At 46.5% G+C, this 110,684-nt stretch overlaps 1 protein-coding gene across 1 annotated transcript; it reads right to left on the bottom strand.

Annotated features, from left to right (window-relative positions):
- Positions 1 to 223: 223 nt before the first annotated feature.
- On the bottom strand, positions 224 to 96,316 carry LOC119654147 (sodium channel protein Nach-like). Its single transcript, XM_038059310.1, has 9 exons — positions 95,967 to 96,316; positions 43,036 to 43,233; positions 42,658 to 42,942; positions 26,113 to 26,349; positions 25,741 to 25,895; positions 25,283 to 25,348; positions 1,377 to 1,468; positions 944 to 1,049; positions 224 to 514 (listed from the first exon to the last, which is right to left on the bottom strand). Exons 1-9 carry the CDS (start codon positions 96,314 to 96,316, stop codon positions 405 to 407), a joined length of 1,599 nt encoding a protein of 532 aa, XP_037915238.1. The 3' UTR covers positions 224 to 404.
- Between the last annotated feature and the right edge of the window lie 14,368 nt (positions 96,317 to 110,684).

The following is a 110,684-nucleotide window of genomic DNA, read 5'->3' as shown; positions in this document are numbered from 1 at the left end:
TTTATTGCCAAAGCTGCTTGAATGATTCAGAATTTATTATCTCATCACTTACAAACGAGCATTTTCATTGGTTTGGTGCGCACTCTTCAAAATGGCTGGGAACAGGGAGCCCGGGTGCAAAAAGTGAATGTGAACAAACTGAGCTGGTACAATTCCAAACAGATCTCGTATTTTATGCAAATTAGTCAAATCAGGCGTTGGGCACAAAGTTGCAGGACTGCCTGACAGACGCTAGCTAAAAATTTGAATATTTCTGGATAGAATTAAAGTTGCCTTAACAGCTCCAAAGTGATTTGACGTGAACACGACCTGAATAAATATAAACTTCCCCACAGCCGGCTTCACTAGATGAATGCAAGCTTAAAGGATATTTTCGTCCCGAATGGGCAGATTCTTCGCTGATATTATTTCGCCATCAGGCGCTTGATGAACCGCACCGTCAGATAGTAGATCAATTCGGTGATACTCAGCAGACTGCAACCTAAGAAGAATCCTGCCAGTCCTCCAATGTACACTGGAAACATGCAAATAAATAAAAGTTAGCAATAACAATCCCGAAAAATTACTAAGGACTCCCTTGCGACTCGGAACCACAGTGACGCTTCCCTTCGCGATGAATCCAACCGATTGGACACTTTTGAATCACTTTCAGAACTGGCTTTTTCGGAGTCCTGAGTCCGTTTGCAATGCATTTGCATTTAAATTGAAATAGAGGAAAAAATCAGATCCTATTCAACATAAAAAGGATTTCATCCTCCACGGATTGGAAATTGTTGGGTGGATTTATAATATGCAAAAATTCACTTCTCGGTGTTGTCGAAAAACAAATAAAATGAAACTTGGCAAACAGGACACGTTCGCTGCGGTTCGTTGCGAAGGTGAGCAAATTCGAAATTATCAAAATTAAAATAGGAAAATTAAACTAAATTCGAATCGAAACTACCTAGCACGTCGGCAAACGAAAAAAGGACATCACGTCTCAATTGCATTTTCGGATAATCGTTTATGCCCCATTGTAGATTCGCTCCCAGGAACCAGACACGAGATCTCTGCAAATAAAAGCCAAAACTCATGAGAACTAGTCTAAGGCAAAAAGTCCCCACCAACTGGTGCAAGGACATCATCCATATGTATATGTGGACGGATTTGTCCAAAAAGCTCAGAACGTGTGCAATATAAGAAACGAGAAGATTTCATTTCATCTTTGCTTCATGTTAGGTATCTGGAGTGGCTCTCCTGACGCTATCTTGGTCGCTGCAGTCCTCCGTTACGTTACATATCCTGATGTCGGAGCCAATTCCAGAATGCGGCAATGTGCTTTATCGCACATCCTCTGAACTTTTCACTGTTCTTACGAATTTTATGAAAACACTTACCAGAGACTGAACAAAAAAGTTGGAGTCATCACAGTTCGCCAAGCAATTGCAATCGATTTTCCGCGTGTCAGACTTGAGAGAGATAATTTCATCTAACGATATCAGCAGCACAAGTGGTAGCAGCAGCAACGCATCCAACAGGATCCATCCACACCCGAAAGTGGCCGCCATGTGCCAAAGGATCAATGGTGACGATAAGAATACATGGAAAGGAGATAAAGGAATTTTTCCAATGCAATGAATGCGAAATTCAATGTACTGGCAGCAGGCTGGCAGCAGGTGCACAAGGTGAAAATATTGCTAAGGACTTAAAAATGTCTTCCGAGATAGAGTGCACAATTATAGAGAGCAAACATGGAAGCAATGGAATACTGAACATTGGTGTTAACAAAACAATTTTCCACGGATGAATGGTGATGATTCGTAAGGATGTTGTGTTTGCCGGAAGAGAGTCCTGCATTAGAGGTGAGTTGATTTTAAGGAAATCTTGGGTTGGTGCGATATGATCTTAGCTAGTGCATGGTAAAGGGCAGAATAGATGGTGACCTAAATAATGTGCAAATATGTAGGCATATATCTACGTTTATAAGGAGATTTTTCAGTAAGTAATTTCGGTAACCTGTCTATGTCAATACTTGGGGTCAAGCAGTGCACTGCAGGATAGACTGATGCGGAACATAGCTCCCTGAGGCCAACCTATCTCTCTCTAAGGATGAGCTGTCTCTCCTCTGGGACGGTGTGTGCATTTTCAGGGGTCAAGCCTCTCGTCTACCAAGACCGTTAGTGAGTGGTGATAGCCACACCCTGTACTAGGTGACCCTACTATTAACAAAACGCTACGGATCTAGACTGGGGAGTCGAAAAACACCTCCCCCAATCCAGGGTGTCATGCGAACCGCGCCCATTGAATAGTTTACAGTCGGGGGTAACTGACTGTATTCGAACGGAGCCTCACTGATACCTGGTCGCCTCAGTGAGTAAGTTAGACCTTACCGTGCTACGGGGGGCTATGGCACGGCGGACCTCTTTACCCCCATACTCGTGGGAATCAAATGAGTACAAAACAAGAAAAGAAAACGAAAACCAAACAAGCGGGGCCCCGTGCCGCACCAAAACTGGTTAATCAGGCGGAGGCACGTCTCCGAATTACTGAGAGCCAGGCGACTACACCCAAGAAGGGAGAAGTTGGGACGTCAAGCAGTAGATCCAAGGTTAACATTGGTATACTGCGTGGACAACAGCCAACGAACACCACTGCTCAAAGAGCAGGTACCAGCAAAAGCACGTCTGAGATAAATACAACAAACGTCAGGAAGTAGACAGGTCTCAGTGGCGCCGGTGTTAAATGGTACCTGCGCTATCTACAGGAAGGCCTGAAGCCAGAAGAGGCCCTTAAGAAGGCTCAGGACAGACCTAAGCCATCTATACCGGAGCTGAGAAAGCGGGGAGCAGCAGAGATCAGCCTGCATAAAGGGAATGCTCCCAAAAAATCCAAACATCAACCCAAGGGAGGAGAAAACCCTGGCAGGTCAGGAGTAAAGGCAGGACCCAGGAAGCCCGCCATTAGCTATGCTAGTGCGGTCAAGGGCATTCGACTGGCCATACTGCCAAAAAGGTTTCCCGAGCAAATACTCACTCGGGAGGAACAGGAAATCATTGAAGACCTTGTCGTCAAGCAGATGATCAAGGGTTGGACGTCGAAACTGGTGTTCACCGGGATACGCTTTCAACCAGGCCTTATACTGGTGGACTGCGCGACGGAAGGTACCGCAGAATGGGTTAGAACCATAATTCTTAGATTGCCAGGCTGGGAAGGGGTGAAACTGTCAACATGTGCTGGGGATGATATACCAGGAGCCCACATGGTGACAGTTTTTTTGCCAAAGGCCGCGGCAATAAAAACGGAAGACCTTATGAGACTCCTAATTGCTCAGAATGAAGATCTCCATACTCGACTATGGAGAGTCTTCAGAAGCAAGGTGGAGGGCAAGGGCAAACTTCTCACGATCGGGGTAGATGACCGATCCCTGGAGGCAATTAAACGTCGGAGTTGTCATATCAACTACCGATTCGGCAACATGTGCACATGTGCACAAGGCCTCGGAGGAGGCATCGGGTGAAAAACTTACCGAGGTCCCTGAAGAAGTCGCGAAAGCCATAAAGGCGGAAAGAACTGGATCAACCAGGGAAATAGACCTGCTGCCCAGTGAAGAGCAGAAGCTGGACGACCTAGACCTAGGACTCCTAGCGCTCAGAGTGGACAACGACGCGCAGGAAAGCGCCATGTCGGAGGAGGAGGGTGACACTCCGACAGTGGAGAAGAGCTCCAAATAATAACGGAGCCAATGGCCAGCACTAAGATAGCCCAGGTAAACCTCCACCATGCGAGAGCTGCATCTGCAGTGATTGCAAGGGCAAATTCCAAGGAGAACATTGGAATAGTGCTGGCTCAGGAGCCCTGGGTGTACCGGGGGCAGATTCGTGGTCTACAAGGAGGAGGCATGCAGGTAATTTGGGACTCCTCTTGTGAAAAACCAAGAGCTTGAAACATTGAGGGTAACTCCAAAATAAAAAGATTAATAAGGAATCCCAAGAGAACGGATTGGGAATCCTACACAACGCACTTGAGCAACAACATTGCCCACCTTCAAGGGGGCGATGACATCAGGAGCGAACTGGAATTAGAAACGGTGGTGGAAAACCTCAAAACAATCTTCATTGACGCATATGGCGCCAGCTGTCCGGCCAAGACAGTCAAGTCATCAAGGGATGTACCATGGTGGAACAAGAACCTAGCCAGGATCAGAACAGAGGTACGAAAACTCTTGAACCGGGCAAAACACACCAGGAACTGGCGGAGGTATAAAAATGCACTGACTGCGTATAGCGACGCGCTCAGGGAAGCGAAACGGAATAGCTTTACGGAATTCTGTGAAGGGATTGAACAGATCACAGAAGCAACCAGGCTGTACAAGCCTGTAGCCAAAGACGGGTGAATATCCTCTATCTGCTTGAAGAAGGAAGATGGGACATTCACCGAGAATGAGGAGGACAGGGTACACCTGCTTCTCAGAACTCATTTCCCGAGGTCCCACCCCTCGGTGACAGACGACAACAATCTGCCTAATACCCCAACAACGAATAAAAGGAGAAGGAAAGAGAGCTGGAAACTAGCAAAAGAGGTATGCTCAGAAGCTAGGCTAAGATGGGCAGTGGGAACTTTTAAACCATTGAAATCTCCCGGAGTAGATGGCATTTTCCCAGCACTTATCCAGAGAGGCCTAGGAATTATCTTAGAGTCTCTTTTGAGGGTGGTAAGGGGGAGCATAGCACTGGGTTACATACCAAGGGCATGGAGACGGGCAAAAGTGGTCTTTATTCCGAAAGCGGGTAAAAAGGATCCTTTTCACCCTAAATCTTTCAGACCAATCTGCCTAACATGGTTCGTACTCAAAACAGTGGAAAAGGTCATAGACAACTATATTAGAACTAACGTTCTAAAGCGTCATCCCCTACATCAGTGTCAACACGCTTACCGGGTAGGACGGTCAATTGAAACTGATCTGTATCAGCTGACTGAGGTACTACGGGATGCCATAGAAACAAAAGAAATTGCACTGTGAGCGTTTTTGGATATCGAAGGAGCATTTGACAACACATCGCACACAGAGATACAGGATGCCCTGAGCCGCAAAGGAGTGGGAAACACCCTGACACTCTGGATGGGCCAAATGCTAGAAAGCAGACAAATATAGGTACAAACAGGTACAAATTCTATTATCATGAACACCACTCAAGGCTGTCCACAGGGTGGAGTACTATCGCCGCTGTTGTGGAGTACGGTAGTGGATGAACTCCTGGACGTGTTAACAAATACAGGAATACAAGTCCAGGGTTACGCGGACGACATTGTTTTAATCTGTAGGGGTAAATATGAAGATACCCTATGTGATAGAATCCAAACTGGATTATGGGTTACTAGTGCCTGGTGCAGGAAGGTGGGACTACGGATCAACCCAACCAAAACCACCATAGTACCATTCACTAGGAGGCGTAAGCTGGATCACCTGAAAGCCATAACATTACATGATATGGAGGTGCAACGAGAAGCAGAGGTCAAATATTTGGGAATTACGCTAGACCAAAAATTACTCTGGAAGACACATGTCGGAAACACTTGTCGAAAAGCCACGAGGGCTCTGATGACTTGTAGATCCATAGCGGGAAAAAATGGGGTTGCAGTCCGAAGATACTACTTTGGATATATACTGCAATAGTAAGGCCAATGATTACCTATGGAGCGGTAATCTGGGCAGAAAGAACCCAACTCAGCACACAAGCCAGAGAATTACATAAGCTCCAAAGGCTGGCTTGCGTGTGTATCAGTGAGGCAATGAGGACATGCCCAACGGCATCCCTGGAGGTCCTTCTGGGATTAACCCCTCTCCATCTGCACATACTAATGCAGGCAAGGAGATCAATATTCAGGATGGCCGGTAGTATGAGTGAGGCGGGGAGCTGCCTAAATCGAAGGAAGATTGATATCCTTTCTAGACGGTATCCGGAATTACTGATACCGAGGGACAACATGACAACGAGCTTTCACTTCGATAAGAAGTTTGAAACACGTTGGAGTAACAAGGCAAACTGGGAAAGCGTGGCTGCGACATACGGCTTAAACCAACAACTTATTACTTGGTACACTGACGGATCCCTCACAGCAGAGGGAGCGGGTGCCGGTGTCATCGGTCCAAGGAAAATGTACTTTGAGCCAATGGGTAGGTACACTAGCATATTCCAGGCGGAAATTTACGCCATCGACAAATGTGCCTCCTTTAATCTGCAAAGGAACTACAGGGGGCAGAATATAGCTATTCGCACCGATAGCCAAGCAGCGATCAAGGCACTTAGGTCCAACCAGGTGAACTCTAAACTGGTATGGGAATGCCTTGACACTCGACTCGTCCAACAAGGTCTGGATACTTTGGGTTCCAGGCCATGCTGGGTTGGAAGGCAACGAGGCAGCGGATGAACTAACCAAGAAGGGAGCAGGGATGCCTTTACACGGGCCAGAACCCTTCTGTGGAATCGGAAACGGTTTCATGGCTATGAATCTAAGAAACGAAGAGAAACGGTTGAGGGAATTATATTGGGCGGGCCTACCAGTGATGGAGCAGTCCAGGGTGCTTATTGGGGGATACGAACCCATGCGTACAAAGGATTGCTTAAACCTCACCAAAAAGAATCTCCGAATCATAGTGGGAATTCTCACTGGTCATTGTCGGCTCAACTATCACTTAGGGAAGCTAGGGATATCTATGGACACTGCCTGCAGGTTTTGTGAGGAGGAGGACGAAACCTCTATACACGTCCTGGGACAGTGGCCGGCACTTGTGCAAAGTAGGTCGAGACATCTGGGAGAACACTTAATACCAGATGCAAAGCTGAAACATCTGGAAGTGGGGAACATACTAAAGTTCCTAACGGTTACAGGCCTGCTTGAGATACTATGATCAATAGGTACACTATAACCAGTAAAAGGGGCACAATAGTTCTTCAAGGACGCGGTGCGACTTTCCCTTAACAGAATAATAATAATGTCAATACTTTATTAAGAGACTTGCCGGGAACCTACTTTAAGTGAAGAAATTCAAGCAAAGCCCAAAACGGACAGATTAGAATTTCTTCAGATAGTTTGCCCTTTTCAAACAGTCGCACTCCTCCGTTTTGGAACCAATGTCAAAACTAATACCTACTTCGAAAATTACAAACCGAGACCTTTCATTTGGTACTCCACATGACTATATACCCCTCTTTTTCATATATAGGGCGGAGGGGGGGGGGGTTCCCCTTGAACTCAACGTAGAGCAATGTTTCTCACTCACCGCAGGCAAAGGGATTCACAGTTCCCGCTTTTCCACCAAATTTCAAATCAGTAAGAGTAATCGTTTCTGAAGAAATGAGTTTGGCAGACAGACAGGCGGAAACGCAGTCAACGCAGGTGACACTCAACCATATATTCGGTATACTCGTGGATAGGCAGAGAAAAAAGAAGGCTCAGGAAAAGAAAGTCGAACATCCAGGAAATCAGACAGTTCTCAAAAAAATAAAGAGGCGTATTGCCCACTTTAAGAAAGGGGCTTAAAACCTCGCCAGCCGGAAAAATTGTGCCTAAGGCACTAACGCCACGATGTTCGATCAAGGGGTACGCATCAATTGGACTAAAGTTGGGCCAAAAAAGCCTAAAAACAAGTCGGGAAACCGGAAGCTGGGCGCTTCAGGTATGAAAGGTTTTGTTTGCTTCTTCTGTATGTATATTTGAGTGTAGAACTATCCCATTTGTACGTAGCCCGTTAGGTATATGTATTTAGCATGTCAGAATTAGTACTTCGGGTTGTAAATTTATACGGTAAAGACAACTTTGTTACTAATAGTATGATTTTTATCAAACTTGGGGATAATATGCTTCATATTATGTTTTATGCCACTACTATAACTCTGGGATAAACTTAAGGGGGTTTTACTCAATTTTCCCAAAAATATTGTAATATACTATTATTAACTTAATTTGAACAGATATCGATATGGAGAGTATTTTGAGGCCTGGGCACCGTATAGAGGCAGCTTCATGATTTTTTTCAGATTTTTCGGTTGGTAGTTTCTGGGAACGGGTTCGTTAAAGAAATCATCATTTTCCACCCCTCCCACTCCCCGCTTTTCTAACAAATCTCAAAACTATGAGCGGCTTCGAAAAGTACTAATCGAGACCTTTCATTTGATACCTCACATGACTACATTCGGTGAAAAAAATGTTTACACCCCCCTTTTACATGTATGGGAAGCCCCCCCCCCCTCCCCCTAAATTCAACCTTGAAAGATAGCACTTACTGCATGTCTGGGGGTCCACAGTTCCCACCTTCTCACCAAATTTCGTGTCAATCGGTATAGCAGTTTTTGAGAAAAGTGCTTGTGACAGACAGACAAACAGACAGCGCTCAGCTCAGGGCCCTAGAGTGGGGTAGTAGGGAATCAAATGCTAGGGGGCGCAGTTTATTAGAAGCTTTCGCGCAGATGGACATAGTTTTGGCTAACGAAGGTGCTGTAAACACCTTCCAGAAAGGGGGGTCAGGCTCAGTTGTAGACCTGACCTTTGTCAGCCCTTCGCTGGCGCGTGGTATGTCCTGGTGCGTCAGTGAACGCTACACCCACAGCGATCACCAGGCAATCTTCTTTGAGACATGTGTCGAGCCACTGGCCAAAGAGCTATCATGCCGGAAACCGAAAAAGATTTCAGGCTGGTCTGCAAAATCTTTGGATGAGGAGACCTTCATAGAGGTGTGGTTAGATCAGCCTGATAAAGCAGGCACCTCTACGGAAAGAGCCGTCCATCTGGCTCAATGCATTGCCAAAGCGTGTGACGCGTCCATGCCTAGAAGGTGTTCATTACCCAGTAGAAGACCAAACTACTGGTGGAATGATGAACTGACCGGCCTTCGATCAGCCTGCCACCGAGCCAGAAGAGTGGCTCAGAGGGCGGTAGGTAGAGTCGAACAGGGACAAAAAGAGCGCGCCTATAAGGCAGCCCGCAAAAACCTCAAGCTCGCCATCCAGCGAAGCAAGAGGGATTGCTTTTAGGAGCTCTGCTCAGAAGCGAACATAAACCCGTGGGGGAATGCCTACAGAATCGTGATGGGACGATTCAGAGGCCGTTCATCTCCGCAGATCACGTGCCCCACCCTCTTGCTAAAAATCATCCAGGGGTTATTCCCCCAGCAAAAGGAGAGCACCGACACATTCCAACCACCTCTGAATGTGGCAGCAATTCCGCCAGTCACCAGAGACGAGCTGTTGGATATCTGTGGTAGAATAGGAGATTATAAAGCGCCGGGCCTGGACGGAGTACCGAATAAGGCCCTTAAGCTTGCCGTGAAATCCAGACCGGACATGTTCGCTGACTTGTTCGAAGCGTGCATGTCCGAGGGGATATTTCCAGTGGCATGGAAGCGGTAGAAGTTGGTACTTCTGCCTAAACCAGGTAAACCTCCAGGTGAACCATCCTCATAACGGCCCATATGTCTCCTGGACACGGTGGGGAAAATGCTAGAGCGGGTAATCTATAATAGATTACTTCCGGTTGTTGAGAGTCAAGGCGGCCTTTCAGATAAGCAGTATGGATTCCGTAAAGCCAGATCAACCATTGATGCCATCAAATTGGTTACTGGCTTGGCCGAAGATGCAATTCACGGAAAGGGTAGTACCAGCAAATATTGCGTGGTGGTAACCCTGGAAGTGAAAAATGCATTCAATTCGGCCAATTGGAATTTAATACGGAAATCTTTAGCGAAGGTTGGTATTCCCGCCTATCTCGCTGCTATCGTCGATAGCTATTTAACTGAAAGGAGGCTCTGGTATGACACCGATGACGGACCCCAGGAGCACGTTGTTTCCGCGGGTGTCCCGCAGGGCTCCGTATTGGACCCACTACTGTGGAACATCATATACAACGATGTATTTAATCTTCCCCTTCCGGGGGAAGCCACAGTGGTGGGTTACGATGACGACATAGCACTGGTTGTTGTCGCAAAGCATCTTGAAGATGCTGAGTTATACTCAAGTGAGGCAATCAGTGCTATTAAAAGTTGGTTAAAGAGCTCTGGTCTGACACTTGCGGAGGAAAAAATGGAAGCGGTCCTCATCACTAAGCGCCGGAAGAGAAATTACGCCTGTATTAGAATCGGGAATCATATTATCACTTCCAAGCCGACCATCAAATACTTGGGAGTGGTGATAGACAGGAAGCTTAGCTATAAGCAACATGTGCGGTATGTTTGCGACAAATCATCCACTGCAAGTATGGCCCTGGCGAGGATGATGCCGAACATTGGCGGGCCACGGCATACCTCTAGGTTGCTTATAGCCAGGGTGGTGACCTCGATCATGCTTTATGCAACCCCAGTTTGGAGGGAGGCGTTGTGGATGTCAGTTAACACTAGCAAACTGAATGCAGCCCTGAGGGTATGCTCTGCCTTCAGGACTGTCTCAGATGATGCAGCATTCGTCATCCCTGGAATGATGCCGATTGACATCTTGGCAGATGAGATGGCGAACATATACAATGCAAAGCCAACCTCTTCCTCATCGCGGACGAAGAAGGCTGAAAGGGAGATATCCATAAATAGATGGCAAGAGCGGTGGGAACGCTCGGGAAAGAGCCGGTGGACGCACAGGCTCATTCCTGCCATCAAGGAGTGGTTGGAGAGACGACATGGTGAGATTAATTATAATCTCACCCAGTTTCTCACGGGGCACGGAGGATATCTCCAATACCTTCACAGGTTTAAATTGGAGACCTCACCCGATTGTCCAAATTGCAATGGAGTCCCAGAGGACCCAGAGCATGTATTCTTCCACTGTCCGAGATTTGTGGAAGAGAGGAGGAATCTAGAGGAGACTCTAGGAGAGGTGCTGGTACCAGAAAATCTGATGCCGAAAATGCTAGCACATCTAGAGAATTGGGATGCGGTAAACTCCATGATCGCATCTATCCAAAATAAACTGCGAAAAGCAGAGGAAAGGAGAAAAACGCGGTCACGTGCGCCGCGTATAGAAGAAAGGTGACAAAGCTAGAGTGAGCTGACTCCGCCCCGTGATGTAATACCTTATGGTGGTTCCGCGGGGCAGGGAGGGAGTCGGGGGTGGTTTTAGTGGGTAAAAATCCCACACGCTGGTGTGTCCAGACCAGTGTCTTTTGAAGATTTCCACCTCCTCAAAAAAAAAAAAAAAAAGACAGACAGACAGCCGGCGACTTCAACGCATGGGTAGAAGAATGGGGTAGCAGAGAAACCAACGGAAGAGGACGAATGTTGCTGGAGACATTCTCGCGCTTGAACGTGGTACTTGCCAACTCTGGGGAAGCCAACACATTCCGGAGGGGAGAATTGCAATCGGTGGTAGACCTCACCTTCGTCAGTGATACTCTAATCAGAGACTTGGAGTAGCGTGTCAGCGAGGAGTACACACATAGCGATCATCAGGCTATCATCTTTCAAACTTCGCAAAGGAATAATTTGAAGCCATTAAAATGAATAACGATGAGCTGGGTAACGAAGAAATTCGAAGCAGAAATATTCAAGAAGGTACTTCTGAAAGATACATTGCTATCGGGAAGCGCACAAAACAAAGTTTCACAGGTCGTGGAAAAATTGCAGCGGGCATGCGATGCCGCTATGCCTCGACGTAGCACTTTCCGAAGACGAAATCCTAATTTTTCGTGGAATTCCGAAATTGAGGAATGCCGGAAAAGTGCCTCAAAGCTAGGAGACACTCCCAACGCAGAAGAAACCGACCTGAGTTCGAGGAGCTACACGTGCAATATAAAAATGCGAGGAAAAAATTGCAAGAGCAAATCCGAACATTTCAAGCGGATGTGTATTGAAGCTGACTCTGACCCATGGGGTGACGCATATAGGTCGGTGATGTCATCACTAAAAGGCGAGCTTTCCCCACCGATTACTTGCCCAGAGTTGTTGCAGAATATTGTGAACACTCTATTCCCAGTGGATGTGAATGGTACAAGTCTGCCTGCAGTACATTTAAATCCCGACGAAGTTCCGATAGTGGTAAATGAGGAGGTTCTAGACGCAGCAAAAAGATTGACTGAAAAAAAGACTCCAGGACCGAATGGAACCCCTAACATTGCCCTAAAAGAAGCCGCCAGGACAGCGCCAGGTATGTTTGCTCAAGTTTTCACGGCATACCTTAGGGAAGGAGAATTCCCAGAGCAATGGAAGGTACAAAAGCTAATACTCATTCCGAAGGCAGGTAAACCATTGGGTGACCCCTCCTCATATAGGCCGATATGTCTGGTCAATACCATTGGCAAACTATTTGAATGAGTAATATATAACAGACTGCTCGCTGTTGCGGAAAAGGAAGGAGGCCTTTCCGACAAACAATTCGGATTTCGTAAGGCAAAATCAACTGTCGACGCAATCAGCATGCTGACTGGCTTGGCTCAGACTGCAATAGAAGAAGGAAAATGCTGTGCAGTAATAACCCTCGACGTAAAAAAAATGCGTTTAATAGTCCAAAATGGACAAAAATTATCGAGGCACTCGACAAGATACAGGCCCCGAAGTACATTGTACGCATTGTGGTCGAGCTTCTCTTTGGGAGAAGACTTTATTGCGACTCGGACGATGGGCTAAAAATATTCTCAACAACTTGTGGAGTGCCACAGGGTTCTGTCCTGGGTCCCTTGCTGTGGTTAGTTATGTACGATGGAGTGTTGACGCTACGCCTACCGGACAACGTGACAACTATTGGCTTCGCCGATAATATCGGAAGAACAGTGATTACAAAGCACCAAGACGAGATCGAGATCTATGCAAATGAAGCGATATGGGAGATCAATTCCTGGTTGAGAAATTCTGGCCTTTCCTTTTCCTCAAATACTTGGGAGTAATTATTGACAGAAGACGCAACTTCAAAAGACACATTGAGTACGGCGCAACTAAAGAGTCTTCCATCGCTACAACGATCTCGAGGATACTGTCATTGGTGGGCTCAGACAAAGTCGACGTCTTCTGCTCTCCACGGTAGTCAGCTCCGTGGTACGCTACGCAGCTCCAGTTTAGGCAACTGCTCTGAATAACAAAGCGAACTGCCGAAAATTGGGAATGGCGTATCGGCTAAGTGCCCTCCGGGTATGCAGTGCAGATCGGACAACATCAGGAGAAGCAGCATATGTACTAGCAGGGATGCTCCCCATAGACATCTTGGCGAAGGAAAGTCGGCGACTCTACGACAAAACGTATGCAGCTGGAGAGTCTAGCTCATTTTGACGGCAGCTGGCACGGTGGGAATTTATCGAACGGTGGCAACAGCGATGGGACGAGCCCCAAACTGGTCGTTGGACATACCGCATCATTCCGGATATTCTTAAGTGGACATGGAGGCTATCGTGCTTATTTACATCGACTTGGTCACGACGAATCACCATGCTGCCCAAGATGTGGTAACGGGGCTGAGAATGCGGAGCATGTCATATTTGATTACCCCAGGTTCACCGCACACCGAACAAGAATGAAAGCGGTCGCAGACAGGCGTTTAACACCCGTAAACATTGTGGAGTTTATGCTGAAGTCAACGGATGCCTGGAACCAGGTTGTAAGGGAACGGCACACTGTTCACCAACAGCTTAGGCAGGAAGAACTACGACGAAAACAAGGAAGGGACAGAACCATGATGAACCGCAGTTAAAAGCTGATCCAGCCCCGCAATACTTGATAGGAGTTCCATGGAGAGAGTGGAATGAGAAGAAGATGGTTTTAGTGAGTAGAAGTCTCACATAACTGCGTGGCAGGAGCCAGCAGTAGGTTTTGAACCTTTCCACCTTCCAACGCCGAAAAAAAAGACAGACAGACGTTGAACCGATTTTAATAAGGTTTTGTTTCGCAAGCAAAACCTTAAAAAGGAAAGTCCCGAGGTGAGCATCATCTCAAGCACGGGTATTATGTCACAAAGAAGAGTGAAAACTGACTGTGATCTCGAAGACTTAGGGGAATCTGATGTGGGAGCTGAAAAGTTCCGACGAAGGCAAAGGCGGAGGTTTCCGTAGGCAAGAAATAAATTTACTTGGGGAAAGTGCTACCGTTATAAAGTGCTAGGATTTAGATGAGGTACCTTTTAAGGCAAAAATCTGCACTGTCCAGGAGGCATCCATTGTAAGCTTCAGAAAGGCGTGTGAGAGCACGTAAACGGCGACCATTCGGCTACCAGCAAAAGCAGCACGTAAACCACTAGATGTCGGGAAGGTCCGCATTGAGTGGGTACTTGGTCGCCTTAGAAATCCAATCACTACCCAAGAGATGTTTCAAGTGTCTCTTATAGGGACATCTGGTTAGAGCATGCAAAAGTGCGGTTGATTGGTCTGACCGATGCAGACGTTTTGGAGAAACGGTTCACATTACCGGGGAATGTAACAACAAATGCAGGTTGTCCGATGAAGAAAAAGGGCCTAGACAGGCGACATATTGGCGGAAGCGGAAATTGCCGGAATTCAAAACGGAGTTAAGTGAGGTTGATTCAAGTCAATCACGTAGGGTCGCTCAAGACCTGCTCTGCCACCCACGAATCAGGGATCCAATTGGCTATAATAAGCGAACTCTATAGAAACCCTAATAATAATGTATGAGTAGCTGGTGCTGTAGGTGAGGCGGCTTTGTGGGCATGCGGGGACCAAGCCATACAAGAATCTATATGGCAGCCCACAGGTGGGTGCGTATGGGCGAAAATAAACAGCATATACGTCTATAGCTGCTATGCTCCTCTAAGCCTGACGTTTGCTCAATTCCGAAAACATCGCAAAAGAATGGAGACCAAAAGTCAACGCTGGTGACTTCAAAACATGGGTCACAGAATAGGGAAGTTCATTGACGAATGCAAGAGGGCACTGGAAAGAGGGGTCCGGTTCGGTTGTAGATCTGACTTTTGTTAGTCCTTCACTAGCTCACCATATCTCCTGGAATGTCAGTGAAGACAACACCTACAGTGATCACCAGGCATTCGTCTTTGATCTAAAAAGGAAGCCAAGCGGGTTGAGACCTGTTCGTCCAAGAATGTAGAGAAAGTCATGTTGGACAGCGAAAGCAATTAACGAGCAAATATTCATAGGTGTATGGTTGGACCAGGATGCACCACCATGCACACCTCCGGGGAGATCCCTCCATATCACAGAGTGTATCGCATCAATGCCAAGACGTTTTGCTTTCCCCAGCAGAAGGTCCAACTGCTGATGCAAAAGCGAATTGTCTGATCTTTGGTTGGTGTGTCATCGCACTAGACGAGCGGCCCAACCGCAATTTGTAGAACTGAACAGGAAGTGAAGCAGCGTGTTTACAATCAAGCTGGAAGAAACCTGAATCTGGCGATACAGCGATCAAAGAGGGCCTACTTCAAGCAACTCTGCGCTGAGGCGGATATAGACCCCCTGCCCCTACAGGGTTGTGATGAGGAGGTTCGAACGTTAGGCACCTCTACAAATTTCATGTCTCGATCTCCTACTGAAAATTATTCAGTGTTTGTTTCCCTAGGACAGCACAAGCGGTTACAGTCTGCAGACATCTTTAGATATGGCTGCAATATCCCCAGTTACGACAAAAGTAGTACTAGAGATTAGCAGTAGGCTGGGAGGCAACAGATCGTTGGCCCTCGCCGGTTTACCAAATAAAGCCCTTAAGTTGGATGTTAAGTCGAAACCAGACATATTTGTAGAGTTATTTGAAGCATGCTTGGTATAAGGGATATTTCCCGAGACATGGAAAAGATAAAAGTTGGTGTTGTTGCCTGAACCTGGTAAGCCTCCTTGTGAACCATCTTCCTACATGCCTATATGTATATTGAACACTATGGGGAAAATGTTCAAGCGAATAATATACAAGAGATTGCTCCCGGCTGTAGAGAGTCCAGGAGGCTTATCAGACCGACAATTTCCGTATGGCCAGATCAACGGTCGACTCCATCAAACTGGTCACTGGTTTAGCTGAAGAAGTAACCGACTGAACTAGAAACTTACGTCGCCAATCGAGTGGCGAAGATTCAGGACATAAGCAAAAGGACCTGGATTTGAGGACACGTGAAATCCAAACAGAACCTCGCTGATTGTGCTTCAAGAGACATCAGTCCGGGGGGTTACGAAGACACAATTTGTGGTGGAAAGCGCCGCAATGACTGTCTGATCAAAATTATCAAATCGAAGTTGCTTGATTCTCAGGTATGTCTAATCGTTTCGGCTTGCTAACCCGGTATTCCAGTTTTTCACTCGATTTTCATCAAAATTGAAAGGTCCGATCACCGTCGTCGAATATGAACAAAGTCGGCGAAGAGTACTACGACTTATCCAAGCATCAGCATTCGCAGAATATATCAAGGCAGTGGAGAAGAATGGACCGCTGAGGAAGAAACTGCCACTAAGGGTCGAGGGCAGACTTCGGCATGCAGATGTCATTGAAGATCATAAACATCTGACGCTGCTGCCTTGAGATCACTACGTTAGACAGCTAATCATTCGTGAAGCACACATGGACATGCTTCATGGAAGCGTTACATCAGTCTTTTTCTTTTGACAGTCCGGATCACGCCAAGTCCGCCATTTTTGCAGTGTGGCGTAGACTATGCTGGCCCATTCAAGACACGGATGTCAAAGGGTCGTTCAACAGCAACTCTGAAAGGGTATGTCTGCATTTTCATATACAGCGATCACGGCACAAATTTAATTGGGGTCAACAACCAGATGGATAAGAAAGTACAACAGGCTATAATATACGCACCGCTATGATATCATCGAAGGACGGTGTTACATGGCGTTTTATCCCAGTCGCTATGCCGCATTTTGTCAGATTGTGGGAGGCAACTATGAAGTCAGCCAAACAACAATTTAAGTGAGTTTTCGATAAAGCCCGATTGGTACCAACATTCGAGGAGTTTACTACAGTATTATGCACCTGGCAAACATGCTTAAATTCGAGGTCCCCGGTTCCCCTCTCCAACAACCCCAACAATTTGGAGGCCTTGACAGCAGGTCATTTTTTGGTTCACAGTTCGTTAAAACCTCTACCGGAAGTGGACAACAGTCAGCGTGACCTGTATGAACGATGGCAGCAGATAAAAGCCTTGCATTTGGTATTCTGGAAGAGGTGGACTCAGGAATACCTGCACCACTTACAAACCCGGACCAGATGGGATAAGGAGACTCCTAACATGAAGCGCGGACGACTAGTTATTATTAAGGAGAGAGAAACACCGCCAGCGAAATGACCATTGGCTCATATTAGCGCCGTTCATCCTGGGTGCGATGGGAAAATACGAGCAGTTACCGTCCGTTACCATGGCTCACTAGAGAAGCAAGTTGGCTTCGTGAATCTATGCCCACTGACACTGGAATTACCAGAGGAGCCACTACCAAAGCAGACCGCGTAGCGAAATCCAGCTGAGGAAACCGAAAAGACTTTAATTAGAGAGCCAATATCAGTGAAAAAGAAGTATCCAGAAATGCCGCCGGCTCAAACCCTAGTAGGCCAAAGCATACCACTAAACTTGAAATCACGGTCTTGAATAAACCTCCTAAAAACGACGAGTGGCAGCATGTATTTGGGCACGTTTATTGCTAAATATCGCTATCCTATTTCATTCATCATTTGGCACACCTTTTGCATAAAACATTTTGGCAGACGAATACGAAATTTGGAAGCCTGAAGTTAGGTACCACGTTGAGAAATTAGGACGGGCCCGACTCGTTCGAGAAGAGTTACGGATCGAGGTGTATTTCCCGGTTCACAATGTGATCAAGGATCGCCGAAATATGAATGATGTCCTAAGTCAGTCACAGGCGACGTGCAGACAAGCTGCGAGAGTAGAAACAACTAAAACATCTAGATTTCAAATACAGGGATGCCACCTGCAAGATCGATGAGCTGCTCGACCTTCCGGCGGTGAAAAGGAAAACAAGAGGTCTATTAAGAAAGGTGTTGACAGCTGTATTTGGTGTTAGCGAAGAGGTCTATAACGACATTGAGGATCTTCGGCAAATGCAACTCACCACGTTGCAATCAATGACCCAGCAAAACGTTGTAATCAACGCACGACTAGAAGCTTATAACTCCGCAGTTCCGACAGTTATAGAATCTGTAAACAGGATGACTGGCTAGTTTATCAGGATGGACCCAGGCGGCTTAAATGGGAGGATATTGTCTACTTACTTGACATCAGTGGACTACTTCGACGAGTTGGATACATATATAGCCGAATCGTGTCCGCATTGTACGGCCATGGGCTCGTAGCCAAGGAAACCCTGATAAACGCGATCACCAATCTCCTGGCTAAGATAGGCCCGCTATATATGAGGTCTAGAAAGTTCCACTAGAACGGCGGGTATCGCAAAAAGAAGCAGAATGAATCCATATGTTTGGATATTTCTGCATAATCGGTAGGCACGAATACGATCTATTACACGTGACAGCCATTCATCGAGCTTCAGGAGGTGGCCGGTATCAGATCCCTCAAATCGACGTCAGCATTCTCGCAGTTGACTTCAATCAGGAAAACTACTTCGAACTTAACTAGGCCTCGCGAACATCATGTTGCAACCAGACAAATCCTTCCTATGTGCACCCAAGGTTTCTAAAAATATGAACGACGTACCCAGCTTTGTGCTTGATGCGATCTACGAACGGCCGAACAAACCGAAATGTTATGTGCAAGAGGTCCTATACCACGCTACGATCTGGAAAGAAGTGATAGGAAGAGCCAGCTGGCTGTATGTCACTAGTGCTTCCACCATATGTTCAGAACCTGTAACGGAGAGAGGCACGAGGTGGCTCTGGAGGATGCGGGAATAGTACATACCAGCGACGGCTGCACTATTCAAGTAAATGGTATGTTCCTCCGCTCAACGATGTCAGAGACGAGAAGAGTTGTGGAAGACAAAATAATCGAGTCTGGCAACTGGACGATGGGCCAGAAGAATGTTTTCCGCCTACGTCCAGCTCCAACACCGAAGATGGACAGCCTGATATTCGATCAACCTCCCCTCGATTTCAGATCAACAATACCCCCAGTTGAGCATCACCATCATCATTACCATACTGATCATCAAGTACAACCGTAAGTTTCTCATTCAGTGCAGCATTGATCATCCTGGGCCTCCTGGAAGTGCGTTACCGACAGCGTATCCTCGTCTGGTAGAGGGGCAGTTCGAGTCAGTCACCAATGTCAACATCTGATAATGCGAACCAAGCGGACGAAGAGGTACCCTTGTATGATCAGTTGCGGAACTTGACCAGCATTCCGGGCGATTGTAGACTTGTAGCAAATCTACAGACAGTGATCGCAACTCTTATTCCGACTCTCCAAACTTTCATCGACTCAAATTTGCGTCGTGACCCACTATCCCCTGATGGGGATAGGTAGCTCAGGGCAATAATTGAAGAGTGCGAGCTTCTCGAAAAATCGTGATCGAGATAGCTAGGGCATATTCCCAGACAGTGATGGCGCATAGGTGTGATAGACGTACTTTTCCCCATATAGAGCTTTATGACAACGATAGACATATATGAATGTATGTAAAGCTAAGCTCAGCGTAGAACAATTATGAATTTCATTTTTTTAATTTATTTGAGGATTGAGGGAGTCCTACGTCCGCATTCAGCAGATGTCGGACTGGACCAATTGGGAAGAAATTCTTTTCCACATTTGTGGAGGGCAGAGGCGGAGGAAAAGGTGCATTGACATCTGCGCTCTGCAAGAAACCCGATGGTCTGGTGCCAAAAGCTGCGACATTGAACGCGAACGCGGTAAAAATGGCTACAAACTTCTCTATTTTGGTAACCCACACACTCAATATGGTGTTGACTTTGCCATCTCAGAAGGTTTCCGTGATGCCATTAAAGAAGTCGAACGATTTGATGATCGGCTGATGAAGCTTACCATTATATCAGCTGATCGCACTATTCACTTCTTCACCGCGTATGCACCACAGACAAGTCGACCTGATACCGAGAAAGATGCCTTCTGGCAACTTCTCGATGAAAAGACTTGTCACGTGCCTGCTGACGATTATATAATCATTGCCGGCGACCTTAATGGTCGTGTGGGTGAAAAGGCAGACGATAACACGTGCCATGGGGGAAAGAGGTTCGGAGCGCGCTATAAGGGTGGCGAGCGTATAATCGATTTTGCGGACACCCATGACCTTGTACTTATGAATACATGGTTCATCAAACGATTGTCTCATCTTCCCACATTTTATAGTGGGAACAGTAAAACGCAAATTGACTATGTTCTCATAAGACGCCAACATTTTACCACTGTCACTGATTGCAAAGTCGTTCACTATGAGACCATCGCACCTCAACAACGGCCGTTGATTGCCATCCTGCGAATTAAGCCACCGATAAAACAGCGTGAGGAACGCACTGGCCCGCCGCGCATCAAATAGTGGCGATTTGGTGAGAAGAAAGAAGAAACGGTCTCACTCATACGATTGCCAACCATTACGAATGTGGAAGAATCATGGAACCAAATAAAAGACACGATCCACAAAGCGGTCACTGTCACCCGAGCGAACCATTTCAAAAATCTTTACGATAAACTGGACACTCGGGATGGCGAGAGAGATCTGTATCGACTTGCTAAAAGCCGTGATGAACGCACACAGGATATCGAACACTTCTGCTGTGTTAATGACAAGAACGGTACTTTGCTTACCAACCGTCGAGCCGCAACGGATAGATGGCGAGAATACTTCGAGCAGATTTCAACTGAAGAATTTGCTCATCCTCCGCTTCCACAATCTTTGCCGACATTTGGAGCAATTCCACCAGTCAGCGCAACTGAAGTCGAGGAGGCAATAAAACAAATGAAATCGGGGAAAGCAACAGGACCTGACGACATCGCATCTGAGCTCTGGAAAGCGAAGAGCTGGGACCCAACACTGTGGCTCAGTGAATTCTTTAACCGGCTTATTCAGGAAGGAAGAACACCATCTGACTGGCAAGAAAGTACCACTGTTCCAATATGGAAAAAGAAAGGTAGCCCAGCAGAATGTTCAAATTACCGTCCGATCCGGTTACTTTCCCATACCATGAAGATTTTTGAACGCATTCTTGACAACCGTATTCGCAAAATCGTTGAAATAACCGTGAATCAAGCCGGATTTGTCAAGAACCGCGGAGCTACTGACGCAATACACGGTGCGCGGTTACTCATGGAGAAACACCGTAAGAAGCATCGCCCTCTTTACATTGCCTTTCTGGATCTAGAGAAAGCGTTTAACCGTGTACCACACGAACTCATCTGGTATGCTCTACGACAACACTTAGTGCCAGAAGAACTCGTGGGCTGGGTTCAATTGCTCTACCACGATCCGAAAAGTAAAGTTCGAAGTATGGCGGGTGTATCAAAACCGCTTCGTGTCTCTGTTGGTGTTCATCAAGGAAGTGCCCTCTCACCACTCCTCTTTGTCCTTGTTATGGACACCGTCACACGGGATATCCAACGTCCAGCGCCCTACACACTGCTTTATGCAGATGATGTTTTCCTAGCATCTGATAGCAAAAATGATTTCGGGCAACTTGTCCAAAAATGGAATGATCGCCTCATGCAACACGGTCTCAGATTGAATTTAAACAAAACTGAATTTTTGACGACCGATCCTCATGAAACAGGCACAATCACTGTCAGCGGCAGTGATCTGCCCAGAACTGAGCGATTTAAATAGCTCGGGTCAACGCTATCAACCAATGGAGAACTGCGTTATGAAATTGCTTCACGCAATAACGCAACCTGGATGAAGTGGCACAACTGGTGTCCTTTGTGATCGACGTATCAACGAACGTCTCAAATCTAAAATTTACCGCAATGTCGCTCGTCCAGTCGCTCTCTATGGTTCTGAGTGTTGGCCGACCATAAAAGACAATGAACGGCGTCTTGCGGTAATCGAGACGAAGATGCTACGTTGGACTAGTGGCGTCACACGTTTAGATCACATCCGAAATGAGGATATCCGCGATCGTTATCGGGTTGCACCGATCGTGGAAAAGTTGCGAGAGAGGCGTCTTCGATGGTATGGTCACGCAATTCGTGCAAACAAGAATTCACTTGCCAAGATTGGTCTGAACATCGAAGTCGATGGTAAACGACCAAAAGGCAGACCTAAGCAACTGTGGCTTGATACGCTGGATGGGGATTTGAAAGCCTCGAGATTGCACCCAGATCAGGCATTCGATAGAGCCAAATGGCGAAGCCGATCACGACGAGCCGACCCCGCTTGTGAACGGGACAAAGGCTGAAGAAAAAGAAGAAGAAGGAACTCTCCAAGGTGATACGTGTTCATCCTGTAATGAGGAAGCGAAATCCACGGTACATTTTCTATGTGAGTGCCCCGCCTATGGACGCGTTAGACAACAGATTTTTGGTGCTGATGTGCTACAACTGCAACTGGTAGCATTATATCTATTAACGGAAATTCTGTGATACATAAACGAATCCGGGATATTTCGTTAGACGAGAAAGACAATCACACACACACCAGTTCATCTGTAAAAATTTCCTCATAGCCGGCCTAAAAACCGGATCCACTAGGCTCTGGATTTTGAAGAAGCAACATCAGGTTGAGGCTGTTCCACGTCAAGATCCTCTTTATTCTCTTAAATTAGAGTAGCATATGGACAGTGTTCGCAACTCTTACTAGGATGGTCCCAGCTTTCATCGACTTAAATATGCATCGTGACCCACTATCCACGTATCAAACCCACTATCCCATGAAAGGGGCGTGTGGGTTTCAACAGAGTAGCGTAGATCAGGGCAATGGTTGAAGGGTGCGAACTTGTGGAGAGAGTTGGGGTATATTACCAGAAACGGGCAGTGATGGCGCATAGGTGTGATAGACGTGCTGTTCCCCACACAGGGCTTTATGGCAACGATATACATACATATCCCTCACCACGAAAATAGGGGAAGGCAAATTTTTGTCCAGCTAAATGACGGCATAATACCGCCTGTAATTGTGGAGGAGCTGCGGGAAATATGTGGTAGGTTCGGTGACAACAAGGCCCCAGGTTTGGATGGCATCCCCAAACGAGCTTTGAAACTGGCAGTGAAGACTAGGCCCGACCTTTTCGCCAACACCTTCGAGGCGTGCCTGAAAGAAGGAATATTCCCTGCCCAGTGGAAAAAGCAAAAGTTGGTGTTGCTTACGAAGCCTGGTAAGCCACCTGGAAACCCAGCGTCGTATCGTCCTATCTGCCTGTTGGATACAATGGGGAAGATGGTGGAAAGAGTCATCTACAACAGACTCCTGCCCATCGTCGAAGCCAACAATGGTTTGTCGGAACGCCAGTTTGGTTTCCGACGCGCCCACTCTACGGTGGACGCAATTGGCATGGTGGTAAACCTGGCAAAAGGTGCACTGATTTCTGGCGGCTGCTGTGCCGTGGTGGCGTTGGATGTCAAAAACGCATTCAACTCGGCCAACTGGAATAGAATTAAACGGGCGTTGGCTGACATAGGTGTCCCCGGATACTTAGCGAATTTGGTGGAAAACTACCTCTCAGAGAGGACTCTCTGGTACGGGACGGATGAGGGTCTCAAAGAGTACATTGTCACAGCCGGGGTACCACAGGGATCGGTACTTGGTCCCCTGTTGTGGAATATCATGTATAATAGGGTGCTTGCTCTTCCCGTCCCAGAGGGGACTACGATTGTCGGCTTTGCTGATGACCTAGCTGTGGTTGTTGCAGCAAAACACCCAGAAGATGTCGAGGTTTACACAACCGAAACAGTGAGAGCGGTAAAGTCCTGGCTAGAAAAGCCGGGCTGACCTTGGCGGACGCGAAAACGGAAGCGGTCTTAATAACGAACCGCAGGAAAAATAATACTCTAAAAGTGGAGGTCGGTGGACATACGGTTGTATCAAAGCCGACTATCAAATACCTGGGGGTAATAATTGATACCAAATTGAGTTTTAGGGAACACCTAGAGTATGCATGCCAAAAGGCAGCCAGTGCCACCACGGCGCTTGCAAAAATGTTGCCAAATATTGGTGGACCGAAACACTGCCGGAGGTTGGTGCTAGCCGGAGTGGTGCGCTCCATCCTGCTCTACTCGTCGCCTGTGTGGGCAGAGGCAGTTGCAAACTCTCAGAGACGGAAGCAACTGAACTCGGTTTACCGGCGGATGGCTTTGAGGGTTTGCAGTACTTTTAGAACCACATCAGATGAGGCAGTATTGGTGGTGGCAGGCATGATCCCGGTTGACATTCTGGCCAAAGAAATGAGTGTCCTGTACAATGCAAGACATATGGAGGGGCATGCACAGCGTAGAAATGCGGCAAGGTCAGAATCGCTTGATCTCTGGCAACGCAGATGGGACGAGTCTACGAAAGGTCGGTGGACGCACAGGCTCATTCCCAACATTAGGGTGTGGCTTGAGCGAAAACATGGGGAGACCAATGGTGGTCCCGCGGGGCTGGGGCTGAAGAGATCGGGGATGGTTTTTAGTGGGTGTGAATCCCACACGCGCCAGCTGTAGTTCGGGAGCTGTGGCGGACGTGCCTTTCTAAGATTTTCCACCTCCGTGTACGCACAAAAAAATATATAAATGTGTGTAAGGTTAAGCTCAGCGTAGAATAATTATGAATTTCATTTTTTTTTTATTTTATTTGAGAATTGAGGGAGTCTTAAGTCCGTCTCGGATCGGACCAATTGGGAAGAAACCCTCTTCCACATTTGTGGAGGATCGATTACCACCTGCAGCCACTTTCGGCCAGGCTGCTCCAAGGGCAGAGGCAGCGTCTGATGAGGTGCATCTACTGGGGAGAATCTTTTGTCATTTGAGTTTTCATCATGTCGTCTCATTACCTTTAAGGCTCTAGGTTTGATCCGTCTAGTTAGTGGAATAAATTGTCGCTTTGATGAGTTGTTCCCCTGTTATTTATACGCCAAACCCCTGTAACACATCACGGAGTAGGTTCAAGGAAGTCCTTGTTGGACGTCTGAATGAAACAAATGCAAATGAAGTATTGAAAATCGCTCGTTGTTTCTTTGTTAATTCTACAAAGTCATCCTTTTGTTTCTCGAAAACAACAAAATGTTCGAATACAGACATGAAGCTAACGTCACCATGCGCCAATGAACAATGTAACGATCCTTGGTACAAGCAAACAAAGTCTACAATTACAATGAACACTTCTCAAGGGAAATCAACTAAAAAGCTAACTTGCACCATTTTCAGCTGATCAAGTGCTACCAGCAAACATCGAATGGCAAGCCAAGTAATGTTGTATGCAAATTAAACACGCTCATAATAATAATAATTCTGTAACAAGTATGTAAAGCACAATGCGTACTTACTTTTAATAACCGCCAAGCACTTGAGTCCTTCGAAGTCACAAACTGGCAGTACTTTCCCGCTTTTCACTGTGGCAAGTGCATTGGAAAATAGTAACGAGGTTAGTGGAAATTCGAATTTTCTGTGGAGCTAGAATATCCTTAAGGGAACATTTCGAATCGAGCTCATTATCGGCATTATTCCCGGATGCCTTGAACAGTATCTAAAGTAAATAAATGTTAGTCAGATACATCGGCAGTTGACAAGTACTCCCGCATTTCAATTCAACACTTCTCCTACTACGGGAGAAGGTCTGGAGCCTGCAATGTTGGCTTTTATTAGCCTAGCAATTGCCTGCCAGGTCTCAAAATAACTTTCAAATTAATTTTGCCAAGCGATAAGCCTTAAGCCACTAAACTCCCGCTGAATAAATGCAATGAACTCTCTCCGAGCACGTACCCTGTCTAATAGCGAAACTTACGTCGATTCCTATAAAAATGCGGAACACATTTGCATGTCTTCAGGGCAAGCTTCATCCGACATTCCTGATGGCATAACCCGCGGCTGTAGATGGGGCTAGATATCATATCGTCTGCTTCATGGGGGAAGCGGCATCCTCGCTGGGTAATGGTGAACCTACAAAGTCGTGGAAATGTACAATGCAAAAAATTCATAATGCACTTTCAAGTCCTCTCGTCTCTGTTATCCGGTCCAGGCTCAATATATCAGCATCGTGTTAAAATATTAAGCGCCAGGACGAAGGATCGAGGAAGTGGAGTAACGTAGAGCACTCGAGGCTGATTAACCTAGAACTCCAAACGACATGCAACCTAATACACAAAATTAAGCTTACTCTCTGGCAGCTTCCGATGCAGAAATTTCCAAGGCCACTATCTCCACCGTGCTGTAATCGGACTCGGGGAATGTATATCTTTGTTTCGCGATATCCGGCACCTCCATGGCTCCGTGGAAGTACACGTCGTAGGACGTCGATAAATTAATTATCTGTGCATAAATTTCCCCATCCAACGGGTGAACAGTCACTTTCTCCCGGTGTTTAATTAAATTCCACTGGTTGTTCCTCCAATATCTAGTTGTTAATTAAATTTTATTAATTAAATGTTTACTTAATGTATAAATGCTGGGCGCTATTAACCGATAATAATGGAAATATTCTCCGGATACATTTGAATTTCAATGATGCCGAGCAATACCAACATGGCATTCCTATTTATGGGAAATTAAGCGGTTGTTTCAGGTTGGGATTCATTAAATCCTGGCGGTGTTTATAGAAGGGAGATACTGATGGAGCACTCCTGAGTGGAACTACTGAGTAAATACGAGATACAGCGGGAGGCAACAGAAACAATTGGCTGCAATCCTTACCCTGCCCAAATTGTCTGTTTGATATTGTTCTCAACCCCTAGACTCATTGGATGATTTTTCCTCTAAAATATTTTTGTTTGGACCGCAATTTATGCAAATTTTTATTTGATTTTGAATATTGCGCTTCAAGTGAGGCGTCTGCCCAGTAAATATCCGATTGAGTCGAAACAACAAAAGAATAGCACACATTTACGTATCTACAGGGTGCGGCAGCATAACTTCCTTTTTTAAAATGCGCGCCACTCAGTTAGTTGATGTCATAGCGGAGCGCTAGTGGTCTCGTTCAAGAGGGGATACTGTAAAGTTTTGTCCCGACACGGTTCAGTCGCCATCATGCGTTGGAATAGTGAGGAGCGTGCCTTTGCCGTTGAGGTTTACTTTTCAAGCGGATGTTCGGTTATTGCAACACAGCGTGCATTTCGGAATCGCTTTAATTTAGCCCCGTTGGCTCCCGTCCCAGACCGCAAATCAATTGTTACATGGGTCACTACATTCAGACAACTGCAAGTGCGACAAAAGGAAGAACTGAAGTTCCTTGGCCCGTTAGATCACCTGAGAACATTGAAGCAGTGAGAGCGTCAATGTTGCGATCGCCACGGCGTTCTGCGCGCAAACACGCATCTGCCCTTGGATTATCCGATCGTTCTGTGAGAAGAATTCTTCGTGATGATCTTCATTTTCATCCCTATAAGATGGCGATAGTGCAGGAACTTTCAAAACGTGACTTCAATTCTCGGATGAATGCGTGTGAGCTTCTTCTTGATGTAGTTCCCGAGGGTGCTATTGTTTTTTTAGCGATGAAGCCCATTTCCATTTGTGTGGGTCGGTTAACAAACAAAACATGCGCTACTGGGCTGACACCAACCCTTGAGAATTGCATCAAAAGCCTTTGCATTCACCCGAAGTCACAGTGTGGTGTGCAATTTCCTCAGCTGGAATTATTGGTCCCTGGTTTTTTGAGGAAAATGAGGTTACAGTGATAGTGAATTCGGACCGGTATGTAAACATGCTACAGAATTTTTTTTCCCACGGCTAGAAAATTTGGATTTGGGGGACACTTTGTGCCAACAAGACGGTGCAACAGCACACACTTCAAGAGCATTGATGGCTGTTTTGAGGGAACACTTCCAGAGCGCCTTATCTCAATTAGAGGCGATTTGGAATGACCGGCACGCTCTCCCGATCTGTCCCCTTGTGATTTTTTCCTATGGGGTTTTTTGAAATCTCGTGTTTATGTGAACCATCCAAGAACCCTACAAGATTTGACGACCAACATCGAAGAAGAAATTGCCAACATAACACCTGCTATGCTAACAAGAGTCATGACAAACGCCAGAAATCGGTTTACGCAATCTATGGAGAATGGGGGACGTCACCTAACAGATTTGATCTTCAAAACAATGTAAATAAAAACTTTAGACATGTACCTACATTATAAAAAATAAATAAACATTTTCCGATGCATACAATAGTTTTTATTGAGTTTTGAAAAAAGGAAGTTATGCTGCCGCACCCTGTACATATGGCCAAAAGTTGCAAAATAATCACTGAATTTGTACGTTTCTTGCAACCAAGGGAGCATTTAAGTACCTTAAATTCCTTTACTGAAAATGTTACCTAACACATGAAGCAGGGCCATAGTCAATAGGGACTCACATTATTATCGGGAAGCGCATAAGAAAAAGCTTTACAGGTCGCGGAAAAATTGCAGCTGGCATGCGATGCCTCTATGCCACGGCGTAGCGCTTTCCGAAAACGAAATCCCAATTTCTGGTGGAATTCAGAAATTGAGGAATGTCGGAAAAACTGCCTCAGAGCTAGGAGATGCTCCCAGCGCAGGAGAAATCAACCTGAATTCGTTGAGCTACACATGGAATACAAGAACGCGAGGAAAAAATTGCAAGTAGCTATCACGAAGCGCAAATCCGAACATTTCAAGCGGATGTATACCGAAGCTGATTCTGATCCATGGGGTGGCGCCTACAGGTCTGTAATGCCATCACTGAAAGGCAAGCGCTCCCCACCGATTACCTGTCCAAAATTACTACAAAACATAGTGGACACTCTCTTCCCAGAGGATGTGAACTACACAAATCTGCCTAAAGTTCATGTAAACCCCGGCGAAATTCCTGAAGTGGTAGAAGAGGAAATTTTTGATGAAGCAAGGAAGTTCGCTGAAAATAAGACCCCAGGGCCAGATGGAATCCCGAATATCGCCCTGAAAGTGGCAGCCAGGTCAGCACCAGGTATGTTTGCCAAAGTTTTTACGGCATGCCTTAGAGAAGGAGAATTCCCCGAGAAATGGAAGCTGCAAAAGTTGATACTTATTCCGAAGCCAGGTAAACCATTGGGAGACCCCTCCTCATATCGGCCGATGTGTTTGGTCAATACCATTGGTAAACTATTTGAACGAGTATTATACAACAGGCTGCTCGCTATCCGATAAGCAATTCGGGTTTCGTAAGGGGAGATCAACCATCGATGCAATCAACATGGTGACTGGCCTGGCACGCGCTGCAATACAAGATGACAAATGCTGCGCAGTGGTGACACTCGATGTAAAAACTGCATTCAACACTGCAAAGTGGACGAAAATCGTAGAGGCTCTAACCAAACTACAGGCTTCAAAGTACATTGTACGCATCGTTGTTGCATTTCTTCTTGGAAGAAGATTATATTGCGACTCGGACGATGGAGAGAAATTATTCCCAATGACGTGCGGCGTACCACAGGGGTCTGCCTTAGGTCCCTTACTGTGGTTAATTATGTACAATGGAGTGCTGACGCTACGCCTTCCTAACGGCGTGACAACAAAAAAACGCTTAGACGAGATCGAAATCTATGCAAATGAAGCGATATGGGAGATCAATTCCTGGTTAAAAAAGTCCGGTCTATCACTTGCTGAACACAAAACGGAACTAGTGCTAATCAGCAAAAGAAGGAAAGACACGACCGTGAAAATTAAAGTTGGTGAAAAAACAATTTACTCCAAAGAGTCGCTTAAATATTTGGGAGTAATGATTGACAAAAGACACAACTTTAAAACAACACATTGAGTGCGCTGCAACTAAAGCATCTTCCATCGCTGTAACAATCTACCGAGGATACTACCGAACATTGGTGGACCAAGACAAAGTCGACGTCGTCTTATTTCAAGGGTAGTTAGTTCCGTGCTACTCTACGCAGCTTCAGTTTGGGCAACCGTTCTGGAAAACAAATCAAACTGCGGAAAACTAGGAATGGCGTATCGACTAAGTGCACTCCGGGTATGTAGTGCTTATCGAACGACATCAGGAGAAGCAGCATATGTACTGGCAGGGACAATCCCCATAGACATCTTGGCGGATCAAGGTCGGCGTCTCTACGACAAAATGTAGAGGAGAAGGTCTAAATTTGGCCCCTGCTGGTATTTTGGCCCCCTACGATTCTACGCGACACAAAACAGCCACAGATAAAAACGCCACTGTGCAACAACCACAATCTTAACAGCTGTTTTTTCATGTATCCATATGTCATTTAAATGACAAATGGTAGAGACAAATTCTAGTTTCTGTTCTTTGTGTTCTTCTAACTTTCTTCCAAGAAGATATTTGTTGTCGGTATTCCTGTAAATGTGGCATGTTTAAATGGTGTTTTGTGCTAAAAAGTTTTTACAGGTTCAGCAGTATTACATATCAAGGTAATGCTGAAGCACGGCTTACTTTTCGTTTTATTTTTTGCTTTTTTTTCTGTGATTGCATAAGTCTAATATGGCCCCCCGTTCGGTTTCGATTATGGCCTCCGGGGGCCATAATCGATGTTTGAAACACAAAAGTATTAAAGATTGCTGTATTGTTTCCTATAGATGCCCCGGAACAGCATTATGTTAACCGTAGCCAAAAAGAGGAAAACATGGGACCCGGAACAAATGAAAAAAGCTATAGATGCAGTCAGGAGTAAGACGATGGGTTACAAAAAAGCCGTAAAAATGTTTGGCGTACCGAGGACTACATTAAGAAGGTTGGTGCACGATCTAGGAGAGTCTGAAAAAATTGTTGAAAAACCGCTAGGCAGGAAAACAGTACTTCCACTTAATATAGAAAAGAAACTCGTGGAGTATATTCTTCTAATGGAAGCGAAATACTATGGTCTAACACGAATAGATGCTCGGCGAATGGCCTATCAGTTAGCTTTGAAAAATAACATACCCAACAATTTTACAAAGGAAATAGCAGGGCGTTCGTGGTTAGACCTTTTTCTACGAAGACACAAACACGAACTTTCTTTAAGGAAACCATTAGGAACATCTTTTGCCCGTGTTCAAGGCTTTAACCGTTCAATCTAAAGTTTCTCAAATAATTGGGAAGAAAGGCAAAAAACAAATAGGTGCTTTAACTGCTGCGGAACGAGGATCATTGATGACCGTGGTTTGCTGTATGAATGTTTCCGGGTTTTTTATACCACCCATGATGATTTTCCCCAGAAAAAATTATTCCGATATACTTATGAAAGGAGCTCCGCATGGTGCTATCGGCAAAGTCCACCCATCCGGCTGGATTCAAACGAATTTATTCACCGATTGGTTTCGTCATTTTCTTTCTAAAACAAATCCAACTAAGGAGTCGCCTGTACTGTTAATACTCGACGGGCATTACAGCCACACTCGTAACATTGAACTTCAGGAGTTAGCTCATGAGAACTATGTAACAATAGTTACTCTTCCACCTCACACCACGCATAAATTGCAGCCCCTGGATAAAACCTTTATGGGGGCACTAAAAACCTATTATAGTGAAGAAATCCGAAATTTCTTGTTGCATTCCGATCGGTTGCTTAAACCCTACGATATCGCCGAATTGTTTGGTCGAGCCTATCTACGAAGCTCAACAGGAGAAATCGCTGCAAATGGATTTCGCGTCACCGGAATCTACCCCTTTAATCCGCAGATTTTTTCTGACGGAGATTTTTTAGCAGAAGCTCAAGTTTATAACGATGAAAACACTTCCGAAAACCGCCCAGGGAGCAACACACAGGAAAATTTGACTGCATCGCAAAGAGATGAGTTGTTGCATCATCAGTTAAACATTATAGTTTCACCAGAAATTATTCAACCAATACCAAAACCTAAAAATAAAACTTCGAATCGAGGGCGAAAACGTACCACACCAAAAGTACTCACTTCTTCTGCATATAGAACACACCTGGCAGGTACATCAAGTGCTTCAGATGGAAATCAGAATCCTGACAATATCCAAAGTCGTAGCCGTGGAGGGAAAACCACTGTCTCAGATGAAAATCATTTAGACACACAATCCGACAGCTTCGACGAAGGACCTTCAAATGATAAAATACCAACGAGCTTAGATGCAGAATGCTTATTTTGTGATGCAAGGTATTCAAATGACCAACAAGGGGAGGAGTGGATTTAATGCCAGGGATGCAATTTATGGGCTCATTGCGTTTGTGCGGGAAACGAAGGAGATTATTATATTTGCGAGTTTTGCCGATAACTTTATTTTATATGTATTTTATCTTGATTTCGTTTTTATTATGTTCATTATTATTTTTTTATTAATGGATTTACTTAATTTTAAGAAAAGAAGGTAATTTATTGTTTATTTTTTACTTAATTGTTAAGTTTTGGAGAATATTTTTGAAAGAATTTTTCATACTTCCAATATGGCCCCCTGGGTGCCATATTACCCACACTTTACATCAAAACCCAAATTTTGGATACGTCAAAATATACGATTTTGTTAAAAATATATGGAATTTTATCATGTTTTTTCCTTACGAATCAATGACCAGGAGAATATTGAAATGCATAGCACATGAAACTTGACATGCCGATCTTCATTTTTCTTTTCATGCTCGAAAAACAAAAGGGGGGGCCACATTTAGACCTTCTCCTCTATTGTTCTCAACCCCTAGACTCATGGGATGATTTTTCCTCTAAAATATTTTTGTTTGGACCGCAATTTATGCAAATTTTTATTTGATTTTGAATATTGTCCTTCAACTGAGGCTGTCGGCCCAGTAAATATAATATAGGCCTTCATTCGCGGATCCGATTGAGTCAAAACAACCAAATACCAGCACACATGTACGTATTTATATTAGGTTGGGGAAAAAGTAATGTCGTATTATGTCAACAGATGGCAACACTTAAACATATCTTGTGTCGTACTTATCGCATCGGGTCATACTATACGGCGATTTGAAGATGACAATCTGGGCCACAGGTGTCTCTTTGACAGTTTTATGATCGTAGGTTTCAGTCTCAAGTTATAGCGCGTCAAAGATGGAGTCCACCAACCAAGAAATTCGTCATATTTTACATTTTTACTACCTGAGAGGTAAAAATGCAATGAAGGCGGCCCAACAAATTTGTGAAGTTTATGGGTCCGATACCGTAACGATTCGCACAGCACAGCGTTGGTTCAATCGATTTCATTCTGGTGTAGTGGGTGTCCAAGATACACCCCGTACTGGTAGGTCAATCGTCGTAGAAACCAATAAAATCGCCGAATTAATCCAAGTAGACCGGCATGTGAGCATTCGCTTGATTGGCCAGGAACTGGGCAAGGACCATAAAACCATTTGGAACCATTTGCAGAAGATTGGATTCCAATAAAAAGCTGGATGTTTGGGTGCCACACAAGTTGACGCAAAAAAAACTCTTGGACCGAATCAACGCCTGCGATGCGGATGGTGACTGGTGATGAAAAGTGGATCACGTACGAAAATCTCAAGCGAAAAAGATCGTGGTCGAAGCTCGGCGAGCCGGCCCAAACCATCGCCAAGCTCGGATTGACTGCCAGGAAGGTTTTGCTATGTGTGCTATGTGCCCTCAATTCGGTCCTCTACTGTAAGCAACTCGACTGTTTGAAGCAGGCGATTGACCAAAAGCGGCCAGAATTGGTCAATAAGAATGGTGTTGTGTTCCACCAGGACAACGCTTGGCCTCACACATCTTTGATGACCCGCCAGAAGCTACGGGAGCTCAGATGGGATGTCCTATCGGACCTGGCACCAAGTGATTACCATCTCTTCCGGTCCATGCAAAACGCTCTTGGTGCTACTAAGTTCGCCTCAAAAGAGGCTTGCGAAAACTGGCTGTCTGAGTTTTTTACAAATAAAGAGGAGGGGGGGATGGGGGGGGATGGTTTATAAGAGGGAGATAATGGAGTTGCCTTCTAAATGGCAACAAGTTTGCGAACAAACGACGCATATTTGACTTAAATCGGATAATTCTAAGTATGTTAAATAAAGCGTTAAAATTCGATCACAAATACGACATTAGTTTTTCTCCAACCCAATATATCCAGTAATGAACCCCGTGAATATTTGGTGCAGTGTTACATATACATATAGCCAAAAGTTGCAAAATAATCACTGAATTTTTACGTTTCTTCCAACCAAGGGAGCATTTAAAAAGTATCTTAAATTCCTTTACTGAAAATGAGACCTGACACATGAAACATGGCCATTGTCAATACAGACTGTTTCTGAGCTGATCTGTCTGTGTCTGAAACACAATCAAGGAAGGGTGCGGTCAACCAACTGAGATAGAAGCTCAAGATTCAGAGATAACCACATAATACAAGGATCTAGATAAGACCAACTCGCGGAAAACCATCTTCGGAACAAAACGCCAAAGTGCAATAGATACTGAAGTTGAAAAAGGCCAAAAGTGGCTTGCCAGGGTAAACATGGTTAACCACCAAGTAAGAGCTTCCCCAATAACCGAAAAAATGTCAAAAATTGACCTAAGTGGAGCTCCACCGTAACCCAGGCACCATAATTAACAAGGGAGATCCATCTTCTTTTTTTTCAGCCTTTGTCCCGTTCACAAGCGGGGTCGGTGATCGGCTTCGCCTTTTGGCTCTATCGAATGCCTGATCTGGGTGCAATTTCGAGGCTTTTAAATCCCCATCCAGCGTATCAAGCCACCGTTGTTTCGGTCTGACTTTTCATCGTTTACAATCGACTACGATGTTCACACCAATCTTGGTAAGTGAATTCTCCTTTCCATGAATTGCGTGACCATACCATCGAAGACGCCTCTCTCGCAACTTTTCCACGATCGGTGCAACCCCACAACGATCGCGGATATCCTCATTTCGGATGTGATCTAAACGTGTGCCGCCACTAGTCCAACATAGCATCTTCGTCCCCATTACCGCAAGGCGCCGTTGATTGTCTTTTATAGTCGGCCAACACTCAGAACCATAGAGGGCGACAGGACGGACGAAATTGCGGTAAATTTTAAATTTGAGATGTTCGTTGATACGTCGATCACAAAGAACACAATTGTGGAAGGTCACTTCATCCAGGTTGCGCTAATGCGTGAACCAATTTCATAACGCAGTTCTTCATTGGCTGATAGCGTTCTGTTCTGTTCTGGGCAGATCGCTGCCGCTGACAATGATTGCGCCTGTTTCATGGGGATCGGTCGTCAAAAATTCAGTTTTCTTTAAATTCAATCTGAGACCGTGTTGCATGAGGCGATCATTCCATTTTTGGGCAAGTCGCTCGAGATCATTTTCGCTATTATCTGCATAAAGCAGTGCACAGGACGTTGGACGTTGGATGTCCCGTGTGACAGTGTCCATAACAAGAACAAAGAGGTGTGATGGAAGCACGCTCCCTTGATGAACACAAGCAGAGACATGAAGCGGTTTTGATACACCCGCCATACTTCGAACTTTACTTTTCGGATCGTGGTAGAGCAATTGAACCCAGCGCACGAGTTCTTTTGGCACGAAGTGTTCGCGTAAAGCATACCAGATGAGTTCGTGCGGCATACAGTCAAACGCTTTCTCCAGATCTAGAAATGCAATGTAATGAATCTGCTGGGCTACCTTTCTTTTTCCATATTGGAACAGTGGTACTTTCTTGCCAGTCAGATCCTGTTCGTCCTTCCTGAATAACCCGATTAAAGAATTCACTGAGCCACACTGTTGGGTCCCAGCTCTTCACTTTCCAGAGCTCAGATGCGATGTCGTCAGGTCCTGTGCCTTTTCCCGATTCCATTCGGTTTATTGCCTCCTCCAGGTGGAACTGGTCCAAATGTCGGCAATGATTGTGGCAGTAGAGGATGACCAAATTCTTCAGTTGAAATCTGCCCGAAGTATTCTCGCCATCTATTCGTTGCGGCTCGATAGTTGGTAAAGTATCGTTCTTGTCATTAACGCAACAGAAGTGTTCGATATCCTGTGTGCGTTCGTCACGGCTTTTAGCAAGTCGATACAATTTTGCAGACACGTATTTGTTTTGTTCGGACTAACTAGCTTACGTCCTGACGCCGTTCATGTGTCAAGAACCCTTGCCCATTTCTCGGCAGGACCGGGGCCCGTCCTGTTGCGTCGACTGAGGTGGACAACCTAGCATTTGTTCAAGGCTTGTGACCCAATCCGATCTACTTGTTTCTAACGAATGCATCTACTACCTCAGATGTCAAGGAGGCGCTGCCATTGAAATCCGCTCCCTACCTTGATATCTTCCAGTGCCCCTAAATGGAAGAGGCCCTTTTAAAATGAAGTAAGATAAATATACTTTTCTAGATTTTCCCTAAAAACTCTTAAAGGCAAGCTCCTACCAAAAAAAGAAAATCTTCTTCAACAGATACGACTTTTGCCCTTCTTTCTTTCTTACATGATTAATTAGAGTTACTCGTTTAAGTTATTTAGGTAAACCCGGCGTCGGATAGATATAAATCGGAAAATCGGAAAAACGATCTGCACTCTGCTGGTTAATCTGGCTTTGCAAGCTTAGATTTCGTTAGTTTCTGACAAATATTTTCCCGTTAATTATCTTGATCCTGAAATACTTCGCCGTAGTCAGGATGTTCAGTTACAGTTTTTTCGTATCGTATCCGTATAGAATCCTTGCACAGAAGCAATGATTTTATAACCATTTTCGTTGCTGAATTTTTATATGCATTTGCCCATCCTCAAAAGGATCATCAGAACCTTTAATTGTATCACCGAAGAAGTCAAGAGTAATCATCTGATTCTGAAAGACAGCAAGAAGTTGTGGTGACACCCGTCCCACAGTGAGCGCATCAAATGTGCGAACCGCACATTGGACGCACCAATCGGCACTAAACCGAAACCAGCCGTCACGAATCTCCGTGGTCACAGTCCCCGCCGCGGTCGATTATCTGGCAATCGCCGAGGCGCAGAAAGAGAACGCAGAGTTTCCGAGCCTGAGAACAAATTTCAAATACAAGTTCAAGGAGTTTCCTATCTTCGGCGCAAGGTATCGAGTGGGTATCCGTGGCAGCTCCCAGGAGCCCAATTAGCGCTATGGTGCGCCGTTTTAATGCCACAAACTCCTAAGACCGTGACTGCTGGTATGAGAGCAGGGAGGCAGAGTCCAGTCGGCTCAAGTTTTCAGAACCAACTCATAGCATTCACGAGTAAAAACAGCTTTCCCAGACTACAGCTAAAAATCTCCCCAAAGAACGGTTTCCTCAGTGTCTGTAGCCTGACTCTAACTACAGCTGGGCAATCGCAGAGGAATTGCCCAAGGGTTCCCCTCCCCCTTCTTCGCAGCTTCGATAATTCGAATTGTAGGGTATGCGGAGCCTGCGAGATGGTCCCCTATAGGCCAGTGCCCCGTGGGAACCGCCGTAATCTTGTATGTATTTGCATGCCTCTGACACAGGAGCTCTCGTGATCGGGCTATATTGTTGACTTGACAGATGGTAAGCCTTCGCCATATAAGACCCGCGGCTATTAAGTAGTGCGAATAGATTACGCCCTTCACAGCCACCAGCAAGACACCAACTGTACACGCCGAAGGGCTACCAAGAGCAGAGCCCCGCCTGTCTAATCCGTAAGCCCGCTCATTCCCCTCTATGTTCCTATGCCCGGGAGCCGGGAGGAGGGTGACCTTGAGCGTACCGCCCAGACTGTTCAGTATCTTTCTGCACTGGCCCACCAGCCTGGAGGATGTGACGCTGACGACTCAGATGCTCTGTCTGTTCGAGAAGCCCCCCGCACTGATTCCGCAGACCATCTTTGATCTATCATTGAAGGATACAATGTCATAACCTTGCAACATGCTGCCGGTCTTCCACTCTGCCCTGGTTGGAAAGTCTCCAAAAATTTCTCGTGAAGTTCAGCTTGCATGTGGCATAGTCTGAGGGAAATAAACAGATATCCCGAGGAACTTCGTCTAGAATGTTACTGTGGCCGTAGGGTTTCGCTGTCCAGCATCCGGGCTCACGTAATCTAACGATACAACATATTTAATGTGGAGATCTAAGGGGAGGAGGTGCGGGAGTATATTGAGAGCATCCGCCGGGCAAGGCTGCAGAGCACCAGTAGCAACTGCACACGCGGTTCTTTGAATCCTATTAACCTTCGATCTATTGTACTTTCGGTCAAAGCCTGCCATCATACAATAGAGCCGTCCGTTAGGTTTCGACGCACCACAGCGGTACATATTCAGAGAACCATCCTCGGTCGGTGACCCCATTTCTTCGCAAATAATGTCACTCGTAATGGACGAAACATCCCTGACACTAATATTACCAAGTCGTCAGTATACGCCACCACCTTCACTCCGCTGCTGTTCAATATTCGTAAAATTTCATCCATCACTATTAACCGCAGCACCAGGGAGATGCGCCACATTTGGGCGTGCCTCTCTTCACAGCTCTCTAGTCAAGTTGTTGCTTCCCAGATCCGACTGGATTATCATGGTACTAAGCATGAATATAATCCAATGCGCAAGATACTCCTTCAATCCAATAGTGGTCAAGGCTTCCATGATGCCGTTGATACTAACTTGGTTGAATGCTCCCTCTATATCTAAGAAGACAACCAAGGTATTCTACTTGTACTGCAATGACCGCCCAACCGTTCCAATTATTTCGTGGAGAGCCATTTCTGTGAATGTTCCTTTGAGGTAGGCATGCAGGGACTTAGAGAAAGGCGCTCTCTGCATAATCGCCCTTAAATAGATGTCCAAGACGCGCTCTAGGGTCTTCAACACGAAAGCAGTGAGACTAAGTCCTTCGCGTCTTTATGACCGCGCCTGCCCGCTTTCGGTATGAAAGCCACTCGTGCGCATCTCCAGGACTCTGGTGCGTATCCTAAAAAGATACAGCTCCGATAAATCTCAACAAACCACAGCCCTTCCTGCTGCTTCTGTAGCATGACGGGCATTATGCCATCTGGGCCCGGAGCTGTTTAAAGTCCAGTGACTCTTATCCTCAGTAATTGCCGTTTGATAGTCTTGCACGGTTGGGGTGGTAGCAAATCCTCCAAGCAAGGCTGTGACTCACAATCCTCCTGGCCGGCGGGAAGTGCGTCTGAACCAGCAGCTCCAAAGTTTCATGAGAAAATTCCGTCCAGGAGCCTTCCGACTTTTTAAAAAAGGATGGGCTCTTATTTTCCTTGGACAGAATCTTACTGAGCCTAGCAAATTTGCTGGTGCTTTCGGTGTTCTGACAATAGGATTGGATAACCAAGACCGCTTTTTGACGGTCCTTGTATGGCTTCCAATACCTATAGCAAATGTTGAAGATTTTCCTGGTCAGCTTTCTGAGGCTGGAGATATCTTCATTCCACCACGGTAGCAGTGCCTTCTTGCTGTATTTAGCAAGGCACGAGACTTTAAAGGAGATATTGAATGCCTTTCCCAGACCCCCGACCTTTGATTCCAGTTCATCTGTAGTGGCAATCTTACCAATTTGCGTTCAAGAAAGTTTGTTCTTAATTACTTGACCAAACATTCTTCAGTCGATCCTCCTGGGGTATGTGAAAAGTTTGGACACTTCTGCGGCGAGATCTAGACTCAATCGGATCCATGATGATTTGAGAAGAATCTCTGGTCAAACGCTCTTCAGTTCTCCACCCTAAGATTCCCATTGTTGATTAATAAGGTGATATGAAGGACCTCCTTTCAACCGTCATAGTTCTCCGAGCTGGGGAAACGAAAGGTTGGTGCACTGCCCTTGTTACACGTCGTAGTAAAAATAAAATCAGAGAATGACTCACTTCTCTCGCCCCAAAGCGTATGCCTTGCGTTGACGACAGCCTATCAACAGGTTGGTTTTTTTTGTTGCTATTGTGCCCGTCAAATGTTGTAGTTCTTCTGACGGAGGTGGTTGATCGTGAGCAATGTAAACCATGTAAGCCGAGGAAATATTTACTTTCTCTAGGTTGACCACGACTAGGTCGCTGGAACTCAGGTGCGGACACAGAAGAGCGTGCAGACTCTTCTTCGCGAGGATTCATACTACAGGTCTGCCCTGATCAGCATCCCCTGTGCTGCCAAATAAATTAAAATATTTGCTATGGAGCCTTTCGATGATTCAGTCGCCTCCGATCCAAGACTCCTGTAAGAGTTCGATGTCTTCCTCTTGGAGGAAGGCAAGCAGATTAGCCTAGGAGCACTTTGAATGCTGCAGATATATTTCCGTTACCCTTAGCATGGTTTGCTTACGTGGAGGGTTCGTCAGTCCCTGTCGGTCCGTCGATTCTCATCTTCTCCAATAGCTAGTTGGCAGCGCCGATTGGATCCAGGTCGTCGTCCGGTTTTGCAGGACGGAACACTTTCACCTTTGCGTTCCTGACTTCGAACAGAAATTTATAGTCGACTTTTTCCAGTGCCTCCAGGCACTCCCCGTTTATACGGAGCAGAAAAGGTTGGCTGCTTGTCTGCGGTTCCTCCTCCTTGATAGCAACCCAGTTGTCTATGGGAATCCTGGGGTTTTGAAGGCGCAGGGATTGGACGAGTTTGTGCTTATCCATGCAGATCTTTGGTAACCAGATGGGATCGACCGGTCTAATGGGAATCTCGTCGTAAGGGAAGACTGTTACCTTTACGCCCTCCCAGGCGTCGATGATCTTAGCGGCGCATAAATCGAGAAAGTCTCTGGAGAGTAGATCTGTGCAAGCTTTAAAGGGGAACCCACGAACCACCTGAAAGAATCAAAGCAGGAGATGGATCCTGAGTGTTTGACTTTAGCGTCCACCTAGTTTACCATCTGCCAGCACCACACATGAGTGGCTCTTGATTACGTCGCTGAAGGGATTCGCAGTTCATGACTCGTTGGCTGGCTAATGCTGCGTACTTTTCTACAGATTTTGCTTAGTGTCCGAGCGCTTGCCTACCTTGTTCCGCTTGTGATCTTGTTCTGGCTCGTCTTGAGATTGATTGCCTTTGAGGACAGTGGGCTTCGCCTTCTGCTCGTTTGCCAGATGTTGTTTTACTCAACAATCGGCTGGTATTTAGCGAGGTCCTTCCTCCTGCTTACTTTGCGAGACCTCAGAGAAGGGATCTAGGCCATTTATTCTGGGCGATTTCACGCAGTACACGATCTTGCACATCCAGGCATCAGGATGATGAACTAGTTAGTCACTGGAAAATAATTCTGGCCTTCTATGAGAAGGATGTAAACTCTTGGGCCAGATAGTTCAACGTATGCCAAAAGTGTAAGATCAACAAGCACTTAAAATAGGAATTAGGCGTATTCCCTCGACCGACCAAAGTCTTGCACACCATCCACCTCGACATCATTGGCCCTTTGCGAAATTTGCATGGATACAAGGATTGCCTCACTATCATCGACAGGTTTACGAGGTAACCTGAAGCAATACCTCTGACTGATATTATGACATAATCATGTGCCGAGGACCTCTGTCGAGAATGAATCACTCGCTTTGGTGTACCAGCCGTAATCATCACGGACCAGGGAGTGCAGTTGGAGTCTAGTCTTTTCTTGCAGTTAGATAAACTTCTAGGTTTCAAACGCCATAGGACCACTGCATACCATCCGCAGTCCAATGGATTGGTGGAACATTGGCACCTGACACTAATGGCCGTCGTGGTCGCAGTCCTTGCCTTTCGTTCTCCTCGACTTCCGCACAGCTCATCTAGAGGAGTTCAAGGCCATTCCCGCGGAAATGATGACTCCGCGCCGATCCTGTGCTGGATTGTGACTCCAACATTCTACCTTTTCTCAGGGACGCGATTCGAAACTCCGCCCAACTCCTCCTTCCCGACATATGACCCCCGATGTCGACACCCCAGGGACCTCGAGACATGCTAGCATGTCCTCATTAGGATAGATGCCCCTCGGGGGCCGCTGCAACCACCATACCAGCGTCTCTTTAAAGTCTTGAAGCGACGGGAGCACTAGACGTTCGGGTCCATTAGGCCATTAGGTCACCTGGACGCATTGAACTGCCACGAAGCGCGCGTTTTCTCCTTCTTCTTTTCCTGACCTCCGGAGCGTACGGGCAACGTCCACTTTTGAGAAAACACTGAAAAAAAAATATACTTAAAAAATGTGCCAGTGAAATAAATAACTCCTAAAATGGACTAGGCCAGGGGTGTCGAATTGGTAAACGTCGAAGCAAAATGGGGATGTGTGGAGTTGGTTGTGAAGACCGACTAGACCAGGCACCGGTGCTTGCGCTGTTTATGATGATGATGAGAAAAATTCGGGTTCGGGGGGATCCCTGTTTCCTACCCTTCTCGATATACTTGTTCAGAGGATTATGTCTATGACCAATTTTATGTACTGACATTCAGCTGTCATTTTATATCAGAATAAGAGCAAAAGAGGCCAAGTTGCAAGGAGCTAAGAGGAAAACAGACAAACATGCATTTGGTCAGCAAAGCCCCTGAAGTTGGTCTGATTATTCTACTACATAAAGCCAACATCCAATTTGATTTTGATATCCTTGCAACATATATTGCTCTTACAAACGCTGTCCAATAATCCACTACAAAAGTGGAAACAGCAAGTGAAATGCAAGTTGTTAAGATTCTGAGAAAATTCCCCCAAATTAATTAACTGCAAGAACCGTCTGACCGTCTAAGAGAGCTGCAATCCCTCCAACAGTAGTGAGTCCTCGCCCTTCCTACAATACCAAACCAAATAAATGATATCTTAACTCAACTGCATATTTTCCTTCCGCTGTATTCCGAAGGATATTGCTCATGTGCTTATTGCCCAGCAAGGGATGTTTCCACTGCAAATTAATGGAATCAATCTCAACATACTTACGGGTAAGAACTATACTTGGCAATCATCGAGTTCACGGAGTAGCAAATTCCCAGTTCGGTAATTGTTTCGTCTAAATACATCCTGGTTAGGGTCCCGCTGCTCATCTCAGGCTCGAAGTTCCACTTCAAATCGAACAACAGCTCCAAGTAGCTGCTGCTGGGAATCCCGAAAGTCTTGTTCATCGGCAACTCGTGGAAACTATCGAATGAGGAATTAGCCAATTTCAGGATGAAATTCCGAAAATCACTCTTGTCGGCCTCGTCCTGGAAAAGAGCGGGATTCTCCCTGGAAAAAAAGCAGAATTTATGTGTGTTTCCTCTTAAAATCGCATATTTTATGGCCTGAGCGCAACACCAGACCATTCCGACAATTCCTTACTCTATATACGCCTGGACTTTGAGATCATCAATTCGCTTATGAGGACAAACTGTTAAGCTGGGAAAGCTCGTATTCCAGACAAACTTATTGCGATCCATGGAGATTACCATCGGCGATGTTTGGTAGCGCTCCCATGTCCTTTGGCTCAGAGATACGATTCCGTAGAACGCAATGCAGATACACGCCAACCACAGTGCACTTTTTGTGTGTGCGTCCCAAAAGTATAAAAGAAAAGTTGGCAAAGAGGTTACAGGACAGAAATAGAAATATTGTAATTGTCCTTCGTCTCTAAGTTATGCAGAGCGTCCAGTGTCCTTTTGCAACGTTTAACGAGTCAATTCATATATGTTCATAGACCTTTGTTCAGGCGCAGGGATTACAATGACCTAAATATTTGCGAGCCGTAAACGTGCAGGCTGGGAACAGGAGCAGAGGAGTCAGGCAGGGAACAGGACCTGAGGAGTCAGGCAGAAGTGCGAGATAACAAATGTGTATTTACAAATTGCAGAATTGTACGTGACAAGAGAATACGAGTCAAAAGTGTAAAATATTTTGCTGGCAGGCTCCCTTTTTAAAATGGAAGGATGGAACTAAAAATATTTATCACATCCGAATTTTTTCCAGGCAATGTTTGTCCGGAGTGGGGGGGGGGGGGGGGGGGAACGTGTGTGGGAAAAATGATGTTTAGTGAAAAATCGAATGGGATAACGGAGAAAGAACTCCTTTTCGAGGATTCGATAGTGTGGTGTATTTTAATGGTATATCCTTGGTATAGTACGGTGTGTGTGTGTGTGTGTGTTTGAGGTGGGGGGAGGCAAAGCCTCTGAGCACTCAGACCTTAGTGGTCCATTGTACTCGATTCCCCCGTCTAAAGGAATATCCCGGATTCATTTATGTATCGCAGGATTTCCGTTAGTAGATGTGATGCTATCCGCTGTAGTTGGAGCACACCAGCACCAAAAATCTGATGCCTGATGCGTCTGTAAGCGGGGCACTCACATAGAAAATGTTCCGTAGATTCCGCTTCCTCATTACAGGATGGACACGTATCATCTTGGATAATTCCTATTCTGAACATATGCCCAGCTAGTGAATTATGGCCAGTCAGAATGCCCACAATACTTCTGCAAGACTTCCTGCTTTTCGACAGGATAAAGTTTGCAGCATATTTGTTTGGTTCTGACAGGAAGAGTTTGGTCTATCTAGCAGCATTAAGGCTTCGCCACCTGTCATTCTCCTTTTTCTTCAGCCTTTGTCCCGTTCACAAGCGGGGTCGGCTCGTCGTGATCGGCTTCGCTATTTGGCTCTATCGAATGCCTGATCTGGGTGCAATCTCGAGGCTTTCAAATCCCCATCCAGCGTATCAAGCCACCGTTGCTTAGGTCTGCCTTTTGGTCGTTTACCATCGACTTCGATGTTCAGACCAATCTTGGCAAGTGAATTCTCGTTTGCACGAACTGCGTGACCATACCATCGAAGACGCCTCTCTCGCAACTTTTCCACGATCGGTGCAACCCCATAACGATCGCGGATATCCTCATTTCGGATGTGATCTAAACGTGTGACGCCACTAGTCCAACGTAGCATCTTCGTCTCCATTACCGCAAGACGCCGTTCATTGTCTTTTATGGTCGGCCAACACTCAGAACCATAGAGAGCGACTGGACGGACGACATTGTGGTAAATTTTAGATTTGAGACGTTCGTTGATACGTCGATCACAAAGGACACCAGTTGTGGAACGCCACTTCATCCAGGTTGCGTTAATGCGTGAAGCAATTTCATAACGCAGTTCTCCATTGGCTGATAGCGTTGACCCGAGGTATTTAAATCACTCAGTTCTGGGCAGATCACTGCCGCTGACAGTGATTGTGCCTGTTTCATGGGGATCGGTCGTCAAAAATTCAGTTTTGTTTAAATTCAATCTGAGACCGTGTGCATGAGGCGATCATTCCATTTTTGAACAAGTTGCTCGAGATCATTTTTGCTATCAGATGCTAGGAAAACATCATCTGCATAAAGCAGTGTGTACGGTGTCCATAACAAGGACCAAGAGGAGTGGTGAGAGGGCACTTCATTGATGAACTCCAACAGAGACACGAAGCGGTTTTGATACACCCGCCATACTTCGAACTTTACTTTTCGGATCGTGGTAGAGCAATTGAACCCAGCGCACGAGTTCTTCTGGCACGAAGTGTTGTCGTAAAGCATACCAGATAAGTTCGTGTGGTACACGGTCAAACGCTTTTTCTAGATCCAGAAAGGCAATGTAAAGAGGACGATGCTTCTCACGGTGTTTCTCCATGAGTAACCGCGCAGCGTGTATTGCATCAGTAGTTCCGCAGTTCTTGACAAATCCGGCTTGATTCACGGTTATTTCAACGATTTCGCGAATACGGTTGTCAAGAATGCGTTCAAAAATCTTCATGGTATGGGAAAGTAACCGGATCGGACGGTAATTTGAACATTCTGCTGGGCTACCTTTCTTTTTCCATATTGGAACAGTGGTACTTTCTTGCCAGTCAGATGGTGTTCTTCCTTCCTGAATAACCCGGTTAAAGAATTCACTGAGCCACAGTGTTGGGTCCCAGCTCTTCGCTTTTCAGAGCTCAGATGCGATGTCGTCAGGTCCTGTTGCTTTCCCCGATTTCATTTGTTTTATTGCTTCCTCGACTTCAGTTGCGATGACTGGTGGAACTGCTCCAAATGTCGGCAATGATTGTGGAAGTGTTCGCCACCTGTCATTATGGGAAGCTTGTTCCCAGTTTTTGATAGCAGCATGAGCCAATGCTACCGACATCCCAATTGCTGGTTCCGGTCCGGGCATGGGGAAAGTTGAAGCCTCTTTTGCTAACGCATCCGAAATTTCATTTCCTTCTACTCCACAATGACCAGGTGCCCAGAGCAAATCCACCATATTGAATCTGGAAACAGAATTCAATCGGTTTCTACATTCCTGAACGATTTTTGAAGTGATCAAAGTACTACTCAACGCCCAGCGATGCGTCTGCCCTTCAACCGCTCGTCAATCATCTAGGCTGCAGCCTTTAGGATCGCATACACTTCAGCCTGAAAGAGCGTTGTGTATTGTCCCAAAGGAAAAGCCCACTTCTCGTTTTTATTCCAGAGGTAGACTTCGGCTCCAGAACCATTTTCTGTCTTTGAGCCATCGGTGTAGAAGACGTCAGTATATCCTGACACGCATTCTTCTGATTCGTCCCAGTTTTCTCTCCGTTTCAGGATAACATCATATCTTCTACCAAAGAGATGTAAAGGGATTTGAGAATCGGAAGGCATCGCGAAAACTAGATTCAGTTCTCCCAATGACTCTTCCAATGCTTTGTGCCCCCCATGTCCATTGTTTTCCCATAGATCTAATCGAATTAGTCTATGAGCCGCTCACAGCAGTGCTCTGAATAAACAAATCTAAGGGATGTGGTGCTCATGGAACCGGTAATACCCAGACACACAGTTCTTTGCAGTGTGGCTAGTTTACAGAGAAAACTCTTCTGCTTCACCTTAACCCACCACACTACGAATGCATATACGAACATCGGCCTAATGATAGCAACATATATCCACATTACTACCTGAGGCCTAAGTCCCCATGTCGAGGCAAAGGTCCGCCTACACAGCCCATAAGCTGTGACAGCTCTTTACCTCTACATGTTTGTTCCAAAGAAGCTTCTTATCTAGAATAACTCCCAAATATTTCACTTATTCGGAGAGTTGAAGGGTTGTACCCCTCATCTCTGAAAGGCAAAGCCCATTCAGTTTCCTCCTTTTTGCAAATAATACCATTGTGGTTTTATTTGGATTTACTGAAAGTCGATGCCTGAGATACCAACTGTCAATCAAATCAACGGCGCGTTGTGTATTTCTACACACCATTCCGAGATCTCGACCAACAGCCAGTACAGCCACGTCATCCGCATAAGCTTGAACGTGTATTGGCAGATTTTGCAGTTCGCATAGTAGTGAGTTGATCAGCATACTCCACAGAAGTGGATATAGTGCGAAGTCTATCTCTCCTTCATCGCAGACGAAGAACGCCGAAAGGGAGAGATCTCTAAATAGATGGCAAGAGCGTTGGGAACGCTCGGGAAAGGGTCGGTGGACACACAGGCTCATCCCTGCGATCAAGGAGTGGTTGGAGAGACGGCACGGTGAGATTAACTATAACCTTACTCAGTTTCTCACGGGGCATGGAGGATGTCGTCAGTACCTGTTCAGGTTTAAACTAGATACCTCACCCGATTGTCCAAACTGCGATGGAGTCCCAGAGGACCCAGAGTATGTATTCTTCCACTGCCCAAGGTTTGTGGAGGAAAGGAAGAACCTAGAGGAGACTCTAGGAGAGGTGCTGGTACCAGTGAATCTGGTTCAAAGAATGCTAGCATGTCAGGAAGACTGGGATGCGATCAACTCCATGGTCGTATCTATCCATAGCAAACTGCGAAAGGCAGAGGAGAGCAGAAAAGCGCGGTTACGTACGCCGCGTAGAGACGAAAGGGGACCAAGCTAAAAAGAGCTGACTCCGCCCCATGATGTAATACCGTACGGTGGTTTCACGGGGTTTGGGGGAAGTCGGGGGTGGTTTTAGTGGGTAAGAATCCCAAACGCTGGCATGTCCAGGCCAGTGTCTTTTGAAGATTTACACCTCCTCAAAAAAAAAAGGAATTGGCGATAGCACACCTCCTTGAGGGCAACATTTCGTCGTTTGAGTTGTTAGATAGCGATCAACACCCAATTCAGCACGCAACAATCTCTGCATTAGCATAGCGTAGATCCACTTTATTAGAGTTTCGTCAACACCATGCTCTCTGGCGGCATCACAAAGCTTTTAGAAAGGGGCACAGTCAAAAGCCCCTTCAATGTCCACGAACACTCCCATCGTGTACTCACCCTTCAGAGTTGCATCCTCTATCTTTGAAATCAAAGAATGAAGAGCAGACTCACAGGACTTTCCACGCTGGTAAGTATGTTGGTTTTCATTTAAGGAGTGCGACTTTAGCGCCTTCCCGCGAATGTGACGCTCAACCAGTCTCTCCAGACATTTCAGCGAAAATGATGTTAGGCTGATTTGTCTAAAGTTCTTTGGATTAGAATAGTCATCTTTCCCAGGCTTTGGTATGAAGACTACCTTGAACTTCTACCAAGAGGAAGGCACGTAGCCCAGAGCAAGACATCCTCGAAAAATATTTCTTAGAAGTTTCTCTAAATGCTCTATACCCTCCTTTAGCATCCCTGGGTAGAAGCCATCCACACCAGGTGCTTTGAAGTGTTCAAATGATAGTATAGCAGCTCTCGCTTTTTCATTGGTAACAACCGCTCTCGCAGTGTCCCAATTCCCCTTGCAACACCTTCGTGCTGAAGGGTTTGCAGAAACCGCCAATTCTCTTCTTCCCACTTCTGGGACCTGTTCTCCCGGATGATATACTTCCAAGAGAGTCTGTATAGACTCAACTCTGGAGTTCGTGAAAGTACCATCCGGTTTTCTAAGAGAGTTCAACTTGGCCGACTCATCCTTATTAAGGACTCTGCACAACCTAGAAGTCTCCCTTTCACCTTCCAGTTCCTCACAGTACGTTCTAAAAGAGTCTCGTTTCGAACGTTTTACGAGCCTCTTATATTCACGCTGTGGGTCCGAAAATTTAGCCAGTCTTCATCTTTATTGCTTTTGCAAGCCCAATTTAGAAGTCGTCTGGTTGATTTCCTGATTCCCTGCAGTTCTCCATGGAACCGTTTTACCACTTTGGCCTCGGGAAATAGGACAAGCCTCTTCAAAGCACTCTAAAAGCGTGTTATTCAGAGTTTTCAATTGATCTTCTATCGCCAAAGGAGTCCTTAGTCGCCTAGGGAGCTCAACTTTGTCGCCAAGAAGTTCATTGAACTTTGTCCAATCCGTTTTCCTAGGATTTCGTCTTTGCATTCTAGGCTGTTCGTCAATAATAGTTAGACTAAATTCTAAGTAACGGTGATCTGAGAGTGAAACTTCATCTAGTACTCGCCAGTTTCTAATCAACTCTAACAACTTTGAAGTGCAGATTGTTAGGTCAATTACTTCACTTCTTCTTAGCCCCACGAACGTAGGGGCGCACCCTACGTTCGCGATCACCAGACCAGCTGAAGTGATAAAATCAAACAGCTTCTCACCTCTAGGATTGCATTTACTACTGCCCCAACAAATATGCTGAGCGTTCGCATCACATCCTATTAAAATTTCAAGGCCACTTGATTCTGCATACACTACCCGGAGGGCACAGAGAATCATAGGGTAAGTAGGCAGAGGCAACCGTTAACCTGGTATTGTAAGTTAATCGCAACAAGGTCCTGTGAACAGAATTGTCTCTGCATGGTTGCCTCTAACAATTTTGACATCAGAACGCAGGCCCTCGGTCTCGAGGATCTTTTATCGAAGAAGATCCTGGTCCCCTTGACTGATTCAATGCCACAGATTCTGTTCAAATGAACCCATGGCTCTTGGACCAGAAATATATAAGGACAGTCCTGCAACTTTGCCAGCTTTGCCGCCAGTAGATAGGAAGAAGCTTTGACATGCTGCAGGTTGATTTGACTAACTCTTATGTTTGTAGCCATAAGTGCAGTCTAATACGAAAACCGCCTCTAACTGAAAAGTCTGCAGCGTTCGGTGTGGATCTCATCGGGACTACCAGCTTGTCCTCACCTTCCACCGAAAGTTTCGCTTTCTTGCGTCCGATTTCTCTGGATATCGCCGGACTTAGTGGTATAGCAACGTCCATGTCCTTATTTGCATGAAACTTCGCTTTCTTTCGCAGTGCCTTCCGTTGTCGTCGGCTAGAAGCCCTCCCAGATTCACGGAGTCCAGGCTGCATGGATCTATTTTCACATACCGGCGTTAGACCAGTTGCGTTCACATTACCAGCTTCCCTTTCTTCCGTTTTTCCGGGTACAGGCGGAGGAGAATGTTCTGACAAGCAAGCCTGTAGTCCCTTCTCCTTTGCGGCTGAAGTTTCCTTCTGCCGAGCCTTCCTCCCCCGTATTTTGGAATGGAAGAGTTAGGTAACAGTGTCACCGACCGACTGGCCGTAGTCAGATTTCCAGTTGCTCTCATTAGAGGAGATGCTGTACTATCCTTTTCGGCTGACCGCGTCGTAGACACCACCGGGTGTAGGTTTTCCACTGAAGTGGAGAGCCTGTTTTCCACAGATTTCTCCGTGGGGGAACAAGAATTAGGTGAGGCCTCCAAAATCCATGCCTCGACCACGACCTGATTTCTCTGAGTCGTGGGTGGATTCCAAATCTGTGACTGTTTTTGGACACTCTTAGTAGTAAACTACCACAAGCTCCCCCATCACGACAAGGTGGTGTCCGAGGGTGTAGTATGTGTGGAGCTCAAGCGGGTGAACCATGGAGGGACCTAATAGATTCGGGCCGAATTCTAGAGTATAAAATTAACGCATTCGAGCCAAGTCCATTTCAACTCAATATTAAACCCACAAAACTTCATAACGCAAGGAACTAAATGCTTTAAAGTCGAGCAACAATATTAATTTGAAAAAGTTGAAAAGCCTCAAAAACTACGCATTTATCTCTCCGGCAAATGGTCCAGATCCCATCCCCAACCGCACTCTTTCAACTCTTCGCTTTTCATTGTAACTTTTGACTACTATGCAACCTGCTTCATTAAACCACTGCCACCTATATCCACACCCTCCCGACGGTCTTCATCACTCATAAGCTTTGTGCAGCTGCCGGATAGTGGTAACCCAGATTTTCCGTCCTTTTTCGATCCGTTTCATTTCATTTCCCTACAATTCATTTAAAATTCATATCCAGTAGACATTGGAGTTGGGCAAAAGTTTAAACTTATGCCATTTCACCATTTCAGGATCTCATCTCGCCATCCGGATCCGCGTCGTTCACCAGCTGCGAGCCGAGTTGCACTTTGTCTAATTAAAAGCGCAGTTTCCCAGAAGCACAGAAAAAAAAACCCCGACTATCTGTTTGTGTGTTTTTCTGCCTTTTTATGTAATATACTGATTTAAATTTTAATATTATCCGGAAAAATTAGTTCCATTAACGAGGATGCTTTCAGTGGGAGATAATTAAAACTTGCAGCTTTAATTGCTCCAGTACAAGTGAAAAGTGCTGAGTGCAAGTTCACGTGAAAGAGCCTTTTTCATCGGCAATTTTATGGAAAATACATGCACAGATGGACAGGAAAAAAGGCACTTCAGATGTTACATTGTTGCTCAAGATTAAACTAAATATTCAAAACGACTGCTCTTTATCAAAATCTAAATATGAACCCCCAAAAGATTTACAGGTCGAATATGCAGCACTAGACCAATTTGTGAGAGAGTTCCACTTGCTAACACAGTACACATTACCGATTTCATTCAGGCGAATCAGCGTTCTCTTCACCAGCCCCAACCCGCAAAAAAAAATAAATACGATTAAATCACGTCAATAAACCGAAAAACCAGAAGGCACCCAACTAAGATCTAACCGTTCCCTAGAACGCTTAACCTAGGTGCCTAATCATGGAGCTCAGCTACTCAAAGTTTCGGGGTTCGGGGTTCAATTGTTAAAATGACGTTTCTAGTTAGAGCTTCTTTAATGAGTATTAATGCCTTCAGTATGCATTACGCTGTGCAATGCTCTGAAGACCTGCGCGCCCGGGTCTTACTGCATTGTGACTGCGAGATTCCACTCCAGATTAAGAAGCACTACCATCTCTGCGAATTCCATGACGGAATACAGAATTGAAGAGACAATTCGCATTCAAATATGCGCTCCCAGATGTTCAGACTAGAGGAAATGTGGCGTTGTTTATGAAAGAAGTATTATCTATACTTCGCCACCACCAACATATCAATTTTAGTGTTGCTCAGCATAAGAAACTTTTGCCCATCTTCCAAGACACCAATCAAGATTCTATCAGTCGAAAACCTAGCAGAGTTCAATTGTGGAACTGACAGGCATTTACAATGACACAGTGTTACAATTGTTGAAAAAAGCATCCCTCCCTTTCCCAGAGCAACCTCTTCTAAGAGCAATCAAGAGCGCTTACTGTCATTTATCACTACTGAAGACAACCAAATCTTAGGAAATCAACGAAATATCGACCGAGCATCCAGTAACAATGACACGCAAGAAGCCATTTTTCTCCTCCTCCTTTTTGAGTGTAGGGTAAGTGAATGCGTTTACGCACAGAGTGTTGGACTCCCGCAACTGTGCACCGTCGGACTACCAACTGAACACCTCCCTGTCATCAGTGAATTAACCTGAAACCGTTTGCTTGCTTCGGGCTAGACCTCCCGCTTTCCCGACTTTGGGACCCTCCAAATCAAGGAATTCCTTTCTCCAACGGATGGGAGGAAGGAAGTTGTTAGCTCAGTGAACCCCTTGCCATTCGGTCCCCCTGCCGGTCGAGCTCAATCTTCTTCGTAATAAGAAGAGCATGAGCGTAATGCGCAACCCAACTCCATCTGTCAGCGCTGTTGAGTGTTGTCTAGAGAGATCTCTCCTGTGTCTGCATAAAGCGGCTGACGAAGGCCGTGCCACCATTCGCAAGAGGAACGGATGCACCCTCTCGGACGCTGCTTCTACCCCAGTTCCCTGAGGCCTAACTTACGCGTAGCTGATCCTGGAACTCACGGACGGCGCCGCGAATTCCCAGTGTGTCCCGACGTGTACCGGTCATTCGCGGTTCACTCTTGACCGAGAGGCTTTCTCAAGGCTACCACCTAGGGTGCAGGTATATTACCAGCTAGGGGGTCAGAACTATCTCGGGGACTCTCCCCGTATCGTAAGTGACTCGTTAAATTCACTGACCAGTTATGAAGAGAAGACGAAGAAGCTATGGATTGGTGTCAACAAACCACAAGCCGAAACAAATGGAATACATTGTTCGAATAACGCGAGAAAATTTGTGCAACTCCCAGAAAGACGCTTATATTTGATTAGCGTAATTGATAGATCGTCGGTCGCCTAGACCGTGTTTCCCCATCATGTGCCCGAGTAAGGTATCGTCAGAGCGCACGTTGGCATTCAGACCATCCATAATGATCACAATCTTACCTTTAGGGAGCCTCTCCTGAACTGCGTGTAATTCCTCATAGAAAGTATCCTTCTCCAATATATCGGAAGTCTCCGTTGGTGCATAGCATTGTACGATTATGATGCTTCTTAACCTAGATCGAAATCTTGCAGTTACAAGCCTGTCAGAAACCGGCTCCCTGCTGAAAACAAGCACCCTTCCGGTAGCCGTTAGTAATAGCTCGACATTGATTTTGCTACGGCTTTCCAGAGTACAACAACAAGTATGGCATGAGGAGGACAAAGCGAGCATTTTAAGGACCCTCACTACCGCTGCCGCACATTCCGAAAATCAATGATAGTCCGTTTTCGATAGCCCTGGAGGAAGCGATTCCCGATGCAGATGTAAATGAGAGAGGCGCCATCCTCTTCAAGTCCACCCGACTACTGGCCTACGCTCACGCTATTGGCATCATGGGAAGAACAACCCGAGATATACAGTCTACCTTCATCCAGATCGAGTAGGTGGCGCGAGATCTTGGACTGCACATTAATGAAGACAAGACGAAGCACCAAAAACCAAAGAACGAACAGCATCGAATCGCACTGGTCAAATTAAAACAATAAAGACTGAAGACTACAACTTTGAGACTTTTGAAAATTTCTCCTATCTATGGCCGAAAATCACAACCGATACCAGATATGACGATGAAATCCACACACGGTTATTGGCTACCAACGGAGCCTATTTTAGCTTACAAAAACAGTTTCGCTTGAAACGTCTCACTAGAGGGTCAAAGGTCTTACTGTACAAGACTATGATCTTGCCAGTCCTCATGTATTCCTCGCAAACCTGGATTCATAACAAAAAAACTACGAACTCTTGGCCGCATTCGAGAGAAGCATCCTCTGATGAATTTTTGACCTCTTACATGAGGATGGACGAATTCATAGCCTACATAACGACATGAGGATAAAATCCGGCTCAATAAGTTACGGTGGGCGGGTCACTTAATCCGTATGGATGAGGATGATCCCACCCGAAAAGTCTATGGTAGAAAAAGAAGACAAGACAGACCGTGCCTGAGATGGAACAATCGCGTTGGCCAGAACTACAGGCAGCTTTTAGGGATATCAAATTGGTGGACCTCGGCGTAAACCGGGATGTCTGGAGTTCGTTATTAAGGCAGACCTGGACCGGAAACCGGTTGCTGCGCCGTTGATGATGATGATGAATGTCCCTTTGCCAACCCCAAACCAATTAGTTCTGGCGCATATGAATGAAAGAATCATGATTCAATCAGGTCAGTAAACCGAAGGCTAAAAGTCCCCCAACTAAGGACTAACCGCTCCCTAGGACGCTTAACCTCGATCTTCACTGATCGAGCTCAGCTAATCAAAGTTTCGCGCCTGTTGTTAATATGTTGTGACTAATTGGACCATATTTAATGGTTAGTTCCATATAGTAGCGTTTACGGCCCATCGAACGAATGTACGACCACTTTTTGGACTAGGCTCCCCGATTGGAAACCCAGAAAGTAGAGTTCTAGTCAGAGGAGACTTTAACGCCACAGCTCGCAAGTGGGGCATGCCCCAACAAGATTTCCGAGGCACACAGATTTTGGAAAAGGCCGCTAGGGCAGGATTTATTATCCTAAAAATCCGTAGCAACCCGACCATTCTGCTTGCCAGCATCCATTATTTTTGCTACGGAGTCCTTAGTGTCAGGAGTCCAACGATGGAAGGTACTGGAAGATTTCTCGGCCGGTGATCATCAGTACAGTTCCTTCCCTACAAACGCCTCCTCTCAATGCCCTAATGACCGGCAAACACCTGCCGGAGGGAACATTGGAAAATCGACGTACGTAAATTTACCGAAGCTGTCTCAAGATAGGAAAATAAGCGTCATGACCCAGGCGCGGACAGAATAACTACGACTGAATCGCTAATATGTTCAACTCAACACAAAATTTGGTGTCGATCGGTCATACCGTGATGATGCTGTCAATAAAAGAGCAAATTCTGAGGAATGCCCACGCTTCCCTCTAAAGAAACTAACGAAAGCGGTCTTGACCATGAAGGGCAAAAAAGCACCAGGACCGGATGGTACCTCCAGTGAAGTCCTGAAACTTGTATATAAATATAAGTCGAACTTACTGCACAGCACATCTAACGCCTATGTTTAACCGTTCTCACAGCATGCTGCCGGACACTACTCACCAACAAAATATGATTTTAGAGCGAGACGATGAGAGGCAATGATGCCATTGAGGAGGTGGTCTAAGCGGTAAAACAGGCTCAACCACACAGTCGCCACTGTCAGCAAGTGGTGCGCCTGGTGACTATAGACGTAATGGGCGCTTGAGGCACTGGAAAATTGTTTGAACACGCTAGGCTACCCATTACAGGTATTGAAAGACTATTGAAAGGACCATGGCCTACTCTACGTGATCCGGGGAGCACAGCGCAAAAGTAAAATTGCATTAGGGGCAGTTTAGGAAACTATCCCTGGTCCGAACTTTTGGTAGGATACGTGGATGATGTTACGGCACTGGTTACCACACGTACGGTTGAGCAATGGCTGAACATGCATTTTTCCTAACCCTGGAGAAAACTATACTCGTTGTTGATAGACCAGTAGCTGAGGTTGACTATTGTCTAACCCAGCTACTCAGCGGAGACGGGTATTTTCAGTCTTATCTACACGCAATCGGCAAATCACGATCGGTTTTTGTTCTCTAGAAAGTGAGAGCGCTTTCGCTATAATCTTTCGATGGAAGGAAGTCAAGTGTCTTCGGATGCCATAATTGAAGTCACGCTGCAGAGCGAGGACACATGGAGTCGAGTTGCACGTGACGTTAATTCTTAAAATGCAAAAGAGTGAGATGAATTAAAGAGATGCCAGGGTTGTTGACTTTCCCTGAACCATGGCATTTTGCTCCTACCCTAAATAGGCCTGGCCTGAGGTAATGTATCAAACGACCCCCAATTAGAGTCCTAATCGTACCAGCGGGGCGTTTTAGCTGAAAATCTGTCTGAAACAGACAGATCAACCTCAGCACAATCAAGACGGCTTCCTGTCATAGATCACTCTCCTCAAAGTTCATCAGCGATTCTTAACGGGTCGCTTACGATGCGGGGATTGGCATTCCCGAAGTTCTCGGGCAAGTAACGTTGACCTCCTAGCTGACATTATACTTGCATCCTAGGGAGTAGCCTCCAGAAAGTTTCTCAGTGATGAACAAACTGCTAATGACCGATACACGTTGGAACACCCTTTCATTCCCTGGAGCATCCCCGGGTGTCTCAGCTCCACGACACCTGGAACTGAGACGGTAACCTCAGTACCATTGCTACCGCTCTAGTTAGAGGTGCAAAGCAAACCGCAGAGATTGGGCAGATAGCTTCGAATATTGTCCTAGTTGGGGTCGCAGTTGGCTGTCCTCGCGAAAGCCGAAGAAGAAAGTTGGTTCGCTTAAGGCCGATATAGAGCCTACTGTATGGACAATATTCCCTGCATATCCTGTACTAGTTGCTGACAACAGCACGGAAGGCACCGAGGATTGGCTACTTTTCTCCCTAAAAGAGTTCAAAGAGGTAGTTCCCAATGAAAAACAAAATGGTACCAGGATCCAGTAGTGTCCCCGCACAGGTATACAAACTAGTGTTCCAACATCGGCAGCACCTACTGCCGCTGAAACACTTACCTGAAAGAGGGCATTTTTCCTTCCAGGTGGCAGGCTTAATCATCAAATCATCACCCTCGCAATTCATTCTTAAGAACAGATGAAAACACTGCCATATGGATAATCCAGCAGTAAACGTTTGCAAATGAAATTAATTAGGTCAGAATCAACGAACCCGTAGCCATATTAAGTTCATTGAGGAGACTAACAGTTTTTTTAATATGGATTAGGTTTTGAGGGAAGAAGAGAGAATACAGCGAAGCGCTATATGTTTCGACACGAAATACCCAAACTACCACATTGTAGACCATGGTTGATCTCGTTAAAAAACAATACTAGCACCTGATGTCCTTCCCAACTATTATAGTACATTTGCCAGTTCGCATAATGAGTAGAAAAGTTTGGGAGGAAATGTTTCTACTTGTAGAGACTAATGGAATGGGGGATGACCAAATGACCACCCGGGTTAACCATAGTCATCCACAAGCGCCAAAACTTGAGTGTGCTGTCTACACCTGTTTGAAAAACTCTGCGGCAGCAAGGTTAGGGAATCTGGAGAGACGGGGTCCTTCTAATACTTCATTCCCTCTCATGTTATTAATAAAATTTCGCGGGTCCTTGATCTTGGGTAATTAATCCGAAGCGTTGGTGCCACCAACGCCTGAAATATTGAACGGGGAATATATGTAAAACCTGAGGCTGGGGAAATATCGTTGATTTTCCCTCTCAACCGCCACATTCGGGTCATGAGTTGCTAGGCTCCATGTGCGCTGTCGAGTTGATATTTTTTTCTTCCAAACTTAGCTTTAGGTACGACATCTTCTGTATTCTATTTCTCCTTTTGGTGCACACAATAGACTGCAAGATAACCTTGTTGTCAACCTATCTCCATCTGGGGCTGATATATGACTCTCCAGGAACCAATCGTCTCGCCTGCCAAGACCGCTGGGCGTTAACCAAACGCAATGGATGTAAACGGAGGAATCGGAAAACACCTACCCAATCAAGGGGGTTATACCAATCTTGCCCATCGCATAGTTACTGTGGGAAGTAATTGGTTGTGTTTGAACGAAATCTCACTGATATCTGGTCGCCTCAGTGAGTAAGCTTGACCATACTATATAAACAAGCGGGTACTACCTTGATGGTTGACCTTGGTTAGCTCCGTTGATCATTTGAGCACTTCGCAATTCTACAGGTCATTACACATTGTTTCAAAATGAAAAATCAGGGTAAAAAATCAGGGAACTCCAATTACCAAATCCTCCCTGAAAACAAAGTGGACTGGTCCAGAACCAGGAATCTTTGCCAGAAGAACGAGACTAAGTTTTCCACTTATACGCTCCGATGGGAGCGTAAATAACCTAATAATTCGCTAATAATTCGTAGCCTTGACCACACTTACTCTGCACAGGAGATTACTGAGAGACTCAATTCACATTCGTCAGAACAAGCAACGCACCAGAGCCGTAAAATGATCTATGGGCTTATCACATTTGACGTCTCGTGCGAAATCGACATTCTCGTCGCTATAAAAGCGATAAGGAAAAATCATGAATAAACAAATTCTACAGTTCAAAAACTGCCAGAGGGTCAGTCATGTGCTACGAACTGCCACCTCGGGTATCGCTGCGTCAAATGTAACACATACATGGTCCTGGCTCAAAGGCGTTGGACAAAAGCTCTAAGTGCCTGAAATGCGGGACAAGCGACCACCATGCCAACTACCACAAATATCCTAACTTTGCCCACGTTATGGTGTGGAGGACCGCCCCGCCATCCCGAACCGACCCTTTCCAACCCAATCAACCATGCGTGATTTCAACACCCACCTTCACTCAGTCATCCGTATCTTTTTCCGATTCACTTCATAACGGCAACCTAACCACACTAGCTCCTCTAACATTATTCAACCAAAACATCCCAGATCTCGTCAATTCGCGTTCCTTCCTCCAACCTTTTCATTTCGATAGGTTGGCATTAAGCCGTGTAACTATTGCCTTAAGGTCACTTCAGCTTATCATCCGTTTCAACAAGCACAACCCGTAAAAGCTGAAAACTTTCTGCTAGAAGCAGTTAATTAAACCTTTAGTCGTCTTCTGGTCTGATGTCTCTCCCCGATAGGCAGTGAAATTCCTAGAAAGGGTCTGTCACACCCGCACCTGTTAGTCACCGATTGTATAAGGATTGACATTACCAAGGAAAACTGGCTTCGGAAAAACCAATCCCATCAACTCCTCCTCCCTTACAACAATGATAACCATCTGTTTCGCAGGGAAAGTAAACAGGTCGCCACTCCCATACAAACTATGTCCCTCCACCCAAACAAAACGATTCACAGTATGTCTAATCGACTTCCCTTCCCATCCTAAAGTTTGTCACTTCGCTGTCCCTCCACTTCCCCTCCCTTCCGTTAAATTACTAAGACCACGGGGCCAGGTTTTTCAATGTAAATCTCTGCACTAGCAAGTTGTCTCCTTGATCTGTCACGAGCTCTCCGGTGTGGAGTGATACCGATCTTATTTCATCCCAGGCTGAAGCTCAAATCCGGAAGGTTCTAAAGCCTGAACTTTCAATCCGGTGAGTCCTTTATTTACTGGGAACATATGAAGATTCCCTGGTGAATATATAAAAACAAATTGTCATTGCATCGTACACGCTGATACATTAGAGCCTGTATTGAATGAATAGGAACACTACATCCTATCTGATATTCCTCCTGGCAGGTCAACTATTCCCAATGAGAAGCTTCTCAATTAAGCGCAATTGTTAATCCTTTCGCAAAATTGAAAGGATCAATTGAATGTCAGAACATATAGGGGGACCAATATAAACTCGGATCACTATCTCGTTGGCATGGTGCTCCGAGCTCGAATAACAATACTACCTAGAATCCCCTCTGACAATCAGGTGAGAGTGAACACTGAAGCCATCCACAACACAACCCTCCGCGACACCTATAAGAGGGAAATGGATGTCGCAATAACCGCAGTCAACAGAGGACCTGGAGATGAAGCATCAACAAATGATCTTCACAATCACCTGAAGAACGTTATCATGGATACGGCCACAAGCATACTTGGCCCAGCCGCAAAACGAATCGGAACGGCTGGTTTGACAATGAATGTAAGCTAGCAACGGAACGGAAGAATGCCGCATACCGAGTAATGTTGCATTCTCAAAGAACGCGGGCATGCGCAGAGACTTATCACGAACTCCGTCGAGCGGAGAACTGACTTCACAGACGGAAAAAGGAAGCCTGGGAGAACCAACAAGTCTGTGAACTAGAGAAGTACAGGGAGCAACCGCACCAGGCGCGGAAGTTTTACCAACAAGTCAGCAGGATGAAGCCTTACACACCTCGATGCTCATCCTGTCGAGACAAAGAGGGAAATCTGATTTTCAACAGAATGGGCATATTGGAGCGATGGGTTGAGTACTTTGATGAACTACTGAACAACCTGAACATCGGCGAGTTGGAGGTCCTGCCAACTGAAGACGACGGACAAATACCGCCACCACCAAGTTTCGCAGAAACAGTCCATGCAATTCATCGGCTAAAAAATCATAAGTCGCCAGGAGCCGATGGAATTACAGCCGAATTGGTTAAATATGGAGGCGACCAGTAACACCAAGTGGTTCATCAACTTGTGCCCAAGGTATGGGACAGCGAATCAATGCCTGACGATTGGCAACGAAGCATTATCTGTCTCATACATAAAAAGGGAGATATCACACAGTGCAGCAATTATAGAGGTATCACGTTGCTGAGTACCATCTATAAGATATTCTCCACTATCTTGCTAGGCCGGATAGCCCCATACGCCCAGAACATCATTGGCCCATACCAAAGAGGCTTCACTCCAGGCAAATCAGCAACAGATCAGATTTTCTCCCTGCGGCAAGCGATGGAAAAACTGTTGGAATATGGACAACAGTTGCACCATCTGTTTATCGACTTTAAAGCCGCCTATGGTAGCATAGCCAGGGTAAAACTGTACACGGCCATGAGAGAATTCGGTATCCCGACGAAATTAATAAGACTGACTAGGCTGACCCTGACCAATGTGCGAGGCCAGATAAAAGCAGCAGGATCACTCTCAAGACCATTCGACATCAATAACGGTCTACGACAAGAGGATGCCCTATCATGCGTCCTCTTTAACCTGGCCCTCGAGAAAGTGATCCGTGATGCTGAGGTAAATGCAAGAGGTACGATCCTCTTCAAGTCCACCCAACTACTGGCCTATGCTGACGATATCGACATCATGGGAAGAACCACCCGAAATGTACAAACTGCCTTCATCCAGATCGAGCAGACAGCAATCAGGGCGAGTTCTTGGGCTGCACATCAATGAAGGCAAGACAAAATATATGGTGGCAACGTCAGCACCAAAGACGAATCAACCAACAACATCAAACCGCACTGGTCAAATACGAAGAAGAATAAGGATAGGAGAATACAACTTTGAGACCGTTGACAATTTCTCCTATCTAGAGTCGAAAATCACAACCGATAACAGCTACGATGATGAAATCCGCGCACGGTTATTGTCAGCCAACAAAGCCTATTTCAGCTTACAAAAACTGTTCCGCTCGAAACGTCTCACCATAGGGTCAAAGCTCTTACTGTACAAGACTATGATCTTGCCAGTCCTCATTTATTCCTCGGAAACTTGGGTTCTTAGCAAGAAAAATTGCGAACTCTTGGCCGCGTTCGAGAGAAGAATCCTCCGAAGAATATTTGGCCCCCTACATGAGGATGGACGATTCCGTAGCCTACACAATGACGAAATCTATGAGCGATAACATGACCGTCCGGTTGTGGATAAAATCCGGCTCAATAGGTTACGGTGGGCGGGTCACTTAATCCGTATGGATGAGGATGATTCCACCCGGAAAGTCTGTAAGGGCAATATCCATGGTAGAAAAAGAAGACGAGGAAGACCCTGCCTAAGATGGAACGATGGCGTGGGTCAGGACGCCAGACAGCTTTTAGGGATATCGAATTGGTGGACCTCGGCGCAAAACCGGGATGTCTGGAGTTCCTTATTAAGGCAGGCCTAGACCGGATACCGGTTGTTGCGCCGTTGATGATGATGATGATGAGTCCTTGATTCAGCAGTCCAACGAGACACTAGAAAATTTCTTGGCCTGTGATCATCAGTACCTTTCCCTCGGCTCCTCCCAATGTCCTAACGACCGGCAAATACCTGCCGGAGGGAACATCGGAAAATCGACGTAGGAAAATTTACCAAAGCTCTCTCAAGAGGGAAAAATAAGCGACATGATCCAGACGCGGACAAAAGATTTACGGCTGAATCGCTAATACATTAAACTCAACAAAAACTTAACAGAAAACTTAATGTCGGTCGATCACACCTTTCCATAAAAACAGTGAAGAAATCATGCAGTCTGTCCACCACATCCAAGCTAACGCTGTCAATAAGAAGGTAAGTAGTAAGGAATGCTCACTCTTCATTCTAAAGGAACTGGAGTAGGCGATCTTAATTATGAAGGGCAAAAAAGCTCCAGGATCAGTATAGTCCTAAAACTTCTATGTAAATACAAACCGAACTTGCTACTCAGCACATTCAACGCATGTTTGACCATCCTCACATCGGGGAAACGTGGATGATACTATGGCACTGGTTTGAACAACAAGGATGGTGGTGGACGAATTAACGGATAGATGGCTGAACATGCATTTTTCCTAACTCTGGAGAAACAAGAAGTCGTTGTCCTAACCAAGGAGAGGGTTCCCACAGTCCTCGCTTTTCAGGTTGGTGAAACCATGGTCTTGTCAAAGCTCATCGACGGCTACCTCAATATCATGAGCCCAGAGATGAGTTTCTTCCAGCAGATTTGCAACACCGTAGACAAGGCTGCGGTTAGAATGTCTGCCTTTTGCCGGCTGACGTCCTAATGTCGGAGGTCTCTTATCCAGTAGGCATCGCTTGCCAGTGAGTGCGGTGGAATCCGTACGTGTTTATGGTTCCCAAGTATGGGCTGACTCTCTCAGTAAGAAGATGTACCGCAATCGTCTAGCTCAATTACAACTGGAGAGTTGTGTCCGTCGGAGTCAACAGTACTAGTGATAGCAGAAGTTATTTCAGAAGACCCGAAAAATCGAGGGAAATAAGGAAGCCGTTGTTTATGAAGAGAGAGCCCGCACTCTTTGTGAATGGCAGCAATTTTAGGAAAGAGAATCGAAAGATAGATGGGCTTTGCATCCCAACAAAGACATGCTGCCGTGGCGCAATCGAAGACACAAACTATTACCTAACTCAGCTGTTCAATGGACTCTGGTATATTCAGTCTTACTTAAACACAATCGGGAAATCACGGTCGCCCAACTACACACCTCCCCCCCCCCCCCCCCTTTCTTCTACATAAAGTTCTATATAAGTTCCCACATTTTATAGTGGGAACAATAAAACGCAAATCGACTAAATTCTCATAAGACGCCAACATTTTACCACTGTCACTGATTGCAAAGTCGTTCCCTATGAGACCATCGCACCTCAGCATCGGCCGTTGATTGCTGTCCTGCGAATTAAGCCACCGATAAAACAGCGTGAGGAATGCACTGGCCCACCACGCATTAAATGGTGGCGATTTGGTGAGAACAAAGAAGAACGGTCTCACTCATACGATTGCCAACCATTACGAATGTGGAAGAATCATGGAACCAAATGAAAGACACGATCCACAAAGCGGCCTCTGCAACCCTCGGGGTCACCAAGCTGGGTAAGCGGTACATCAACCGAGATACTTGGCTTTGGAATGATGATGTTGACATGAAGGTCCGTGAAAAGAGAACCAACAAATGCCTGGAAGAGAGGGCTCTAGTTTCTAACCTAGAACTCACATGCTCTCTGGAAATCTGAGATCTTGATTGCCTCACAGAAAAGCCTGAAGTAGAAGAGACCATCAAGCAAATATCTGGAGGTAAGCAATGCCCTATTAGTATAGCCTTTGCGAATTTACAAGGCTAAAAAGTCGCCGTGGTTTCCGAACAATATGCAAGAAAACTGTCGCAAATTCAGTTATAAACCTATTAACGACAGCCCGCGAGATGTCCATGCCTAGGAGACATATACGGCAGCTATTTATGTATGCCTTTCGAGTCCAAAGTTGCGTCATTGAGGGCGATATCGCATCTTCAGTTAAGACTATCCAGAACTACGCTTTTGGCTTACCTAATGCCAAATACATTAAAAACCTACGACTGGAAAGCCCCTACTGTGGTACAGCTTCAAAGCTAAACAGCAAGTGAAGGTCGGATGAGTGACAGCAAGCTTAAAACACTAACATTTGGATAATTTAGCAGGAGGCGTTAGCAAATTGGTCATATTCCTGGTAAGACCATTATCATCCCTCAATAGTGACCAGAATTTGCGGGAAGGAAGGAGAATACATCGGGATACTTTATAATTCGGAAGAATTTGGGAAGGTGGGATTCACCTGATACTTCATATCATCTAGACCGGGCAGTCAAAAAACACTTCCCCAATCCAGGGATTATATGAGACGGTGCCCATTCGATAGTTTACAGTCGGAAGTAACTGACTGTATTGAAATTGAGTAATTTTGACCATTAAACCATAAACAAACGTGACACCATACCGCACAAAAACTAAACCATCAGGCGAAAGCACATATTCTCAATGTTGATAACCAGGTGTCCACACCCAAGAAGGCAGAAGTTGGGAAGTCAAGCAGTGAAACTAAGCTCAATATTGGCCACAACTAACTAAGCTCCTTGATCCGAAGAAAAGGGCCAGCAAAAGTACGAGCGAAATAAATCGGATCTCACATCGACATCTGGAAGGAGACAGTCCTCAGCGACACAGGCGCTAAGTGGTATCTGCGTTATATGAATGAAGTTCTGGAACCGAAAGAGACCCTTAAGGAGGCGTATGATAGACCTAGTTAAAGTACGGAAGGTCGCGGTTCAAATCTCACTGCAGGCAGAGGGGTTTGTATCATCATTGGACCTCGGATACCAGTCGACTCAGCGAGCGCAATGCTGACCAGATTGCCTCCTATAGGGTACTGTAATCCTATAGTGTACCGTTACGGTATTGATTCATCATCATCATCAACGGCGCAACAACCGATATCCGGTCTAGGCTAGGAACTCCAGATATCCCGGTTTTGCGCCGAGGTCCACCAATTCGATATCCCTAAAAGCTGTCTGGCGTCCTGACCTACGCCATCGCTCCATCTTAGGCAGGGTCTGCCTCGTCTTCTTTTTCTACCATAGATATTGCCCTTATAGACTTTCCGGGTGGGATCATCCTCATCCATACGGATTAAGTGACCCGCCCACCGTAACCTATTGAGCCGGATTTTGTCCACAACCGGACGGTCATGGCATCGTTCATAGATTTCGTCATTGTGTAGGCTAAGGAATCATCCATCCTCATGTAGATGGTGGAAAATTCTTCAGAGGATTTTTCTCTCGAACGCGGCCAAGAGTTCCCATTTTTCCTTGCTAAGAACTCAGGTCTCCATAGAATACAGGAGGCTGGTAAGATCATTGTCTTGTACAATAAGAGCTTTGACCCTATGCCATCTATGTCAACATGCTTACCGGGCAACAGTGGTCAAATATTTGGGAATGACACTAGACTAAAAACCACTCTGGAAATCTCATGTCGGAAAGCTACAAAGGCTTCGATAACAGGAAATATTATAAATGGGGTTGGATGTACGTTACGTTGGATGTACACTGCAAAAGTAACGCCAATGAGTAACTATCAGACAGTAATCTGGGGAGACAGAACCTTCAAAGACCCTGAGGCAATGAGGACGTGCATCCATAAAAGTCTTTCTGGGATTGATACAGGCAAAGGGGGTAGTTTTTAGACTGACTAGGGGAGTCAGTAAGAACAGGCAGAGAGCTGCCTAAATCGAAGGAAGATTGGCATTGTTTCTAGGGGGTATCCCGAATATTGATACCAAAGAATAAAATGAAAATGAGGTTTTATTTCGACATGAAATTTGAAACCCAATGGAGCAACAGGCTAAACTAGAAGAGCGTGCTAGTGACCTACGGCACCACCAACGGATTGCCTGGCACATTGACGGGCCCCGTAAAGTAGATGGCGAATTTGTAAGGGTCATTGGCCTAATGAAAACTTATTCCACTCTGAGCTAACACGTAAGCACGCTAATATGTTTGAGGCGCTTAATTCAACCTCAAAAGGACAGAACATTATGACTCTAACCGACAGTCAGGTGACTATAAAGCCCCATAGGTCCAAACAGGTGAACTCTAAACTGGTAAGGGAATGCCTTAATAGACTGAATATGCTCTGCTCAGACAATAAGCTCTTTGGGTTCCAGACCATATTGGATCAGAAGACAATGAGATAGCGGATGAGCTGAACAGTAAAAGAACAGGAAGGCCGCTACAGGGACCAAACTCCTTTTATCGAATTGGAAGGGGTTCATTGCAATAAAACTAAGAAATGAAGAGAAACGGTTGAGGAAATTATATTGCGCGAATTTACCAGGAATGGGACCGTCAAAGATACTCATGGGGAGATACGAGCACGAACAGCTCTTAGAATTTTTTAACTCCCACCAGGAAGAGCTTGAGCAGCGCCCTGTGTGTTAGGACTTAGCAATGCACTCAAAGCCTGTCCCTCCTTGTCGCAAGAGGCAACTAAAAGGAATTAAAATTTGGGGGCTGGCAACCAGCAAATTTTGAAACTTTATTGCTACCGAAAAGTTAGCAATGCCTCATATAGGGACTGACTTCAAGGCAACAACCCATACCTATCCAAAGTGAACTATAATTGATTTCTGAAACGTGAGCACGCTCCTCGACAACGATAGCACAGATCCTCAGAATGCTCCTTTTTCCCAACTAGAGCGGGAATACCAACAATATAATCTGGACATTCTGAGCCTGAGCGAAATAAGATGGTGGACTCTGGAGAGTGCTTCTCTCCCTCTTTTTGTACTCTGGAAAGCCAAGTGGTTGCAGGCGAAGATCCGGTGTCGTGAGAATTTACTGTTGCGCTGTTCAAGGAGGAGGAAGATACCGCAGAACGGAATGATTTCTGTAATGTATACCGCATCACGAAAGAGCAGGCTTGTGGTTGCAAAGGGACGTTAATGGTCGACGTCTCATTCATGATGACGAACAGCTGAGGAGATGGAAAGAATCATCAAAGTATCACACCCGGTGAAGTTACTCCTCTAATGACTGCGGATGTTCCTCCAAGTAGAAGACAAACCACTTCGGCCAGCAGAGAAATAATTTTGGCCGGAGGACATGAAAAAGGTAATCCTCCCTCAGACACCCCGACTACCCTGACGACATCTGTTTGCTCTCCAATCGAGTTATAGACCTTGGCCAAATGGCTCTAGATTTGGAAAAAGAGGCAAGTAGAGTTGTACTGAAGATAAGCATCAATAAAACCAAGGTTGTAGGTCTAACCGGTCATCGTACTACCCCTATCTGTACTAATGGGCAGAGCATCGAAAGCGTCGATCAATACGTATATCTAAGAAACGTGGTTTCAGCCGACGCATTAACAACGCAAGATCCATTTTCGTTGGCCTATCTAAAGTTTGGGAATGCATTTATCTCAATAGCAGGATCAAATTAAGACTATTCTGTGCTAGTATTCTTTCTGGGTTGCTATATGGGTGTAGCATATATAAAGTGAACCCCACTGTTGCTCGAAAGCTCCAAATTCATCAACACCAGTTTGCGTCGTACCAAAGGCGTACGCTAGCCTAATACTAACGAAAAATCGCTGCACAGGCCTGTCAGCCGTATGTGTTGTGATGGGAAGACGGAAGTGGCAGTAGATAGGTCACATATTTCAATTGCTGGCTACGTTATGCAGTACAATCCAACAAGAACGTAGGTTACCGGAAACCGACTAAGAAGGCTTATTCTCAACAAGATTACTAAGAATAAAGAGGCCGGTACCGTCAACGAGCAGGATGAAAAAACCTCGCTAAATATCAGGCGCATATTGATGAATACCACAGCAAACGCCTAGCAGACGAGCAGAAGGCGAAACCCACCGCTCTCAAACGCAATCGATCTCAAGACGAGGTCGAAAAAGATAACAAGCGGAGCAGAATGGGCAAGATTTCGGATACTAAGCAACATCTAGAGAAAAGCAAGCAGCAACCACCAGCCGACGAGTCACGAACTACGAATCCCTTCAGTGACGTGGCCAGAAACCACTTACTTGCGGCGCTGCTAGTGACAAACTGGGGTCGTAGGTGTGGAGCAGTATTGAGGCGAGGCAGTCGGAGATGGTCATTGAGCATCTCCTGGACGGAAAAGGCAAACACAAGGGATCCATCCCCCGTTTCGATTCCTGTCAGGTGGCCCATGGGTTCCACGTTATAGTTTGCAAGGACCAATCCTCCACGGAATTTCTCGATTCGTGTGTCGCTAAGATCAACGACGCCTGGGAGGGCGTAAAGCTCAAAGTCATCTCCTACGACCAGATTCCCGGGAGACCGGTCGCTCGCATCTAGTCGCCGAAGATCCGCATGAATAAGGACAACCTCATCCAATCCCTCCGCCTCCAAAACTTCAGGATTCCCATAGACGACTGGGTTGTTATCAAGGAGGAGGAACCCCAGGCAAACAGCCAACCCCATAAGAACCCATCCTTTCTTAAAAAGTCGGATGGCTCCTGGACGGAATCTTCTGGTGACACTTTGGAGCTGCTGGTTCAGATGCACTTTCCCGGCAACGAGGGGGACTGTAAGTCAGAGTCTTGATTGGAGGATTTGCGACCACCCAGCCGTGCGAGACTGTCAAATCGGTAGTTGCCAACGATAAGATACAAACAGCTTCTACGGTTATAAATCCCTGGGCCCAGATGGCATAATACCAGTGATGCTACAGAAGCAGCAGGAAAGGGTTTTGCCGTGGCTTGTTGAGATTTACCAGGGCTTTTAGGATACGTACCAGAGTGCTGGAAACGCGCACGAGTGGGGTTCATACCGATAGCGGGCAGGCGTGGCCATGAGTTCGCGAATGACTCTCGACCTCTCGACCAATAAGCCTCATCTCTTTCGTGTTGAAGACCCTAGAGCGAGATCTGGACATCCACTTAAGGACGATTATGGAGAAAAGGGCCTTTCTTTCTTTCCCAGCATGCCTACTTCAAAGGAAAATCCACAGAAACTGCTCTCCACGTGATAATTGCACGGTTGAGCGGTCACTGCAGTACAAGCACTATACCCTAGCTGCCTTCTTGGATATAGAAGGAGCTTTCAACAACGTTAGTACCCCGCCCTTGACCAGCATTAGGTTGGAGGGGTATCTTACGCATTAGATTATATCCATGCTAGGTACCAGGATCTTGGAGGCAACCACTTGACCAAAGCTGTGAACAGAAGCATGTTCCAGAGTCGCCCATTTCTCTGGTGCTCTGGTTAATAGTGATGGACGAATATTGGACAAGAGTGGGGTGAAAGTAGTCGCGTATGCCAACGACTTGGTAATATTAGCGTCAGGGATGTTTTCGCCCATTATGGACGACATCATGGAAGGAGCGTTGCAAAAGGTGTGTCTGTGGGCCGCAAGATGCGGACTCGGCATAAATCTAACCAAAATGAAACTGATGCTATTTACCACCAAGGCAAGGGTACCTGAATTCCACCTACCACGGCTGAATGAACTAATGTTGGTTCTTTCCTCCAATGTAAAGTATTTGGGTGTAATCCTGGATCCAAAACTAAATTAGAGATTGAACATAGAACTAAGGGTTAAGAAGGCCTATATAGCCTTCTATGCCTGGAAGAAAACTTTTGCAAAAAAGTGGGGTCTCCGGCCGCGAATGGTTCTCTGGTGCTCGCTGCGGTGAGTCCAATCCTGACGTACGGCTCTATTGTCTTAAGGTCACCCATAGAGAGAATGAGCGGACTGACGGATTGGCCAGGCTCTGCTCTGCTCTTGCAGCCCTTGGGTAGGTACAGTCAGAGTCTACTCGCATTACTTAGCAGCCGCGGGCTTTAAATGGCGAAGGCTTACCACCTGTGGCAGGATTTGGTACGCTTATAACATAGCCCGATTGGGAGAACTTCTGTGCCAGACGTGTACAAATGCACGGGGCACTGGCCCATAGGGGACCATTCCGCCAGGCTCGGTATACCCTACAATTCGCATTGCCAAAGCTGCGGAAAAAGAGGGGAAATCCTCAGGCACTTGCTCTGCAATTGCCCAGATAGAGAGGCTATGGACACTGGGTAAACCATTGTTTGGGGACCTCAGAGAGATTTTTAGCTACAGAGTGGAAGAGCTACTTTTCTTCGTGAATACTACCGGCTAACCCTGATGATCTGAGCCGGCTGGATTCTGCCTTCCTGCCCTCATATCAGCAGTCACTGTCTTAGAAGTTTGCGGCATCAAAACGGCGCACCACAGCGCTAATTGAGCATCTCGGAGCGGTCACGGATGCCTACCCTACCCTACAATCTACTCTTTCAAAATCAAGACGAGTGGATCGCCCGAAAGGCACTTGGCGCAGAATAACAGAGAATAGTGCGGGTATTTCAGCCAATAATGGGGGAAACTAAAGGGCATTTCGGTTAACCGGGAACGATGGCGAGTAGGTGTGGTGGATGCGTTATAACCCACCAAGAAAAAAAATGGCAACCAAATATAAAAGCCAATTCCCTTATTATTATTATTCTGTTAAGGGAAAGTCGCACCGCGTCCTTGAAGAACTATTGTGCCCCTTTTACTGGTTATAGTGTACCTGTTGATCATAGTATCTCAAGCAGGCCTGTAACCGTTAGGAACTTTAGTATGTTCCCCACTTCCAGAAGCTGAAACAGCTTTGCATCTGGTATTAAGTGTTCTCCCAGATGTATCGATCTACTTTGCACAAGTGCCGGACACTGTCCCAGGACGTGTATAGAGGCTTCGTCCTCCTCCTCACAGAACCTGCAGGCAGTGTCCGTAGATATCCCTAGCTTCCCTAGGTGATGGTTTAGCCGACAATGACCAGTGAGAATTCCCACTATGATTCGGAGGTTCTTTTTGGTGAGGTTTAAGCAATCCTTTGTACGCATGGGTTCGTATCCCCCAATAAGCACCCTGGACTGCTCCATCCCTGGCAGGCCCACCCAATATAGTTCCCTCAACCGTTTCTCTTCGTTTCTTAGATTCATAGCCATGAAACCGTTTCCGATTCCACAGAAGGGTTCTGGCCCGTGTAAAGGCATCCCTTCTTTCTTCTTCTTCTTCAGCTTCTTCTTCAGACCTTGTTGGACGAGCCGAGTGTATTCGGTCTCTCAAGGCATTCCAATACTAGTTTAAAGTTCACCTGGTTGGACTTGAGTGCCTTGATCGCTGCTTGGCTTTCGGTGAGAATAGCTATTTTCTGCCCCCTGTAGTTCCTTTGCAGATTAAAGGAGGCACATTTGTCTATGGCGTAAATTTCCGCCTGGAATATACGAGTGTACCTGCCCATTGGCTCAAAGTACATTTTCCTTGGACCAATGACACCGGCACCCGCTCCCTCTGCTGTGAGGGATCCGTCAGTGTACCAAGTAATCAATTGCTGGTTTAAGCCGTATGTCGCAGCCACGCTCTCCCAGTTTGCCTTGTTACTCCAACGTGTTTCAAACTTCTTATCGAAGTGAAACCTCGTTGTCATGTTGTCCCTCGGTATCAGTAATTCGGGATACCGCCTAGAAAGGATATCAATCTTCCTTCGATTTAGGCAGCTCCCCGCCTCACTCATACTACCGGCCATCCTGAATATTGATCTCCTTGCCTGCATCTGTATGTGCAGATGGAGAGGGGTTAATCCCAGAAGGACCTCCAGGGATGCCGTTGGGCATGTCCTCATTGCCCCACTGATACACACGCAAGCCAGCCTTTGGAGCTTATGTAATTCCCTGGCTGGTGTGCTGAGTTGGGTTCTTTCTGCCCAGATTACCGCTCCATAGGTAATCATTGGTCTTACTATTGCAGTATATATCCAAAGTAGTATCTTCGGGCTGCATCCCCATTTTTTTCCTGCTATGGATTTGCAAGTCATCAGAGCCCTCGTGGCTTTTCGACAAGTATTTCCGACATGTGTCTTCCAGAGTAATTTTTGGTCTAGCGTGATTCCCAAATATTTGACCTCTGTTTCTCCTTTCACCTCCATACCATGGAATGTTATGGCTTTCAGGTGATCCAGCTTATGCCTCCTAGTGAATGGTACTATGGTGGTTTTGGTTGGGTTGATCCGCAGTCCCACCTTCCTGCACCAGGCACTTGTAACCCTTAATCCAGTTTGGATTCTATCACATAGGGTATCTTCATATTTGCCCCTAGCCTCCGTGTAGCCCTGGGCTTGTATTCCAGTATTAGCTAACACGTCCAGGAGTTCATCCACTACCATACTCCACATCAGCGGCGATAGTACCCCACCCTGTGGACAACCTTGAGTGGTGAATTTGTACCTGTTTGTACCTCCTTTCCCACTCCTTTGCGGCTCAGGGCATCCTGTATCTCTGTGTGCGATGTGTTGTCGAATGTTCCTTCGATATCCAAAAACGCGCACAGTGCAATTTCTTTTGTTTCTATGGCGTCCCGTAGTACCTCTGTCAGCTGATACAGAGCAGTTTCAGTTGACCCCCTGCCCCTGCCCTGTAAGTGTGTTGACAGTGATGTAGGGGATTACGCTTTAGAACGTTAGTTCTAATATAGTTGTCTATGACCTTCTCCACCGTTTTGAGTACGAATGATGTTAGGCAGATTGGTCTGAAAGATTTAGGGTGAAAAGGATCCTTTTTACCCGCCTTCGGAATAAAGACCACTTTTGCCCGTCTCCATGCCCTTGGTATGTAACCCAGTGCTATGCTCCCCCTTACCACCCTCAGAAGAGACTCTAAGATAATTCCTAGGCCTCTCTGGATAAGTGCTGGGAAAATGCCATCTACTCCGGGAGATTTCATTGGTTTGAAAGTTCCCACTACCCATCTTAGTCTAGCTTCTGAGCATACCTCTTTTGCTAGTTTCCAGCTCTCTTTCCTTCCCCTTTTATTCGTTGTTGGGGTGTCAGGCAGTTTGTTGTCGCCTGCCGCCGAGGGGTAGGACCCCGGGAAATGAGTTCTGAGAAGCAGGTGTACCCTGTCCTCCTCATTCTCGGTGAATGCCCCATCTTCCTTTTTCAAGCAGACAGAGGATATTCACCCGTCTTTGGCTACAGCCTTGTACAGCCTGGTTGCTTCTGTGATCTGTTCAATCCCTTCACAGAATTCCCTAAAGCTGTTCCGTTTCGCTTCCCTGATCGCGTTGCTATACGCAGTCAGTGCATTTTTATACCTCCGCCAGTCCCCGGTTCGTTTTGCCCGGTTAAAGAGTTTTCGTACCTCCGTTCTCATTCTGGCTAAGTTCCTGTTCCACCATGGTACATCCCTTGATGACTTGACTGTCTTGGCCGGACAGCTGGTCTAATATGCGTCAATGACGATTGTGTTGAGGTCTTCCACCACCGTTTCTAATTCCAATTCGCTCCTGATGTCACCAAGCCAATTCCCTTAACTCTTCATCTCTTACAACAATGATAACCATCTTCTTGACAGGACAGGCAGAGTAGTCCCCTACATAGGTTACCATTCCCATGTACCCAATCAACCCGTCTAACACTGTTCCTAATCTATAATACTTCCGTTTCCATCCTAAACCTTGTTAGCTCTCTCTTCTTCAGACACCCCTCTTTTCCGTTAAATTACTAAGTCAACGGGGCCAGGTTTTTAACCATAAATCTCTGCGCTGTCAAATCACACTAGCTGATAGTTTCTTTGATCTGTTAAAAGTTCTCCCGTGTGGAGTGATACCGATTTTATTTCATCCCAGACTGAAGCTCAAATCCAGAAGTTTCTAAAGCCTGAACTTTCGATCCTGTGGGTCCTTTATTTAGTGGAAACATATGAACATTCCCTGTTGAATATATAAAAGGAAATTGTCATTGTATAACACACGCTGATACATAAGAACCTGAATTGAAAGAATAGGAACACTACATCCTATCTGACATTCCTCCTGGCAGGTCAACTATTCCCAATGCAAAGCTTCTCAATTAAGCGCAATTGTTAATCCTTTCGCAAAATTAAAAGGATCAATTGTTTTTTTCCTCCTGAGTTTGTATCATGCTTAGGGAAGCAAGAAATTAAATAATTCTTCCTTCAAATGAGAGCAAATTAACACATCCTTTCAGTAGTCTTTCCCGGAATCACGAGCAATGCCACAAATCCTTTGCAGATACCACATTCACGTCTGTATTCGATACTTAACAATGAGACCTGCACGGAAAAATCCAAAGATGTGTGTAGACGACACATCCAATTGAAAGATTTTCCTGGAATCCCTCCCCCCCGACTCACCGTCGTCAGTCGCCTGAGTTGACTCACGTCCAAGTATTACCTGGACGAGCGGATACATAGTGCATCCTAACATCGCACCGAGAAAGTTTTTTAATTCAATTTCATTTTCAGCAAGACATCTTAGTGATTGCACAGCTTGGCATCTTGGCTTTATCGTATCATCCTTATCGTTGGCAACGATGTCCTTGTCGTTTCCCAGCGACACGGCGGAAATGGTTGGACAAGTCCAAGCAACAGTTTTAATTTTCCATCAAAGTACCATTATCCCAGATTGGATATGGGGGATGAAAAAAGGTTAGTGCGGTTTTTTGCTATTCTATTCCTTCTCAATTTATCCTGAAGTGAATGCCGACTAGTAGCAAAAGGTAGAGTCATGTAATCTGAAGAAAATGAGTATTAAAACATTTTTAATACGGTTAGTTGGCCAGTAAAAAAGTTTCCTTGTGGATTGGAACGCAAGGATATGGGATAGCGGATGCAGGACAACTTCCAGATAATTACCCCGAATGCTCAGCTCAGTAGCGGAGCTCTTGCAGCACTCAGAGCACGGACTTCCACAAGCCAACGGAGGCACTCCTCTTTCGAAATGCGCACAAGTTCAAAGTCCTGTAGAAAGGATGGCCCAATTTGACGCGTCCGTACGTACTTCTGAAGACCACCTTCGTACAAGGTCTTCAGAAATACAACATTAACAGATACCAATTGGAGCAGAAAATTTTGGAATTCCATTTTCCTGTAAGATCATTGAATTGCTACTTTTCAAGGGAAAGATGCAGCCTTCACTGCTTCATGCAGACAAGCGCATATCCAGGAGCCTTGACTAAATTCAAATAAAAACCCTTCTATGAACGGTCGGCTTTGCGGCAAACTTTCTTTCACTTTTGCCTGTGGTGGAGCCCACAAGAGCGAACCCCGGCATGCGGAAACTCCTCAGTTCATACACTAAGAAATTCAAAAACATTAAAACCCGAACTAATTGCAAAAAGGCTAAACTTTCGCGTTCTTTGATTTCAAATGATTTTCAGTTCGAAGAAATGAGAGGGGTAGGTTAGTGCACGAATAACTGTTAATGTTTTCTCCATTTGTGCCGTCAAGGGTGCAGAAAGGGCTGAAAAAAAAAAATATCAACTCGGAAAAGGCTTGCCTTGGAACAACGGCACGTATCGTATCCGTATGCACATATAAACGAACCTGTACATGCCTCCCACCTAATAGTTTTTACCGACACAGCATTAGCTCTGAAGCTTCAACTAAAACGACACACAAAACCGTGAGGGATGTGGATGTAAAAAAAATCCTTTGCTTTTAAGTTTACGTACTCTACGCTTTTTTATTTATATGCAGGGAAATGCACTTCATCTCTTCCGCCATCATAGCCATCACTAGGAATAGACATTTCAGTGGAAGAACTACGAGGGTGCAAGGCGGGGGTGAGATGCAGGAAGAAGAGCGGAAGAGGATTCGGATATTGCTATATACATAGTCATCCTCATACGTGGAAGATGTGCGAATTGTGTGCGCTTTGTGGAAATCGGAAACGAAGGTGTTATAGTTGGCTGATACAGGGAGTTGGTGTCTTATTTCAGATAGGGAGGTGTCTTATTTTGGTATTCACTAGTTTGTCTAATGTTGCATAGGGAAGACTCTAGTAGAGAGAGAAAAGCGTCCAGAAAAAACTCAAGGATCAGTTTTGCAAAATATCTCTGCCAACTGAAAAGGGTCCAAAAAATACGGACCTAAGTGTCAATCGAGGATCGAGAATATGTTCAGAAAGTGGTTAGAGTTCCCACTAGTGATGTCACGTGTGCACTTCCTTATCCAAATTTAGGTTTAACAGAATATACCAAATATTTTGAATGATTTTAATGATTTTGGACTATGTTAATTGGAGCATATTTAATAGTTAGTTCCATATAGTAGCGTTTACCGCCCATCGAACGAATCTACGACCACCTTTTGGAATAGGCTCCCCGATTGGAAACCCAGAAAGTAGAGTTCTAGTCAGAGGAGACTTTAACGCCAGAGCTCGCAAGTGGGGCATGCCCCAACAAGATTTCCGAGGCACACAGATTTTGGAAAAGGCCGCTAGGGCAGGATTTATTATCCTAAAAATCCGTAGCAACCCGACCATTCTGCTTGCCAGCATCCCTAATTTTTGCTACGGAGTCCTTAGTGTCAGGAGTCCAACGATGGAAGGTACTGGAAGATTTCTCGGCCAGTAATCATCAGTACAGTTCCTTCCCTACAAACGCCTCCTCTCAATGCCCTAACGACCAGCAAATACCTGCCGGAGGGAACATTGGAAAATCGACGTACGTAAATTTACCGAAGCTGTCTCAAGAGAGGAAAATAAGCGTCATGACCCAGGCGCGGACAGAAGAACTACGACTGAATCGCTAATACGTTCAACTCAACACAAAATTTGGTGTCGATCGGTCATACCGTGATGACGCTGTCAATAAGAGAGCAAATTCTGAGGAATGCCCACGCTTCCCTCTAAAGAAACTAAAGAAGGCGGTCTCGACCATGAAGGGCAAAAAAGCACCAGGACCGGATGGTACCTCCAGTGAAGTCCTGAAACTTGTATATAAATATAAGTCGAACTTACTGCACAGCACATCTAAGGCCTATGTTCGCCCGTTTTCACAGCATGCTGCCGGACACTACTCACAAACAAAATATGATTTTAGAACGAGACGATGAGAGGCGATGATGCCATTGAGGAGGTGGTCTAAGCGGTAAAACAGGCTCAACCACACAGTCGCCACTGTCAGCAAGTGGTGCGCCTGGTGACTGTAGACGTAATGGACGCTTGGGACACTGGAAAATTGTTTGAACACGCTAGGTTACCCATTACAGATATTGAAAGACTATTGAAAGGACCATGGCCTACTCTACGTGGTCCGGGGAGCACAGCGCAAAAGTAAGATTGCATTAGGGGCAGTTTAGGAAACTATCCCTGGTCCGAACTTTTGGTAGGATACGTGGATGATGTTACGGCACTGGTTACCGCACGTACGGTTGAGCAATGGCTGAACATGCATTTTTCCTAACCCTGCAGAAAATTATACTGGTTGTTGACAGACCAGTAGCTGAGGTTGACTATTGTCTGTCTAACCCAGCTACTCAGCGAAGACGGGTATTTTCAGTCTTATCTACACGCAATCGGCAAATCACGATCGGTTTTTGTTCTCTAGAAAGTGAGAGTGCTTTCGCTATAATCTTTCGATGGAAGGAAGTCAAGTGTCTTCGGATACCATAATTGAAGTCACGCTGCAGAGCGAGGACACATGGAGACGAGTTGCACTTTACGGTAATTCTTAAAGCGCAAAAGAGTGAGATGGGTTACAGAGATGCCAGGGTTATTGACTTTCCCTTAACCATGGCATTTTGCTCCTACCCTAAATAGGCCTGGCCTGAGGTAATGTATCAAACGGCCCCGAATTAGAGTCCTAGTCGTACCAGCGTGGTTTTTTAGCTGGAAGTCTGTCTGAGGCAGACAGATCAACCTCATCTAGGCTTGTTGCTGAAGAATAAACTAAATATTGAAAACTAATGCTCGTTATCGAAATCTAAGTATGAACCCCCATAAGATTTACAGGTCAGATATGCAGCACTAGACCAATTCGTTCTAACTGCTAACATAGTATGCATTTCCGATTTCATTCAGGCATATCAATGTTCCTTCGCCAACCCCAAACAAATTAGTTCTAGCGCATACGAAACAAAGAATCACGATTCAATCAAGTCAGTGTCCCGGAGGCTGAAAGTCTCCCAACTAAGAATTAACCGCTCCCTAGAACGCTTAACCTCGATGAAGTTGAACTATGTTGTTCTGTGTTTGAAGGAGCTTAGAGGATTCAGGCTCTGAAAAAAGTGGAGACCTGTTCGTTATAAATCCGGCTTTCCGTGCGCAATCTATGACTTGATCCGTTTGATAGTGACTTGGAAAACCGAACCTACTACCATCAGCGGTCATCAATTACCTTCAAAGGAACGCTTCGATGCGACGCTCCAGAGGTGCCGGAGTAAGTGTTCTGACCTCTTTACTGGCAGTATACCTGTGTCCTAAGTAGTAGTCTTGAGAAAGCCTCTCGGCGAAGAGCGAACTCTTTCGCTCTTTGTCGACATCGATGGGGTGATGTAAGCCTAGCTCTGCCAAGGTGATAGTTGTGACGTTTATCAGGAGCCAGCCTCTTCGGGACCCTGGTCGGGTTGTGTTCATTGAACAGGTGTTGCCTCGAGCAAGCGCTGATTCGTCCGTGAATTCCAGGATCAACAAGACTAAGTCAGGCGTCAGGGAACTGAGGAAGGGGCTTTGTCCCCGCTCCTGACTACTGCGACCCGCTCCCTTGCACATGATGCGCTGGTGAGTTTTCCATGGAGAATAAATCAAAACCAACAAAAAAGTCGACGAAATAGCGGGGAAGGAGGGGGAGGTGAGTGCGTTTGGACGCAGCACAAAAACCCGTCGTTCACCGCAGCGACCAGCAAAAAAGGCAGCGAGGGTTGACATGTCCGATGTGACACCGGGACGCCCAAATAAAGAGGAAGCCTCGCCTAGTGGCGCGGCTGATGGTGCGGGGAAGACAATTCCAATACCCTGTAATGCCCTATTCGAAAAAAAGTCCAGTCAAAATCGCTAGTCCCGAGCGGGTTGATTCTAACACGAACTGAGTGCAAGTGCAGTTGACCGTCCTAGTTAGAGTCAAAGAGGAAAGGCTCATCAGGAAATCCGCTGCAGTGGTGAAGCATATGCGGTCGGCGACGTTCCTTAAGGACGACGTTCGATTTCGTATTCTTACCGAAGGCCGGGGAAACGGGTTTGTCTGAATCCAGTGTTTAGGGATAACGTTTTTAGCGTTTACCTGACACCAAACGAGACGACGTCGGACTTTCGGCGCCGGCTTGATGCTCTGGAGGACGCCGTTTCGAGCACGGAGGGGACGAATCCTGGTAGGAGGTGATTTCAATTCCGGGGCTCTTGAATGGAGCATGCCTCAGTCAGACTCCAGAGGGCAACGGATTTTGGAAATGGTGTCGAGAACCGGGCTCGTAGCTTTAAACATTGGATCCACGCGAATGTTTCGGCGCCCAGGCTGTGAAGGAAGCATTCCTGACATCACTTTTGCATCGGAATCTCTGGCATTATCGGTGGACAGGTGGCGAGTTCTAGAAGATTTCTCGGCAAGTGATCACCAGTACATCACGTTCGAAGTGGTTGACGCTACTTGCCGGCGAGCACCAACGCGACGCTCCTCCTACTTGTGGAATGTCGCGAGGGTAAACATCGGGAAGTTCGTTAAAGCTCTTGGAGCAGGCAGAGCCGCGCTGGAGGGCGCTCCGGAGGGTGGCAGTGTCGCGGTTGACACCGTCGTAAATTTAGTGATGAACCTAGTAAGGACAGCGTGTGAGGGTTCCATGCCTCGGAGGGGACCCAGGCGCGACAAGTCTTCTAAGTACTCATGGACGGCAGAAATTGCCGACCTACGAATGAAGTGTCATAAGCATCGCCGGTTGGCACAACGTTCGCATACCAAAGACAAGGCATGTGCCATAAAGGCGCAATATAGATCAGCACAAAAGAGACTCCGCAGCACTATAAATAAAAGCAAATCTCGCGGCTGGCAGAACCTTGTTAACAATGTGAATGAGGACCCGTGGAGACTTAGCTATAAGCTTGTCACCCGGAAAATCGGAGCTCAGCGGAGGCCCTACATACCAAGTTCCGACCAGATGGACCGCATTGTGCAGGCATTGTTCCCCAGACACCCAGTACGGGTTGATGTAAATAACACGGAAAGCGTCAAGGATTGCCCCCTTTTCGTGATAAAAGAGCTCAAAGAAGCGGTTCTCACTATGCAAAATAAGAAGGCGCCAGGCCCTGATGGCATCCCAGCGGAAGTTTACAAACTGATGTTCCGCCAACGGCCAGAATTGCTGCTTGAAATGTTCAACACTTGCTTGAAGGAGGGCATTTTTCCTTGCCTCTGGAAAGTGGCTAGATTCGCGTTGATCAGTAAGGGTAAAGGAGACCCGGAGCTCCCGTCTGCATACCGACTGCTGTGTATGATTGGCACGGCCGGAAAGTGCTCGAGAAGCTCATCGGGAGTAGACTCGCTGAAGCGATCCGCGCTGGCGGGAACTTATCCGCCAGGTAGTTCTGGTTCAGAACAGGGAAATCTACAGTGGATGCTGTTATGGAGGTCCTAGATGCGGTTCATCGAGCCGAGGCACACAGTCGCCGATTTCGACGGATAGTACTCTTCATAACGCTTGATGTTAGAAATACCTTCAATTCCGTAAGATGGATAGATATGCTAGGCACATGAGAAAACTCATTTCACGTGCCAAGCTATCTCTTGCGGATATTGAGGGATTATCTGAAAGACCGCTCCCTACTCAATGAGACGCTAGAGGGCCAAAGGAGGACCGAAATCACGTCGGGAGTAGCACAGGGCGCCATCCAAGGGCCGGATCCCTGAAATGTTTCTTACGATAGTCTGCTGAGACTCGATATGCCCGAAGAGTCGCGGTCGGTTATGCAGACGACGCTGGGGCACTTGTTTCCGGACGCACTCTTGAACAGGCGCAAAGCAGACTTGACATATTGATGCACCGGGTAAGCGGATGGATGACTGCTCACAGTTTCAGCCTTGCGCTGGAAAAACCGATGTAGTCATCTGGACCAGAACGAGAATCCTGACCCTGCGTCCCATATCAATCGACGAGTTGACTATAGAGTCAAAACCACCTTGGTTTAATGCTCAACGCGCTGCAGCTGGAGTCGCGGCCTTGCGTCAACTAATGACGAATGTCGGGGGCCCTATACCAACTAAGAGACGTCTCCTTATGGGAGCAACGCAATTGGTTCTACTCTACAGTGTGGAGGTATGGGCTGATGCCCTTGACAAGAAAGTGCATCGTAAACGCCTTGCTCAAGGGCAAAGGCGGGGAGCTTTGCGAGTGGCGTCTGCTTATCGCACCGTCTCCGAACCAACTGTGATGGAGAGGGCGGGAGTGACCCCCGTTACTCTCCTTGCCAAGGAGCGTAAAGGTATCTACCGCCGTAAGGGCGAGAACTTAAGAGAGGTGGTTGCCCGTGAAGAACGTCACGCACCCTTACCGAGTGGCAACTTTCTTGACAAAATAAGCCAAGGGGCAAATGAACTGCGCGGCTCATCGACAAATTAGGCTCGTGGTTGAACCGAACGCACAGTGAGATTGATTACTTCCTTACCTAACTTCTAAGTGGGCATGGAGGTTTTCAATCTTACCTGCACTGGATTGGGAAGGCGCGATCTCCTGATTGTGTGTTCTGCAATGGAGTGGCGGACGACGCTGAATACACCTTTTTCTTCTTGCGAGAGGTGGGACGGCTTTCGTCAGCAGCTTTATGGACATATAGGGGAGTTCCTTCCAAACAACATTACCAGAGAGATGTTGAAGAGCACTAGCAGCTGGAATCGTATTGCGCATTATTTTCGGGCTCTTCTTATTGCGAAGAAGATTGAACTCGTCCGGCGGAGGGATTGGACGATAAGGGGTTCTCTGAACTGACAAGTCCCTTCCTCCCCTCCCTTTCCGTTGGTGAAAAGAATTCCCTGACTTGAAGGCTCCCAAAGCCGAGAGAGCAGGAGGGCTAGCCCGAAGTAATGTGTCAAACGGTTCCAGGCTAGTTTTCTAATGACGGGGAGGTGTTCAGTTGGTAGTCCGACAGTGTGCTGTTGCGGGGGTCCAACACTCTGTGCGTAAACGCATTCAGCTCCCCTACTCCCAAAACAAAAAAAAAGTTGTTCAATGCCAAGAACGGCAAATCTGGAGATATGGAGGGTTTTAACTTAGTTTTCGAACTGGACCAAAAGAGTCTGAAAGTGCTGAGGAACGATCATATTTGATGATCCACTATTTCCTGGAAAGTTTGACATTCAATTATATAAGGAAGCAGAAGAAAAGAAGGAAGAAGGAAAGAAAAGAGAGCAAATATCAGCATCTTTTTTTCTTTTTCCTCAACATCTTAAACGATAGAAGCGGAGGAAAGGGAAGCTAGTGAATTACACGGAAATGGCTCAATATCACTTAGTGGAATTAGATTTGTGCCGGACGGGTACCGAGATCCAAAAAAGGTCTTCCACTCAAAATAGAAAAAATACTTTACGTAGAGATATGAGAACCTTTGAGACGGAGAACATAGGCAAATACGGCAGTTTTCAGCCGAATTTTTGCACGCGGATTTATTTCTCCTACACTAGACATGGGTTTAGCTTAACAAATCTGTGGTATTGGATCAGTTAAAGGGCCTAGGGTCTCCTACAGTGAAAGACTTATAAGACCGGGAGCCTGTGCCCTGGTGTCAAAATTGTTATGCCGGGTCCACATATTTGTCAAGACTTTACAAAAAGTCTCAAGCACAAAGGTGAGGACGAGCTAATTGCAGATCTCCAAGTGACTAGGGACTGCTTCGGCGATTGAAGTTCAATCAACATTCTCTTCCTACTTTCACAAAGTCCGGCCTTGAGTCAGTACGAACTCAATAGGAGGATCACCGAGAAGACTAAATACAGAAGATTCAACTCCCAGCGTATTCTTCGAAATTTTATGATGAATAAAAAATCATTGCACATCTTCGACAGCCACGGTAATTGCGGAAGAAAAATTCCGAGCATAAGGTCTGGTGATAGTGCCATGTATGTGATGCAGCGCACATGGACATGTGGCATTAGACAGCAGTTTTCGAGCTGCCACATGCAATAGGGAAACACACATAAGAAAATCATCTAAGCACTATCGATATACACATGGATGATACATGGGTCATAGGCCAGTTAGCTATCTCGTCTCTACCCGAAAAATGCACAATGATATTCCGCCCCCTTTTGCCGCTGGATTTGCTCCTCTTGTATATAGTCTTCTTAAGGCATCCTAACCGGGAAATAATTGAATTGGGAGAGGAAGAATTAGCGGTTTTTGCAAACGTTTTAACACAAGGGTATTGCAAGAGAAGCTGGAACATTGCGAAAGCGGTGGTTACCAGTGAAAAAGTAGGAGCTTCTATACTATCTTTTGGGATTTCAAAGCGAAACTAAAAGAGGGCTTAGAACACCTAGAGTGATACTCAGGAAATATTTTTCTAACATCCCTTGCTCTGGACAACGTGCCTACCTCTTGGCAGACGACTAAGATGATTTTCATCCTGGAAAGGATGAATATTCAAACCCAAAAAGCCTCGCTTCATCTTTGCGTAAATATCTGAAGAAGCGAGAATACGCTAAGGCCGTACCGTAGGGACTTTTTCCTTTTTTCCTTGGTTTACATAAACGGATCTGAGATATGCTGTCTGAAAGGAGGCGTCGAGTATAATGGACCATTACGGTCCAGTCAACGATACTTATTGCAAAACTGAACAAGATCGAAACCTGTAAATTTGAATTCCCAACAAAAGGATATGTTTCTTAAATTCAGAGTTTTTATTGGAAACCAACCCCGACCAACCCCAAAAAGAGTTGACTATTGTAGGTAATAAACTCACAAGTTTGCAGGCTCGCAAAAAGTCAAATTCATCCTCTTCTCCGCTATAACTCCTGCAACGACTAGAAACAGGATACAGCAACAGCAGCAGCAGGAGCAACACACATTCCCTATAAATAATAACCGTCTCATAAAACTTAACAGTGGATTCGAAACGCAAAGGCTTTAGTGAGTTTCCAAGTTTATGTGAATTCCCTAAAGTTTTTTACTCCTTTTTTTTTCAAACGAATGAATCGTTTCGCAAGTGAAACCATGAACGACATTTGCCATTTCGCGAAATTTAATGGGAATACCAAATGCGGGTAGTTGATTTACATATGGCTGTGGAATTAGTGACATGTGAATTTGTATTTGAATCAAGGATTATGATGAATAATTCCCCAAGGTTCCTTTCGGGCTCTAGGAGACACCTTTTCAATTTTCGAGTTGGTTGGAAAATTAGGTGTACCATGGAATCCTGCATATGTTCATATGGTAATGAGTGTTATACGGTCGTCAAACTAATTTGATCCTAGTTATTATAGTGCTGATGGAGTGATTGGCATTCTGTCTCTCCTCACAATGAAGAGCTGAGGGGGTAAGACCAGTCATGATTTTCTCACATAGGTCCTGAATTAGAATAGTGGACACAGCGGCTGGTAATCCCCATTGACTATTACTATAATACGCCTGAATAATCAGCATAGAGCTTGGATATCCTTGGCTTCGTTTATCATATAATAGTTCGATATATAACCACAAAAGATGACATCACAGTAGTCCAGTCACGTATAGGTTAACCATTGCCCAAACTGCTGTAACAAAAAAACTTTACGGTTAATCTATCCTTTTTGCTCTTCAGTCCAAAAATCTCTCCCAATTGCCCGATAGAAAACCGGACGAAAAGAGTCATCATCGTCCTATAGGCGGAAAAGTCTTTTGGAATACCAAGGACGCTTCAAGACCAGACGATCCACAATAAATTCTTAGTTAAACAAGTGCTGGAAAAGAACTAGATGCTCCAAAATGAGAGCACCAGGTCTTCATTAACTTTAAACAAGGTTACAACGATGTAGAACGAGGGACACCCATACATGACGAGTTCCAAACTAAGATACAGCAGGCCTGGCCTGGCTCAGCCACTGTACTACAACCAGGATATGCAAAACCAATCAAGCGAGAAGCGCCGCTGCGCAAGATTTCAGTCGAGGTAAGGACTAAACCTTTGTTTGGGGAACCTTCGTTTTTGCTTTTAACAGCTTAGATGCATGTCCAGGAACGACAGCGCAGATAGCGGCAGCATAAGCTCGTTGTGAAGCATCTGCGAATCCATGAAGCTTTCAGTTGTTGTCTTCAAACATGCCAAGCCATCTGGGGATGCGAATGGAGGAGATCTCCGCATGGTTGCCTCGAAATTGCGTCCAATGATCTTGAAAAGGTTGCAGTAAAACGGGGTCCTAATTTAGATTTTCCAGCCACAAGTCCTGCATAATGATCTTGGCTATGACAATCACCGGAGCAAGCCGGCCTAATGAATCAAATAGACGAACGATCTCAGATAAAATCGATCTTTGTTATCGTAATTTTGTAAGGCGCAACTGAGGTTTTAAACGGCAGATATTACCTCATTCGGTTTGACATCTACCTCGCACAAAGACGTTGACGTCAAGCCTTGCAAAAGTTGCTGCTTATTCGCTGCCCATTTCCCGAGTGTCATACCTTTTTTTTTTTTGAGGAGGTGGAAATCTTCAAAAGACACTGGTCTGGACACACCAGCGTGTGGGATTTGCACCCACTAAAACCACCCCCGACTCCCTCCCTGCTCCGCGGAACCACCATAAGGTATTACATCAGCCAGCTCACTCTAGCTTAATCCCATTTCTTCTATACGCGGCGCACGTGACCGCGTTTTTCTCCTTTCCTCTGCCTTTCGCAATTTATCTTGAATTGATGCGATCATGGAGTTGACCGCATCCCAATTCTCTTGATGTGCTACCATTTTCGGCACCAGATTTTCTGGTACCAGCACCTCTCCTAGAGTCTTCTCTAGGTTCCTCCTTTCTTCCACAAATCTCGGACAGTGGAAAAATACATGCTCTGGGTCCTCTGGGACTCCATCGCAATTTGGACAGTCGGGTGAGGTCTCCAATTTAAACCTGTGAAGGTATTGAAGATATCCTCCATGTCCCGTGAGAAACTGGGTGAGATTATAACTAATCTCACCGTGTCGTCTCTCCAACCACTCTTTGATGGCAGGAGTGAGCCTGTGAGTCCACCGACCCTTTCCCGAGCATTCCCACCGCTCTTGCCATCTATTTATGGATCTCTCCCTCTCAGCGTTCTTCGTCTGCAATAAGGGAGAGATTGGCTTCGCATGGTATATATTCGCCATCTCATCTGCCAAGATGTCAATCGGCATCATTCCAGAGATGACGAATGCTGCATCATCTGAGACAGTCCTGAAGGCAGAGCATACCCTCAGAGCTGTCCTCCTGTAGACTGCATTCAGTTTGCTAGTGTTAACTGACATCCGCAACGCCTCGCTCCAAACTGGGGTCGCATAGAGCATGATTGAGGTCACCATCCTGGCTATAAGCAACCTAGAGATATGCCGTGGCCCTCCCACGTTCGGCATCATCCTGGCCAGGGCCATACTAGCATTGGATGATTTATCACAAACATACTGTACGTGTTGCTTATAGCTCAGCTTCCTGTCTATCACCCCCAAGTATTTGATGGCCGGCTTGGAAGCGATGATATGATTCCCGACTCTAACACAGGCGTAATTTCTCTTCCGGCGCTTCGTGATGAGGACCGCTTCCGTTTTTTCCTCCGCAAGCGTCAGACCAGAGCTTTCTAACCAGTATTTGACAACATTGATTGCCTCGCTTGAGTATAACTCAGCATCTTCGAGATGCTTTGCGACAACAACCAGTGCAATGTCGTCAGCGTAACCCACCACTGTGGCTTCCTCCGGAAGGGGAAGATTAAGTACATCGTTGTACATGATGTTCCACAGTAGTGGGCCCAATACGGAGCCCTGCGGGACACCCACGGAAACGACGTACTCCTGCGGTCCATCATCAGTATCGTACCAGAGCCCCCTTTCAGTTAAATAACTATCGACGATAGCGGCGAGATAGGCGGGAATACCAACCTTCGCTAGGGATTTGCGGATTAGATTCCAATTGGCCGAATTGAATGCATTTTTCACGTCCAGGGTTACTACCACGCAATATTTGCTGGTACTACCCTTTCCGTGAATTGCATCTTCGGCCAAGCCAGTAACCACTTTGATGGCATCAATGGTTGATCTGGCTTTACGGAACCCATACTGCCGATCTGAAAGGCCGCCTTGGCTTTCAACTACCGGGAGTAATCTATTATAGATTACCCGCTCTAGCATTTTCTCCACCGTGTCCAAAAGACATATGGGTCGGTATGAGGATGGTTCACCCGGAGGTTTACCAGGCTTAGGCAGAAGCACCAACTTCTGCCGCTTCCATACCGCTGGAAATATTCCCTCGAACATGCACGCTTCGAACAACTCAGCGAACATGTCCGACCTGGATTTCACGGCAAGCTTAAGGGCCTTATTCGGTACTCCGTCCAGACCCGGTGCTTTATTGTCTCCTATTCTGACGCAGATCTCCAGGGGCTCGTCTCTGGTGACTGGCGGGATTGCCGTCACATTCAGAGGTGGTTGGAATGTGTCGATGCTCTCCTCTTGCTGGGGGAATAACCCCTGGATGATTTTCAACAAGAGGGTGGGGCACGTGATCTGCGGAGACGAACGGCCTCTAAATCGTCCCATCACGATTCCATAAGCTCTCCCCCACGGATTTACGTCCGCTTCTGAGCAGAGCTCCCTAAAGCATTTCCTCTTGCTTCGCTGGACGGCGAGTTTGAGGGTTTTGCGGACTGCCTTGTAGGCGCACTCTTTTTCCCTTGATCGACTCTACCTACGGCCCTCTGAGCCGCTCTTCTGGCTCGGTGGCAGGCTGATCGAAGGCCGGTCAGTTCATCATTCCACCAGTAGTTTGGTCTTCTACGGGGGAATACGCACCTCCTAGGCGTGGACGCGTCACATGCTTTGACGATGCATTGAGCCAGATGGACAGCTCTTTCCGTAGAGGCGCCTGCTATATTAGGTTGATCTAACCACACCTCTAAGAAGCTCTGCTCATCCAAAGATTTTGCAGACCAGCCTGAAATCTTTTTCGATTTGAGGCATGATAGCTCTTTGCCCTGAGGCTCGACACATGTCTTAAAGAAAACTGCCTGGTGATCACTGTGAGTGTAGCGTTCGCTGACGCACCAGGACATACCACGCGCCAGCGAAGGGCTGACAAAGGTCAGGTCTACAACTAAGCCTGACCCCCCTTTCTGGAAGGTGTTTATAGCACCTTCGTTAGCCAAAACCATGTCCATCTGCGCGAAAGCTTCTATTAAACTGCGCCCCCTAGCATTTGATTCTCTGCTACCCCACTCTAGGGCCCAAGCATTGAAATCACCAGCAATCACCTTTGGACTTCGTCCCCTTGCGTCGAGAACAAGGTTATCAAGCATTTGCTCGAACTCAGACAGTGTAAAACTTGGTGGGGCGTAGCAGCTGTATACATATACACCACTTATTTTCGCCCACACAAAGCCACTGGCTGCCTGACTTGCAGTACATTGTATGGCCTGTCGACCGCAAGCCCATATCGCCGCTCCACCAGTCGAATCTGTGACCCATACGCCACCGTGACGGCTTCTGTACGGCTCACTGATGATGGCGATTTCCATCTCTGATTCGAACGTGGTCTGCTCAAGTAAATCCTGAGCAACCCTGCAATGATTGAGGTTTATCTGAATAAACCTCATTTTCTTATTGCAGTGAGCGCCTTCCTAAATTCAGGACATTTACTACTACCGGCAATATGCCGGTTATCTTGCCCCTCTTTCACCTCGCACAATAGGCATTTGGGGTCCCTATTGCACTCCCTGGCAATATGGCCGTTCTCCCCACACCTTCTGCATCGATCGGATCGATCAATGCTGCTGGTGCATACCTTGGCGAAGTGCCCAAACATGAGGCATTTAAAGCACCTCTTTAGTGAAGTCTGTTCTCTTAAACGGCAGACAACCCATCCAATCCGAACTTTTCCGGCAGCCAACAACATCTACGCTGCCTCCGCTGGTACTCGTATTGTGGCCGTTTGAGTACCGCCATAGGCTTTTCGTAAACTTACAACAGACTCCTCTGTAAGTTCTTCCAACTTGAATTGCTCCTTCAGAGCAGTAAAAATTTCTGCTTTTGATGTTATTTGATCAAGATCCTTACATTGTATGTAGATCTCATGTTTTTGGGCACGCACTGCGGCATTCTCCCCAAGTGAGTCCTTCACCCGAGCGCGAAAGTCATCAGCCTTGCCCACGCTGGATCTTTTCAGCTCGAACATGAGATCCCCCTTCTGGGTTCTTCGGATTCGATTCACATTTCCGCTCAGATCTTTTAGGTCGGGATCCGCTTTGACCTTTCTGAGTATCTCCGCGTAGGACAGATTGCCCTTACTGGAGATAACAATCGCATCTGGACGGGTTCGCAATTTTGCTTTTCCTTTCGCTTTTTTGCTCGTAACCTTAGTCCATCCATCGTTTCCGTTCGTCTTGGGCTTCGCAACGCTGGTCGACTTTTCTACATTCGCTGTATGCTTTCCTCCTTTAGAGCTATTAGTGCTGGTTTTCAGAGTTTCCTGCCCGCCTTTTTTTCTCTTAGGCGCCTGCTGATTATTTGAAGGATCCCCCTCTTTTTCCCGTACCCGTTTATTTCGCCGTCTTTCGATGGTAGTACGGTTAGGTGTCACTTGGGTCGCTTGTGACACTGTTGGTGCAGCGGGGTTCGGCGTATCCTTAGTATCCGAGTGTCATACTCATACCTGCGGATGCCAATAATGCCACTAGTTGCTCTCGTCAATGAAGTGCCTCTTCGATCGTGTCTGCTCCACCAAAGATATCGTCCACGTAGAGTGTGTGCCGAAGAATAGCAGCGCCTCAGGATACTCCGTAGACCCATCAGTGTCCAGTTTCTTCTTGACGCTAAGCGCCAAAAACGGAGCCGAATCAGCCCCGCATGTTCTCGTGATACACTTGAAATCGCGAATCTCGCGGCTACTACCGTATCGTCACAGGATGCGTTACCAATCGGCGTCCTCATGGTGCGCCTATATTTTCCTAAACATCTATACAACGTCAGTGAGATGTCCGCTTGCAATTTTGGCCCGGGTAGGAGTAAAGTCATTGAGCGACAGACCATTACGAAATTTTTGCGATGCATTGAATACTACGCGTATTTTCACAGGATTATCACGGTTCACAGCCGCGTAGTGGGGCATGTAATAGTTTGGTCTGTTCAATTGATGAGAAGGGACCAACTCCATGTGCTTCAAGTCCACCTACTCTTGCATAAAGGTCTCATAGTGCTCCGCAAGCTGTGGATCTCGTTGCAGTCGCCACTCCGCTTGAGCCAGGCAAGCAGCTACAATGTCTCAGACAAAGAATCTTCTGTTCTGGTGGCGAGAATGCATCTCAGCAAAATGGTTTACGCCTCTTTCGTCGCCAGGAGTCAGTAACGATATACGTGGAAACTCTTCGATTTCCCAAAACTGCTTAAGCGCGTGCGAGAGTGTGGGTTCAGTACAAACGTGGAATCCTCGAACGGCGAACGAAGAGTCTTGTGCAGAAGGCAAGGATTTCGCACCCATCGACCGCCATTCAAACGCTGATTACTGAGTGGTAAGAGTTCCGGCAGGGCTTTTGATTAATCCGTTCAAGATGATAATTGAATATATGTCCGGACCGAGAATCCAGTCTTCCATCGAAGTCCCAGCGTAATCAAGATCCGCAAGATCCAAACCTGCAAGATGCGGCCAATTGTTGTACGAAATCTTTTCTTTCAGCAAGAAAGGTGGTAACTTCGGCGAGTACGAGAGCGGAGAATACCATGGCAAATTCCTGGTTTCTGCTTGATTGTAGGATGCCGTACACAAGGGAATCGCATTTTGACGATTCCGTAACACCAACTTCAATTACTGGAAGTGAGGTTCTTTGTGTGTCGAGCCCAAGATGCTGCACTATAGGCTGCGTAATAAAGAACCTCTCAGCACCCTGGTAAATTAATGCACGGATCGCCAACGATTTTCCGGAAGAATTTGCAATCACCACCCGTGCTGTTGCTAATAGCACCGTAGCCCCGACGAAAGCGCTATGGGAAGCGACGCTGTTGCTCAGCTCGAATCACCAGAAGCCTCTGCATCACCGGTGACATTCCCTGCATTTCCACCTAAGTGAGAGTCTCGATCGCGCTGAGCTTTGCACTGGCGATTGCCGTCCAGGTGAAGCTTGGTGTGATATGCTGCTTGACGCGTGAGGCACCGTTCGCGGTTACCTGCAATGCACTTCAACTCCCCTTACGATTTCCTGAGATCCCTGCGTTCCTTCCCTACTGTTCTGCGACAAGTGCCCGTTGGGCAATTCACTTGTTAGCCATCTTGGGAGAGTGTCACTCTTCTTTAATAAGTAACCCATCCGCTGCCACTTCCACCTTCCGATCACAGTGCGTACGAATGCTAAGCCCGTGCCCCGACCAAGGTCTCCGTTTACGATAGTTTCAGGTCAGCGTACTCCGATGATATGACGCTGACAGTTGTTGACGAAAGCTTGAAACTCTTGGGTAACAGTGGAGTTTACCTTACATGTGCTTCCCCCATAAAGAAGAAGAAAGAACAGTAGCACAGAACAGCTTCAACTTGATCTTAGCGTTGAGATAACTGCATTTTCAAATTGTAAACATGACTGTGAAAGCGGATCTAATGCTGTTAATGCGTCAGGCAACATCCACTTTGGAGATCTTCGATGCCCTTGTGGAGACCATTGTAATAAAATCTGCAGCGGTGCACACTCAAAGTTCAACCACACTGGGCGCTCTAACCTCGAGAATTAATTGCACTACATTACAAAGTTTAGTGAATAATAGAGACGTGTCCGCATCCGGTGAAGTTGTCGCCTCTGATTCCTTTTCCGCTTCAGCATCCTACCCAACCATTCCGCCGTCTGCACTGTCAACTTCTATGTTGTCTTCTACTTCATCTTCTGCGAAAATGAAGAGTTTATCTTGGTTTGGAAAATCAACTATGCTAATTGAATGGCAATGCCCTAAATGAGAGTTGAGCGAGTTCCTCCACACTGGCGCTGAATGTGTTTCGGTGGTACTTCACCGAAACTTTCACTTCCAAAATCTCGAACTGGACGTCACCGAAGGGACTGATGTCAGGGACTGATGAGTAGCTCCAAGTACACTTTTAAGGGTTCCCGATTTTCGGCTCGACATCCACATTATACTGCCAGACCTCAGAAAAGGGACCAAGGCCATGCATTCTGGCCGCTTACCGCTAGCCAGTATTTAACGCCGTTCACGATCTGGCACACCTGGACATCCGAACATCGAACCGGTTAGTTACTACATCAATTCTTGGGCCAGGCATCATCACTGACCCGGGAATGAAGTTTGAATCCTCTCTTTTCAGGGCAAACTTTCAGACTCCAAAAAGCCACCAGAAAACTGCATACCACCCTCAGCCCAATGGATGCTCGAACAATGGCGCAAGATGATAAACGCCGCTATCATGGCCAAAAACGATCCGGCATCTCGTCCTACTTGGCCTACAGATAGTCAGCCGCGAGGAGTTTGCTGCAAGCCCCGCGGAAATTGTATATGGGAATCTAAATCCAACCATCATGTACTGCGGGGACCGCTGCTATAAAATCTATAGCGAAATACCAGAACAGTGCACATGCAAAGTACCAGATCCGGTGAAGAAAAATTCATTGGATCCAGCGGGTGGCCTGATCTGATTATGCTTCAGGCAGTTCGGCAAGTCACACATGACCTCCTCGTGGTGGCCGCTGGAAACCGTCTAAGGATGGGCCACAAGTGTCTAGGGACGGACTGGGAGTAGGATCATCCAACTGACGAGGATCTGCTTGTCTGCTGGTCATTTATTAGGGGCAAGTAGATCTGGCGGTGGAATGAGCCGAAGCGAAAGCCCGGAGATAGTCCTCCCTGCACTTGAGGAGGTGCTAATATGGCCCCAAGCCAAGGTGGAGCAGCCCTCGACGTCGGGGGATCCCTCAAAAGTGAAGACCGACAAAAACGTCGATCACCGGAAACCGACTAAGAAGAGAAGGTCCTCTAATGTCCTGCTCAATAGCCAGTACCAGAAAGCCATGCATATTCTCAACAAGATTGCTAAGAGTAAGGAGGCCGGTACTGTTGACGAGTGGGATGAAAAGGACCTCGCTAAATACCAAGCAGTTGTTGAAGAATATAACAGCAAACGTCTGGCAGACGAGCAGATGGCGAAGAGCACCGCTCTCAAACGTAATCAATCTCAAGAGGAGGCCGAACAAGATCACAAGCGGAGCAGAATGTGCAAGAGCTCGGACGCAAAGCAACATCTGGAGAAAAGTAACCAGCAACAGCCGGCCGACGAGCCACGAACTGCGAAACCTTTCAGCGGCAAACTAGCGCCGGAGGTGTAGACCAGTGTTGAGGCCAGGCTGTCAGAGATGGTCATTGAGCTGTCGATGGTTGAAGCATGATCCGAGTCCCAAGCGTAACATAGCCATTCTGACCGACAGACAAGCGGCCATTAAGGCCATGTGCTCAGCAACGACATCTTGCAGGCTAGTGGGGCAGTGCAGAAACGCGCTGGACAGCCTGAGCGGCACGCAGAAGGTCGCCCTCCTCCGGGTTTCCAGTCACAGGAACATAGAGGGGAATGAGATGTCATCAAGTAGAAGATTTGAAGAAATTTTTGATATATAAAATTTTAGCATTGCAGTGAGGGGCCAAAATCAACCAACACGTAAACATTGAATTCAGGCTAAACGCGTTTCGCTGGGGTATCTGAAGTGCATTGAATGTGTGGTGCGGCAGGATTCGCGGCATTTGAAATTTATTTCGAATATTGCGAATGCGAACGGACAGATGATGCCACCGGCCCTCTTCACTCAGTTTAGACCTCGTCACAGGAGTAGAGAGCAGAGTGCCATGAGTGGACGGCAGAATGCCCCACTGCATATGGTTCCTAAGCCAAACGGCGAATAGCGCCCATGTGGGGATTACAGAAGGCATACATCTCGAGTGCATTTTTTAACGTCTCCTTGAGGCCGTGTTAGTCTTAAACCTTCAGGAATGTAAGTTCCTTCAAATACAAGTGAGATTCCTCGGCCACTCCATTTCCCCTGAAGGAATACAGCCCCACGCAGACAAAGTGCAAGCAATTACAAGCTTCCCGCGTCCGAAAACTGTAAAGGATTTGCGGAGGTTCTTGGGCATGCTAAACTTCTATCGTCGTTTCCTGCCCAAGGCCGCCCAACACCAGTCCGTTTTGAACGCATACTTATTTGGCCCCAAAACTAAGGACACACGAGAGATCGTGGGGTCTGAAGAGGCTCTCCGCGCGTTCAATAAATCCCGACAGCAACTGGCTGATGCTACAGTCTTGGCATTTCCTCTACAAGATGGACCTCTAGCCGTTTTTGTTGATGCCTCTGATACCGCAGTAGGTGCCGCTCTTCACCAAAAGGTGAATCACGTCTGACAGCCGTTGAGCTTCTTCTCGAAGCAGTTGAACTCCGCTCAACGGAACTACAGTACCTACGATCGCGAACTGCTCGCTGCGTACTTGAGCATCAAATACTTCCGTTTCTCCCTAGAAGGCAGGCCATTCACAGTGTTCACGGACTATAAGCCTCTCGCATATGATTTGAAAAAAAAGCCCGACAAAGCATCCCCTCGTCAGCTTCAACATGTGAGCTTTATAAGTCAGTTTACGTCAGACATCCAGCACGTGTCCGGCAAGGACAACATAGTTGCTGACGCTTTGTCTCGTGTCTCCGAAGTTAACATCCCCGCCTCACTCCACTTATCGGCTATTGCCAAGGCGCAGGAGGATGATGCAGCACTTCAGCGCCTTAAATCCAACCCCAAATACAAATTTCGGGAGTTGCCCATCTTCGGCTCAAACCTCTCTCTCTGCTGTGAAGACTCGGAAAAGAGACCTCGGCCATACATTCGGGCCACCTTTCGCAAGGAGGTGTTCCAAGCGGTTCACGACTTAGCGCATCCAGGCATCAGGTCAACAAATCCGTTAGTCACCGAGAAATACTTCTGGCCCTCCATGAGCAGGGATGTCAACTTCTGGGCCAGAGAGTGCAGCGCATGCCAAAAGTGTAAAGTCACCAGTCATGTAAGGAAAGAAGTGGGCTCACTCTCCGCATTACCAAGCGGTTCCACACAATTCACCTCGACATAGTAGGGCCTTTGCGAGACTCGCACGGTTATAAGTAGTGTCTCACAATCATCGACAGGTTTACGCAGTGGCCTGAGGCAATACCTCTGAAAGACATTACAGCGCAATCTTGTGCCGAAGCCCTCTGTCGGGAGTGGATACCTCGCTTTGACGTCCCTGCAGTGGTCATCACTGACCAAGGAAAGCAATTTGAGTCCACCCTTTTTTCGGAGTTAGGCAAACTCCTAGGGTTTAAACGCCATTGGACTACTGCATACCACCCGCAATCCAATGGGATACTAGAACGTTGGCACCGGACGCTGAAAACCGCCATTATGGCACGCGACGGTCCTTCCTGGACCCAAGTCCTGCCTCTCGTCCTATTCGGCCTACGTACAATCCGCCGAGAGGAATATGCTGGCAGCTCCGCGGTTCCGGTCTTCGACAAGAGATCGGGTGCGTCTGCTGAGAGACAATCTCCGACCCATCAAGGCCACCCCTCCCACCCAACACTCGTCCGCAAAAAAATGTTCGGCTTTTCTTACCCGAACAAAGAGAAACAAGGCAGGACCTAATAAGTTTGTTTTCTATAAATTATGGAAACCACTTGCGTGATGAGATCATAACTTCTACCAGTGAAAGAAAAATCAGATTTTGCATATGTGCATAAGTGAGTGAGTGCATCCAACCAAAAATCGAGGCAAGTCATGAAAGGACATCCACCCTAGGTGCATCCACCGCACCTAGTCAAACCACCTTAATTATGCAAGCACCAATTATTATTCATGCATTTGTGATGAATCTGTTCCGCGTTGCAACAAATCAACTGCAGCATTTCCCAAAGGAGTGCCATCGAGCCTTGTGCACCAGTGTCATATCAGCAAATTGCGAATTGTAAAAGCAAACCAAACGTGCGTCACCAGATGGTTAATTGCTCAACATAATCCGATTATTGAAATCCCTTTTTAAAATTACCATCGCCTGTGTGAATTCCCTACCGTTCAATTAAATGCAATCCAATTTTCGCTAAGTAAACGAAACCATGAATTGAGGCTCCTTCTAAAAATTCAAATATGAAGGCTTGGGCCTTGGTCGCATATTTCCACTTGATCCATTGTCGTCCTGGTCGCTGGCCATACTTCGATGATGGCGGCAATGATGATGTCGATTTCGGGAACGGCACCTGGTCCTCTTGTCTGATGAATTTTTCTTTCCTCCGAAATTGTCCGGTGACAGTGTTCAGGTGAGGCCCTTCATAGTCCTCCTGGCTGTAGAGTCCTTGCTGGCCACCAGCTCCACCATCAACAACGCCAGGTCGGTCGTATATTGGAAAACGATTATGAAACATGATGTTGATAGACAAACGATATGAAGTTGAATGTTTGCCAGTCGTTATGCTTCCCACGAAGATATGAAATCTGTACAGGAGTAGATAATTAAAGTGCTATCGAAAGCAATTAGCCCGTAAACGGTTACAGTGCAATCGCTGAAATATTAATTGACATCATTTTTTATGTTGCAAATGAGTTTGTGTTTTGGTTGTTGGTATCTTTTTCCAGTGGAAACCATTATTACACTAATAAGTGTTATTTAAATGGAGATACATGCATTAGTCAAAAATTAGAGGAAAGCAACCTGGAATTGGGCAGACAAAAGCAGGTATTACGACCCCTATCAGTGCTTAATTATCTTTGGGAAGACATCTGATTTCACGAGAAGCACACAATTTTCTTCAACTGTGATTCTGGAGTAACCCACTAACGAGCTCTAATAAGGGCGTAGGTATACCGAATAGGTCACCCAACAAAAGAAACATAACTCCCTACGCTGCTGAATCAACCTTTTTTTCAGCAAAACCGACATAGGTTATCATTGGAAGCTACGTTATAGCACTAGCTTTTTTTTTTTTGTTTTTATGGATGGAGGTGGAAATCTTAGAAAGACGCTGCTGCGCCAGGTTTCAGCAGTGTGTGAGATTCGCACCCACTAAAACCACCCTCACTCTTCCGCCCCTCCCCGCGGGACCACCGTGAAGTATTACTTACGCGGGGGAGGCTCTGGTTCGCTATACCAACTCGTCCATGTCACGTCTCCGTAGCGCCGCCTTCCGAGCTCGATCCAACTCCAGGAGTTTTGTCTGCACCGCGGCTACTGCCTCATTTACCGCCATCCAGTTTTTCTCCGACTTCAACATCTCTTCCACCAGGTTGGAGGGCTCGATGTCCGCCCCTAAGATGCTGTTCAACCTCCTTTTCTGCTGCAGAAATCTGGGACAATGGAACATAACGTGCTCCGGGTCCTCGGGTGTAGCACCGCATTCAGGACAGTTGGGAGACTCGTCCAACTCGAAGCGATGCAAGTACTTCCTATAGCCACCGTGTCCCGTAAGGAACTGTGTCAGGTGCTAATTCAATTCTCCGTGCCTTCGGTTGACCCATTTCTCGATACACGGGATCAATGTATGGGTCCACCGGCCCTTGTCGGAGTTATCCCATCGTTGTTGCCACTTGCCACACAACTCTCTCCTGATGGCTTTTCGGAAATCCGCATTCACCTCGGCTGGATTTGCCTTCCGTTTTTCGTAGAGCCAGTGTGCCTCGCCCGCTAGAAGATCTATAGGGATCATTCCTGCGATGACACACACTGCCTCCGTCGACGCCGTCCTAAATGCGCTGCACACCCTTAGCGCAATTGGCCGGTATGCCGAACTTATCTTCCTCCGGTTGACAGCGTGGTTCAACGCTCCCGCCCAGACAGAGGCCGCGTATAGCAGGATCGACCTCACCACTCCCGCAATGTGTAGCCTGCGACTATACTTCGGCCCTCCCACGTTAGGCATCATCCTTGTAAGGGATGAGCTGGCATTTGCTGCCTTCTCTCGCGCATAATCCAAGTGTCCCTTGAAACTCAGCTTGGTATCGATCATCACCCCCAGGTATTTGACAACCGATTTTGAGATGACCTCACGATTACCAACCTGGATGGTAACCGTGTTGTTCTTCCTACGGTTGCTAATGAGGACCGCCTCCGTCTTTTCGTCTGCCAGGTCCAGCTTGGCCATTCGTAACCATAACTTGATGGTATGAATGGTTTCATTTACATAAAGCTCCACGTCCTCGGGATGCTTTGCAATTGCAACTACCGCCAGGTCGTCCGCAAACCAATCAGCGTTGTCTCCTCCGGCACGCGAAGGCCAAGCACTCCGTCGTACATTATGCTCCACAGCAGCGGTCTCAATACAGAACCTTGAGGCACGCCTGCTGTCACAATGTACTCCTTCGGTCCGTCGTCCATCTCGTACCAGAGAAGTCTGTCCGAAAAGTAACTCTCGATGAGCCGAGCCAAGTAGCTAGGAACACCCAGTTTGGTCAAAGCGCCTTTAATCCAGCCCCAGTTGGCTGAGTTAAAAGCATTTTTGACGTCCAGCGTCACCAGAGCACAGCATTTGCCCATGGCAATTGCATTTCGAGCCAATTCCACGACCTTTGCTACTGCATCGACCATAGAACGGACTCGCCGAAACCCATATTGCCGCTCTGAACGACCACCCGCAAGCTCGATGAACGGGAGCAGCCTGTTGTATATCACCCTCTCCAACATCTTCCCCATGGTGTCTAAGAGACAAATAGGGCGATATGAAGAGGGCACGCCGGGTGGTTTTCGGGGCTTCGGTAGCAACACCAGCTTCTGCCTCTTCCACTGGGCGGGAAACACTCCTTCCGCCATGCACGATTCGAATGTGCTTGCGAACCACCTTGGTCTGGCCTTGACCGCCACCTTCAGAGCCCTGTTCGGAATTCCGTCCAATCCCGGAGCCTTGCTGTCCCCAATACGTCTGCAGATTTTCCAAAGTTCCTCTTCGGTAACATCAGGGATCGAGAAGACGCCCTGCTGAGCTGCCATTTGGGGTTCTCTTTCGTCCTGCTCCTGCTGCGGGAAAAGAGTTGTAATTATTTTCAACAAGAGCCGCGGGCATGTCACTTGAGGTGATTTTCGCCCGCGGATCTTCTTCATTACAACTTGGTAGGCTGTACCCCACGGATTCGTATTAGCCTCCATGCAGAGCTTCTAGTAGCATTCCCGCTTGCTTCTCCGAATGGCCTTTTTAAGGTTGCTTCCCAGATCCCTGTATTCCTCCTCACGCTCCTGGTGCTCCGGCCTTCCCCTTGTTCTGTGGGAAAGTCTCCTCGCTCGGAGACAAGAGGATCTCAAGGCAGCGATCTCCGTGTTCCACCAGTAGTTTGGCCTCATGCCGTGGTGCAAACGTCGTCGTGGCATCGTAGCATCGCATGCTTCGGATACACGCTGAGACAGCTGTGTGACCCTTTCCACCGCTGTTCCATCCGGATCATGGGCTCCCTCCAATGCGGCCAGGAATGTCTCCTCGTCGAAAGCTCCGATAGACCAGCCAACTGCCTTAGCCGTTCCACCTCCAGAGCGTCGTTGACTGGTTCTCCAGTTCCCAATGCGGAGGAAGATGGCCTGGTGGTCACTGTGGGTGTAGTGCTCACTCACTTGCCAAGCCATCTCCCTCACCAGTGAAGTCCTAACAAATGTCAGGTCAACGATCGAACCAGACCCTCTTCCTCGAAAGGTGGGCACGCATCCAATGTTGGCCAGTACGATGTCCAGCTCCGCAAATGACTCCAACAGAATTTTACCCCTGGTGTTCGTCGATCGGCTTCCCCACTCCAAGGCCCACGCGTTGAAATCGCCCGCAATGATTTTAGGGCTGCGGTCTCTAGCGTCCAACACCAGACTGTCTAACATCTCCTCATATTGTGCTAAGGTTGCACTAGGAGGAGCGTAGCAGCTGTAAATATGGACACCGTTGACCTTCGCCCTTATAAAACCGGCTGCCGGGGGGGGCCATGACTTCCAGAATGGCCTTCCGCACGCCCAGATTGCGGCGTTGCCAGACGCATCCACCGCCCAAGTCGCACCGCCGTGGTTTCTGTACGGCTCGCAAATAACCGCAACATCGACATTCGACTCTCGAATGATTTGCGAGAGCAGGTCCTGAGCTGCCTCACAGTGATTGAGATTGATTTGTATCAATCTCATTTGCCTGTGCGGTTCAGCTCCCTCCTATATACCGGACATCTGCTGCTTCCCGCAATATGCCGGTCGTCCACGCCCTTTTTCCCACTACATTGCATACACCGTGGATCTCCGGTGCAATCTTTGATGAGGTAGCCCTCTTCACCACACTTCCTGCAACTCCTAGACCTATCATGCTGGCTAGTGCATGCCGCCGCAAAATGGCCGAAATCGAGGCATCTGAAGCATCTCTTTAGAGATATTTGCTCCCTGAGCCTGCACACGACCCAACCTACTCTTACCTTGCCCGCGGTAATTAACTTAATAGCTGATTCCGCCGGCAAACTAATAATAGCGGTCTGTGTGCCGCCATATACCTTCTTCATCCTTTTTATGGCACTCTGGTCTGTATCGCTAAGGTTGAACTGTTGCTTTAGCGCAGCACAGATGTCCTCCCGTGAGGTGACCTCATCTAGGTCCTTGCATTCAACCACTATCTCCTGTTTCCGAGCTCTTACCTCAGCTTCCTCTCCTAGTACACTTTCCACCTTCCCGCGGAAGTCATCGGCCGACTTGTCGGCGGATCTACTTAACTCCAGCATCCAGCATCCACCCCTCTCTGTGTTCGCCTGATACGGCTCACACTATCCCCAAATCCTTCAATTCCGGGTCTGACTTCACCTTTCGGAGGATGTCGGCATAGGACATATTTCCCTTCTTGGAAATAATTATTATTTCCGGGCGGAGCTTCTTTTTGTCCTTTTTCCTCTTGTTGTTCACCTTAGCCCATTGTTCGGGCCTCCGGGCGTTGGTTTCTTCCACTTTTGTAGGTGTTGTGGCTGCAATCGTGAGATTATCGACTTTCGCAGGTAGTCTCGCCGGCTCCGCCTTCTTTAGTAAAGAGGCTTTTTTCTTCTTCGGAACTTGCTGTGGTCCAAGAGGCACGCTGGTACCGTCTCTAGCCCGCTTTCCTGTCTTCCCGCCTGCCTTATCATGGGGAGGCGTCACCTGCGTTTCCCTTGTGACCTTGCCAACTGACGCTTAAGAATCACAGTAGAGAAGAGCTCCAAACAATAACGGAGCCAATGGCCAGCACTAAGATAGCCCAGATAAACCTCCACCATGCGAGAGCTGCATCTGCAGTGATTGCAAGGGCAAGTTCCAAGGAGAACATTGGAATAGTGCTGGCTCAGGAGCCCTGGGTGTACCGGGGGCAGATTCGCCCCCAGGAAGCATGCAGGTAATTTACGACTCCTCTTGTGAAAAACCAAGAGCTTGCATAATTCTCAAACGTAATTTAAAATACATATGTCTTTCAGAGTTCTTAACCGGGGACCCTGTGGCTATCCAAGTCTCATTGGAAGCCGAGAGGAGCACTCGAGAGGCAGTTGTAGCATCGGGATACTTCCCAGGAAACGAGAGCCGGGCTCCACCGGAACAAGTTGCAAAGCTGACGAAGTAATGCGAGGAGAGGGCGTTACCACTTCTTCTCGGCTGCGATGCCAACGCCCACCACGAAATCTGGATAAGCAGCGACACTAATCGTAGAGGTGAGTACCTTCTCGAATTTATTCTTAGCAATAAGTTAGAAATATACAACGTAACTCCAACATTTGTGACCAGCACCAGACAGGAGGTAAAAGATATAAATCTAAGAAATACCCTAATGAACGGGATGATCAGGAATTGGAGGGTGTCGGACGAACCCTCAATGTCTGATCACAGGATAATCAGATTCGACATTGAGGGTAACTCCGAAATAAAAAGAATAATAAGGAATCCCAAGAGAACGGATTGGGAATCCTACACAACGCACTTGAGCAACAACATTGCCCACCTTCAAGGAGGCGGTGACATCAGGAGCGAACTGGAATTAGAAGCGGTAGTGGAAAACCTCAACACAATCGTCATTGACGCATATGAGGTCAGCTGTCCGGCCAAGACAATCAAGTCATCAAGGGATGTACCATGGTGGAACAAGAACCTAGCCAGAATGAGAACAGAAGTACGAAAACTCTTTAACCGGCCAAAACAAACCGGGGACTGGCGGAGGTATAAAAATGCACTGACTGCGGATAGCAACGCGATCAGGGAAACGAAACGGAACAGCTTTAGGGAATTCTGTGAAGGGATTGAACAGATCACAGAAACAACCAGGCTGTACAAGGCTGTAGCCAAAGACGGGGAAATATCCTCTGTCTGCTTGAAAAAGGAAGATGGGACATTCACCGAGAATGAGGAGGACAGGGTACACCTGCTTCTCAGAACTCATTTCCCAGGGTCCTACCCCACGGTGGCAAGCGACAACAATCTGTTTGACACCCCAACAACGAATAAAAGGGGGAGGAAAGAGAGCTGGAAACTAGCAAAAGAGGTATGCTCAGAAGCTAGGCTAAGATGGGCAGTGGGAACTTTTAAACCAATGAAATCTCCCGGAGTAGATGGCATTTTCCCAGCACTTATCCAGAGAGGCCTAGGAATTATCTTAGAGTCTCTTCTGAGGGTGGTAAGGGGGAGCATAGCACTGGGTTACATACCAAGGGCATGGAGACGGGCAAAAGTGGTCTTTATTCCGAAAGCGGGTAAAAAGGATCCTTTTCACCCTAAATCTTTCAGACCAATCTGCCTAACATCGTTCGTACTCAAAACGGTGGAGAAGGTCATAGACAACTATATTAGAACGTTCTAAAGCGTAATCCCCTACATCACTCTCAACACACTTACCAGGCATGAGGGTCAACTGTAACTGCTCTGTATCAGCTGACAGAGGTACTACGGCACGCCATAGAAAAAAAAGAAATTGCACTGTGCGCGTTTTTGGATATCGAAGGAGCATTCGACAACACATCGCACACAGAGATACAGGATGCCCTGAGCCGCAAAGGAGTGGGAAACACCCTGGCACTCTGGATGGGCAAAATGCTAGAAAGCAGACAAATAGAGGTACAAACTGGTACAAATTCTATTATCATGAACACCACTCAAGGCACTCACAGGGTGGAGTACTATCGCCGCTGATGTGGAGTATGGTAGTGGATGAACTCCTGGACGTGTTAACTAATACTGGAATACAAGTCCAGGGCTACGCGGACGACGTTGTTTTAATCTGTAGGGGCAAATATGAAAATACCCTATGTGATAGAATATAAACTAGATTAAGGGTTACTAGTGCCTGGTGCAGGAAGGTGGGACTGCGGATCAACCCAACCGAAACCACCATAGTACCATTCACTAGGAGGCGCGAGGGCTCTGATGACTTGCAGATCCATAGCAGGAAAATGGATATATACTGCAATAGTAAGACCAATAATTACCTATGGAGCGGTAATCTGGGCAGAAAGAACCCAACTCAGCAGACAAGCCAGGGAATTACATAAGCTCCAAAGGCTGGCTTGCGTGTGTATCAGTGGGGCAATGAGGACATGCCCAACGGCATCCCTGGAGGTCCTTCTGGGATTAACCCCTCTCCATCTGCACATACAGATGCAGGCAAAGAGATCAATATTCAGGATGGCCGGTAGTATGAGTGAGGCGGGAAGCTGCCTAAATCGAAGGAAGATTCATATCCTTTCTAGACGGTATCCCGAATTACTGATACCGAGGGACAACATGACAACGAGGTTTCACTTTGATAAGAAGTTTGAAACACGTTGGAGTAACAAGGCAAACTGGGAGAGTGTGGCTGCGACATATGGCTTAAACCAGCAACTGATTACTTGGTACACTGACGGATCCCTCACAGCAGAGGGAGCGGGTGCCGGTGTCATTGGTCCAAGGAAAAGGTACTTTGAGCCAATGGGCAGGTACACTAGCATATTACAGGCGGAAATATACGCCACTGACAAATGTGCCTCCTTTAATCTGCAAAGGAACCACAGGGGGCAGAACACAGCTATTCTCACCGATAGCCAAGCAGCGATCAAGGGACTCAGGTCCAACCAGGTGAACTCTAAACTGGTATGGGAATGCCTTGAAAGACTGAATACACTCGGCTCGTCCAACAAGGTCTGAATACTTTCGGTTCCAGGCCATGCTGGGTTGGAAGGCAACGAGGCAGCGGATGAATTAGCCAAAAAGGAAGCAGAACCACGGGCCAGAACCCTTCTGTGGAATCGGAAACGGTTTCATGGCTATGAATCTAAGAAACGAAGAGAAACGGTTGAGGGAACTATATTGGGCGGGCCTACCAGGGATGGAGCAGTCCAGGGTGCTTATTGGGGGATACGAACCCATGCATACAAAGGATTGCTTAAACCCCACCAAAAAGAACCTCCGAATCATAGTGGGAATACTCACTGGTCATTGTCGGCTGAACTATCACCTAGGGAAGCTAGGGATATCTACGGACACTGCCTGCACGTTTTGTGAGGAGGAGGACGAAACCTCTATACACGTCCTGGGACAGTGTCCGGCACTTGTGCAAAGTAGGTCGAGTCATCTGGCAGAACACTTAATACCAGATGCAAAGCTGAAACTTCTGAAAGTGGGGAACATACTAAAGTTCCTAACGGTTACAGGCCTGCTTGAGATACTATGATCAACAGGTACACTATAACCAGTAAAAGGGGCACAATCGTTCTTCAAGGACGCGGTGCGACTTTCCCTTAACAAAATAATAATAAGAATCACAGTCGACACGCTGGAGCATCTTTGTGGTAGGTGCTGCCATTTTTAATCCAGGAGGAGTTAGGATCAATTACTGACTACGCAAAACTTGCAGCTTTCCAGTTTACTGACGAAGAACTCAAAACGCTGCAACAAGGAGCTACAGGGCTTCGATTAAAGTAACGCCAGGTTCTGGAAACCAGCTGCAAAGTTGGGTGGGATGACTGGTACCATCTAACCTTACCTCACCAAAGAACAAACGACACCGTTAAATTGATAACACAGAGGTATGTTTGGCCATCTAGCAGAACCGGCTGTAGGCAGTCTAAAATGACCCGTCATTTAAATGGGCCAGTCTTTGTGCTACAGTCATCCAGATTCGAGTAAGTGCATCTGGATGTAATGGTTATTGTGTGTTGCGAAAAGCAACGCTACTACTTGAAAACGGTAGATCAATTCTCATGTTGCTGAAGGTAGCACCAAGCTTCAACAAGAAACCATACCAGAGCGTCCCTTGACGTACAGGTCTCGACATTCATGATACCACTTCGGATCACTTCAGATAAGAGAAGACACTTTGAATCGAGATTGTTTGAAGAATTCAGCAACCTGACCGGTGCAACCCACAGCAGAACTATAGCGGACCATGCTACAGCTGATGATATGGTTGAACTTTTTTATCACAGCTCAAAGCGACTGCCACAATATCGGCTGGATGGAAGCATTATTTGTCGTGTTACTAGACATTCGCACAGTTTGGAAGGCAGGCACTGACGCATATGCTGTGGAGATGGTGTATGGTAAGCCACTATGCCTCCTAAACAGATTCTTAGGTTCTCTATCCAACAATGAGCAAGTATATACAAGGACCTGGTGACAAGGAGTGATGTTCTTCCCCAACGACAATCCAAAGAAACCACTCCAACAACCATACCCAGATCCATATTGCGTGATCAGAAAGAACAAGTTTTTTAAAATGAAGGCTGTAGGACATCACAGTATTTATCGAATGATTTAAACCCGAGAACGCGATGGTCGATGATATCGAAGGAATCCGATCTTGCACCAACTCCAGGAAACCATCGTGACAACGCTCACTTCAGCGCAAAATATCTAGAAAATCGGTCAAGCTCCCATTCAAAAACGCGTAGTGACAAATACAACGGAATTCGATAGACAGGTGAGATTTTCAGATTGTTGCCAACCAGGGTGAATCAACGTCATTTCCTTCCTTCAATCACTGACTGGACTGTGTGTTTGAGGTGTGTGAACACTCAGACGTTAGTGGTCCATTGCTCTCGATTTCCCCATCTAAAGGAATATCCCGGATTCGTTTAGGTACCGCAGGATTTCCGTTAGTGCATATGATGCAACCCGCTGCAGTTGGACCATCAGCACCAAAAATCTGTTGTCTGTCGCGTCCATAGACGGGTCACTCACATAGAAAGTGTTCCGTAAATTCCGCTCCCTCATTACAGGAGGGACACGTATCATCTGTCAGAATTCTTATTCTGAACATATGCCCAGCTAGTGAATTATGGCCAGTTAGAATGCCTACAATGCTTCTGCATGACTTCCTGCGTTTCGACAGGATAAGGTTTGCAGTATGTTTGTTTGGTTCTGACCGGAAAAGTTTGTTGTGTCTAGCAGCATCAAGGTTCAGCCACTTGTCATTATGGGGAGCTTGTTCCCAGTTTTTGATAGCCAATCCTACTGACACCCCAATTGCTGGTTCCGGTCCGACTATGGGGGAAACTGAACCCTCTTTTGCTAAAGTATCCGAGATTACATTTCCCTCTGACCGAGTACCCAGAATACTTTCACCAGATTGAATCTTGAAACAGAGTTCAATTAATTTGTACATTCCTGAACGAATTTTAAAGTGATCAAAGGGCTGCTCAACGCCCTCAACGCAGCTTGACTATCGCTACAGATTGCGATGCACCTGGCTCAACTGCTCGCCACCCTTAGGATCGCATACACTTCAGCCTGAAAGATCGTTTTAATTTCTCCCAAAGAAAAAGCCCCCCCCCCCTTCTGCTCCATAACCCTGTTCTATTTTCAAGCGATTGGTGTAGAAGACGTCAGTATATCCTGACACGCGTTCTTCTGGTTTGTCCCAGTTTTCTCTTCGTTTCGAGATAATTTCATACCTTCTACCAAACAGATGTACGGAGATCCCAGAATTAAAACGCATTGCGAAAACTAGATCCACTTCTCCCAATAACTCTTCCAATGCTCTGTGCCTCCATATCAATGGTTTCCCCATAGATCTGCAGCGAACCTTACACACTACAGATGCATAAACGAACATCGGTCTAATGATAGCATCGATCTAATGATATCCACATTGCTACCCCATTGCTTTGACGTGGGGGTAAACTTTCGTTGCTTCTGCACTTCACCACACAGCAATCTCTGCGTTAGCATAGCATGGATCCACTTAATTAAAACATGATCAACACCATGGGCTCTGGCGGCATCACAAAGTTTTTGAAAAGGCACACAGTCAAACGTCCCTTCAATGCTCACGAACACCCCCATCGCGTACTCACCCTTAAGAGTTGCATCCTCCATCTTTGAAGCATTGGTTAGCATGTTTGTTTTCATTTAGTAGGTGCGACCTTAGCGCCTTCTCGCGAATGTCACTCTCAACCCAGTCTCCCCAGACATTTCAGCGAAAATGATGTTAAGCTGATTTGCCTGAAGTTAGTCGTCTTGCCAGGCTTACGTATGAAGGCCACCTTAATCTTCTGCAAGAAGAAGGCACGTAGCTCAGAGCAAAACATCAAAAAAAAGTGTTTCTCAGAACTCGCTCTAAGTGCTCTATGCCCTCCTTTAGCATCGCTGGATAGATGCCATCCATGTCATCTAATTCCCCTGGCAACAGCTTCGAGTTTGGTGGCTTAGTTTACAGAAACCGCCAATTCTCTTCTTCCCACTTGTGAGACCTGTTCCCCCGGGTGGTGTACTTCCAAGAGAGTCTGTATAGACTGGACTCTGGAGTCCGTGCAAGTACCATCCGGTTTCCTAAGAAAGTCCAACCTAGCGGACTCATCAGACCTGCCTAGCAAAGCAGGCATTTCGGCAGATAAAGCTCTCCATGCCACACAAAGCATATTTAAAGCATCCCCCACTAGAAGACTCAATTATTGATGGAATAGTCAGCTTGCCAGCTCGATTTGCCACAGAGCCAGACGAACGGCTCAGAGGACAATAGGAAGGATCGATCAAGGGCTAAAGGAATATGTCTACAGGGAAACCCGCAAGAACCCCAAGCTTATCATCCGGCAGAGTAAAGAGGGAATGTTTTAAGAGGCTCTGTTCGGAAGCGGGCATAAATCCGTGGGGCAGCGCCTATAAAATCATGACAGGATGATTCAGCGGCCGTTCATCTCCGCGGATCACGTGCCCGTCCACCAGTCACCTAGGACCAGCTGCTGGAGGGCTGCAGTCGAAGAGGCGACAGCAAAGCCCCGGATCTGGATGGCATAACAAAAAGGGCCTCCAACTTGCCGTAAAATGTAGACCGGATATGTTCGGGGAGCTGTTCGAAACGTGCATGTCCGAGAATATCTTTCCTGCACCATGGAAGCGGCAGAAGCTGGTGCTGATACCTAAGGCTGGCAAACCTCCAGGGGGATCTTCTAGACAGTATGAGAAAAATGTTGGGGCGGCTAATCTATAATAGATTACGCCCAGTTGTTGAGAACCAAGGAGGCCTTTCAGATCGGCAGTACAGGTTCAGTAAAACCAAGTCAGCCATTGATGCCATCAAAATGATTACTGACTTGGCTGAAAATGCAATTCACGGAAGAGGTTGTACCAGCAAATATTGCGTGGTGGTGACCCTGGATGTGAGGAATGCATTCAACTCGGCCAATTGGAACCTTATACGAAAGTCTCTGGCGACGATTGGTGTTCCCACCTACCTCGCTGCCATTGTCGATAGCTACTTGCAAGAGCAGACGCTCTGGTATTATACCGATTATGGACCCAAGGAGCACATTGTCTCCGCGGGTGTCCCACCCCTCGGTTCCAGAGGAGACCACAGTAGTGGGTTACGCCGACGACATAGCACTGGTTATCAAAAAGCATCCACCACGAGTTTGGTTCTGGTAAGGATGATGCTGAACGTAGGAGGGCTGCAGGATACTGGCAGGCTGCTCGAAGCCAGGCTGGCGAGTTCTACCTTGCTGTATGCAGTCCCAGTTGGGAAAAAGCGCTGCATATTTGAGGCAATCAACATAAACTGAGCGCAGTATACAGAAGAACAGCCTTAAGGGTGTCTTCTGACTTCAGGACTGTGTCAGATGATGCAGCGCTCGTCATCTCGGAAATGATTTGTTGAATGAATGTTTGACATCCTGGCCCCAGACTTCCCTCCATACTCGCGTTGCCGACGTCGTAACGTAGAAATTCTTGCATTTTCTGAATCTGAGGACGGGGTATCTCCCAACATCTGACGATTTTACATTTTTCGCCAGTTTTCCGACCCGGGTATTGTCAGAATTTTCAATTTTCTTCGACTTTGGGCAGGGCTCACCAGCCCCACATTTGCTCCCATATCTCGCGTTTCCGACATCGTAGCGTCGAAATTCTTGCGTTTTCTCAATCTGGGTCGCCTCCCCTTTCCGACGAAGTATTTCGCACAAACATCAGTTTTCCGACCCGGGTATTGTCAGAATTTTCAATTTTCTTCGACTCTGGGCAGGACTCCCCAGCCCCACGTTTCACCCCATATATTGCGTTTCCGACGTCGTAGCGTCGAAATTCTTGAATTTTCTGGATCTGAGTCGCCTCCCCTTTCCGCGTCAGAACTTTCAATTTTCTTCGACTTTAGGCAGGGGTCCCCAGCCCCACATTTCCTCCCATATCTCACGTTTCCGACATCGTAGCGGCGAAATTCGTGCGTTTTCTGAATCGGAGTCGCCTCCCCCGTGAGACGAGGTATCTCCCGCAAACATCCGACGATTTTGCATTTTTCTCCAGTTTTCCAGAGTCGTCAGAATTTTCAATTTTCTTCGATTTTGGTGAGGGGTCGAAAGTCCCACATTTCCCTCCATATCTCGCGTTTTCAACGCCGTACCGCCGAAATTCTTCCTTTTCATGCATCTGAATCGCCTCCCCTTTCCAACGAGGTAACTCCCACAGGCATCCAACGATTTTTCATTTTTCGTCAGTTTTCCGACCCGGTTATCTCCAGAATTTTCAATTTTCTTCGACTTTGGGCAGGGCACCCCAGCCCCACATTTCCCCCCATATCCCGCGTTTCCGACATCGTAGCGTCGAAATTCTTGCATTTAATGAATCTGAGTGGCCTCAGCTTTTCGACGAGATATCTCCCACAAACATTCAACGATTTTGCATTTTTCGTCAGTTTTCCGACCCCGGTATCGTCAGAATTTTCAATTTTCTTCGACTTTGGTGAGGACTCGAAAGCCCCACATTTCACCCCATATCTCGCGTTTCCGACGCCGTAGCGCCGAAATTCTTGCATTTTCTCAATCTAAATCGCCTCCCCTTTCCGACGAGGTATATCCCACAAACATCCGACGATTTTCCATTTTTCCTCAGTTTTCCGACCCGGGTATCGTCAGAATTTTCCATTTTCTTCGACTTTGGGCAGGGCTCCTCAGCCCCACATTTCCTCCCATATCTCGCGTTTCCGACATCATTGAGTCGAAATTCTTGCATTTTCTGAATCTGAGTCGCCTCCCCTTTCCAACAAAGTATCTCCCAATAACATCCGACGATTTTGCATTTTTCGTCGGTTTTCCAACCCGGGTATCGCCAGAATTTTCAATATTCTTCGACTTTGGGCAGGGCTACCCGACCCCACATCCCCCCCCTCCCCATATATCGCGTTTCCGACGTCGTAGCGTCGAAATTCTTGCATTTTTTTGAATCTAAGTCGCCTCCCCTTTCCGACGAGATATCTCCCACAAACATTCAACGATTTTGCATTTTTCGTCAGTTTTCCGACCCCGGTATCGTCAGAATTTTCAATTTTCTTCGACTTTGGTGAGGACTCGAAAGCCTCACATTTCACCCCATATCTCGCGTTTCCG

This window comes from Hermetia illucens, chromosome 4 (genome assembly GCF_905115235.1).
Source record: "Hermetia illucens chromosome 4, iHerIll2.2.curated.20191125, whole genome shotgun sequence".
NCBI classification, from domain to species: Eukaryota; Metazoa; Arthropoda; class Insecta; order Diptera; family Stratiomyidae; genus Hermetia; species Hermetia illucens.
The sequence above is the reverse complement of the archived record's forward strand: the minus strand, read 5'-3'. Positions and strand labels throughout refer to the sequence as shown.

Bases quoted from the DNA above. Each gene is read 5' to 3' on its own strand.
- LOC119654147 (XM_038059310.1), bottom strand. From the start codon at position 96,316: ATGTTTCATAATCGTTTTCCAATATACGACCGACCTGGCGTTGTTGAT. The intron at 25,349-25,740 runs GTAAGTTTCGCT...CACTTGCCACAG, and splicing joins GCATTTTTATAGGAATCGAC to TGAAAAGCGGGAAAGTACTG. The intron at 1,050-1,376 runs GTAAGTGTTTTC...TTTTATTTGCAG, and splicing joins ACTTTTTTGTTCAGTCTCTG to AGATCTCGTGTCTGGTTCCT.